The sequence below is a fragment of the Malaclemys terrapin genome, chromosome 7 (assembly GCF_027887155.1).
Source record: "Malaclemys terrapin pileata isolate rMalTer1 chromosome 7, rMalTer1.hap1, whole genome shotgun sequence".
In the NCBI taxonomy this organism is placed as follows: Eukaryota; Metazoa; Chordata; order Testudines; family Emydidae; genus Malaclemys; species Malaclemys terrapin.
The window spans coordinates 128,434,836-128,548,159 of NC_071511.1; the positions used below are offsets into that span (position 1 = coordinate 128,434,836).

At 46.3% G+C, this 113,324-nt stretch overlaps 1 protein-coding gene across 6 annotated transcripts; it reads left to right on the forward strand.

Moving 5' to 3' along the window:
* The first annotated feature begins 7,640 nt into the window (after window positions 1-7,640).
* On the forward strand, window positions 7,641-110,188 carry ALDH18A1 (aldehyde dehydrogenase 18 family member A1). Of its 6 annotated transcripts, XM_054034595.1 has the most exons (19): window positions 7,644-7,747; window positions 25,217-25,270; window positions 41,635-41,757; window positions 52,351-52,574; window positions 54,445-54,594; window positions 54,701-54,805; window positions 57,970-58,128; window positions 58,639-58,729; window positions 70,326-70,450; window positions 74,616-74,760; window positions 83,509-83,582; window positions 84,309-84,408; window positions 87,728-87,948; window positions 99,039-99,176; window positions 99,305-99,500; window positions 99,655-99,776; window positions 105,436-105,622; window positions 105,965-106,060; window positions 109,198-110,188. In XM_054034595.1, exons 3-19 carry the CDS (start codon window positions 41,664-41,666, stop codon window positions 109,377-109,379), a joined length of 2,409 nt encoding a protein of 802 aa, XP_053890570.1. In that variant the 5' UTR covers window positions 7,644-7,747; window positions 25,217-25,270; window positions 41,635-41,663; the 3' UTR covers window positions 109,380-110,188. The 6 variants fall into 6 exon arrangements, with proteins under 6 accessions (XP_053890568.1, XP_053890574.1, XP_053890572.1 ...); XM_054034593.1 differs by lacking the exon at window positions 25,217-25,270 and having other exon boundaries at window positions 7,641-7,747; XM_054034599.1 differs by lacking the exon at window positions 25,217-25,270 and having other exon boundaries at window positions 7,641-7,747; window positions 57,970-58,122.
* Window positions 110,189-113,324: the final 3,136 nt, after the last annotated feature.

The following is a 113,324-nucleotide window of genomic DNA, read 5'->3' on the forward strand; positions in this document are numbered from 1 at the left end:
GGCTTTTTTACAGTTAAAATGTGGCTCACAAGCTGAAGCCCCAAGCCCTGGTGCCTCCCGTGGGGCAGAAGCCAAGAGCCCCGGCGCCGCCCCCAGGCTAAAATCCCGAGATCCCCCCACACACCCTCCCCCACATCTGGTAGGCAGAGAATGTGGTGTGGGGGAAGAGGTGGGAAATACTTCAAAAGATTTTAAGCCCTGAGCTATCATGAGAGTGAGGCCTATAGAAAGAGAAGCTCTCACGTGTGCATTATATCAGGAAATTGCATCATTCTGTTTTCAGATGTTGTGCTGTGTGGCCCTCATGTGCTCACGATCTCCCGGCATTCCACAGAATACAGGCTGTATTTACTGTTCACAAATCTCATTTGGAGTATAAACTTTCGTGGGTGAATGCCCACTTCATCAGACGCAAGTCTGATAAAGTGGGCATTCACCCACAAAAGCTTATGCTCCAATACTTCTGTTAGTCTTAAAGGTGCCACAGGATCCTCTGTTGCTTTTTACAGATTCAGACTAACACGGCTACCCCTCTGATAAATCTCATTTGAATAGTTTTAGATTTAAGTGTTAACTCTATGTTAATTTTGTGGATGACAATGATATCTTCAAATTGTAAGAAATGCAAGCGTGAAGAAGAAAACTGAAGTTTTGAGCCAGAATGGGAGGAAGATTTTGCATTCACTGTTAAAGGTGGCAAACCCCTATGCCTTAACTGCAATGCATTGCTCACTCACTACAAAGCGAGCAACTTGAAACGTCACTACGGAATGAATCACAATAACTTTTCATCTAAATACCCTCCTGAATTAGAATTAAGGATAAACAAGCATTAAAATCATGCCTAAACAGTCAGACACTACTCTTGGCGTTCAGTAAGGAAGCTGGCAATGAGCGAAGCTAGTTTTGTTACGTCATGGAATATCACTCGTGCTAAATGTCCATATTGTGATGGAGAATTTGTTAAGAAGAATGTTGCAGAAGTGGTTGCAATTTTAGATCCAAGTAACACAAAACTTTGACTAATAAAGCAAATTCCAATTTTGTGCCATACTGCAGAGAGGTGTATCTCCCAGATCAGTGATGATGTTACAAGCAAGATGCAAAACGATCTAAAGAATTCTCTCGCATTCAGCCTAACTCTCAATGAATCCACAGATATGCAAGATAAACCACAACTAGTGATAGTTGTTCCCTGTGTTTTCACTGATGTAATTGTGAAAGAAGAAATGTCGGACTGTAGCACGGTGTGCACTCACTGCCACAGCACCTCCTGTTGGTCATCCGGGAATTAGCTCATCCCAGCCTCAGAGCACCTCCTGCAGGCTGGTGTTTCCCTACCCAAACCCTGCAGGCACAAGATGTGGGGAAGCTGTGTCCCTGGCAGGCCAGGAGCAGGAGGAGCAGACCCTGGCCAGGGGGCAGGCCACCTTGCTGCTGAATGGCTCTGTTCCAGGCAGGAACCATACAGAAGTGGAGTGGCCTCTGCTATGACCAGGGGCTCGTCCTCCTCAAGGCCCTGGTCAGGATTCTCTTCTGCCCCTGCCAGGAACCACAGCCTTCCCCCCACCTTGTGCCTGCAGGGAGCAGATGTCACCTGTCCTGTGGCAGTTCAGGGAGCCCTTGTAGCTCCAGTGAGGGGGCAGGGCCATGACAGCAGAGCTGGTGATTCCTAATCCCTGCAGGTGCAAGGGGGAAGGCTGCTCTCCCACCAACTGTTTCCAATCAATATGTTTTTTGCCAATTTCAGCGGGTCTGCGGAAACCAATGTTTACCGACAAATATTGATATAAATCAAATCTGGCCAAGCCTACGTAAGTATCTATTGAGGTTTTGGGGGGACAGAACTGAAGCCCTCCCAACAGTCCCCACTGCAAAGCTCTGACTCCCTCCTTTCTACCGACTCTTCACTGCACTGTTTCAACACCTCCCGCTCCCTGCTCTGACCCCCACTTTCCCCAAATGGTCAGAATCACCTACCACAGCTCCAACTCCTCCAACATTCCCTCAACATGCCCATTATTCCTGTCCACCCCCCTACATCTGCTACTTTGAGCCCCTCACCCCCGCACTGGCTGCCCCCTCCTCCTTGCCACACCATGTCCCTTCTGAGCTTGGAGGAGCCATGAGAAGATGGTTGGGCTATGGAGACTGTATGTATTAGCTGGCGGTAGGTGAGAGCAGAGGAGTGGAGATGCAAAGCCCTTACCCCAGATCTGGGCCTAGTGTACACAGAAGGGGCTGTACACGTCCCGCTACAACATAGAAGACTCAGAAGTGTGTGAAGTGGCCCATTCATCTCAATGTGGTGATCTCAGCTGAATGAGAACACCCCGTGGAAAGTGCTTGTAAGCCTAATATGCACCAAGCATGCCCATTTTCAACTTCTCATCCCAGTCTTAGCACTGCATAGCTAAACATACTTGTTCTCAGCTTCCTACCCAGAGGGGTAAGGATTCCCCAGAAACCAGCTTGCATGGGGCTGTGGGCACAGGAAGAGGGGCTCAGACCTCCCTAAAGGAGCAAGGCCCCCCAGATTCCAGCACCCATATAGGAGGATAGACGGTGGGGCTCACCAGCTCCGCATCCCTAATCTCCCTGTACTCCCCTTGACATCTACTCACATGTCCCCCTTCCAGTATCCCACCCCCTTCCCATTCCTTACCACCCAACCCCGCTTATCTCCATTGCCTTAGCCCCAAACTCCTCTCCTGTTGACCCCCCCACTCCTCTGCCTCCTAATCTCTCCTCCTCTTCCTGCACTTTTTCAGCTCTCAGCACTGCTCCCCCTCGCACATGCATTCCCCCTCACTGCTCTGCCCCCCATATTCCTAGATCTGCACCAAAAAGGTTATAAGAATTTTAAAAAGTTATGAGTACCTCCTGCTGTGGGCTGTATACCAGGAATGCCTTGACCTGAAACACACTCAGGTCCATTGTTCAGGAAACATGATTATATTATCCTATCTTTCATCCCCCCCCAGTTAGTCAATGCTAATTTATGTAATCAGTGCTGACGCTCTCCTATAATAATCCCTCAGGTGCAAAAGTAGCAATATACCCAGCAGGCATTCTCACATATCTGTGCAGAGTATGTGTAAATTGTTATCTTTCTGAAAATAGTTAGAGCCCCCTTCTAAATTAGCATGGCACATTTTCCCCCTCTCTCCTTCCTAAAAAACTGACAGAGGTGGCTAGTAGCAACATGCCTAGAGATCATTCTTATTGAATTTAAAGTGCTTGGGTCTAGCTCAGGTTCATTATAAGCTTGATTATAAGCTTTGTAACGATACTTTACAAGAGACCTTTTACAGAAAGCATATTTCATTTACATCATATTTACAATCATAAGCATATTTCCATAAAACACTACGGAGTGCAACGTCACACCTGGTTAAAACACATACCACACGTCCTTGCCACCTTCTGTGCAGTGAGCACACCAGTTTCAAACACACTTTACTCTTGTGCCCTTAATAATGTTTCTTTAAAAAACTGCTAACTCTTCTGAACTCTTTTTTCCCTTGGATTTGCTTCCCAAGGGATCTTACCTACCAATTCTGAGTTTGCTAAAGTCTTCTGTTTTGAGGTCCATTGTCTTTATTCTGCTGTTTTCCATCCTACTATGACTTAGGATATGTCTACACTACCCGCCGGATCAGCGGGTAGTGATCAATCCAGCAGGGATCGATTTATCGCATCGAGTCTAGACGCGATAAATTGACCCCCGAGCGCTCTCCCGTCGACTCCTGTACTCCAGCTCGGCGAGAGGCGCAGGCAGAGTCGACAGGGGAGCGGCAGCAGTCAACTCACCACGATGAAGACACCACGTTAAGTCAATCTAAGTACGTCGACTTCACGTAGCTGAAGTTGTGTAACTTAGATCAATCCCTTCACTCCCCCCCTCCCCCCCAGTGTAGACCAGGGCTTAGAATCATGAACTCATCATTTCATGATCACCTTCACCCAAACTGCCTTCCACCTTCAAAATCTCAGCCAGTTCCTCCTTGTTTGCCAGAATCAAATCTAGAACAGCCTTTCTTCTAGTTGCTTTTTCCACCTTCTGTAATCAAATGTTGTGTCCAATGCATTCCAAGAACTTGTTGGATAATCTGTACCCTGCTGAATTTTCCCATTTGTAATCCTGTATTTATTTTCCCTTGTTCAGCTGACCCCAAATTTGGACCACTAATGCTGCCCAGCACCCCCATGAGCATGGGCAGTGGGTGAACACATGATTGGGGGAGGCTAGCCCCCAGCCCCTCCCCCTCTGCCCTAGGCCCCCTTCCCCTTCTGCCCCCCCCCCCATGCCAGAGACCAGAGCGTACACACACTCCGTGGCCGTGGGCCTCTCTATGCACCTCCACCCACAGTAAGCTGGGCAGGCAGCACAGCTGGAGCGCCTCCAGCCCCAGCGCTGTGCTGGGTGGGTGGCACGGTCCTAGCACCTCCAGTGCCAGATGGGTAAGCGGTGCGCGCAGCGTGGCCCAGCCCTCCCGGGCCTTGTACGTACCAGCCCCAGCCTACCTCCTTCCTCAGCCTCTTGGCCACACTGGGAAGGGATTGGGAATGGATGGAAGCAGGCAGGCAGGAGGGGGCTTGGGGACAGATTGTGGGCAGGGCCATCCCAGGCTGCCCATACCCATAAGGCAGAGCAAATTTCAGGACAATCTGAGTGTCTGGATTTACTTAGAAGAGTTGTCATTTTAAACAGAATCAGGGGGTAGCCGTGTTAGTCTGTATCTACAAAAACAACAAAGAGTCTGGTGGCACCTTAAAGACTAACAGATTTATTTGGGCATAAGCTTTCGTGAGTAAAAACCTCACTTCTTCAGATGCATAGAGTGAAAGCTACAGATGCAGGCATTATATACAGACACATGGAGAGCAGGGAGTTACTTCACAAGTGGCGAACCAGTGTTGACAAGCCTAAAATTCATTTGCAAATTCAACACCATTAATCTGGGCTTGAATAGGGATTGGGAGTGGCTGGCTCACTACAGAAGCAGCTTTTCCTCTCCTGGAATTGACACCTCCTCATCTATTATTGGGAGTGGACTACATCCACCCTGATTGAATTGGGCTTGTCAACACTGGTTCGCCACTTGTGAAGTAACTCCCTGCTCTCCATGTGTCTGTATATAATGCCTGCATCTGTAGCTTTCACTCTATGCATCTGAAGAAGTGAGGTTTTTACTCACGAAAGCTTATGCCCAAATAAATCTGTTAGTCTTTAAGGTGCCACCAGACTCTTTGTTGTTTTTTAAACAGAATGTACTTCTCAATCTTAGCTATAGCAGCGCTGACACTCTGGTATAATTTGCTTGACAAGTTTCAGAGTAACAGCCGTGTTAGTCTGTATCCGCAAAAAGAAGAACAGGAGTACTTGTGGCACCTTAGAGACTAACAAATTTATTAGAGCATAAGCTTTCGTGGACTACAGCCCACTTCTGCATCCGAAGAAGTGGGCTGTAGTCCACGAAAGCTTATGCTCTAATAAATTTGTTAGTCTCTAAGGTGCCACAAGTACTCCTGTTCTTCTTTTTGCTTGACAGTTGCCCTTCAGTGGTACACAGCAGTTGCTATGCAATCACCTGCTCTTCAGTGGCCTATAGTTGTCATAGTGGTGCACCCTTGAATCATAGATAAGAACTGGAGGATAACTGCATAAATGCTTAAAAAATACAAGGTTAAATTGAACTCCAGCAGCACTGTGCTTGAGCATGGGTCTGTGCTGTGCTCAGGAGAAGAGGTAAGGGGAAGAATGTGGTGGCAGAGTTTGATAGTCTGCTCCAGAGCCTACAGGGGGTCTCTTACCTTCACCTGTGCTGCTCTCTCCATGTACTCTGCAAGAGGCACATTTTCAGTGGCAAACCCTCAGATGCCCTCCATCTCTCATTGCAAACCTCTCACTCTCTTACCAATTAATCTTCCACTGTACTATTTTCATCTCAGGTTTCCCCACTAGTCCTCATTGCCCTGTCTCCCTGTAATCTTGGGGTAGGTAAGGTGAAGAGGCAATAAACTTTGATGTTGTCAAATCTACAATGACAACTCCAGGAAAATAAGTCTCAAAGTCCAAATAGTAGTGGGGGTGATTTACAGCTTTAAAGTTCTTTGAGATATGATATGAAAGTAGTCAGTCAACAGATCAGAACAATACTGTGTCCTGCACCTGGCTGCTCTGCCCCATGTCACATGATACTGCAGGGTCAGAACTCCACTACAGTCTAGGAAAGGAACAAGTTTTGGAAACAAAACCCAGTTGATCCACTATTCCTGCTGTAGCCTGTTCCTTTTAGCATCAGCTGAAACTCTTGCTTGGCTCTTCACCACAGGTAGGAAAAATGGGATTCTGACTGATGCAGGAGGATGCTGAAAGGTTTTGCTGGGATCCCATGAAAAGGAGATGCTAGGTCTGGAAACCTCCCTTCCCTTCCTCACCAAACAGGACACATCTTCCCCCCATCTTAAGATCTCCTGGGAGTAAGAGTTCAACCCTCCTTTCTCCCTACCCATTCCACCCTATAATTTTCCAATCATCTGTTCTTCCATCTCCCCCCCAGTACCATACACACCCAGTACCCTAGACTGTCCTCACCTATATTGCCCCATCCCAATCTGGGTTTTGGTTGACTGACACGGTCTGCCAATCTGGGTCTCAGTCATATGGTGCATGGCAATCATCTGGTTTTCAGTCACACAGCACATGCCCCAATCTCGGTCACAGGGTGGGTGCTATCCTTTTGGATCTCAGTTAGGATGACCTGATGTCCTGATTTTATAGGGACAGTCCAATTTTTGGGTCTTTTTCTTATATAGGCTCCTCTTACCCCACCACTCCCTGTCCTGATTTTTCACATTTGCTGTCTGGTCACCCTAATCTCAATTGTAGAGTCCATGCTATTCATCTGGGATTTGATTGCATGGCACGTACCACCTACCTGGGTCTCAGTCACGTGGCATATTCCGCCTGGCTGAGAAAGTGCAATAACTTATAACAGCTTTATGGTATGCAGTTTCTGTTGTAGCCATATTGGTCCCAGGAAACTGATCTGGAAAAAAAGCCCTGTAAGCTCAAAAGCTTCTCTCTCTCACCAACAGAAGTGAGTCCAGCTATTACCTCACCCCCCTTGTCTCTGTAACAGCTTTATTAACATTGCAGCTCAGGAAATTGCCAGTTCACACATGGATCACATCTGCAACTTGTCTGTTTCCTGGCTCAATGTGTTTCCAGAGTAAATTTGGTCCCTTACCATTTTGTTTCTAATTTGTATTTGACAAGAAAATAAAGCTTTCAACCAAGGAAACTTTCTCCCTTCCTGGGGCCTGTGGCTGTCACCCCAATACAAACAGACAGTTGTTATCTGCCTGGGCATCACCCACATTCCTAAGGCCTGGACTTTGTGATTGCAGTGACCCAGGTGGAGGCACGTGGCTCAGACCCAAGGCCACACACCCTACACTGAGACCCAGAGACAGGCACCCACGGGAGGGCAAGTGCCACCAAGTGCGCCCTAGATGGGCGGTGTGTGGGACTGGGGTGGGGCTAGGGACGTTGCGGGGGCTCCGGCGCCCTGTGCGTGTGAGGGGGGCGGGGCGAACGCGGTGGGGGCGGGGCGGGGGACCGGAAGTTGCCCTTGCCCGACGGGGTTGCCGGAGCTCGCCTCGCTCGCTCCCCTCAGACTTCCCGCCGTCTTCCCTGTTACCAGCGCAGCGGCCGGGCCTCCGGGCGAACGGAAAGTGCGTAAGTGGCTTTGCGAATGGAGGCTGGCGCGGTCCGGCCAGTGGAGGGGGGCGGGGTGAGGGGCACCGGGAGTTGGGGTTACCTTGTGGGGCGCGGAATGACTAGAGGGTGGGGGCTGCTGGGGATAGCGGGGGTGGCTGGGGGCAGCTGGGGGGGGCGGTATGACAGGGTGGGGGCTGCTGGGGGTAGTGGGGGTGGTGGAGGTGGCTGGGGGCACCTGGGGGGGCGGTATGACAGGGTGGGGGCTGCTGGGGGTAGCGGGGGGGTAGAGGTGGCTGGGGGGGCAGGCATTCAGGGGTGGGGGTGTGGGGGTGGCTGGGGGCAGCTGGGGGGGCGGTATGACAGGGTGGGGGCTGCTGGGGGTAGTGGGGGGGTGGAGGTGGCTGGGGGCACCTGGGGGGCGGTATGATAGGGTGGGGGCTGCTGGGGGTAGTGGGGGGGTGGAGGTGGCTGGGGGCACCTGGGGGGCGGTATGATAGGGTGGGGGCTGCTGGGGGTAGTGGAGGGGTGGAGGTGGCTGGGGGCACCTGGGGGGCGGTATGATAGGGTGGGGGCTGCTGGGGGTAGTGGGGGGGTGGAGGTGGCTGGGGGCACCTGGGGGGCGGTATGATAGGGTGGGGGCTGCTGGGGGTAGTGGGGGGGTGGAGGTGGCTGGGGGCACCTGGGGGGCGGTATGATAGGGTGGGGGCTGCTGGGGGTAGTGGAGGGGTGGAGGTGGCTGGGGGCACCTGGGGGGCGGTATGATAGGGTGGGGGCTGCTGGGGGTAGTGGGGGGGTGGAGGTGGCTGGGGGCACCTGGGGGGCGGTATGATAGGGTGGGGGCTGCTGGGGGTAGTGGGGGGGTGGAGGTGGCTGGGGGCACCTGGGGGGCGGTATGATAGGGTGGGGGCTGCTGGGGGTAGTGGGGGGGTGGAGGTGGCTGGGGGCACCTGGAGGGCGGTATGACAGAGGGTGGAGGCTGCCAGGTATGACCAGGGGTGGGGGTGCGGAGAATGCCAGGAGCGGTGGGTATGCGGGGTGCGGAGGCTGCCGGAGGATCTCTGAGCCGGCTGCGGGGTGTATTGTGGTGTCTTGGTGCCCCAGGCCCTCTCTAGCGGCGAGTCGCAAACTCATTTGCCGCTTCCCAGCTCGGCTAGGCTGACTGCCCTCTCCCGTCTGCTCCCGGACCCTTTCGGGCTGGGACAAGCAGGCACCGCTGCAGCGACAGCAAGACTCCTGTGCTGCGAAGGGAAGAGGTGCCTGCCCTTGACTGGGATTGGGTAGCTGAACCTGTTCCAGGGGGGTTGTTTTTCTTGAGACAAGAAGGGTGTGCTCCTCTGTCAGACAGAGGGGGGAGGGACTCTCTCACTACCGTGGTGAAGGCTGCTGAGGGACACTGAATTGCCATGTGCTGCCTGGTCCCATAAGCAGAGCAGTTGGCAACTCTTGTACACAGTCCTGTGAGTGTTGCATGTTATCCTAAGGGTACATCTACACTACAGCGGGGAGTCGATTTAAGATACGCAAATTCAGCTACGTGAATAGCGTAGCTGAATTCGACATATTGCAGCCGACTTACCCCGTTGTGAGGACGGCGGCAAAATCGACTTCTGCCGCTTTTTGTCGGCGGCGCTTACTACCACCTCTGCTGGTGGAGTTAGAGCGCCGATTCAGGGATCGATTGTCGCGTCCCGACGGGACGCGATAAATCGATCCCCGAGAGGTCGATTTCTACCCGCCGATTCAGGCGGGTAGTATAGACCAGACTTAAGATTATGGCTTGTAGAGAAAACTGTTACAGATCCCTGACCTGTACCAGGGAAGGCTCTGATACCTGTAGAGGGGGGAGGGGTGGCTAACCTGTTGACTTCTGCAGAACTTTCTTAAGCATCCTTAGCAGAGTGACATGAACACGACTAGTCAGTTTCCTTGTTGCTATTCAGCCTGTGGGCAGCAGCCAAACAGTTGATTGTATCCATTTTACTCTGCTGTTGCTCTGGAAAGCTATGAGTAGCAAAGGCAAACATTTTGGAGCTATGCTTGGTAGAGGAAGGTGTGGGGAAAAAAGGAGTCTGTGCTTTGGGGTAAAATAACAGCCATCCTTACATTTTCAGTAGTCAGTTTGGGTAGAGCATTAGTGACTCTAACCCCTGCTGGGTGGGGGTGGGACCCCAGGGGGGTGGAAGAGGAGGGCTCCTTTTCTCTTCCAGCCCCTGGAGGGTTGAACATCAAACTTATGATACCTAATAGGCTGAAGCTGACTTTAAAATAATAATTAAAAAACAAGACCCAGAAGCAGCATCCTGAAAGACTTTTCCAGTACATGTCCTGAAAGCTGAGGTGATGCACCTGGACCGCATTGGTGCGTCCCATTAATGTTTTGTATTTGCTTCTGGCAATGGGGTTTAGTCCTCTGAATAGGAGATAAACTGTTCAAGCATTTGTACCAGGTGACATTCCTGTGACACTTAACAGTTGTTCCAAGGTTTTAGTGTAATGCTCAGTGATAAGACTGTTGCAGTTGCACAACCCATCTCCACAAAAAGAAATAATAGGATCAAACTAGCACAGCTTCTGCAAGAAGAAACTGTGTCCCTCTAACCTGCTCATTCTTTGAAAGCTGTAATATAATAGTAACTAAAGATGACCCAATGGATGTAACTTACAAATTACTTGAATCACAGATTTTTTTTTTTAAATCTCAGTAAGAGATTAAGTTTAAAAATATATTATGAAATGAGGGGTGTAGTCTTATTTTAGATAAATGATTATGATGTAGGATTAAAATGTGTTGCCATAAACACTTAGAATCATAGACTATCAGGACCTCAGGAGGTCATCTAGTCCAACCCCCTGCTCAAAGCAGGGCCAATCACCAGACATTTTTGCCCCAGATTCCTTAGTGGCCCCCTCAAGGATTAAATTTATAACCCTGGGTTTAGCAGGCCAATGCTCAAGCCACTAAGCTATCTCTCTCTCCTCCCCCCCCCCCCCCCCCCCCGTGCCAGCCCAAACTCTCCTTCCCCCAGAAAAACTCAGGCTATAAATTACAATACCGTAGTCTGGCTTTTGTCCTTTCTCCAGTTTTATTTGGATTGCATTGATCTGCAAAGGAATATTTTGAGTTAAATATTTTTATCCCTCTTCATATGTAATGTAACTCTCTTCTGTTGCATTTTTTTTAAAAAGACCAACATAGTGTCCCTACCTTATTCTTCGAAATTGAAATGAATTTTTTGTTCGGTTTCCCTCTGCACTATAATAGGTTTCAAAGAGACCCAGCAAAGGTGTTTTTGATGACCAAGACCACTGTTTTATAGGTGAGCACCAGCTCCTCTGTAGTTAAACTTCCCAACCTTAAAGGACAACTCTTCTAAAATGGCATGGTTATCTGGATTATCTTGAAATTTGGTGAGAGTAATGGGGGTGCAAAATAGAGTTAGTGATCTGAATTTGGAGCCATGTGACCAAGGGATTCCTGAGATAAAGCTTCTGAAAAAAAAGCAGCTTGTTTTAAGATTGACAGATTCTAACAAGTTCATATTTTGTACACACATTGAGGAGTGTATCAACTGATGGTTCTGATCGGGCCACAAAGGATCTGTCACTTAAGTCTTACCCCAGCTAGTGCATGGGGCCCGCTGTTATGTATTTCTTTGTACAGGGTAGGTTGCAAGGCTGCTGCTAACAGGCCAGGCTTCTGTACCTGATATGGACTGGCCACAAAGCTTCCTTCTCAACGGGGGAGACACCAGATGTGTTCGCTATAAGCTCCTTTAATATTCTGCCAGGTAGGGCTGAAGTTAACTTAGATAAGTTATGTTACACACAGCGCCACCAGTGGCTGAACAATAGAATACAATTTAGCATTCCATCACACCCACTACCACTGTGGGGAAGCAATACAGTAACTCCACACTTAACATTGTAGTTATGTTCCTGAAAAATGCAATGTTAAGCGAATCCAATTTCCCCATAAGAATTAATGTAAATGAGGGGGTTAGGTTCCAGGGACATTTTTTTCACCATATATATATATATACTCTGTATGTGTATATTTTTATATATATAAATTTTAAATAATTTAATACTGGTACACAGTGATGATGATTGTGAAGCTTGGTTGAGGTGGAGGAATCAGAGGGTGGGATATTTCCCTTACTGCTAAATGATGAACTAGCAATTGCCTGAGCCCTCAAGGGTTAAATCTCTCACTCTACAAGGCAGCAGGAATGGAGGGAGATGTGCCCATTTCCCCTTTCTACACTGTCTTGTTAATTAGATCAGCTTGCTGAGACTGCAAGCTCCCTCGTCCTGAGCCCTGGTGGTCCCTCCGCACTATGGAAGATGGGGTAAGCGGGGTGCAGGGGGGAGGGGGACACCCTGACATTAGCTCCCCTCTTCCTTCCCTCCCCCCTTGCATAGCAAGCAGGAGTCTCGGGGAGCAGCTCCAAGGCAGAGGGCAGGAGCAGCACATGGCAGTGTGGGGGCGGGACAGCTGCAATTGGTAGCCTGCTGGGCAGCTGCTGCACAGGGAACTTAGGGGAGCGGGAAGCTCAAGCACTGGGGATGCATGCACAGGCATGCTAGGAGATGCACCAAGTTGTGCTGCAACTGCAGTGAGGAGTGGAGAACTGGCATACTTGATATACATCATAGGTTTCTCAAGCACTGGGGAGGGGGGATGGGCACATTCTCTGAGATGAATTGAGTAGTTCACATGGCTCAGAGCTACTGTTTCAGGTTTAGTCATTCAATGTTACAAATCAATGGTTATCTATTTAGGAAGGATTGAGTGGACAAAAGGGGAGGGGGAGTGGCAGTCTGTCAAAAATGTCATTACGTGTTTCCAAGTCGCTGATAGCCATTCAAAATCGTTTTCTTCCAAGTTATGGATCAGTGTCCTCACAGATAAAGCACAAGATAGGTTATAAGTTTGTGTCTGCTATAAACCACCAAATCGCACTAGGGAACAGGGTCGGCTCCTTATGCACTTCTATATAATGAGTAGGAAAAAAAGTTGCAGGACCAAGGGGGCACTTCAGTTTGAGTGATGTATGCTGGAGGTCTCATGCTGCTAGTACTAAGAACATAAGAAAGGCCGTACTGGGTCAGACCAAAGGTCCATCTAGCCCAGTATCCTGTCTACCGACAGTGGCCAATGCCAGGTGCCCCAGAGGGAGTGAACCTAACAGGCAATGATCAAGTGATCTCTCTCCTGCCATCCATCTCCATCCTCTGAAAGACAGAGGCTAGGGACACCATTCCTTACCCGTCCTGGCTAATAGCCATTAATGGACTTAACCATGATGAATTTATCCAGTTCTCTTTTAAACTCTGTTATAGTCCTAGCCTTCACAACCTTTTCTGGTAAGGAGTTCCACAAGTTGACTGTGCGCTGCGTGAGGAAGAACTTCCTTTTATTTGTTTTAAACCTGCTGCCTATTAATTTCATTTGATGACCCCTAGTTCTTGTATTATGGGAATAATAACTTTTCCTTATGCACTTTCTCCACATCACTCATGATTTTATATACCTCTATCATATACTCCCTTAGTCTCCTCTTTTCCAAGCTGAAGAGTTCTAGCCTCTTTAATCTCTCCTCATATGGGACCCGTTCCAAACCCTTAATCATTTTAGTTGCCCTCTTCTGAACCTTGTCTAGTGCCAGTATATCTTTTCTGAGATGAGGAGACCACATCTGTACGCAGTATTCGAGATGAGGGCGTACCATCGATTTATATAAGGGCAATAATATATTCTCAGTCTTATTCTCTATCCCCTTTTTAATGATTCCTAACATCCTGTTTGCTTTTTTGACCGCCTCAGCACACTGCGTGGACATTTTCAGAGAACTATCCACGATGACTCCAAGATCTTTTTCCTGACTTCTTGTAGCTAAATTAGCCCCCATCATATTGTATGTATAGTTGGGGTTATTTTTTCCAATGTGCATTACTTTACATTTATCCACATTAAATTTCATTTGCCATTTTGTTGCCCAATCACTTAGTTTTGTGAGATCTTTTTGAAGTTCTTCACAGTCTACTTTGGACTTAACTATCTTGAGCAGTTTAGTATCATCTGCAAACTTTGACACCTCACTGTTTACCCCTTTCTCCAGATCATTTATGAATAAGTTGAATAGGATCGGTCCGAGGACTGACCCTTGGGGAACACCACTAGTTACCCCTCTCCATTCTGAGAATTTACCATTTATTCCTACCCTTTGTTCCCTGTCTTTTAACCAGTTCTCAGTCCATGAAAGGACCTTCCCTTTTATCCCATGGCAGCTTAATTTACATAAGAGCCTTTGGTGAGAGACCTTGTCAAAGGCTTTCTGGAAATCTAAGTACACTGTGTCCACTGGGTCCCCCTTGTCCACATGTTTGTTGACCCCTTCAACGAATTCTAATAGATTAGTAAGACACGATTTCCCTTTACAGAAACCAGGTTGACTATTGCTCAACAGTTTGTTTTTCTATGTGTCGGACAATTTTATTCTTAACTATTGTTTCGACTAATTTGCCCGGTACAGATGTTAGACTTACCGGTCTGTAATTGCCGGGATCACCTCTAAAGCCCTTTTTAAATATTGGTATTACATTAGCTAACTTCCAGTCATTGGGTACAGAAGCCGATTTAAAGGACAGGTTACAAACCTTAGTTAACAGTTCCGCAACTTCACATTTGAGTTCTTTCAGAACTCTTGGGTGAATGCCATCTGGTCCCGGTGACTTGTTAATGTTAAGTTTATCAATTAATTCCAAAACCTCCTCTCGTGACACTTCAATCCGTGACAGTTCCTCAGATTTGTCACCTACAAAAGCCAGCTCAGGTTTGGGAATCTCCCTAACATCCTCAGCCGTGAAGACTGAAGCAAAGAATCCATTTAATTTCTCCGCAATGACTTTATCGTCTTTAAGCGCTCCTTTTGTATCTCGATCATCAAGGGGCCCCACTGGTTGTTTAGCAAGCTTCCTGCTTCTGATGTACTTAAAAAAACATTTTGTTATTACCTTTGGAGTTTTTGGCTAGCCGTTCTTCAAATTCCTCTTTGGCTTTTCTTATTACATTCTTGCACTTAATTTGGCGGCATTTATGCTCCTTTCTATTTGCATCACTAGGATTTGACTTCCACTTTTTAAAGGAAGTCTTTGTATCTCTCACTGCTTCTTTTACATGGTTGTTAAGCCACGGTGGCTCTTTTTTAGTTCTTTTACTGTGTTTCTTAATTTGGGGTATACATTGAAGTTGGGCCTCTATTATGGTGTCTTTAAAAAGCGCCCACGCAGCTTGCAGGAATTTCACTTTAGTCACTGTACCTTTTAACTTCTGTTTAACTAACCCCCTCATTTTTGCATAGTTCCCCCTTTTGAAATTAAATGCCACAGTGTTGGGCTGTTGAGATGGTCTTCCCACCACAGGGATGTTGAACGCTATTGTATTATGGTCACTATTTCCAAGCGGTCCTGCTATAGTTACCTCTTGGACCAGCTCCTGTGCTCCACTCAGGACTAAATCTAGAGTTGCCTCTCCCCTTGTGGGTTCCTGTACCAGCTGCTCCATGAAGCAGTCATTTAAAGCATCGAGAAATTTTATCTCTGCATTTCGTCCTGAAGTGAAATGTTCCCAGTCAATATGGGGATAATTGAAATCCCCCACTATTATTGAGTTCTTAATTTTGATAGCCTCTCTAATTTCCCTTAGCATTTCATCATCACTATCACCGTCCTGGTCAGGTGGTCGATAATAGATCCCTAATGTTATATTCTTATTAGAGCATGAAATTTCTATCCATAGAGATTCTATGGAACATGCGGATTTGCTTAAGATTTTTACTTCATTTGATTGTACATTTTCTTTCACATATAGTGCCACTCCTCTTCAAACCCCCCCCCCCCCCCCGCACGACCTGTTCTGTCCTTCCGATATATTTTGTACCCCGGAATGATTGTGTCCCATTGATTGCTCTCAGTCCACCAGGTTTCTGTGATGCCTATTATATCAATATCCTCTTTTATCACAAGGCACTCTAGTTCACCCATCTTATTATTTAGACTTCTAGCATTTGTGTATAAGCACTTTAAAAACTTGTCACTGTTTATTTGTCTGCCCTTTTCTGATGTATCAGATTCTTTTTTATGTGAATGTTTATCATCTGATCTGGCCCCTACTTTATCCTCTTCCATCCTCTGCTCCTGACTATAACCTGGAGATTCTCTATCATTAGACTCTCCCCTAAGAGAAGTCTCTGTCCGAGCCACATGCTCCTCTGCAGCAGTCGGCTTTCCCCCATCTCCTAGTTTAAAAACTGCTCTACAACCTTTTTAATGTTTAGTGCCAGCAGTCTGGTTCCACTTTGGTTTAGGTGGAGTCCATCCTTCCTGTATAGGCTCCCCCCATTCCAGAAGTTTCCCCAGTTCCTAATGAATGTAATCCCCTCCTCTCTACACCATCGTCTCATCCACGCATTAAGACTCTGAAGCTCTGCCTGCCTACCTGGCCCTGCGCGTGGAACTGGGAGCATTTCTGAGAATGCCACCATAGAGGTCCTGGATTTCAGTCTCTTCCACGCAGCCTAAATTTGGCCTCCAGGACATCTCTCCTACCCTTCCCTATGTCATTGGTACTTACATGTACCATGATCACCGGCTCCTCCCCAGCACTACACATAAGTCTGTCTAGATGCCTTGAGAGATCCGCAACCTTCGCACCAGGCAGGCAAGTCACCATACGGTTCTCCCGGTCATCACAAACCCAGCTATCTATGTTTCTAATGATCGAATCTCCCAATACTAATACCTGCCTTTTCCTAGCAACTGGAGTTCCCTCCCCTGGAGAGGTAACCTCAGTGCGAGAGGCAACCCCAGCACCGTCTGGAAGGAGGGTCCCAACTATGGGAAGGTTTCCCTCTGCTCCCGTTGACTGCTCTGCTTCCCTGGGCCTTTCGTCCTCCTCAACAGCGCAGGGGCTGTCTGACCGGAGGTGGGACAATTCTACAGTGTCCTGGAAAGCCTCATCAACATACCTCTCTGCCTCCCTTAGCTCCTCCAGTTCCGCCACCCTTGCCTTCAGAGTCCGTATGTGGTCTCTGAGGGCCAGGAGCTCCTTGCACCGAATGCACACACATGCCACCTGCCCAAGGGGCAGGTAATCATACATGCTATACTCAGTGCAATAAACTGGATAGCCCCCACTCTGCAGCTGGGCTTCTGCCTGCATTTTCTCCTAGTTAATGAAGGGTTGTTTAAAGCAAGAAGTTTGGAATGTAGTTTGGGCTATAGGTTTTAAGGGGAATAAAGGGTATAAGATAGAACCGGCAAGGGACCCGCACTCCCTTCCTGCTCCCCTTCCAAACTCCCTTGCGAAACTCCCTGTTAGTAGCCCCTGTTCGCAAAAGAATACCCTTGGAATGTCTAAATATTATAGATGGGGGACGGATAGCTCAGTGGTTTGAGCATTGGCCTGCTAAACCCAGGGGTGTGAGTTCAATCCTTGAAGGGGCCATTTAGGGAACTGGGGTAAACATCTGTCTGGGGATTGGTCCTGCTTTGAGCAGGGGGTTGGACTAGATGACCTTCTGAGGTCCCTTCCAATCCTGATATTCTATGATCATGTCCTAACTCAGAATTCCCCTGTGTTGCATGCCATATTTTTTTGTCAGATCTCATCATGACAAAGAAGAACTGATCACTGAACTAAAAATTAATGGTAATTTAGATGAAAGTGATCATGACTTGATCACTTTTACAAGGTGCAAACAGAATAAAATCCAGCTCAGTGGTGTATATATACTTGGTGCTTTAAAGGGCCAATTTACAAAGCTGAAAACAATTAAGAGCCAGATCAGCTGGGAGAAAGGATTTAATCAGAAAAATATCAGTGATAATTGGGAATTATGTAAGAACATCTTACTAGACGCCCAAAAAGCTACAGTTCTCCATTGCTGACAATTCTTAAATCTAAAAATTCACATCCCTGAAACAGTTATGGTGACCTGCAACACCAGCGTAAATACTGCTAGGTGGATGGAAGAATCCTAGCTATCCTCTCTTGAGGTGGGAAATTTACTAGTGATGGAAAAATCCCTTCTGTAGCTACGTAAAGTGTCTACACTGCACCAATACAGAAATGTAACTGCAGCTGTATTGCTGTAGCACTTGTTCGTGGAGACATGCCCCAGTCACTTCCCCTCTGTGCCTCAGTTTCCCCACCTGTACAATTGGAATATTGTTTCCCTCTTTGGTAAAGTGCTTTGAGATCTACTGAAGAAAAATGCTATGCAGGAGTTGGATATTATCGCTACCTGGCCACAGCAGTATCTCTACTGTACATGTGTCTGACTGGTCACTAACTTCAGTGTTAACTAAATTTTTTTTGTCAGTGAATAACTTGTGTTAACAGGTCTCTACTGTAACCCTCTTCAGTCCCCCTGTGTTGTTCTATTTTACTGTCTGTTACATTTTGTCTAAATCTTCTATTGAAAGCTCTAGGGCAGGTATTGTTGTCTAGTAAAATGGGGCCTTTGTTTTTATTTGTGGGTCTCAGGTGCTACTGCAATAGGTATAATAATTTTGGACTAGTTTTTCATATTCATAGATTCATAGATTATAGGACTGGAAGGGACCTCGAGAGGTCATCGAGTCCAGTCCCCTGCCCGCATGGCAGGACCAAATACTGTCTAGACCATCCCTGATAGACATTTATCTAACCTACTCTTAAATATCTCCAGAGACGGAGATTCCACAACCTCCCTAGGCAATTTGTTCCAGTGTTTAACCACCCTGACAGTTGCTTTTTAGCAATGAGATGCTAATAATAGGATGCTTCATCAGTTGATGCTGACACCATTGCTGTTGTGTACTGTGAAATAGTATTGTGTTGCACCCCAGAGGTGGCTGTCTTTCAGTGTCCCTTAGTTAGTTACAGTTCTTAAACCTATGAAGAGATGGTGAGAAACACCAAATGGATTTAAAAGCATTAGGGGAATATGGGTAGTACTGGGCAGGTGAGGTTCAGCTTGAATAAGTATATGGTAAGACACATGCAGGGTGGGACAAGTCTAAGCTTACCATAGTCTTTGAAACATTTTCAGATGCTCCGTGGACAGATCTAGGCATCACTGGAGCACACTGCAAAGATGTGTACAGCATAGAATCATAGAATATCAGGGTTGGAAGGGACCTCAGGAGGTCATCTAGTCCAACCCCCTGCTCAAAGCAGGATCAGTTCCCAACTAAATCATCCCAGCCAGGGCTTTGTCAAGCCTGACCTTAAAAACCACTAAGGAAGGAGATTCCACCACCTCCCTAGGTAACCCATTCCAGTGCTTTATTGCCTTACTGGTTACTCAGAAGTCCAAACAACTCAGTTCCCTTAAAGTGATCCAGCTTCAGGCCTCCATCCAGGTACTGACGTCAAATATGATGAAAATTTCTGTAAATCTTATTTCGTCACATAAAAGAACAGGTTCTACCAATCCCAAAGGATCGGACATATTACCTCCCAGGTTAATGAATGTTTCAGATCTTACCCAAATACACACTACAGCCAATTCTTATTAACTAAACTAAAATTTATTAAAAAACGAGAGAGTATGATTAAAAGATCATTATACATACAGACATGAGTTCAATTCATTGAGGTTCAGATTCATAGCAGAGATGGTGAGCTTCGTAGTTGCAAAGAGTTCCTTTAGAATTCAGTTCATAGGTCATAGTCCAATGTCAAAATCTCACATTCAGGGTGTACCAGCATAACTGGGACCTCAGTCTTGCGACTCAAACTTTCCCTAAGAAAGTCTAAGCAGATCTGAGATGACAGAATCAGGACCCAAGGATCTTTTATACAATTTCATGTCCTCTTTGACAAGTTGGGATTTCCTCTGGGAACAAAAGGTAATTAGGATGACTCTGAAGGAGGTCCATCACAGGTACTTAGGTATATGAATTAACATAAGGCCATTTGCTTGTTCCTCCACCATTCACAGTACATTTCAAAGAGAGATGAATACCAGGATAATCCCGTGTTTACAATTAATTTAAACAATAGGATCTTCTTTTGACCTCTGAATTATCAGAATACAGCATAGACCAGGACTGTTGATTACATTGTCTACCCTACTCATACATATGTAAATACACAAACATCTCCCTATGTGTCTTTTGAGGGTTATTTATTTTGCAGGCTGTTTAACCCTTTCTAGCCATGCATCACATAGGCCATTGCGCTAAGAGCAGTAACATGAAATGTATGAAAATATGGTCAATCTCAGGTTTCTTACAGTAGCAATGGGGGAGGAGCAGTGAGAGAACTCCTTCCTTCCACCTGGATGCTGTGAAAGAGGCAAGAACATCCCTCTTTCCCAACAGCTGAGGGGACCACAGTTGCTTGATACATGAATCTCAGCATACAGGAAAGTGGGATCTGGGTGTACTAATGCTGCTGTCTGATAAATGGGGACAGTAGTGACTTGGCTACTCTTCAGGACTATTGTGAGGATAAACGAACATTTGTAAAACTCTTTTTGAAAAATGCTATAAGTGCTATGTACTGCATTATTACTCTAACAGCTCTGGCTGGTAGGCATTTGGTAAACTTCAAGCCTAGTTATAGTGAACAAGGGCAACCTTCTCTGAAGTATTGCATCCAATTTTGGTTGCTTCTCATGAAGAAGGATGCAGCACAAGCTGTAGAAATCCAGAGAGGATCACAAAGATCTCAGTGGAACTTGCATTTATCAGGAGACTTTTGAAACTATGGTTATTTAGTCTAGAAAAGAGAGAAGTTGGAGAGTGACTTAATTTATTTCAGTATTATGAAGGGTTGAGTGAACGCTGTTCACATCTGTTCTTTTGCTGAGCTTGTGAAGGCCTTAGTGGCATTTCTCTGGCTGCGTCTGTGAGTGATGCGATAACTTTGGAACACTAGAGCCGATCAATTCCAAAATTTCAAGGCAGATTCCAGGCATCGGTGGCCAGAACCCTATTAATTTGGGGGGGGGGGGGGGGAAATCAGGAAAATTGAATGGGGAGAAAATGGGGGACACAGAGAGCTAACAGGAACTTACTAGCACAGCTACAGCCTCAACCATCTTTTCAGTGGTGTATAGATCAAAGAACTGGTTGATGGCATCCATGGATGTTTTCCAGCCTAACAATACCCCATTTCATCTCAGTTTAGTATGCGGACACCCTAAAAGACTTATCTCTCGGACAGAAGAATAATGGTGGGAGAGGAAGGGAGAATGGGGTTGTGCCCACAGCCCCTGGCATGAGGGGGAAATGGGGGAGTCTAGAATAGGGCACACATCTCCCCTGGTTTGAGGAGAGTTTGGGGGAAGGGGCAGACTGAGCCCTTAGCACCTGACATGGAGAGAGAATGTGAGGCGGGACCTTGTTAGATGGTGGTTGGGGGGCACACAACCTCTGCTGGGCGGAGTGTGGTGTGAGGGAGAATGGGGTACCCCGGTATACGGGGAGGAGGGACTGGGACTCTCCCCTCCTGGTAGGAGGGAGGTTGGGGGAAATTGCAGGGAGTCCCTGAAAAAGAGAAGGGTGGCCAACAGGGAGCTTGTCGGGGATAGAGGGATGGAAGGAGCCTACACAAGCTACAGAGTAGGCGACTCTCCTCGCTTTTTACTGACCAACAATCAAGGGTAACTATGTAATTAAAAACAGAACATTTAAAACCAAGTAAAGGAAATCAGTCTTCCTACAGTGTGTAGTCAGCCTGTGGACTTCACTGTCATTCAACTGTCTGGACTTTTAAAGGGCTATGTAACTTCTGCTAATAACTGCAAGCTAGGACAATAGTGATTAAATCTTATACTTGGCAGTGACAGCGCATTCATCAATCTTTGAGCAGAAATTCTCTATCTCCCAACTTAGGCCATGTCTACACTACAAACCTATGTCAATCCAAGTTATGTGGGCACACAGCCACCACAGTCAGTATATCACTTGTGTGCATGCATACTTGGCTCCTTGTGTTGGCGGTGCACATAGTCACCAGGACTGCTTGTATCGATGCAGAGTGCAGTGCACCAAGGGGAGGTAACTTGCCACCATCAATCCAGCACTCTGGTGAAGTTTTGGCAATGCATGATGGGGCCAAAACGAGTCATGCAGGTGTGACTGGGAGCATGGGGTCAACTTCCCAGTTTGCAACTGTCTTCATCCCATAATGCTACCTGCGTTCCATATTTTTTCCGTTTTTTTTTTCAAAATCTCACAAGCCCACGTGGCCCTCCTCGCAGTCTACAATCTCTGATGGAAGCATGTAGCCTGCATAGCTCTGCACTATCGTCATGAGCATTGCAAGTGTAGGGTGCATGATCCTGGAGTATTTGCAGAGCCACAAGAAGAATAGAGTATCAGAGGGGTAGCCGTGTTAGTCTGAATCTGTAAAAAGCAACAGAGGGTCCTGTGGCACCTTTAAGACTAACAGAAGAATTGGGAGCATAAGCTTTCGTGGGTAAGAACCTCACTTCTTCAGATGCAAGTAATGGAAATCTCCAGAGGCAGGTATAAATCAGTATGGAGATAACGAGGTTAGTTCAATCAGGGAGGGTGAGGTGCTCTGCTAGCAGTTGAGGTGTGAACACCAAGGGAGGAGAAACTACTTCTGTAGTTGGATAGCCATTCACAGTCTTTGTTTAATCCTTATCTGATGGTGTCAAATTTGCAAATGAACTGGAGCTCAGCAGTTTCTCTTTGCAGTCTGGTCCTGAAGATTTTTTGCTGAATAGAAGAAGAAGAATCGAATAGCAGGGAACACAACAATCCCTTGGAGGACAGATTGCTGTGGGACATAGCAAGAATCAGTTCAAGATTGTTGGTAGCATTCACGGGGTAGCTGCAGATGGTGGAGCGCCGCATCTGGGTCTGAGAAATGAGCACTGATTGATGGGATTACATTGTAATGCAGGTTTGGATTGATGAGCAGTGGCTGCAGAACTTTCAAATGCGCAAGGCCGCATTCCTGGATCTGTGTGCTGAGCTCACCCCAGCCCTCCAAAGCAGGGACACCAAAAGAAGAGCTGCACTGACCGTGCAGAAGCAAGTGGTGATTGTAATGTAGAAGCTTGCAATGCCAGGTTGCTGACTGACCGGTAGTAATCAATCTGGAGTCACCTCCTGCTATGCAGGACTGTGACTCTGGGCAATGTGCAGGAAGTAGTGGATGGATTTCCAGCAGTGGGGTTCCTGAACTGCAGTGGAGCAATAGATAGCATGCATATCCCTATTTTGGCCCCAGACCACCTTGCCATTGAGTATATCAACAGATAGGGCTACTTTTCTATGGTTATGCAGGCATTGGTGGATCACTGGTGATGCTTTGCTGACCTCCGTGTGAGCTGGTTGGGGAAGGTGCATGACGCTTGCTTCTTTAAGAACACAGGACTGTTCAGAAAGCTACAAGCAGAGATTTTCTTTTCCCGCTGGTGGATTACCATTGGGAATATTGAAATCCCCATAGTGATCCTGGGGGAGTACTTTGGTGGTGCTATCCCTGTAATTGAAAATTTATCTACACACATACCCGAGGTTCCTTCTCCTGCATTGAGCTTGAGTGGCGGGATTGGCTGGACTGTGGTGGAGTCAAAAACAGGTCCAGGCTCACAGCGCAGCTGAATACCCCAATCACCTGTCGCCCATCCTCCTTCTCCTCCTCCTGCTTTCTCATTCACCACCTCTTCCTTTCTGCTCACAGCAGAGACCTGTGACTCAGAGGTATCCACGATGCAGTTGGGGAGCTGGGGGTGTCTCTGCCAAGTATGGCATACAGCTCCTTGTAGCAGTGTCAGGTCTGCAGCTCGGCACCATATTGATTGTTGGCCTCCCTGACCATCTGATGTGCCTGGTGCAGCTCCTTGGCTTTCACGCAGCAATGCTGCTGCTCCCTGTCATGACCCTTGTCCTGCATCCCTGAGCAATCTGCTTATAGAGATCTACATTTTTTACAACTGGTTCAGAGCTGTGCCTGCACAGCCTCTCCTCCTCACAGGCTCAGGAGATCCAATATCTCCTATCCACTCCAGGCAGGAGCATGTAGCCAGTATGGTCCGCTGGGTGATTGCACTCAACAATGAGCTTGCCAAGCCAGGCAATCAGGAAAGGGAATTTCAAAAATTCACAGGGCTTTAGAGGGGAGGGAGTGGCTTGTGGTCTCTGTGACCCTGGCAGTGGAGTTCACAATGGTGATCAGAGCAGCCAGTGTGGGGTATTGTGGGACAGCTGCTGGAGGACAGATAGGGTCGACATAAGTAATGCAGTGTCTGTACTCACACTGCATCAACCTAAGTACATCGACTGTGGCTCTGTGCCTCACAGGGAGTTAGTGTTACTATGTCGGCATAACAGGGCACTTACAGCAGAGACCAATTTGATCGTAGACATGTACACAGCTAGGTCAATGTAAGCTGTCTTGCGTCAATCTGTTTAGTGTAGACAAGGCATTAGGGTTGCACAACTGTCCAGGTGTTTGTGGGGTACAGTTTGCCTTCCTCTGAAGACTAGATGAACTGGAGTTGTTATAATAACAATACACTCTCAATTGGAGGTTACCTGTGAAGAGGGTGTGCAAAAGGGACTGAATCAATAAAATCTTGTTAGTGCCTTACTAATTGTTACCTCCCATTACTGATGATCAAGTAACCTGCTATAATTGGAAGACTTAAGTTATGGTGCTCATGTTTGAGGGTAGCCAGAGTACGACACTGATCATAGTTATAAAACCCATGCCATTTGATCCTTCTCTTGAAATATTAACAAATTTGATACTTGAGTATGGACCTCAGTTTTTGATAGTCAGGTTTTTCTCTTAGAAAACTTTCATCTCTAGCAATAGTACATTTCCAGCTACCTCCTCTACTGAATTTGAGCACATCTCTAGGTGTTTATTTTGCTTTAGATAATCAAACTGTATATAATGTGTTAACAAGGTTTGCTAAGAACTTTATTTCTTCCTTTGTTATTTACTCATTCAACCAATGACTTGCTGTTTATGCATCCGAAGAAGTGGGCTGTAGTCCACGAAAGCTTATGCTCTAATAAATTTGTTAGTCTCTAAGGTGCCACAAGTACTCCTGTTCTTCTTTTTGCGGATACAGACTAACACGGCTGTTACTCTGAAACCTGTTTTATAGTTGTTTTCCCAGACTGCAGGGATAGCCTCCTCCCCCGCTTCAAAGTTAACATATAGACTTAAAGAAAACTGCACTGAAACAAATTTCAAAAGTCAGTCACAGAAATTCTCCTTATAAAAATCATCATCTTGACAATCTGATATGGCGTTAGACCTATGTAATGTAGCTCCAAGGGGCCGTATTGTAGGTTCTGTTTATAAAAGAAGCAAATTCTGGTTGATGGTGATTGAACCGCAACAGGTCACAAATAGCAAAAGTGATCGACAGCAGCATTTAACGTCTCTGCCTTTCCCCTGTGTTCACATGGTGACCTGTATTCCCTTTTTCATTGTCACAGGCATTGCAGTCCGATGATCTGGAGCTCCTCCTATCAGATACTGACCAGACTGCTGTGAGGATATCCAAATACTGAATACTGTGTGCTTTAAGCCTTGGCGTCTGAGCAGAGTCCAGGCACTGCCTTTGGCTTGGGGGTCTGTAGGCACACCGTTGGGGCGCACATCTTCCATCTGGCACCAACCTACTGGTAGCTGAGACCTCGTCGTCCAAATGCCTATCCCCTGGGACCAGTGCTGACTCCTCAGAATCCTCTTTAGCATAGACATCCCCTCTCCCAGAACTCCACAATCATGTGGAAACTCTTGAGTTCACAGGCTAACTCTCCAAGGGTGTGTGATGTTTGTTACCGAACGCACACAGACTTTGCCCAGGATTCTAAAAAGTTATTGCTCTTTACTTAATAGCACAAGAAACGGATCTATACAAAAATAATGAACACTACCACGCAATCCCCTCCCTCAGTTTTCTCACCCTTTAGAACATTCTTTGGGTGGGGGTCAGGGTCCTCTGGGGGTGTCCGGGATCTTTCTGCTCACCTCGTTGCTTGATTTCTGAACCATGGAGCCTCTCTCTGCTAAATGAACTTGCTTTAACCTTGGGCTATCAGCTAAACTGGGTCCCTGTAACGAGGCATTGCTGGGTCCTCCTTGGTTCTGCCCCTGCTGCACCCACAAACCAGCCTGAGATCTCTGCGTTGGTGAAATCATCTGTCCTCTTTATTTACAGTATACTTTCCCACCACTTTCTAGCTACAAATAGCTTCAATATTACAGCCTCAGGGACTGCTAGCTCCTGCAGCCAGTAGAAAAGAGCCCCCACTCACTTTAATTCTCTGGCTCCTCCCTTTCCTTCTTCTTTGGCTTCTTTCTTGCCTGTCTTTATATAGCCCCTGGATAATGAGGCTGTCAGCTGTTCCCCGTTTGCCAATCAGTCCTGGGCTTACTCAGCCAGCTCCAATTCCCCTTTCTTGATTGGAGCTGGCCTGGCAGAGGCCTGGCTGAGATTTCCTTAGCCAGCACCCTGTCACAGTCCCACACTACAAAAGTGTGCCTATATCTTCCTCTCCCCTGCCTAAAACTTCCTGTATCTGCCTCCAAAACCTTCACCCATGAGTCTTCCTTAAATCACTGCTTTGTCGCCTCCATCTTTGTCCTGTTTGGAAATTTTCCACTTTCCAAATGCCAGCCCCGTATTCATAGATTCTGAGGCCAGAAAGGACCATGGTGATCATGTCTGACCTCCTGTATAACGGGGGCTCTACCAAATTCACAGTCCATTTTGGTCAATTTCACGATCATAGCATTTTTAAAATTGTAAATTTCATGATTTCAGATATTTAAATCTGAAATTTCAGGGTGCTGTAATTGTAGGGGTCCTGACCCAAAAAGGATCTGTGGAGGATGGGAGCGGGGGTTGCAAGGATATTGTAGGATGACCTCCTGAGGACCCTTCCAACCCTGATATTCTATGATTCTAACCCTTGGTAAATTATTCCAATGGTTAATTACTCTGTTAAAAAATATTACATCTTCTTTCTAGTGCTAATTTGTCAAGTTTCAACTTCCAGCCACTGGATCATGTTAACCTTTTCGTTTGATTGAAGAGCCCATTATCAAATATTTTTCCCCCATGTAGGTACCTTTTTAGACTGTAACTGAATCACTCCTTAACTTTCTAAGGATAGATTTGCTAAGATAGATTCAAGGTGGTCAAATTATTTATTACTGAAAGGCGTGTTTTCTAATCCTTTAATCATTCTTGTAGTTCTTCTTCCTTCTTGAATTGTGGACACCAAAACTGGACATAGTATTCCAGCAGTGTTTCTGCCACTGTCAAATATTGAAATAAAATAACCTCTCTACTACTCAAGATTATGTTTATGTATCCTAGAATCACATTACCCTTTTTTTGCCACAGGGTCACAGTGGGAACTCATGTTCAGCTGATTATCCACCATGACCCCAACATCTTTTCTGTCACTGCTTTCCAGGACAGAGACCCCATGATGTAATTTTATGGCATACATTCTTTGTTCCTAGATTTATACATTTAGATTAACCGTATTAAAACTTAGTGTTTGCTTGCACACAGTTTATCAATCTATCCAAATTGTTCTATGTCAGTGACCTGTCCTCTTCCTAATTTACCACTCCCCCAATTTTTGTGTCATCTTCAACCTGTATCTATGATCTGTTTTCTTCCAGGTAATTAATGAAGATGTTAAATAGCATAGGGCCAAGAACTGATCCCGGTAGGACCCTGCTGGAAACACCCGTACTTAATACTGATTACCTGTTTAGTTACATTTTGGGACCTAATCAGTTATCCAGTATTTAATCCATTCAATGCAATGTTAATTTTGTATCATTCTAGTTTAATCAAAATGTTGTGTGGTACCAAGTCAAATGCCTTACAGAAATCTAAGTATGTTACGTCAACGTTACTGCCTTTATCTACCAAACTTGTAATCTCCTCAAAAAAAGGTTTGCGTTAGTCTGACAGGATCTATTTTTATTTATTTATATATATATATATATATAGAGAGAGAGAGAGAGATATCTATCTCTCATAGAACTGGAAGGGACCCTGAAAGGTCATCGAGTCCAGCCCCCTGCCTTCACTAGCAGGACAAAGTACTGATTTTGCCCCAGATCCCTAAGTGGCCCCCTCAAGGATTGAACTCACAACCCTGGGTTTAGCAGGCCAATGCTCAAACCACTGAGCTATCCCTCCCTATAAAATCCTTGTTGAGGGGCTGACAGAAACTGGTTCTCCTTGCTTCAACCAATGTCCTTAATGGCCATACTATGACCATATAATGGGTATCCTAACTACTCTGTACTGTGCCTAGTTCAGCGGGTGTGTTCTACAGGTCCTGCCAGCTCAGCGTGGATTTCTCATTTACATAGAGATGTTCAGTGATGCAGCAATTTTCATAACGTCATAATATCAATCAGAAGTTATAATTTATGTAGACAGATTCCCTGATTCATCACAGGAGAGTTAGTAGAAATTGAAATATGCCAAGGGACTTTGGCAACATTTCCGAGTGCAAGAAAACAGAAATAGTCATTGGAACACCCAGCTCTACATCTCCTTTATGTTTAACATAACATCACCTTCTTGCAGCTGTCTCAGTGCCTGGCTGTGAAAGCAGCACCTAGATGAAGAGCCTCTGGCTAACGCTGGATCCAGGCAAGGCTAAGGTGATCCTGGTAGGAAGAAGGAAACTTTTCAGAGAACTTGCCTTCTCTATTGTAGAGGCATTTTGGATAGAGGATTTGCACTCGGCATAAGTCAGTCTGTAGCCTTGAGGCCCTTTTTAAACTCAATGCCATTGGGGCTCAAATAGTCATGGTGCAAAAAAGCCCCACCCACTTCTATCTGGGATTGGACAGAAAATCGTACTTAATTCTGTTAGAGACCCAGCCACAGTGATCTACGCATCACTGTCTTCTAGACTTGATTGTTGTAACTAACTATATCTGGGAATGAAGCCATACAGTAGCCTATTGTCTTAGCAACATAGGTCATTATAAACACCTCATCCTGGTACTCCACTCTCTGCAGTAGCCCTGTGTTGAATACAGAAATTAGTTTATTTTTTTCAAATATTCAAAGCCCTTCCTAAGACCACCTTTCTCTTTGTCTGACCAGCCTAACATAGTGCACCAGAACAATGAAACTGTCAGTCGTTAAGGAAGACCTGAGTGTGGGATTTGAGGACTTCAATAACTCAGACATAGGTTAGGGGTTTGTTACAGGAGTGGGTGGGTGAGATTCTGTGGCCTGCATTGTGCAGGAGGTCAGACTAGATGATCATAATCGTCTCTTCTGACCTTAGTCTAAGATTCTGTGATTCATGCACCTTTCCCGACCATCCCATGTTGATGTCGGTGAAACGTCCCTTGTGATCCACCAGTGCTTGCAGCACCATTGAGAAGTACCCCTTGCAGTTTATGTACTGTTTGGCCAGGTGGTCCGGTGCCAAGATAGGGATATGGGTTTCGTCTATCGCCCCACCACAGTTAGGGAACCCAATTGCAGCAAAGCCATCCACTATGACCTGCACATTTTCCAGAGTCACTACCCTTGTTAGCAGAAGGTTACTGATTGCCTTGGCTATTTGGATCACAGCAGCCCCCAGGGTAGATTTGCCCACTCCGAATTGATTCCCGACTGACCGGTAGCAGTCAGGCGTTGCAAGCTTCCACAGGGCTATCGCCACTTGCTTCTCAACTGTCAGGGCAGGGGGAAAACAATTGTCAGGGCGGGGAAAAGCAACTCACAAAGTTCCATGAAAGTGGCCTTACGCATGTGAAAGTTTCGCAGCCACTGGGAATCATCCCATACCCGCAACACTATGCGGTGCCACCAGTATGTGCTTGTTTGTCGGGTCCAGAATCGGCGTTCCACTCTATCAACCTGCTCCACTGCCACCATGATGTCCCAATTGCCACATCCCGTGGTTTAAGGAACGTCTGTGTCCATGTCCTCCTCACAATCTTCCTCGTGCTGGCGGTTCCTAGCCAGGCTCTGCACATACTGCAGGATAATGCGCGAGGTGTTTCCAATGCTCACAACGGTAGTGCTGAGCTGAGCGGGCTCCATGCTTGCCGTGCTACGGTGTTTGCACAGGTAACCCAGGCAAAAAGGAGCAAAACGATTGTTTGCCATTGCTTTCAAAGAGGGAGGGAGGGAAGGAAGGGAGACTGACAACATGTACCCAAAACCACCCGTGACAATGTTTTTGCCCCATCAGGCATTGGGAGCTTAACCCAGAATTCCAATGGGCAGCAGGGACTGGGATAGCTATCCACAGTGCACCACATTGAGTTGATGCTAGCCATGATATTGAGGATGCACTCCGCCAACCTACTGTGCTTAGTAGGGACATACACGATCGACTGTATAAAATTGCTTTCTAAAGATCGTCTTCTGTAAAATTGACCTAATTTCATAGTGTAGACATATCGTCAGTTGCTATGGTGATGGTTGTGGATATTTTGAATAATGGTTTAAGGGGGATACTGGAGCAGTCTATTTCAAAGTTATATTTAAGAATTGTCAAGGTGGGCCTAGTCCAGGGGAAAGTTGCTCTTCTTTACTAGGTGTATCTATTAACTAGGTATATATTCATTTTGATAGAGAGAGATTCTGTAAAGACATCTGTACTGGGGAAATGAATAACTGTTTTTGCACTAAGAATAGATGCCCCTGTGTTTGGCTATTCTTCCCACTCCAGTTGTTTCAGAATCACCCCAATATTGTTGTGGAGAGTGCAAGTTCCAGTGTTGCCAACTCCAAGTGTTCAAAATCATGAGTTGGAGTGACCCCCAATATCACAAAACTTTATAATAATAATAACTCTTAATGTCGTCAGATGTGTGGCTGCGTGTGTGTGTGTGTGTTGTCCCAGCTCTGCACAGATTGCTGGCACAGCAGATCTCGAGCGAACTGCCCAGTGACCACAAAATCTGTTAAGGTGCGAAGGAGCTTGGTCAGGTTTATTGTCAGCAAAGCATGGTCCTAGCTCCCTGGATCAATGTCTACAGTTACACTAGCTCATGTATGCCTGTGACAATGGACGCAGCTCAGTCAGTGGTAGGACTTTCCACTGTCCCCTCGGCTGGTCAAAGACACTCCCTCTGAAATGCATCTTTATACACCAAACAAGTTACTTATCACCCTTGATGCATCAGGGTGCCACCCTCTGATGTATTGGGGTGCCACCCATTGCCTTGTACTTGTAAGTTCGATCAAAACATCTCTATCCTTCATGCTGTAATCCTGACCTTATCCTTTAAGATGGTTCAGCACGTTCCTGTTATCTTTGGGGAATGTGTTTATCGGGGTGTTCAGGTACCACCTTTCTGGAATGTGCTTGCGTGAATGCTTTGTCCTCCCATCTCTTAGGAATATGTGTTTTAGCAAAATCAGCCCTATGCTTGCCAAATTCTGTGAGCAGGGGCCCACTTCTTGCTCACAACTTAACTTTGCTCTTTATCATCGAGGTTTTGACTATTTTAGCCCAGGCCTCAGGCCTCTGCTACATGGGCTTATGTTTCAGGCCCTCTTCCTACTACACTCTTTACTTGCTTTCTGGTGTCAGAGTCTGCAGTGTCCACAAATTTTCAAGCTGTTCGCTGTAGCCATGAGGGCTAGAAATTTACTTCATTTAAAAAACAAATATGGAAGTTAAAATTCTTGGGTAATGCAACCTCAGTAGCTGAAGCTTTTAATGAAAACACCAAACCTTGTGAGACCCATGCTAATCCTAATAGTTTGCAACACTGGAATTAATTTGGAATTACACTAGCAAAATAGGACTAGAACCACAGTGGTGAAGCCCTGAGGCTGTGTGATGTGTCTGAATCAAGCAGAGAAGTCCGCTTGCATTCTGTAATGTCGGTGAATATGAAAGCAACTATAGAAAGTACAAACACGATTAATTACCAAAAAAAACTAGTGTGTCTTCCCCTTTAACATAGCAACTGGAGTGTGAACTGATGGGGGAGAGGAAGTCAGTAAAGAGCAAACTGTCTCTCTCTCTCCCCATGGTGAAGGGATCTGTGATGTTATGGAAAATGGGAGGAGATTGAAGTAAAGGTAGAACTGAGGGTCAGCCTGTCCCTGAAAGCAGGGAGGAGGGCATCTGCAGCCAGTCTGCAACCATTATCCAAAAACTAGTAGGCCTGGAAAGAAGAGGAGGGTGCAGGACGGGAAGCCAGCATGCTGCGTACTAAGTGTGGGAGTAGCACTGTCTGGCCTATGCTGGGGCTTGCCACCCATAAACCACTTGTTGACACTACAGTCTTAAAACTCTGGATTTTGTGCTGCAACGTGGAGTAGAGTTACATCAGCTGCTGGGACAGCAGGGTTGGAGAGGTGTGTGCTGGTGGGAGGGAAGAGCTTAGAGTGAGGTTACGTCAGTTTCTGAGAGAGCTCTTGGTATGCTCTGGTGGAGCTGATGTGGCTTGTACTGCCAGAAGCTCTGGGATTGGCTGCTGCAAATGAGCTGTGTCTGTCTTTAGTTGAGACTGCAGAAATGTAGTCTGTCTCCTGCCTTCACTGCAATCGCTGCTGGCTTCACTGCTGCTTCTGTCAGAAATTTCTCTCACATCACAGCAGGACGTGTCAGGTACAGAAACGAATTCTCTAACTGTTCTGAATGCTCTGCACTTGGACTGACACTTGCATGTGATAGGATTTATTCATAGCAATAGATTGCATCTGGTAGTCTGTGCTGAGTTAGCTAGACTAACTTCCTGTCTATGCTTGAGTGGTCTTTGTGCCTGCCAGTAACATAGTTTGCCCCTTCACCAAAGTCTGTTCCATGCAGGTTGAAGGATAGTTTAGAGTAAGGATCTGAGAGTCTATTCCAAACTCTGCTGCAGATTGGCTGTGTGACCTGGGCAAGTCACTTAACTCGCAAAAGAATTGCATTTCGTATTTGAGATACTCAGATTAAAAGCACTATAGAAGAGTTTACTATATTTATTGTCTTACTAAAAAGAAAGGTAGGTTTTTCTTCCTCTTCATAGGGGTCCCTGATGCCTTTGGACGAGAGAAATCTGCATCCAACTTCTTGCTGGAATGGATTCCTGACATCCTGGGATACATATTCTACATTTCAGAGTAGCAGCCGTGTTAGTCTGTATCCGCAAAAAGAACAGGAGTACTTGTGGCACCTTAGAGACTAACAATATTCTACATTGTTCACGTCTGACCCTTGTAAACCATTATAAAGCCTGAGTGAATTTATTCACTAGCTGTGGGCAAGACCATACTTTATTCCGAGCCCCACTTGATGTGAATCATAGCTGTCTTTATACAACTAGGTTTCTGGGGCTGAATTTTCTCTTCCTTGGCTTAGCACAGAATCTCTTAAGGAAAGGATTGTTTTGTGGGTGGGAGGCTTTTAAGGTAACATCCTGTGTGTTTCAGGATTGAGCATTGAAAGAAATGCAGGTGCTTTTTAAAAAAATACGCATTTAAATGCTTTTGTTTTAACTTAACTGTAAGGAAACTAAATACAAAAAAAGACTGCAACAGTAAGGTTAAAACTCTCAGTACATCAGGAAAAGCCAAGTTAAATCCCCAGGAAAGTATTGGCTCTGCTTCATTGATCCCTTGTCTGTAGTATAGATGGTCTAGTGGTAAAGGTGGTAGCTTAGGAATTGGGAGACCTGGGTTCATTTCCTTGTTCCATCACAGGCTCCATGTGTGATGTTGGGCGTCACTTTTAGTCCTTCTGTTCCCTATCTGTAAAATGGGGGATAATAGCACTTCCCTACCTTAGGGGTGTTGAGAGGATAAATGTGATAAGGATTGAGATGTTCACATACTCTGGTGGTGTGGGCCATATAAGGACCATGGATAGATATGATCTCTAACACTGGGTAGCATTTTCTATCTGAAAAAATAACACAAGGGTGACTTCTCTCTCTCTCTCTTTTTTTTTTTCCTCCCCTCCTCCCACATTCCTTCTTTTAAATTAGGGTTTCCAATATTTAGTGGAAAATTTCTGTAGCGTTTAGTTCTTCTTCGAGTGCTTGCTCATATCCATTCCATTAGGTGTGCGCGCGCCGCGTGCACGATCGTCGGAGAATTTTCTACCCTAGCAACACCGGCGGGTCGGCTGTGGAGCCCCCTAGAGTGGCGCCTTCATGGCGCTGAATATATACCCCAGCCGACCCGGCGCCCCCTCAGTTCCTTCTTACCGCCCCTGACGGTCGTTGGAACTGTGGAGCGCGGCATAGCTGTTCTCCACTCTCCCTAGCTTAGTTAGTTATTCACAGTTCTAGTTCTAGTTGTTATAGTAGTTGAGGGGATTAAGGGGGTCGTCTCCCCCTTTCTCCCCCGGCCGCGGGGCCGGGCTCATGCCCAACGCTCCCGGCTTCAAGCAGTGCGCCTCCTGCGCTAAGCCTATGCCCACGAGCGACCCGCACGACTCCTGTCTGAAGTGCCTGGGAGAGTCCCATCAAACAGATAAGTGCAAGATCTGTAAGGCCTTCAGACCAAGGACCAAGAAGGAGCGGGACTTTCGGCTCCGGCAACTCCTTATGGAGGCGGCACTTAGTCCGGAAACGAGTCAGGCCCCGGCACCTAGCACCTCGGTGCGCAGTGCCCCGGCGGCACCGGCCTTGCCGACCACGCGAGTGGCGTCTGACAAGCCTCCCCGGCACCGGACCTCGTCGGCACCGCAAGCACAACAAGTGCCTCGGCGCCGGTCATTGTCCCCGGGGCATAAAAAAGCCCATAAGACGGGAACCTCCGTGCCGAAGACGCCGGCTCCCCCAGTGCCGGGGGTAGAGCCGCGTCCGCCTGTGGAGCACCGAAAACAGGTGACTCCAGCACCGTCGACTCCGGCTCCGAGGCCGTTGAGTCCGGTGCAGATAGCGTCTCCACCGAGACCGGCGGTGATACAGTGCCTCCCGTCGACTCCAGAGACCTTCGCGGCGGCGAGAGACTTGATAGCTCTCACGGAGCCGGCACCGCCTCAACCGACGGCACCGTTGACTCGTCCGGTCCATTCTAGAGGGAAACCTGCCTTGATGCGCCCTCCATCGCAAGGGCTGGAACCACGGCACCGGTCCAGGTCCCGAAGCAGGTCCCCACGCTGCTCGCAGTCCCGGTGCCGAATATCACCTCGGCACCGGTCGTACTCGCGGCCAAGATCTTCGTCGCGGCACCGCTCTACGTCTCGGCACCGCTATGATCGTCGGCACCGATCAACGTCGAGACGTAGTTCTCGGCACCGCCACGATCGACGCTCGACGTCGAGAGGCCGCTCCCGGCACCAGGCCTACTCTAGGTCATCGTCGAGGTCCAGATCCGACTCCCGGCACCGGCGAGGTCATCGGCACCGGTCGCGGTCCCGGCACCGATCGCCGGCACCGCGTGGAGATAGAACATCTCCGGACCGGCACCGTGCGGCACCGCATCCCACGGGATTCGTCTCGACGCACTCGGCACCGCCATGGCCATCGAGATCGGTGTCCCGCTCCTCTGAGGACGTATCGAGATCGGCATACCCCCCTTAGGGACAAGCCGAGGAGCAGGACATAGGCCATTGGCAGGAGGTAGCAGAGGACCCTGCTCATGGCCCATCTCACTGGTCGTTCTGGACCCCGTGGGCGTACCATCAGGCCCAAGGGGCTCCAATAGCTTCGACCTCTCGCTCGGGCCACTCCGTTAGAAGGGCCCCGGAGTCCACCATCTCTCGGCCTCCGCCAGGGGGCATGGAGGCTTCCGTGTCCGCACCACCTGACGTCCTGGACCCAAGCGCAGGTGATGCTCCGGCCCAGGAGCAGGGAGACCAGGACCCTCCCTTGGATCCCGTACCACCGGAGGCATCTTCCTCTTCCTCTCCGGATGAGGCAGTGGCGGGCACATCGTGCTCAGGTCCACCTCCAATAGATCTTCGGGCTCACCAGGATCTCCTGCGTAGGGTGGCCCGTAATATGGACCTGCAGGCGGAGGAGATAGTGGAGGTGCAGGACCCCATCGTGAATATCCTTGCAGCGGATGCCCCATCGAGGGTGGCATTACCCCTGATCCGCACGATACAAGCGAATGCAACTACGATATGGCAAACGCCTGCCTCTATCCCACCCACAGCGAGAGGGGTGGAAAGGAAATACTTTGTTCCGTCCAAAGACTACGGGTACTTGTATACCCACCCCCAGCCGTGTTCACTGGTGGTGGCATCAGTGAACGCAAGGGAGCGCCACGGTCAACAGGCCGCAGCGCCCAAATCGAAGGAGGCTAAGCGCCTCGATTTGTTTGGCCGTAAAGTTTATTCAGCCGGAGGGCTGCAACTTAGAGCGGCTAACCAGCAGGCGCTCCTGAGCCGCTATAACTTTAATTCCTGGAACTCTATGGGGAAGTTCAAGGAATTGGTTCCCCAAGAGTCCAGGGAGGAGTTTGGGGCCTGGGTAGAGGAGGGTAAGAAGGTGGCTCGGACCTCCTTACAGGCCTCCCTGGACATAGCGGACTCGGCTGCGAGGACCCTGGCTTCGGGTATCGCTATGCGGAGGATCTCCTGGCTTCAGGTTTCGGGTTTGCCTCCGGAGCTGCAGCAAACCCTACAGGATCTGCCCTTTGAGGGACATGGATTGTTCTCGGACAAGACGGACTCTCGTCTGCAGAGCCTCAAGGACTCGAGAACAATCATGCGCTCCCTGGGGATGCATGTTGCGGGCCCTCAGCGCAGGCCATTTAGGCCGCAGCCTCAGTGCTTCTACCCCCCCCCCCGCCTCATCAGAGACAGGACTCGGCCCGGAGGCGAGGGCGAGGTGGTAGAAGAAGGTGGACCGGCCCTCAACCCGGTCAGAACCAGGGGCCACCTAGACCACCTTCAGGCCCCAGGCAGAACTTTTGAAGGTGCGGTCGAGGAGGGCGCCCCAGTCATCCCCCAGGATCCAGCCCCCTCCTTTCGGGATCGCCTTTCCCATTTCCACCGTGCTTGGTCCCTTATAACTTCGGACCGTTGGGTCCTTCGCATGGTGGACAAGGGATACGCTATCCAGTTTTCTTCAATCCCCCCCTCCTCCCCCCCTTCTTCCCCGTCCCTCTTCAGGGACCCTTCTCACGAGCAACTTCTTATACAGGAAGTTTCTACGCTCCTTGCTATGGGGGCCATAGAGGAGGTTCCAGTAGAGTTAAGGGGCAGGGGATTTTATTCCCGGTACTTCCTCATTCCCAAGTCCAAAGGAGGTCTGCGACCCATCTTGGACTTGCGCGGACTCAACAAATTCGTAGTAAAGTTGAAGTTCCGCATGGTCTCTTTGGGGGCCATTATCCCCTCCCTCGATCCTGGAGACTGGTTCGCCATCCTCGACATGAAAGACGCATACTTTCACATCGCAATTTACCCACCTCACAGACGCTTCCTGCGATTCGTGGTAAGCACGGTGCACTACCAATTTGCAGTCCTTCCCTTCGGCCTATCCTCGGCCCCAAGAGTGTTCACGAAATGTATGGCTGTCGTGGCAGCGTACCTTCGTCGGCAAGGGATACAGGTGTTCCCGTACCTAGACGACTGGCTGGTACGCGGTCGCACCAAAGAGCAAGTTCGAGCTCACGTCCACATAATAGTGCACACATTCAACGAGTTGGGCATCCTACTCAACAAGGACAAATCCACTCTAGAACCTACCCAGAGAATAGAATTCATCGGCGCAGTCCTAGACTCCAGACGTGCACAAGCCATCCTGCCAGACAACCGCTTTGGCACCATCACGAGCCTCATTCAAGGGCTCAAGGCCTTCCCAACTACCACGGTGAGGTCGTGCCTTACCCTGCTGGGTCACATGGCCTCCTGCACATACGTAACCAGGCATGCCAGACTTCGGCTTCGCCCACTCCAGACCTGGGTGTCGTCAATATACCGCCCACATTGGGACAGCCTGAACATGGTGGTCACGGTCCCGAACTCGGTCCTGACCTCCCTCACCTGGTGGCTAGATCACGATGTGGTCTGCGAGGGGATGCCATTTCACGCCCCACAACCCTCTCTGCACCTGGTCACAGACGCTTCATCTCTGGGTTGGGGCGCCCATCTCAACGAACACCATACCCAGGGCCTGTGGTCTGCACCCCAGCTAGCCCTGCACATCAATGTTCGGGAACTGATGGCGGTGCGCCTGGCGTGCCAGGCATTTCTCAATCTCCTACGTGGCTGCTGTGTGTTAGTTCTCATCGACAACACCACGGCCATGTTTTACATCAACAAGCAAGGAGGAGCATGTTCGTCAATTCTATGCCAAGAGGCCATTCGCCTGTGGGACTTCTGCATTGCCCACTCAATCCATCTCACGGCATCGTTCCTCCCTGGAGTCCAGAACACTTTAGCGGACCGACTCAGCAGGTCCTTCCAGACGCACGAGTGGTCTATCCGTCCGGACATCATACATTCCGTCTTCCAGAAGTGGGGGTTTCCCCAGATAGACCTGTTTGCATCTCGAGACAACAGGAAGTGCCACGTGTTCTGCTCCCTACAAGGTCGAGCTCCGGGCTCCCTCTCGGATGCGTTTCTCCTTCCCTGGAAAGACCACCTGTTTTATGCCTTCCCTCCGTTTCCTCTGGTCCACAAGGTACTGCTCAAATTGCGCAGAGACCAGGCACAGGTAATTCTGGTCGCTCCAGCGTGGCCGAGACAACATTGGTACACCACACTGTTGGAACTCTCGGTTCAGACACCGATCCCGCTTCCATTATGTCCGGATCTCATCTCTCAGGACCACGGCCGGCTGCGTCACCCCGACCTGCAATCACTCCACCTCACGGCGTGGCTGCTCCATGGTTCACCCAGGCAGAGCAGCAATGCTCGCACTCTGTCCAACAGATTCTGCTGAGCAGTAGGAAGCCCTCAACACGCACCACGTACCTGGCCAAGTGGAAGCGGTTCTCCTGTTGGTGCGAACAACGAGCCACGTCCCCGTTGCAGGCACCCATTCCTCTCATTTTGGAATATCTCCTCTCCCTAAAACAGCAGGGGTTGGCGATATCTTCAGTTAGAGTTCACCTGGCCGCTATATCGGCCTTTCACCCAGGGGAACTCGCGTCTTTGGTATTCTCTAACCCGATGGTCGTTAGATTCCTCAAGGGCTTAGACCGGATGTACCCACAACAACGTCAGCCCGTTCAGACGTGGGACCTCAACCTGGTTCTCTCCAAGCTCACAGGTCCTCCATTCGAGCCACTGGCCACCTGTTCACTTTTGTACCTATCCTGGAAGACAGCCTTCCTCGTAGCCATCACCTCAGCAAGGCGCGTTTCTGAACTCAGGGCGCTTACATCCGAGCCCCCTTACACAGTTTTCCATAAGGATAAAGTGCAGCTTCGTCCACATCCTGCCTTTCTCCCTAAGGTGATTTCTCCGTTTCATATCAACCAGGATATATTTCTCCCGGTCTTTCATCCTAAACCACATGCTACTCGCCAGGATCAACGTTTGCATTCTCTGGACGTACGCAGGGCCCTGGCTTTCTATATTGACCGCACAAGGCCCTTTAGAAAGACGACGCAACTCTTCGTTGCAGTGGCCGACCGAATGAAAGGCTTACCGGTCTCCTCACAACGCCTATCCTCCTGGATTACGTCTTGCATCCGGACTTGCTATGACCTGGCAGGTGTCTCAGCACCGCACCTCACCGCTCACTCCACGAGGGCCCAAGCTTCCTCGACTGCTTTCCTGGCGCAAGTTCCGATCCAGGACATTTGTAGAGCGGCGGTTTGGTCATCAGTCCACACGTTTACGGCTCACTATGCGCTAGTGCAGCAGTCCAGGGACGATGCTGCTTTCGGATCAGCGGTTTTGCACACAGCAATGTCTCACTCCGACCCCACCACCTAAGTTGGGCTTGGGAGTCACCTAATGGAATGGATATGAGCAAGCACTCGAAGAAAAGACGGTTACTCACCGTTGTAACTGTTGTTCTTCGAGATGTGTTGCTCATATCCATTCCAAACCCGCCCCCCTTCCCCACTGTCGGAGTAGCCGGCAAGAAGGAACTGAGGGGGCGCCGGGTCGGCTGGGGTATATATTCAGCGCCATGAAGGCGCCACTCTAGGGGGCTCCACAGCCGACCCGCTGGTGTTGCTAGGGTAGAAAATTCTCCGACGATCGTGCACGCGGCGCGCGCACACCTAATGGAATGGATATGAGCAACACATCTCGAAGAACAACAGTTACAACGGTGAGTAACCGTCTTTTTTGGCTACCAGTCCAATTAATCTAGTCTATGCAGATATCATCCTCATCAACTTAATATTAATGTCTTCCAGAAGTGTATTAAGCAACGTATCTAGCATATGTGACATGTTTTCTCCTTCCTTCCTCTTTCTCCTCAAGAGGAAAAATATATGAAATTAAAAAAAAATTGGTTTGTTATATCATATTTGTTATTGAAGGGAAGATAAAGAAATGTGCTTTGTACTTGGTATGGAAAATGGTGCGGTTTGAGTTGGTTCTTAAATCATGTCCATTCTGCAGCCTTCAACTAGCCCCTAAAAACCTGTCTCCTTCACAGATGAGCTTTTATCCCTGTGATGGACAGATCTTTTTGTAATTCTGGCCAAGATGCCTGAGTCTCTTGTATTTGCCTTGATAATAGATTTAAGTTCTTTTGACAATTCTTTCCCCTTCAAATGTCTTCCCCCTTTTCCACCCTGCTCTTGGCTTCCTCTGTTCCTTTTGAATTTATATTCTTCCCCCTCCTTTCCATACTACCTTGTCTCTGCCACAGTCTGTGTGTGATGCTGGTAAGTCTCTTAAACCAAACTTTTCACAGGTGGTCACTAATTGTATTCTCATTTTCTGGATGCCTGACTTGAGTTCCTCGGGTCTGATATGCAGAAGGGCTGAGCATTCACAGCTGTAACTGAAGTTGATGGAAGCTATGATTTGAACATTTAAAGAGCCATATAATGCTAAGTACTCTGGAAAAATTAGGTTTTAGGCATCTCAAATGGGCATCCAAAATTAGTGGACTCTTGACCTTTAATTGCTTTGTGTCTCAGTTTCCCAGCTGTAAAATGGGGATAATACCCTTTCACCTCACAGGGTGTTTGTGAAATACTTAGATACTATAATGATAAGCGTTACAGAAAAGTCCATGAGGAAATTAATTCTGTCTTGGGTTCAAGTAGTGTGCGGTAAATAAGGCATATGGCCACACACTGAACAACAAAGAGAAAACTATTGAAGAGCTGCTCATTAAGTGAGCATAGTCTGTTCTGTGCACTGAACGAGGCAGGGGCCCACGAGAAAAAACAGCATGTGATCATGTAACTGAAAACTATATCATAATTCAGCCCTCTGTATGTATGCATTAAGGTTGCACAAGCAAACTTCGTTCTGGCAGTTCCTAACTTTTGAGTATTTGATTTTGCAATCTTTGTGTGTAATTTAAATACAAGACACGTGGATCACATATTGTTTAAATTGTGCACACTGGGGCTCTGCATCTGGCAGTGCGGTGGTCCGGTGGGGGGAGGGAGGGATCACAGAAGAAAGTCTGGAGTAATATCATTCTGTTGAGATTTAGGCATCTGTCGCTTCCTCACTGGTAGGCATCTTGCCATCTTTACAAGACACGTGGCAAGATAAATGCTTTAAATATAACTATAGATGCCCGTATGTCACTCCATACACATTTTGTGATCAGTTTTGCGTTGCAGGATGCGTGGTGGTGTGTGCATGCCACAGAAGGCCTGCTGTGAATGCAGCTGGCAATTGAGTGCTCTTGGAGAAAGTGAAATCTGGTACATGCCTAATGCCACAGAGGATTTTGAGAAGGGCATGTACTGCTGGGTATCTTGGTGTGCAGGATTGGGTGTGTACTTTAGTGGTGGGAATAGGGAGGCAAGTTCACTGAGATTGATGAGACTTTTTTTCTTAACTTGCAGGTATCCTTCATCCTCCCAAACATCTCACAATGTTGTGTCGAGCTGCTCTGAGCCCCTCCTTCCATTCCCCTGGACGATACCTCCTCTTCTCACCGCAGTACATCACAGCTGTTTCCCAGCCTTGTAAGTATCCAAGGGAAAGGACTTGTTTGTAATAACACTGGTCAAGGTATGTCTCTCAGCATCTCTTATACCCTTATCTTCACGCCTTCTTTCTGCGCCACATCGGAGTTTATGGGCTGCCTTTCCCGTTTGTTCAAGACCTACTGGTGTCGGAGTGAACTGTAGAAAGAGGTCTGGGTCCTTACTGCAACTTCCTTCCTCAGTACAATAATAATTATTCAAGCAAATGCCTGAGGTATCACCTTTTCCATTCTGACAAACCACAATTTCAGTCAAGAAATACTGGTGTTTTCTATGAATGCTGCTTACTTGCTGCCACCACCTCAAGATTGTATACAACAATAATGCCTGTCATATATGTGTTAGATTTTTTTCCTAAACCGAGGAGAGATTTAGAAGTAAAAATGGCTATATATCTCCTTCCCCAATTCCCATAACAACCAGTTCTTTGAATGCTGGTCCTTATGTTTATTCCACACGTGGGTACGCCTGAGCGCCATACACCTGAGTCTGGAAATGCTAACAGTGTTCGTTGGCCTGCATGTGTGCAGTGGATTTCCTTGTGCTTCCATCTGAGGGCATAAGAGACAGTGAGGGCTGAGGCCTCTCCAGTTCCTTCTTACCACTGCATGGCCTGAGTGGGAATCCTGTGTCCTCTCTTCCACAATAACCAAAGTATCTACTTACCTGTCTTTTTTTTCCCCCAAAACTCCACACTTCTGCCAAAGAGAAGAGACTTCGCTCCCTTGATGTCCGGCATGCCCTGGTGTTCAACCTGCAAAGTACCAAACCAATCAGGAAGTTACCAAGACTTTTTATTGCCATAGCAGAAAGTTCTTCAAGTGATTGCTCATGTCCATTCGATGTTAGGTGTATATGCTTGCCACATTCACCGATGCCGGAAGTTTTTCCTCAGTGGTATCTATAGGGGACCGGCTCTGGCATACTCTAGAGTGGCGTGCATATGTGCCAGTATAAGGGGCGCTGCCGGCCCCCACTCCCCTCAGTTCCTTCTTACTGCCAGTGTCGGTGCTGGAACGCTCCGGTTTCTATTCAGTGGTTCTTTGAATTTTTGTGTAAATAGTTGTTAGTAGTTAGTTTGCAGTTCTTAATAGGTCTTAGTGAAAAGTCCCCTGAGGGACTTGGCCCAGGAAGGGGGCATGCCCTGTTCCCCGGGCTTTAATCCATGTGATCATTTTAAGAAGCCCATGCCAATCAGTGATCAGCACCTAAGCTGTTTGAAGTGTCTGGGTAAGTCCCATATCCGCAAAAAGTGCTGCATTTGTAAGGGATTCAAGTCCTGGACCAAGAGGGAGAGAGACTTTAGACTTTGTGCACTTCTCATGGAGTCAGCGCTGGCACCGGCCTCAGAGCTGGCACATTTGGACTCAGTACAGAGTACGTCAGCATCGACGAGAAGCGCACTGGCACAGAGTTCATCTCGACACTGCTCTGTGTCTCCGGTATCAGCCAAAAGACATAGGAAGCACGCGGAAAGGGGGAGCTCCCCAGGCACCCGTAAGATCAAGGACAGGACAAAGGCGGAATCCAGACAGACTTGGGCTATCTCGCTGCCACTGGAGCCCAGCCAGGTGGCAACCTTGCCAACGGGGCCCATCCTGCCCCCATGAGCTGCCCCCCCACTCCTGAAGATGCTGCAGGCACATGGTACCTTACGGTGCCATCCACCCCAGAAGCCTTGCAGGCGGTAAGAGATATTTTCTCTCTCCTGGTACTGCCAACTCCATGGGAGGAGAGGCCCAGGAACCCTGCCCTCCCACCTGCTTCAAGGGGAAAGCCGTCAATGGCGCCCCTACACAAGTCATCCCGAAGGTCCCCGGGACTGTGCCAACAATCTCCGGAACCACATCCCAGACCACAGATCCGAGACCAGACGAGTTACGGGTACCCATCGCCAGGGTCACAACACACAGTCGCCGGACCCGTGGTACTGGGCCGCAGGCGCATATTGTAGATCCCCGGAGACAGTCACCAGAGTCCCCTTGGCGCTCTCACAACCCCCAATGCCAGTTGCCGTGGGGTTATGGACGGTCCCCGCTCTCCCGATCACCAGAGACTGTGCACCGTGCCTGAAGCAGGTGGCATCGCTCCCAAGACTATTACCGGGCCGCTATACATCACCAATGGCTTCCGAAAGTGCAGCATGGTTTGGCGGCTCCTGGTACCGCTCCCCAAACGGCAGGTGAGAGGACGCCAGATACAGAAGGGAGGCCTACCCTATGGTAGGGCCAATGTGGTTACCAGAAGAAGAGTATTCCTCCTCAAGCTTGGAGAGCGAGAAGTTGCTGGCCCCCATGGACCTGCCAACACCGACGCAGCCAGCAGGCCAACCTACAAGTGCATGGCCACAAGGTCAATGGCCAGGGCCCCGGCAGGGGTATAACCTGTAGCTTTCTCCGCAAGCTAGGGGACATCGGAAGGACCTCCAGCAATAGCGGCTCCTCCCACCCCCCTGGGCTCGCAGATCAGGTCGAGCCAAGGGGCCCAGGACCAACCCCCTCCAGGGCAGGTGGTGCCTCAGACACAGGAAGCACAGCCTATCCCTCCCTCGGGGCTGGCCTCCTCCTCAGGATGAGGCAGTTGCAGGCCCATCGCAAACAGTGCCCCAAGATGATGTAAAAGCCCACCAGGAGCTGCTTACATGGGTCATGGTGAACCTGGAGCTAAAAGCAGAGGAGATGTCCAAACCAGCCTACTCCCTATTCGTCATGCTGGCCACAGCACCATCAGCAAAGGTGTCCCTGCCAGTCCACGATGGGGTGATCAAAATTGTAAAGGCCCTGTGGCAGACCCCGTCATCCTTGCCACCTGTGTCCAAAAGGGCAGAGCATTAGTACTACGTTCCTGCAAAGGGAGTACTTGTATACACACCCATCCTCTGGGTCACTAGTGTTCGCGGCTGCCAACGAGTGCAACAGACATGATCAATTCAACTCGACTCCTGTACGGCAGGAAAGTTTATTCCACAGCCAGTCTACAGCTGCGGATAGCTAATCACCAAGCCTTGCTCAGCAGATATCACTCTAATGTATGGCAATACACAGCACAATATGCTGACTCGCTCCCACTGGACATGAAGCAGGAGTTCAATACAGTGCTGGAGAGGGCAGGGTGATCGTGAGGGCCTCCCTCCAGCCACCTCAGTTGCAGTGGATTCCACAGCCAGAGTCATGACGTCGGCAGTTTCAATGATACGGGCGTCGTGGCTGCAATAGTCTGGCCTCTTGGCAGAAGTCCAGCAATCAATCTTGGACCTCCTATTTGAGGGCTTAGCCCCATTTGCTGAACAAACGGCCAGCAAGTTACACAGCCTGAAAGATTCTAGAGCAGTGGTGGGCAATCTGTGGCCCACCAGGGTAAGCTGATTGCGGGCTGCAAGACATGTTGCTGACGTTGACTGTCCACAGGCAAGGCACCCCACAGCTCCCAGTGGCTGCGGTTTGATGTTCCCAGCCAATGGGAGCTGCGGGAAATGGCGGTAAGCATGTTCCTGCAGCCTGATGCTTCCCGAGCCAGGTTCCCAAGGCAGACCAGAGAGGAACCAAGAGACACAAGGGCTATTGGCGCTTCCAAGGTCACAGCGGGAGCACATTTGGGCGCTAGTCGTGCCCCTCCTAAAAGCAGGCAGTCATTTTGAAGGGATGCTCAAGGGCGACCTCCCAGTCTACAGTCAGGACCAGATTATGTCTCGTCCGTTATTTTCCCACCGTTTGTTGCCTTACCTCCCCACTTGGACCGCCATAAGCACCCACCGTTAGGTCCTCAATATGGTGGCAGCGGGTTATACCCTCCCGTTCTGTTTTATCCCACCTTCCCACCCCCCTGCCCCATCCCTCGTCAGGGACCCTTCTCACGAGAAACTACTCGCCCAGGAGGTGCAAACCCTTCTGTGCCTGGGGGCCATGGAGGAAGTTCACGTGAAATGAAGAGGGAAAGATTTTTACTTCCGGTATCAGAGGGGTAGCCGTGTTAGTCTGAATCTGTAAAAAGCAACAGAGGGTCCTGTGGCACCTTTGAGACTAACAGAAGTACTGGGAGCATAAGCTTTCGTGGGTCAGAACCTCACTTCTTCAGATGCAAGTAATGGAAATCTCCAGAGGCAGGTATATATCAGTGTGGAGATAACGAGGTTAGTTCAATCAGGGAGGGTGAGGTGCTCTGCTAGCAGTTGAGGTGTGAACACCAAGGGAGGAGAAACTGTTTCTGTAGTTGGATAGCCATTCACAGTCTTTGTTTAATCCTGATCTGATGGTGTCAAATTTGCAGATGAACTGAAGCTCAGCAGTTTCTCTTTGGAGTCTGGTCCTGAAGTTTTTTTTGCTGTAAGATGGCTACCTTAACATCTGCTATTGTGTGGCCAGGGAGGTTGAAGTGTTCTCCTACAGGTTTTTGTACATTGCCATTCCTGATATCTGACTTGTGTCCATTTATCCTCTTGCGTAGTGACTGTCCAGTTTGGCCAATGTACATAGCAGAGGGGCATTGCTGGCATATGATGGCATATATAACATTGGTGGACGTGCAGGTGAATGAGCCGGTGATGTTGTAGCTGATCTGGTTAGGTCCAGTGATGGTGTTGCTGGTGTAGATATGTGGGCAGAGTTGGCATCGAGGTTTGTTGCATGGGTTGGTTCCTGAGTTAGAGTTGTTATGGTGCGATGCGTGGTTGCTGGTGAGAATATGCTTAAGGTTGGCAGGTTGTTTGTGGGCGAGGACTGGCCTGCCTCCCAAGGTCTGTGAAAGTGAGGGATCATTGTCCAGGATGGGTTGTAGATCACTGATGATGCTTTGGAGAGGTTTAAGCTGAGGACTGTAGGTGATGGCCAGTGGAGTTCTGTTGGTTTCTCTTCTGGGCCTGTCTTGTAGCAGGAGTCTTCTGGGTACACGTCTGGCTCTGTTGATTTGTTTCTTTATTTCCTTGTGTGGGTATCGTAGTTTTGAGAATGCTTGGTGAAGATCTTGTAGGTGTTGGTCTCTGTCTGAGGAGTTGGAGCAGAAACTGCACCATCTACTCAGGACACTCCCTACACTAACACAGGAACAAATCAACGTACCCTTAGAGCCCTGACCGGGGTTATTCTATCTACTACCTAAGATCCACAAACCTGGAAATCCTGGACGCCCCATCATCTCGGGCATTGGCACTCTCACTGAAGGACTGTCTGGATATGTGGACTCCCTACTCAGACCCTACGCCACCAGCACTCCCAGCTATCTCCGTGACACCACAGATTTCCTGAGAAAACTACAATGCATTGGTGACCTCCCAGAATACACCATCCTAGCCACCATGGATGTAGAGGCTCTCTACACAAACATCCCACATACAGATGGAATACAAGCTGTCAGGAACAGTATCCCTGATGATGACACAGCACAACTTATTGCTGAGTTCTGTGACTTTATCCTCACGCACAATTATTTCAAATTTGGTGACCATACATACCTCCAGACCAGTGGCACCGCTATGGGCACCCGCATGGCCCCACAATATGCCAACATTTTTATGGCTGACCTGGAAAAACGCTTCCTCAGCTCTCGTCCACTCATGCCCCTTCTCTACACTTCAACCTCCCTGGCCACACAATAGCAGATGTTAAGGTAGCCATCTTACAGCAAAAAAAACTTCAGGACCAGACTCCAAAGAGAAACTGCTGAGCTTCAGTTCATCTGCAAATTTGACACCATCAAATCAGGATTAAACAAAGACTGTGAATGGCTATCCAGCTACAGAAACAGTTTCTCCTCCCTTGGTGTTCACACCTCAACTGCTAGCAGAGCACCTCACCCTCCCTGATTGAACTAACCTCGTTATCTCCACACTGATATATACCTGCCTCTGGAGATTTCCATTACTTGCATCTGAAGAAGTGAGGTTCTGACTCACGAAAGCTTATGCTTCCAGTACTTCTGTTAGTCTCAAAGGTGCCACAGGACCCTCTGTTGCTTTTTACTTCCGGTACTTTCTCATTCCAAAGGCCAAAGGGGGCCTACGCCCCATCCTGGACCTGCGAGACTTCAACAGATATCTCAAGAAGTTAAGTTCCGCATGGTCTCCCTGACCTCCATTATCCCCTCCCAGGTATGTTAGCAACAAGAAGAAAGTCAAGGAAAGTGTGGGCCCCTTACTGAATGAGGGAGGCAACCTAGTGACCGAGGATGTGGAAAAAGCTAATGTACTCAATGCTTTTTTTTGCCTCTGTCTTCACGAACAAGGTCAGCTCCCAGACTGCTGCACTGGGCAGCACAATATGGGGAGAAGGTGACCAGCCCTCTGTGGAGAAAGAAGTGGTTCGGGACTATTTAGAAAAACTGGACGTGCACAAGTCCATGGGGCCGGATGCGCTGCATCCGAGGGTGCTAAAGGAGTTGGCGGATGAGATTGCAGAGCCATTAGCCATTATTTTTGAAAACTCAGGGCGATCGGGGGAGGTCCCAGATGACTGGAAAAAGGCTAATGTAGTACCCATCTTTAAAAAAGGGAAGGAGGAGGATCCGGGGAACTACAGGCCAGTCAGCCTCACCTCAGTCCCTGGAAAAATCATGGAGCAGGTTCTCAAGGAATCAATTCTGAAACACTTAGAGGAGAGGAAAGTGCTCAGGAACAGTCAGCATGGATTCACCAAGGGGAAGTCGTGCCTGACTAACCTAATTGCCTTCTATGATGAGATAACTGGCTCTGTGGATGAGGGGAAAGCAGTGGATGTGTTGTTCCTTGACTTTAGCAAAGCTTTTGATACGGTCTCCCACAGTATTCTTGCCAGCAAGTTAAAGTAGTATGGGCTGGATGAATGGACAGTAAGGTGGATAGAAAGCTGGCTAGATCGTCGGGCTCAACGGGTAGAGATCAATGGCTCCATGTCTAGTTGGCAGCTGGTTTCAAGCGGAGTGCCCCAAGGGTTGGTCCTGGGGCCGGTTTTGTTTAATATCTTTATTAATGATCTGGAGGATGGTGTGGACTGCACTCTCAGCAAGTTTGCAGATGACACTAAACTAGGAGGTGTGGTAGATACACTAGAGGGTAGGGATCGGATACAGAGAGACCTAGACAAATTAGAAGATTAGGCCAAAAGAAACCTGATGAGGTTCAACAAGGACAAGTGCAGAGTCCTGCACTTAGGATGGAAGAATCCCATGCACTGCTACAGACTAGGGACCGAATGGCTAGGTAGCAGTTCTGCAGAAAAGGACCTAGGGGTCACAGTGGACGAGAAGCTGGATATGAGTCAACAGTGTGCTCTTGTTGCCAAGAAGGTTAATGGCATTTTGGGCTGTATAAGTAGGGGCATTGCCAGCAGATCGAGGAACGTGATCGTTCCCCTTTATTCGACATTGGTGAGGCCTCATCTGGAATACTGTGTCCAGTTTTGGGCCCCACACTACAAGAAGGATGTGGAAAAATTGGAAAGAGTCCAGTGGAGGGCAACAAAAATGATTAGGGGGCTGGAGCACATGAGTTATGAGGAGAGGCTGAGGGAACTGGGATTGTTTAGTCTCCAGAAGAGAAGAATGAGGGGGGGATTTGATAGCAGCCTTCAAGTACCTGAAGGGGGGTTCCAAAGAGGATGGAGCTCGGCTGTTCTCAGTGGTGGCAGATGATAGAACAAGGAGCAATGGTTTCAAGTTGCAGTGGGGGAGGTTCAGGTTGGATATTAGGAAACACTATTTCATTAAGAGAGTGGTGAAGCACTGGAATGCATTACCTAGGGAGGTGGTGGAGTCTCCTTCCTTGGAGGTTTTTATGGCCTGGCTTGACAAAGCCCTGGCTGGGATGATTTAGTTGGGAATTGGTCCTGCTTTGAGCAAGGGGTTGGACTAGATGACCTCTTGAGGTCCCTTCCAACCCTGATATTCTATGATTCTATGGTCCTGGACACTGGTACGCCGCCCTCAACTTAAAGGACGCATACTTCCACATATCAATATTCCCTGGACACGAGATTTCTGCAGTTTGTGGTCGGGCAAACGCATTACCAATTTCCAATTCTCCCGTTTGTCCTGGCAACAGCACTGAGGGTGTTTACAAAGCGCATGGTGGTGGTCGCAGCCTACCTCAGGCATTGGGGGTCCAGATCTATCCCTACCTGGACGACTGGCTTATCAAGGGTCGTTCCGAGAGGTAGGTATGGCACAGTATCGAGGTGCTGTGAGCCCCCTGTCAACCTGGGCCTGTTGATAAATGAACAAAAATCAATATTGGTCTCCGTTCAGAGGATAGAGTTCATCAGAGCAGTCCTTGACTCTACTTGAGCCAGAGCATTCCTACCTCAAACCAAGTACACAGCCATGTCAGGTCTGATTGCCCAGGTCACCGCATACACGCTCACCATATCTCGGATTCTCTCGGCTGGGAAGTGTACCTCGGTACCCTCAAGACTCAAGGGGAATGGTTACAGGAGGAGCTGTCGCTTCACATAAACGTAAGAGAGTTCAGGGCCATTCGCCTAGCATGCAAGGTGTTCCTGTCCCATCTGTCTGGTCGGGTGGTGCAGGTTCTGATGGACAACGCAGTCTCCATGTTCTACGTCAACAGACAAGGCCGCAGTGTTCCCTCTAATTTTTTCCCAAGCATATGTGGAATTAATTTTGTTATGTGCACCAATATGTGACACATCACCTCCATATTGGTGCACATAACAAAATTCATGTGCTGGGGTGGAGCCCAGGTGTTGGACTGTGGGATGGGACTCAGGGCTGGGGGTGTGGGCTCTGGGGTGGGGCTGGGGATGAGGGTCAGAGGGTTGGACGGGGAGGTGAGAGGCTCTGGGGTGGGGCTGGGGGTGCGGGGCTCAGGAGTGGGGCAGAGGGTTGGGGTGGGGCTGGGGATGAGGGGCTTGGGATGCAGGCTGCCCCGGGACTAGCAGGGAGAGAGGACTTCCCCCAGCTCTCTCTCCCCATAGCAGCACCTGTGCTGGGTGGGAGAGGCGCCTCTCCCCACTGTGGCAGGTCCAGGGCTGGGCTGGGTTGGGGCCAGGGGAGGGGCGCCTCTCCCACGGCCAATGGGAGCTGCTGAGGGCAGTGCCTGAAGCAACAGCCACACACACCCCTGCACCCCTCTTCCACCAGGTTCCGGACGCTTCCCAGAGCGGCGCGGGGGAAGGGCAGACAGAGAGCCTGCCCTGCCCCTGGTGCACGTCGGGCCGGAGCCCGCCCCCCGAACCCTTCCTGCAGCCGAACCCCCTGCCCTGAGCCCCCTGCCGCACCCTGCACCCTGACCCCCGCCGCACCCCTCACCCCTCCTGCACCCCACACCCATTTGGACCTAAAGCCTACTCATCTGCAACTTTGCAATTCTGAATTGCAAACTATCAGGCCCTGACAGCAAAATATAAACTATACCAAAATTAACACCTTTATTGACCATCTTCCAGAATCACAACAGGAGCAATTTCAAGCCATTATCAATGAAGGGCAGTTAGTGGCCAAAACAGCACTCCAGGAAAATAAATAAAAAGTACAAATATGAAACATTAAATTTAGTTATTTTAATTGCTTTGATTAAATCAGTCCACCCTGCTACATAGGATAGTCCCTTAAGGCAAACGGGACAACCAGTTGCCAATGTTCAATTTGCAGCATCTGTCAAAAAAGCTAATAGAACGTTAGGAACCATTAGGAAAGGGATTAATAATAAAACAGTAAATATCATAATGCCGCTATAAAATTCATGTTTTGCCGACACCTTGAATACTGCGTGCAGTTCTGGTTGCCCCATCTCAAAAAAGATATATTCGAAATGGATAAGGTACAGAGAACCACAACAAAAATGATTGTGGGTATAGAACAGCTTTCATATGAGCAGAGATTAAAAACACTGGGCCTATTCAGCTTGGAAAAGAGATGACTAGGGGGTGCATGATAGAAGTCTATAAAATTGTGAATGGTATGGAGAAAGTGAATAAAGAAATGTTTTATTTACCCCTTCACAACACAAGAACTAGGGGGTCACCCAATAAAATTAATAGGCAGCAGGTTTAAAACAACAAAAGGAAGTACTTCACACAGTGCATAGTCAACCTGTGGAACTCATTGCCAGGGGATGTTCTGATGGCCAAAAGTATAAGTAGATTCAAAAAAGAACTAGATAAGTGATGGAGGATAAGTCCATCAATGGCTATTACACAAGATGGTCAGAGATGTAACCCCAATGCTCTGGGCATCCCTAAGCCTCTCACTTCCAGATGCTGGGACTGGACGTTTGCCCTGTTCTTTTCATTCCCTCTGAAGCACCTGGCATTAGCCACTGTTGGAAGACAGGATACTGGGCTAAATGAACCATTGGTCTGACCCCAGTATGGGTCTTATACACTGCAGTAGGGTATCAGGCCCAGCGATGGCTTGCATTGCTTCTTTCTCAGTCACTTGGAAACTGGATACATTCCAGGGGCTCGGAAGTCAGAATACTGAGTGCACGTTGTGGGATTTTAGGTTCAAGATGGGGTAATCTTGACAGATAAGGGGTTGGGGGAGGTCTGAACTAAATGTTCAAAGTTGTAGGTTCAACATTTGGGAGTGTGGGATCTCTCCCTGTCTTTCATGTGGTGGTTGTTTGTTTTTGTTTTTTAACCACAGATTTGCCTGTCAATAAGCTGGTGTTGAGGAATGAATCTATCCGTTGCTGGAGCAACATCCCGTTTATCACCATGCCCCTCAGTCGTACACATGGCAAGTCATTTGCACATCGCAGTGAGCTGAAGCATGCTAAAAGGATTGTGGTGAAGCTGGGTAGTGCTGTTGTGACTCGAGGGGATGAGTGTGGATTGGCTCTTGGGCGGTTGGCATCTATTGTTGAGCAGGTAACTTTATGGCTAAAAAACCTAGTGCTCTTGCAAACTGGCTAGTCCAATGTCTCCTTAAAGTTTGTATAATAAAACTTAGCAGGAGACTTTAACTGCAGCTTTTATCATAATGTGGCAAAACTGAGGTGTATGCAGAGGGGGAAGATGTAGTGAGGGGGGGTCGTGGCCTAATATACCTAAAGAATGGTGCAAGAGGAGAACCTGCAGTATGCAGAAATAAACCTAGTGGGAGTTCCTGCTGTCAGCTGGAGAAGGAAGAGCCATCAGGGAATGAGGGAGAACATTATGTCCTGGGATGCAGTTGGAAGTGAGTATCTCTTGTTGACACTTCTTTTTGTTGAAAAATACTTGTGGAGTATAATCCCAGTGAATAGTGTTCTATCAGGGCTTCACTGATAATGTTTAAATTGCTCTGATTGACACCTGAATTACACAGTAACTGGCACTTGATACATTATGAATGTATAATAATTGAGTTAAATAAAACTCTTCCATATCCAGTTAAAATTCTAGTTAACAAACTCTACCAGTTGGCATCTAGTGAGTTGGTCTTACTTCTGCTACATTGATGATTCTTATCCTAACAGGCTCTCTTCCCAGAAGGCTGCAGTGCTTTGTGAATCCATCCCCTTTCTCAGTGCCTCACCCACTTGGCTTTTCATTCTAGTGACATGAGTTTAGTTAACATCTTCCCCTCAAGAAAGCTTAGCATTAAAATACAGTTACTTGGATTTATGTTGGGGAAGCTTATGAAGATTGTGGAAGATTCACATGGTCTGTTCTGAAGACTTGAGTAGGTTTCTCCTCAGTGGCCTGTGCGATACTTCTCCTTACCCACGAGCAGATGTGATACACTAAGTAACCCCACAAACCAGTCTGAGAGAAATATTCCCACAAGGTGATCTCAGCAAAAGGAAGGTAATAAGATAGACCCAAGAGGCAATTGGGGAGGAAGGCAGCACTAACATTCATGTACCAGGGAGGAGTAATGTATTCTGCGTCCCTGGGATATGTACATGTTTCCCTTGGGAAAAGACTCTGAAGGCCTCTTATTTTACATGCACCAGGAATGGATGGGATCCATACAGTAATTTGAAGAACAGGAGTACTTATGGCACCTTAGAGACTAACAAATTTATTAGAGCATAAGCTTTTGTGGACTACAGCCCACTTCTTCGGATGCATTTTTGCGGATACAGACTAACACGGCTGCTACTCTGAAACCATACAGTAATTTGCTTGTGTTGCAGAAATGAAACAGAAACCTAGCTGTAGAGGGACAGATCTAGTGTATACTTGATGGGTGTGTACAAAACCTTGTTGCATTAAGGAAGTATATGGTACTTGATTTGTGAAAGGAACTAGGGAGCCAGGTGCTGGGAGGTAGAAGGGGCAAAGCATGATGTGTTTGCATGGTATAAGAAAAGACAGATTCTCTACATCTCAGATGTAGCATTGCTATTTAAATATGAGCTGCGGGCATGGGTGGCCAATGATAAGTCTGGTAATAGGATATGGGCTGCTCGCCTCTAGTCTCTGCTTAAAATCACACCAGCTCTGGTGGATAAACTGGCTACCATCTGATGCCTGTCCTGTGGCTTGATTAGTCCAGGTGCTTACATTAGAAAAATTGCTACCATGATGGGGTCAAGTATAGCAAGGGCCATACAAGCTCTCTCCTAGAAGGAGGGCATCTTGCATTGTTACTTGCTTACCGTATATGTTCTTTGGATAAGCAGAAGACTTCAGTCTCCAGGAATTGATGAGGCACAAAATGCTCTTAAATTGTACAAAGAGGGAGAGTGGAATCAGTAAGCTAGTAACTTTCCTGCTCTTGGTCCTGATCTTTGATTCTCCACATCTGTAGGTGTCAATGCTGCAGAATCAGGGTCGGGAAATGATGATAGTCACCAGTGGTGCTGTGGCCTTTGGAAAACAGCGATTGCGCCATGAGATCCTGCTTTCTCAAAGTGTGAGGCAGGCCCTCCATTCAGGACAGAACCAGCTAAAGGACATGGTGAGTGGCTAAGATAGTCATCTGCTCTTCTATTAAATGTTGGGCTGAGTTGGCTTTTATCCCTTCCTGCCAATTGGCTGACAGCTATGTTCTCTAATCTTTTAAGGCTATTCCAGTCTTGGAGGCACGAGCCTGTGCAGCAGCTGGGCAGAGCGGACTGATGGCTCTCTATGAGGCCATGTTTACACAGTACAGCATTTGTGCAGCTCAGGTAAGGAACTGCGCTTGCCCTTGCCTGTGGATTGATGTTTCAGTCCATCTTTTGGAACCAGCCTTATTAATTCTAGAAGGACCTGTTCTGTTCTATTCACTGTCTTCCTAGATTTCCATTTCTGAGGGGTTTAGAACTTGGTGTGAATGATATCCCACAAAGGAAATTGTTTTGGTGAATATCACTTAAATAAATTTTATGTTCTAGTTAAAGAAAAAACACATTTTTTTGCTGGCTTTGGACACTTTTAAACAATTGTGTATCCCAGACCATCTGGTTGGTGGCCCTAGGATAGGCCATAGAGATGGGGCTGATGATCAGGAGTGAAGGTCTGAGAACTGAAAACTAGGGTTGTCAATTAATCGCAGTTAGCTCAAGCAATTAGTGCAAAACAGATTAACTAGATTTAAAAAAAAGTCACAATTCATTGCCGTTTTAATCGCACTGTTAATAATAGAATACCAATTTACATTTATTATAAATATTTTTGATATTTTTCTACATTTTCAAATATATTGGTTTCAATTACAACACAATAGAAAGTGTATAGTGCTCACTTTATATTACTTTTTATTATAAATATTTGCACCGTAAAAAGATAAACAAAAGAAATAGTATTTTTCAATTCACCTCATACAAGTACTGTAGTGCAATCTCTTTATGGTGAAAGTGCAACTTACAAATGTAGAATTATTATTAGGGCTGTCAGTTAATCACAGTTAACGCATGCAATTAACTCAGCAAAATAACACTTTTTTTAAACGAGCGTTAATTGCACATCTCTGGAGATGGGACTCGGCAGCAGCCGGGCAGGAGGGAGGCACAGGCTGTGGCAGTGAGCAGGAGGCGGCTGGAGACAGGAGACTCTGTAATATCCAGACCAGATGCTCGGATTACCGAAATGCTTCGGAGCTGGTCTCACGCCCCCATCCCCCACGATAACTGCTGCTCCCACTTCCTCCGCCCCTGCACCCATGGAGCTGCCCTGGCCAAGCTGTTCCAGACTGGGAACCTGCCTCTTGTCTGCTGCACAGAGTGGGGGTGAGAGAGGCTGATGTTGGGGTGTCTCCCGCCCCACACCTGTGTACCCAGTCGCTGCTGAGCTGGAGTCGGGGAACAGGGGGAGCCTGTCAGCTGGTGCTGTCTCAGGAGCCATTGTTGCCAACGGCAGCTGCTGTTGGCTGAAAAAGCATTCAGGCTCCTGAATGCTCTGCTTAAAGACACAGTGCTTCCCCAGCGCCCACACCACACACACACACACATTTGTTGTCCTCCAACACACACGCTTGCGCGCTCGCGCTCTCTCTCTCTCTCGTGATCTCTCTTCCTCCCCCCCCTGCTCATCCCTCCCACGCTCACATCAAACCAAAATATGAAATGACGCCCGTGGTGAGCCAGGATCCACCAGAGGACTGGGATCGCCAAGGGCTCTGGCAAGATGCAGCCTCTATGCGATAGCACAGAGGCCATCTTGAGCCGTATGCCAAGTGCCAGGCACCACAAGCTGCAGCAGAAGTAAGGGTGGCAATACACCATATACCATGTCACCCTTACTTCTGATTGGCTGAACAAGAAGTAGGACTGAGTGGACTTGTAGGCACTAAAGTTTGACATTGTTTTATTTTTGTGTGCAGGGCAGGTATTTAAAAAAAAAATCTACATTTGTAAGTTGCACTTTCACGATAAAGAGATTGTACTACAGTACTCGTATGAGATTAATTGAAAAATATTATTTTTTTTACAGTGCACTTATTTTTTATAACAAATATTTGAACACTGTACACTTTGCATTCTGTTGTAATTGAAATCGATATATTTGAAAATATAGAAACTATCCAAAAATATTTAAATAAATGGTATTCTATTATTATTTAACAGTGTGATTAAAACTGCAATTAACTGCAACTATTTTTTTAATGTCCCAATTAATCACAATTAATTTTTTTAATCTTTTGACTGCCCTACTGCAAACAAAATTAGAAATATCAAGCTAAATATAAAGCTCACGAGAGAGAGAGAGAGAAATGTAAAAAGTGAGTCCTCAAATGTGGACTCTGTTCATTAAAATCTCTTCTGTTCCATGCTGTATACACTTAGCCATGAGCCTCTTTTTTTAAAACTCATGTTATAGCATTATTGTTGTACTCAGGTATTTGGAGAAGATCTTGCTATGAAGTGCAATCATACTCTGCCTATATAAACATCTGTCTTGGGCCTTATACCACAACTATCACCATGGTACCTGAGAACCTAATGTCACCTTCTCTCTCAATAGACCTGCTCCCTGTATGTGTTCCATCATACAATATCTACTGACTTCACTGCCTAAAATGTACTTATCTTTGCACTGTAGCATTAACAAAGCTATAGGAGAGTGAGATGGATTCTAATCTGGTTTGAATATGAACACAGCTGTCCCATTGTATATTTATAAGGATTAAATTAAGCTCCTATTAAAATCATTGGGCTCCTAAATTAAAATTAAGAAAACTGCTCCAATGTCTCACAGTGGATTCAGTTGTAATCTGTTCTCAAAAACATCCAAGGTCAAAATAGAGATGGGGAAAAATCGCCTCCACAAGTCATCCCCTTCTTTACTCGGCTGCCTCCCCAAATGTCTGAAAGAAACTATAGTGTTTGCAGCATGTCCAGAAGGTCAATGGAGCTAGGTTCTGGCAGACCAAGGGGGAAGTGAATTTCAGAGCTGAAGGGACATCAGAGAATAAATAACCTGCCAGCTTTACCTTCCTGTTCAGAGGAAGGAAGCTCTAAATTAAGCCTCTCTGTTTGTTGCATTTGTGGAGATATTGTATGGGGAGAAAGAGGTTGTCTCAAATCTGATCACAAATGGTCTTGGGGCTTTAAAAGTCATAACCAGATCCTGCATGTGAGTTTCTCAGATTGTTTCATAGAGACTTGACCAGCCCATATTCTGATTTCTTGTGAAAAGGACTATTGGGAGATAGCTATGTATGTCTCATATTCTACAATAAAGAGTGGTCCAAAGAATTAAATTTCTCAACTATCCTCTGCACCCTTTAACTAACCCCTCTTGCTGCCCTGGTGGTCTAGAGAGCCTTGACTGATCTGTTGTGGATGTCTCTTTACTTACACACTTGGTGGCTGCAGATCAAATTCTTGTTCAGAGTCTTTCTCCTTTTCAGATTTTAGTCACCAATTTGGATTTCCATGATGAACAGAAGCGTCGGAATTTAAATGGGACATTGCATGAGCTGTTGCGGATGAACATTGTCCCTATTATTAACACCAATGATGCTGTTGTTCCGCCTCCAGAACCAAACAGTGATCTTCAGGGGGTAAATGTGGGTAAAGTTTTGCAGTGGGTGGATCCTGCTATTGGACCTGCTAGAGCATGAATGCATGACTCACTAACACTGTAATAATCTGGATATCCTGGAGTGACCAATAGGGGAAATGGAAAATGTAAGAACAGAAAAAGCACAGTGATGCTGGGAGCTGAAAGTCCATACAGTTAAGCAGAATGGTGTGGACAGAGGAATTAAGGAATGAGTACTAACACGGCTTGCTTTTGACAAGGTGCATTGATTTGGATGGGGAGTAGACACTAGCATGGCTTGCTTTTTGCAGAGCACAGAGTGATTTGGATAGGATATTACTACTTGTTTACTGAATGCTAACGTTGTGCTCAACTCCATACAAAGATTCCACCCCATAGAGCACAAAGTAAAATATGGACAAAGCAGTGCAGAGGGCCATGGTAGTACTGATATTTGTTGTTCACTGTAGGACACAGTCAGTGTTTGCGAGTTTCTCTCTCCTGCTGGTGTTGCTGACCTCTGTATGTATTTCAGGTTATTAGCGTTAAGGATAATGATAGTCTGGCAGCACGATTGGCTGTAGAAATGAAGACTGATCTCCTGATTGTTCTCTCAGATGTAGAAGGTATGTGACTTACACCTTTGCCTGTGGTTAAATCAATAATTCCTACCCTACGACACAGTGCTGGGCAATGGGTTGCAGATTGAGCCCTTTATCATGCCTGCTCCTCATTAGCGGAACAAATTAGAGCAGGCTGGAGGTAGCCTGGCCCTAACTGGGGAGGCAGAGACAGCTGCTACTTAATTATTCTGGGGCTGCATAAAAGCCTCAGGGGATGGAAGCCACTGGAAAGCAGGAGAAAAAGGAAAAGGCAGGGAATGGAAGCAGGGAGGTAGCTCTCCCGTCCCTCCCTCCTGCCTGCAGACGGTGAAGGGTTACTTGTCCATGGTGAAACAGTGGTGGGAACAAGCCTGAGAAATAAAGTGCACCAGTGGTTACAAAACCCAGGGTCTGAGTGACTTTTGGGAGCCAAGCAGAAGCCAAGGGGGCCCTGCCACACACTGCTACGTACCCCCATAAAACCAGCAAGAAACATGTCTAAGACCAATTCATTTACTCTACTTGTATGTCATATATTTTTCCATCTTTTTTTGGTCTGTATATGGTCTCCTTTAGAGTGTAAACTCTTCAGAGCTAGGACAAAAACCTCTCTCTGCAACAGGAGCAGCAAAATAAAATTTGGGCACTGGATAAATAACAATTTTTGGCAAAAGGTTGTTTTCCCCTTCAGATCACATGGACAGTGGTGCCAACCTACATTCTAATTTTGTAACTTGCTGAAACAAAGCAATCAAATGTGCTAAGACATTTTTGGTAAGCCCCCGCTGCTGCCTGTCATTCATCCATTATCCTGTAGAGGTTTAGCGATTTCTCTGAATAGTCCATTATTTTAAATGGGATCTAAGTTACTTCTACGTGGCTGTAACTGCCAAGTTTAGATGAGAGAGTGCACTTTTGGCCCCTCCTTGCTGTTTAAGTGTTCAGAAGCAGCTGAAGATCTAATGGGAATGCTGATGCAGCAGGGCTTGCTGTTTGCTTCTTATATAGTTCATATTTTAACGTGATCCTTGGACTCTTGCACCTCATGCAAGGTGGATTCTCTTCTCTTCTGTCTAAGTTTTTTACGACAGCGACAAGTTGCAGTGTATACTCTGTGATCCTAGCATTGCAGAAGCTGGAGCCACAACAGCTTCCTAATTCATGCTGAACCAGCTGCCTGACACTTTGGCCATTAACCACTCTTCACATGATCCAATCAGAATGTGGGGGTGTGATAAAGTCAGGCTGGGAGCTGCCAGAGAGTGGTGGAAGGCAGGTATGTTAGCCCTAGAATGATAAAGACCCTTTTTCCTATAAGCTGAGAAGGGGTTACCTTAGGTCAGTTAGGAACACCTGAGTCCAATTAAGTGCTGCCTGAGAACTTTAAAAGCCTTTGCTCTGGTTAGAAAGGGGGAGGAGAGAGAAGCCATTGCAGGGCTATTGGCAGCAGGAAGACTGGCTTCTCCAGGGTGAGAGGCTGCTCTCCTCCTTCCAGGGGGAAACCCTCAAAGCTGAGTGCCTGTTTAGGGGAAAGACTGACACCCTGGGGACAACAGCAGGACAAGAACACCCAAGCAAAGGGGGTGGGGAAAGGTATCCCCTTTTATTTTGTTTGTAAATTGGTTTCTTTTTTGTTTGCTGGAGGAACCCTCTTTGGGCCTGTCCTGAGGTCTACCTTGAAAGTACTTGTGACGGGTTGCCCCCTTTTCAGGGTGCCACCTTATGTACTTGGGTACCACTGAGCCCGCCTGTTCCACCAGCCTGGGCTCCCTCACCCTCTCCTGCTAAGCCAGGCCCTCAAGCCTCCTATAGCACAAACAGAGGTAGGGACACACCCAGCTGCAGAAAGACAGAAATGGAAATCAGTGCTGCATGGGAAGGCGTTCAGGTAAGGAATTGCGTAGCACTCTGGAGAGTAAACCCAAAATTGTCTTGTCTTGTGCTTCACCGAGAACTGTACAGTGTGTAAGCTAATTGAAATTTGCCTTCTCTCTCACTGTGGAGAGAGATTTTTTTAATGGAGATATCCCATCTCCTAGAACTGGAGGGGACCTTGAAAGGTCATTGAGTCCAGCCCCCTGCCTTCACTAGCAGGACCAAGTACTGATTTTGCCCCAGATCCCCAAGTGGCCCCCACAAGGATTGAACTCACAACCCTGGGTTTAGCAGGCCAATGCTCAAACCATGAGCAAACCCTCCCCCCCCAAGATATGCACAGCTTTTTGCAGCCCCCTCCCCCCATCACTGTTATGAATTACACAAACTGGGTTTAAAACAAAAACAAATGTATTAAGTACAAGAGGTAGATTTTAAATGATTATAAGGGATAGCCAACAGATTAAAGCAGATTACCTTAGTAAATAAACAAAAACTGCAAACTGATTTTAACACAGTAGATAGGTTGGATATAAATTAGCAAATTCTCACTGAGTGATAAACAGGGTGGCAGACTCTTAAATCACAAGTTGCCTTGGCTTTCCCAGGTTTTCATACACAGGCTAAAGATCCTTCTAGCCTGGGACCATCACTTCCCACAGTTCAGTCCTTGCCCCTCAGGTGTTTCCAGGTGTGTTGTTGCAGGGAGAGAGAGGTTCTCTCCTCTCCTCCCCCCCCCCCCCCGATGTCATTGTCCCCCTTCTATATCCTCTTCCCACTTGCTGGAAAGCTCTTCCACTGTGATCTGGGTCAAACAGTTCCCATAGTGTAGTGCTATCTCTCTGAGGTTTCTATTGTACACAGTCCCTGGGGTAATCCTTGTGCTTGTGTGCATTTCCTTAATAATCAGAGGGGTAGCCGTGTTAGTCTGAATCTGTAAAAAGCAACAGAGGTCACAGATCTCAAGGTGCCCCAGGACCCTCTGTTGCTTTTTCTTTAATAAGCCATTAGCATTGTTTAGCCTTTTTACTGTTGTACCTGAAAGGCTGTTTGTGGCTGCTTTCAACCTCACAACATGTTTCAGTAACACATACATAGCAAACTTCATAACTTCACAAACAACGTTAACACATACAATCCTACAAGATATTAATGTCTAACAGATCAAGACTTTTAGAATGATACCTAAAAGACATACTTTGTACAATACATATCCTAATTACATGACAGTGGTGAATATTGGGGTGTCAGTGTCACAGTACTGATAAGAACGCAGAGTGGGAAGACAAATACTGTCTAGGGTGGGGCTGATTTTAGTCCAGGCCCCGCCATCGCCAGAGGGGAAAGTGAAAAGTCCAGTGAGACAGAGGAGGTGCCTTGCCACACGTGGTGTCTGGAGTGGAATAGTTGCACAGTGGACCATCCCGGGGCAAGGTAAATCACCCCAAAAATGTACCACATAATGAGGGTGCTGCTGTAGGCCATGGGAGCGCAACAAGAGGCTACCAGGGTCCAGATGGCCACGCAACAGGAGTCGGTATGGCTACAGCAGAAAATAAATCAACTGGTGATGAACCAGGCAACCCAGGATCAAACCACCCTGCAGGAGGTTGTGAACCTGCTAAAGGCCCTGACTACTCTGACACATGGCCGGGATGGGACGCAGTCCCTAAGGGCCAGAAGTTACCTACCAAACATGGCTATGGAAGATGATGTGGCGGCATATCTTCTCACCTTGGAAAAAATGGCCCTTCAGAAAGCCTGGCCACAAGACCAGTGGGCTGTCATCCTTGCCCCTTTCCTGTGTAGGGAAGCCCAGAAGGCCTACTAGGACATGGCAGCAGAAGCTGCCACAGATTACACCCAACTGAAGGGCCCAGAGGTTCCATGAGTGGAGGTACCAGGACAACAAAGCACCAAGATTACAACTGTTCAACCTGATTCATCTAATTCGGAAATGGCTGTGCCCCGAGATCCACAGCAAGGAGAAGATTCTAGAAGTCTTAGTGTTGGATGGATTCATGAGAGGACTACCATCAGACCTAAGAGGATGGGTTAACCAAAATGACCCCTTCTGTTATGAAGAGTTGGTCGCACTTGTAGAGAGGCATTTAATGGTAAGAAACTTCCTTAGACTAACGGGGAAGAGATGAAGTGCATAAAGAAGCCAGTCCCCATCCTGAAGACCCAGACTCCTGAAGGGTCAGGCAGAACTAGGTTGGGGATCAGGGATGCTGAAGAGCGGCCTGAGGCTGCGAAGGGACTTGGGGAACTGGGGAGAGAGGGTCGGGGGGTAAGACCCAATAGCCTAAAGAATAGGGGGATACCCTGAGCTGTGTATAGATGTTATGCTTGTGGGAGACTAGGGCATATAGCAGCCCAATGTCCTAACATTGAGGAGCCTATTCAATCTATTCTGGGTGATTGTGAAGATTGTGGCCTGATCAGTCTCATGGGAATCACGATGACCCCAGATAGATACGCACAGCCAGTTAGGATGAATGGCATAGAGACCATTGCATTAGTAAACTCCAGAAGTGCCATCATGCTGGTCTCGGGTGAAACGTAGTGGGGCAGAACCAGCTGTCTATAGCCAAATGCACAGGAATAACCTGTGTACGTGGGGCTGTCAGTTACTATCTGACCATCCCTGTACAAATTGATGTTCGGGGGAACACCACAAGGGTGAATGGTGGGGGTGGTCTCTAAGTTCCCATATGTGGTCCTCATAGGATGAGACTTCCCAGGGTCTGGAAACTTACTCACAGTGGATGAGTCGGGAAGGTAGTGACCCCAGGATTGATACTGTGGCCCCAGTTGCTAGCCTTCTCCTAGTTTTCTCTAAATTAGCCCAGGACTTATTCTCTGCACGGAGAAGCCCTGGAAAGCTAGGCAGTAAAGAAGGACGGACAAAAGATTGGGGACCAGGATCTTGGCCTAGAACCAAAAGGCCATCCAGCAGGCAGGAGGGCGACTCAAATAGTTGACAAACCAGAAGCTGGACCCAATTCCACGGCGACCAATCCTGTGGGTAAAACAGAAATAGGTCCCCTTGAATTTGAATATATTGGGCCCTCATTTAAGAATTTTGGGCAGGACCAAGCCAATGAGCCACTGCACCACAATATTGGAAAAGAGCTAGTTGAGGTGAATGGAATCCTGGTGAAGGGGAAAGCCAAAGGTCCCAGGGCCTAGAGTGGTCTGAATACAAGAGCAAGAAGTGGAGCAGCCCCTGGTACCTCGAAGGCACCAGAGGGCAGTGTTGAACCTAGCCCATAGTAATTTGTTCAGAGGACATCTAGGGGCAGATAAGACCCTTGATCAAATTTTACAGAGGTTCTTCTGGCCAAGAGTTTATATGGAGGTTCGATATTGCGCCTCCTGCCCGGGATGCCAATTACATGGCCCACAACTGCACTTAAGGGCCCCTTTAGTACCATTTATTGAAGTCCTGTTTGAGAGGATAGCCATGGATCTGATAGGCCCATTGGAGAAGTCAGCCAGGGATCATCAGAGTGTGCTGCTTGTTCTGGATTATTCCACCTGATACCCAGAAGCCGCCCTCGCTAAGAACAAGTGTCCAAGACGATAGCAAAGGAATTGATTCAAATTTTCTCTAGGGTACAGATACCCAAAGAGATCTTGACAGATCAAGGAACCCCTTCGCATCAAAATTGGTGAAGGGCCTGTGTGCGATGCTCCAGATATGGGTCCTATGAAGCTCAGTCTACCGTCCAGACTGATGGTCTCATTGAATGCTTTAATAGGACACTGAAGAACATGATATGGAAAGTGGTGAGCTGGGATGGGAAAAATTGGGATACCTTACAACCTACCTGATTTTTGCAATAAGGGAAGTTTCCCAGATTTCCACCACGTTCCCCCTTCGAGCTGCTATATGGTCATCATCCCCATGGCATACTGGACATTGCCAAGGAGGATTGGGAAGAACAGCCTAACCAGGTGAGAAACATAGAATCATAGAATATTAGGATTGGAAAAGACCTCAGGAGGTAATCTAGTCCAGTCTCCTGCTCAAAGCAGGACCAACACCAACTAAATCATCCCAGTCAGGGCTGTGTCAAGCCAGGCCTTAAAAACCTCTAAAGATGGAGATTCTACCACCTCCCTAGGTAACCCATTCCAGTGCTTCACCACCCTCCTAGTGAAATAGTGTTTCCTAATATCCAACCTAGACCTCCCCCACTGCAACTTGAGACCATTGTTCTTGTTCTCTCATCTGCCATCACTGAGAACAGCCGAGCTCCATCCTCTTTGGAACCCCCCTTCAGGTAGTTGAAGGCTGCTATCAAATCCCCCCTCACTCTTCTGCAGACTAAATAACCCCAGTTCCCTCAGCCTCTCCTCATGCCCTAGCCCCCTAATCATTTTCGTTGCCCTCTGCTGGACTCTCTCCAATTTGTCCACATCCCTTCTGTAGTGCGGGGACCAAAACTGGACGCAATACTCCAGTTGTGGCCTCACCGGTGCTGAATAGAGGGGAATAACCACTTCCCTCGATCTGCTGGCAACGCTTCTGCTAATACAGCCCAGTATGCCATTAGCCTTCCTGGCAACAAGGACACACCGCTGACTTATATCCAGCTTCTCGTCCATTGTAATGCCCAGGTCCTTTTCTGCAGAACTGCTGCTTAGCCAGTCGGTCCCCAGCCTGTAGCAGTACATGGGATTCTTCCTTTCTAAGTGCAGGACTCTGCACTTGACCTTGTTGAACCCCATTAGATTTCTTTTGGCCCAATCCTCCAATTTGTCTAGGTCACTCTGGACCCTATCCCTACCCTCCAGCATATCTACCTCTCCCCCCAGCTTAGTGTCATCTGCGAACTTGCTGAGGATGCAATTCATCCCATCATCCAGAATATTAATAAAGATGTTGAACAAAACCAGCCCCAGGACCGACCCCTGGAGCACTCCGCTTAATACCAGCTGCCAACTAGACATCGAGCTGTTGATCACTACCCATTGAGCCCGGCAATCTAGCCAGCTTTCTATCCATCTTATAGTCCATTCATCCAATCCATATTTCTTTGACTTGCTGGCAAGAATACTTTGGGAGACCATATCAAAAGCTTTGCTAAAGTCAAGATATATCAAAGCCACCACTTTCCCCATATCCACAGAGCAAGTTCTCATTATAGAAGGCAATCAGGTTGGTCAGGCATAACTTGCCCTTGGTGAATCCATGTTGAATGTTCCTGGTCACCTTCCTCTCCTCCAAGTGCTTCAAAATGGACTCCTTGAGGACCTGCTCCATGATTTTGCCAGGGACTGAAGTGAGGCTTACTGGTCTGTAGTTCCCAGGGTCTCTTTCTTCCCTTTTTTAAAGATGGGCACTATATTTGCCTTTTTCCAATTGTCCAGGGCCTCCCCCGATCGCCACGAATTTTCAAAGATAATAATCAATGGTTCTGCAGTCACATCAGCCAACTTCCTCAGCACCCTTGGATGCATTAGCTCTGGACCCATGGACTTGTCCATTCCTTTAGCTTTTCTAAATAGTCCTTAACCTGTTCTTTCACCACTGAGGGCTGCTCACCTCCTCCCCATACTGTGTTGCCCAGTGCAGCAGTCGGGGAGCTGACCTTGTCTGTGAAGCCCGAGGCAAAAAAAGCATTGAGTACTTCAGCTTTTTCCACATCATCTGTCACTAGGTTGCCTCCCCCATTCAGTAAGGGTCCCACACTTTCCCTGACCACCTTCTTGTTTATAGATTCATAGATTCTAGGACTGGAAGAGACCTCGAGAGGTCATCGAGTCCAGTCCCCTGCCCGCATGGCAGAACCAAATACTGTCGAGACCATCCCTGATAGACATTTATCTAACCTACTCTTAAATATCTCCAGAGATGGAGATTCCACAACATCCCTAGGCAATTTATTCCAGTGTTTAACCACCCTGACAGTTAGGAACTTTTTCCTAATGTCCAACCTAGACCTCCCTTGCTGCAGTTTAAGCCCGTTGCTTCTTGTTCTATCCTTAGAGGCTAAGGTGAACAAGTTTTCTCCCTCCTCCTTAGGACACCCTTTTAGATACCTGAAAACTGCTATCATGTCCCCTCTCAGTCTTCTCTTTTCCAAACTAAACAAACCCAATTCTTTCAGCCTTCCTTCATAGGTCATGTTCTCAAGACCTTTAATCATTCTTGTTGCTCTTCTCTGGACCCTTTCCAATTTCTCCACATCTTTCTTGAAATGCGGTGCCCAGAACTGGACACAATACTCCAGCTGAGGCCTAACCAGAGCAGAGTAGAGCGGAAGAATGACTTCTCGTGTCTTGCTCACAACACACCTGTTAATACATCCCAGAATCATGTTTGCTTTTTTTTGCAACAGCATCACACTGTTGACTCATATTTAGCTTGTGGTCCACTATAACCCCTAGATCCCTTTCTGCCATACTCCTTCCTAGACAGTCTCTTCCTATTCTGTATGTGTGAAACTGATTGTTTCTTCCTAAGTGGAGCACTTTGCATTTGTCTTTGTTAAACTTCATCCTGTTTAACTCAGACCATTTTTCCAATTTGTCCAGATCATTTTGAATTATGACCCTGTCCTACTCATAGAAACCCTTCTTGTTACCCTTCGCATCCCTTGCTAGCTGCAACTCCAGTTTTGCTTTGGCCTTCCTGATTAAACACCTGCATGCTCAAGCAATATTTTTATACTCCTCCCTAGTCATCTGTCCAAATGTCTACTTCTTGTAAGCTTCCTTTTTGTGTTTAAGCTCACCAAAGATTTCACTGTTAAGCCAAGCTAGTCGCCTGCCATATTTGCTATTCTTTCTGCACATTGGGATGGTTTCTTCCTGCGCCCTCAATAAGGCTGCTTTAAAATACAACTAGCAATCCTGGACTCTTTCCCCCCCCCCCCCCCATATTAGCTTCCCAGGGGATCCTGCCCATCAGTTCCCTAAGGGAGTCAAAGTCTGCTTTTCTGAAGTCCAGAGTCCGTATTTTGCTACTCTCCTTTCTTCCTTTTGTGAGAATCCTGAACTCAACCATCTCATGGTCACGGCTGCCTTGGTTGCCACCCACTTCTACTTTCCCTACCAATTCTTCCCTGTTTGTAAGCAGCAGGTCAAGAGGAGCACAGCCCCTAGTTGGTTCCTCCAGCACATCATTGATCATGTGATGCAGATGTGGGACCAAATAGTCCAAGTCACCCCCAATGTGTGGGAACACCTGGAAAGAGCAAAAGAGGCTTGACAGATCTATTATAATCACCAAGCAAGGGTTTGGAAATCCTGGACAGCAGATCAGATAATGGTGCTAGTACCCACAGCTGAAAGCAAGCTCCTGGCCAGATGGCAGGGGTCATATGAGGTAAGAGAAGCCATCGGGGGAGGTTGACTAAAGATTTAACAGCCTGATTGCCAGAAGCAGGAGCAGATCTACCACGTCAACATATTGAAACCCTGGCAAGACAGAGAAGCTTATGTGGTTGCCTTAAAGACGCCACCTCAAGAAAATAAACCTCAGGGACAGGTGAGAATATCCATGGAATTGACCCCTGGACAATGGGCAGAAGGCATCAAAATGATTGACTGAACTAGATCCATTGTTTACCTTTCTGTAGTCTTACAGAGCCTTTTAGAACTCAGTTAACCCTTATGCTTCCAATTGTTTATGAGTGGGTGATGGCTATAGGAAGTTCCAGCAATATGAATAAAGTAATACAGATAACACCTTCATTCTTCACAGGGGACATTTTATTTTTGTTATGGCAGTCATTACCACAGTACAGAACACCTATTAAACACTAAGGCTAGTCCTCATGGCACCTCTGAAGTAGGGAAGTATCACTATCCTCACTTTACAGATGGGAAACTGAGGTACAGAAAAATTTAGTTACTTGCCATGGTCACATAGGAATCTATGGCAGAGCTGGGAATTTGAACTCAGATCTCCTGAGTTCCAGTCCACTGTTGTGGTTAAGGCACTGCCTTTCCATTTGCTAGTTAAGGGAACTATAAATTAATGTCAGCAGCAGATCTAGTGTACAGCCCCACATGTTGTCTGGAAATTTAACATAAACAATAACATATTCTAAGATATCGAAACAACTGTGTGGAGCTCAAAAACTAGATGCTGTGGAAAAGAGGAATTTTAAAAGATCCTCAATCCTTTCCAGGGAGCTACCTTAAGAACCCCAATTTCATTTATGGATCTCTCTCTCTGCATCACATTGAACATTTGTCTGATTATTGTTGTTTTTTTATATAAACACACACCCCACAGACCACCCCAGATTGAACAATTCATTGGCACATGTTGCAGAAAGGAAAAGTGAATTACCACTTCTAGACTTCTTTCCTTCGTGAGAGCTGTAGCACTTATCATGCCATATACAAATAGTTTATTAATGCCTTTTACCATAATTACAAGGAAAAAGCTAAAATCCTTAGCAGGGAACTATACGCATATAGTTTTTCTATAGAATATAGTTACATGTACATGTTGAATGGTGATCAGTGAATACGGCAGAGGTGCAATATTTAGTTCTATGCTCATGAGAACAGAAGTAAAGGGAAAAGGTGGGGATGCTACAATTGCTATCAGTCAACTAAAATTAGAAATAATTTACTTTGCCTCTTTTGCTGCATGTCACTGTATTCTAGCCTAGCTCCTGTCTCTCTCACTCCATGCTTTTCAGCCTCTAGAGCGAGGGATGCATTCTGCTGTTACTGTAAACTTACATCAGTGTAATTCCATTGACCAGTGAATTTGCTAAATTTAAATGATTTGTAGTTACAAACTAGATTAAGGCAGGAAGCTGCTACAGACCATTTCCTGATTCACTACACACTGTCCAAACTGAGCACTGAATGAGGAAGGGCTTGTTTCAAAAAGCATATGATTGTGTAGTTAGAGCTTATCTGTGTGTATGTGTATGTGTACGTGCACACAAGGAAATAGTTAGGTTTGCACAGACAACCTTAAACACACCGAAGTTTACTTTGTAACCTTAATGTTCTTCTAATACTGATATTTCTATCTGGAATTTCTGGTGGGATAGTGGTAGAGGATGTTTAAAGGAAGGGGGGGGGGGGATTAAAGGGTAACAGCCTGAACTGTAGACTTTGGTTTTTTTAAAAAAAAAAAAGTGAATTCCAGATATTATACATTTAGATTCGTGTCCCGCTATTAGCAGTATTTAATATTTAATCCTATTTTATTCTTCTCTGACAAACTTAAGGCAGTTCAATCTCACTGAAATGTGGTGCCCAGAAATGTTACCTAAGACCAAAGAGAGAGGGGAATGATCCCCTCCATGCCCATGCTGAGATGCCTTTGCGTATGCAATCCCAAATCACACTACTTTTTTGCAGACATATTGCATTGGAAACTCAGATCTAACTTTCTGTCAACTCTGACTGCATGACCACTCCTAACATCACTGCTTTCCAAGTGTCTTGGTACCACAGAATATCTGGGGGTATCATATTTTTGTTCCTATATTAGTGGCCTTTTTTTCAAGTTTAACTTTGTGATACTTCAAGGACCCATGTATATTGGCATTCTTGGGAATAGCACCTATTGTTACTTAAAGCCTACAGCCTCATAAGATGGGTTCATTGGGAAGCACACAAGTGCTCTATTGGGCGAACATTCTTCACTGTAAGTCTGTATAAGGAAGTTCAGTTTCCCAGCCTTTCCCGAGTTCCTTTCCCCTGAATTTCAGAGTCCAAGGTTGTATAGAGCTAACTTAACAAATTTCCGTTTTAGGGCTCTTTGACAGTCCCCCAGGGTCAGATGATGCGAAGCTCATTGACATATTTTACCCTGGAGATCAGCAGTCTGTGACATTTGGAACCAAATCCCGGGTAGGGATGGGAGGAATGGAGGCCAAGGTAGGAGAAGCTTGACGCCTGTGCTGCTTTGTTCTTCATAGGGAGAAATCAATGTTCTGCAATGGTATGAGGTTCCATTTACCTTTTTTAGGCCCATTTGAATAAAAATGTATTTTACACTATTCTCTTGCATCACATATTGAATTTGACCAGTTACATCTGCCTCCTTCCTGTTTTGATACATGTTGCCTGCTCCTAAAGGAGGAGATTGGGAGTTTTAGTCCTCTGTATACATATTTGTGTCCTATTACAGAAGGATTAAATACCCACCCCCCTACCCCTTTCCCTTGGTGGGGGTGGGAGACAACTCCTGAGCCTTCTGCCCCCCTCCCCTCCTTGGAGATAAGTGGATTGCAGGATCCTTGGGGCAGGGACTTGCTTTTTCCTCTGAGTGCCATACACACATGGCACTCAAATATCCATTACTATGAATGCATGAGGGTGGTGGATTTCATGAGACATCTAGACAAACTTCGAATGAATGCTGGAAAGGAGTCCATTGTTGTGGTTTATATTAGTACCAATTACTTAGGTGTTGGGGAGATTTCCTAAAATCTGCAGTAAATGTTGATTATTAGAAAAGAGGCTTAAGTCCAATACCTCTACAGTACCGTTATCTAAAATGGTTTTAGTTCCATATGAAGGGCTGGCTAGATAAGGTGAACGTCAGAGTCTCAATGTATGAATGAGAAGATGGTGTAAAGAGGAGGGTTTTAATTTTAATACAAACTTTGGGAGAAAGGAGAGTTTATATAAAAATGAATTCCACCTCAACCAAAATGAAGCGGTCTTCTTGCATAGAACTTAAACTAGGAGCTCAGAGAAAGCTGTCAGGTGCAAAGGAGCACTCATTTTGTACAAGGGCACCTGTTGGGGATATCTCTATTTTAAAAGGCAAGTCTGAATTTCTTAGTAAAGGATTGTACTTTAATTACACCTGAAATGATGAGATGAACTGAGATCAGAGGTATGTTCTGGAAAAGCTTCATGGTGCCAGTCAAATGGGTTAAATAAAAGCAGACACTTGATCAAAACAATACTATACATGTCTGTATATTAATGAGAGAATCTTAAAAACAAAAATAAGCAAACTAGACAGTCTAGAAAGTGGAAGAGGAACTTGACATAATAGGCATATCTGAAATGTGGAATCCCCCAAGCCAAGGGGGCACTGTAATACTGGCCTGGAAATTATGCAGGAAAGTGGCAGAGGCGAGAAAGCAACCCTGTATCGGAAAGATTCCATAAAATCAGAGTTTCTTCAATGAGGAGGACTATACACCACAATCTGTAGGGATATAAATACCAAGTAATAATACAAATATAGTGGTAGGGTTATGCTACCTGCATTCTAATCAGGAAGGGAATGAGGAAGATCAGAGGCAATTAAATATAATAAAGCAGTAATAGATGACTCAGATACCATATATGAATAGGTCAGATGTCGCAGTGAGATAAGGTTTCAGAGAAGCCATTTCTTGATACCTTAAATGATTGCTCTCTAGAGTACATGAGGAGAGGCTATTCTTGGCTTAGTGCTAAGCAGGGTGCAGGAGCTGGTAAAAGAAGTAATTATAATTGACCCATAATGTAATATTGACCACTGTATAATTAAATTAAATGCTTGAGAGGGATCATAGAAAATCCAGCACTGTGACATTTCTTCAAGAAAGGAAACTTAAAACAAAAAAATTGAGGAAGCACATCCAAAGGGCCTTAAAATTAAAAGTGAGGAAATTGAAGACTGAAGACTTGGCATTGGAGCCCCCTGAGCAGAAAAGGAAGGAGGAGGGCAAGAAAAATGGAAACTTAGCCCTAGTGGGACAAACAGCATGAACTATAGCAGGTGAAACATGGGATAGAAATCAGAGGGCCACAAAGCATTTTGAATAGCAATTACCAAAGGCATAGAAACAACAAGAAATTCTTTATATTGGAAGCAGGAAGCCCATGAGAGAATTGTTGGATCCACTGGACTCTACTGGAGTACAGAAATCTGTTCATATTTACTATTGTTTTGCCTAAAGCCCAACCAAGAACCAGGTGTGACGGGTTGGATCACAGAAACCCCCTTGGGAACTGCCAATTGATGTGCCAAGACTACTACTGCCCCTGTTTTCCCTGCCAGCCTGGGAATCCAGCACCCTGTCTTGTTGAGCCAGACACGCCAGTCTGCTCCAACTCAGACTCAGGGTCTGAACCATGTGCTCCAAAGCTGCAGACTTAACTGAAAGCAACTTATGGAAGTGTTCCTGTCTTTAGCACTCAGATGCCCAATTCCCAATTGGGTCTAAACCGCAAATAAATCCATTTTACCCTATATAAAGGGAGTGCGCAAGAGGATCCTTTGGGGGGGGGGGGGGGCGCGGCAGGAGGAGCGCTTTTTTTTTTTTTTGTTTTTGTTTTTTTTTTGGCGCTTCGGCGCGGCAGCGGATGCATGCTCAAAAATTTTTTACTGATGGGGTGCATGATCAAATGGAGCCCACTGCTCTATAACACTGATAGAGAGAGATGCACAGCTGTTTGCCTCCCCCCCCCAGGTATTAATACATAATCTGGATTAATTAATAAGTAAAAAGTGATTTTATTAATACAGAAAGTAGAATTTAAGTGTTTCCAAGTAGTAACAGACAGAACAAAGTGAATTACCAAGCAAAATAAAATAGAACACGAAGTCTATGTCTAAGAAAACTGAATACAAATAAAACCTCACCGTTCCAGTAAGCTTCCTTTTACAGACTAGTCTCCTTCTAGTCTGGGTCCAGCAATCACTCACACCCCCTGTAGTTACTGTCCTTTGTTCCAGTCTCTTTCAGGTATCCTTGGGGGTGGAGAGGCGCTCTCTTTAGCCTGCTGAAGACAAAATGGAGGGGTCTCCCAGGGATTTAAGTAGATTTTCTCTTGTGGGTGGAGACCTCCTCCTCTCTCCTATGGAAAGTCCAGCTCCAAGATGGAGTTTTGGAGTCACATGGGCAAGTAACATGTCCATGCATGACTGAGTTTCTTACCAGCCAAGCCACATTTCTGGGAAAGCTCCGATGTGGATTAGCATCTTCGAGTTCATTGTTGGCTTAAGTGGTTCTCGATTGGGCACTTAATTTGCACACCCCTTTCTCAAGAAGCTGACCAAATGCTTTACTAAGGCTATCAAGCAGGTATACAGCCAATATTCCTAACTTCAAGTACAAAAATGATACATGCATACAAATAGGAAGAATGTATTCAGTAGATCATAACCCTTACATAGATATGTTACATGGCATATGTAGCATAAAACATATTCCAGTTATGTCATATATACATTCATAAGCATATTCCCATGAAGCCTTATGGGGTACACGGTCACACCAGGACACAATTGTTCTAGACAAACAGAATAGTAGTCATTGCCCCAAGAAGCTTGCAATCTAAATAGACTGCATCATTCTTTATCACTGAGTGTTGAGATGAAATAAGGTTTCCAAAGAAATGGTGCCCAGATGTTAGCTATCCAAGATTCCTTAAGGTGTTCAAGAATGAAGTGGCTGAGCTGTTCACAAATGTGCAATCTCTCATTAAAATAATGTACTCCCTGGAAAATAGTAAATTTTTGTCTTTGCCATTAAAAATGCACTAGCAGCAATTCTGAGAATTAAATACCAATGATCCTCTTATCTGTACCAGGAAAATAGTTTCAACCAATCATTTGAAAAAATAGAATTATAAACACCTAAATCATGATATGATGGAGACATCCCAGGGGTAGCTTCAGCAAAGGAAAAGTATGCCTCTTCAATCTACTAGAATACTTTAAGCATGGTAACGAAATAGTGGATGCAGGAGAAGTTGATAGAATTATCTGTATTTTCAAAAAGTCTTTGACAGAGTTTCTCACAGTAGACTTTTAAGGGAACTTAAACTACAGTCATGAGTTAGAAACTAGCCAAGCAACAGAATACAAAGCAGGAATAAATGACCTTGTTTCAAAATTAATTACATAGATTGTGGTAGCTCCTATACGTTTCCAAATGTATTAAGAGCAGATGGTCCCTGCTTAAAATTTACAATTTAAAAGACCAAAGATAATCAGGATGGAGATGATTACTAAGAATAGAGTTCAAGAGCCAGGAGAATGCTTGCTAGGTATTGAGATTTTCCCCAGGACTAGCTTTATCCTCCCTTGTAGGTCAAGGCAGCTCTATGGGCCCTCCAAGGTGGCACCTCTGTAGTGATCGCAAATGGAACCCATCCAAAGATCTCTGGCCATGTTATCACAGACATTGTGGAGGGGAAAAAAGTTGGCACTTTTTTTTCAGAGGTAAAACCTGCAGGTAAGTTGGTATTTGGAATTTTGAGATGGGGATTGGGTGGAGGATGCTAGAGTGGGGTAGGCTTTCTGGGGGTTCAGAATGAGTTAATGCTTGCTTTATAGCTGTAGGATAACTAGGAAAATGTGCTTTGGCCATTGGAAACAGACATTTTTTAAAGTTGTTTTGCAGTGTTGTTGGTCTCCGGATATTAGAGAACCAGGTCCTGAAGAAGAGTTGTGTAGTTTGAAATTCTATCTCTTTCCCCAAAAGAAGTTGGTCCAGTAAAAGATATTACTTCACCCACCTTGTCTCTGTTTGTAAAAGTTGATTCTTCTTTGAATGCTGGACTCTGTGTATTCCACTGGATACGCATGTGCTCCATGCACCTGAGACCAGAAAATGCTAGCAAGTAGTGTTCTTTGGTCTTCGCTTCTGCTTTTCTCATGTTCTGTGCCAAGAGTATAAGAGGCAGTGCAGACAGATACCACTCCAGTTCTTTCTCACCATTTCATGGTCTGAGTTGGAATCTCCAGTGTCTAGAACTGATCCTCTTCACCCTTTTTTTCCCTGTAAATATTTCCAAGTTTTATATAGCTAGTTGCTATTGTTAGTGTTTTTTATAAGTTTAGATAGTAGTTAGAATCAGGGCCGGTGCTACCATTAAGGTGAACTAGGCCGTTGCCTAGGGTGCCAAGATTTGGGGGTGCCAAAAAGCGGTACCTCTCCCCCCCATTTTTTTTTAATTTTTATTTATTTATTTTTTTACAGCGTTCTTCCCCGAGCGCGCAGTCGCCGCTCCACTTCTCCCGCCTCCCAGGCTTGCAGTGCCCATCAGCTGTTTGGCGCCGCAAGCCTGGGAGGAGAATTAGAGCGGGAGCGGCGTGCTCGGGGAGGAGGCGGAGCAGAGGTGAGCTGGGGTGGGGAGGTGCCGCACGGCTCCCTGGGCCAGGGGGGTGGGGAGCTGCCACGGGGGTGCCTCAGGGCGGGGGGGGAGATGCCGCAGGGCTCCCCACCCCAGCTCACCTCTGCTACGCCCCCTCCCCGAGCACGCCGTCACTGCTCCACTTCTCCCGCCTCCCAGGCTTGCGGCGCCAATCAGCTGTTTGGTGAACTGGGGTGGGGAGCTGCCACACCGGGGGGGGGGGGGGAGCTGCCGTGGGGCGGCACCTTAGGGTAGCGGGGGAGCTGCTGCAGGACTGGGGGGGAGCGCAAGGTGAAAGTTTCGCCTAGGGCGCAAAACTTCCTTGCACCGGCCCTGGTTAGAATCTCCCCCCCCCCCCCCCCCCCAGCGAATGCTTTGATTCCCCCAGCACAAGACTTAGATTATGCCCAGGCTTTAAGAATTGCATCTCCTGTTGGCAACAACTGCCTGCACTGCCTCTGCTGCCTTAGAGAAGCTCATATTTCTGCTAAATGCAGTATCTGCTGCTCCTTTCCCAGCTGAACATGTCAGGTTCAAGAACTCTGGCTTTCGAGACCTCGGCCTAGTTCCCCCCCTTCCTGATTGGAAGATGCTCTGTACATCAGCTTGAGACATGGAGATGTGCACCTCCTCACTCAATGTCTGTTCAGGGGAGGGAACAACCAGAGCAAAAGACTCTTCATTTGCGCCGCCTCACAAGAGTAAGAGGCACTCTCATAAGAGAAGGGATCCTTCCCTGACCAGGTTGGGTGAGCCCTTGTGCCTAGGACACAAGGACTTAGGTCTTCTTAAGCCTTGTGACAATGATCGGAAGGCACATAGGAATAAGACTCCTTCAGTACTGGCAAAATGTACTTTGAGACCATAGTCACTGACACTGACTACAGTACCAACTAAGACTAAGCCCTGGAAGCTGAAGGACACTGCACTGTTGGTACTGATAATGACCATGCAGTCAGAGGCTCCTTCACTAGCAGTACCATCACAGCTTCTATAAGGAAACACTGATTATTAAGAGTCCCTTTACAGTTTACACCAACTCCAGCAGCCTACGGCAATGAGATGCAGCTTTCTAGACTCCAGTATCCTATGCTGCTCCAGAGAATATTTTCATCCTCCCAGACCCACAGTCTCCCCTGTTGTCAGAAACGACCTTCACCAGGGAGATTGTAACATCAGGGTGAAGCTCCTCTCCCATTTCATCCTCAGCCTTAGCTCCCTGACATCTGAATCGATGACACCACAGATGGAACTGGTCTCAATCTTATCTCCGGGAGAGTCGGATATACCAGTGAAACCATTGTTTCCTCCACCGAGGGAGTTCAGCCAGAGTAGTCTCCCACTACTTCTCTCATCTGTCCGAGTGGGGACCCCTCAGGACCAATAGCACCCAAGGTGTGCCTTGGGATCACCACAAATTTTCAACCCCTCATATTGGCCTCACTGGAGGCTAAGGGACCTGTGGTATGGCACCCAGTGCATGTGCAATCTAGTTGCAATCTAGTTGGGAGTCTTACCATCCCTTCCCTCCACGAGGCCAACTGAAACCTATAAAAGAGGACAGAAGACTAACCAGATCTGCTGGTAATGACAGATACTTCATCTTCCTTGCTCAATAAGGCGATTGCTCCTGCCGTTCCGTCTCCTTTGGACAACCACAGACAATTCCAAGAGCTGCCTTGGAGAATAGCAGAAGAGCTCCAAATTTAAAGGTGGTCCAGGACTCCTTACACAAGCTCTCTCCTTACACTGCCCTGAGCTCCCTTGTCATCTAAGCAGTTCCAGAAAGGTCCAGATGATAACACCCAAGGGCAACCCCAGTGGATAAGGAAACCAGGTATTTAGACTTTATGGGGAGAAAGGTGTCTACTTCCACTGCTTCCAGTTTAAAATCTCCAATTATCAGGTTCTCCTGGCCAAATGTCTTTTATTTAATCTACATTCTAAAGACAAGTTACCCCAGAAGGTTAGAATCTTCCCACGGAAGATTCCTCAGATTTCAGTCACTATAGCAACTGCACCCAAGGTCTTCATGAAAATGTTTTCTGAAGTAGCAGCACATATCTGATTGGACAGTTCTGCCATCTTCCTGTATCTAGATAACTGGCCTCTTACAGACATGACATGTCCAGAAGTCATAGCATCGACCTTATTGATGCTTTGTCTCCTAGCGTATCTTGGAAACTCTGAATATGGAAAAGTCTATTCTGACTCTGACACAGGCTATAGCTGTCATAGGAGAAACCTTAGACTCAGTCAGGGCAAAGGCTTATCTGCCTATGTACAGATTCCAAGCCATAGGCAGACTGATAGATCAGGTTATGCACAACCCTCGGACATGGTCTGTATTTGCCTTACTCTTTTAGATCATGTGGTGTCATGTATTTGCATAATGCTGTTCACCAGTCTCCACCTCTGCTGCCTACAGGCTTAGCTTCTAACAGTAGATATACACACCAAGAAAACACAGCATGGACACTGTAGTGACAATCCCAATCAAGTTAAAAACCTCTCTGGAAAGACTCCGCACAAGTTTGCATGGGCAATTCTTTCCTATCCACTACACCCAACAGGAGTATAATCACAGACACCTCTTTGTTAGGGTGGGTGGTTCACTTGGACGATCACACAGCACAGGACATTTGAATGCCCCAGGAAACTTGGTTGCACATAAATCTTCTTGAACTCGGCAGTCTGAGAAGCATGCATGGGCATTTTTACCATTAATGCAGACTCATCATGTTCTCATAATCTCAGATAACCCAACAACTGTATTCAACATAAACAGGGACACCCAAGATCCATTCCCCTGTATATAGAATTGGTCAGTTTATGAAACTGATGTATCTCCCAGGAACCCTGAACTCTTTGGCAGACAGCTTCAGCAGTCACTTTGCTACCAACTGCGAGTGGGAGCAACACAGCTCAGTGGTGAACAGTATCTTCACTCACTGGGGAACCCCTACTTGGGACCTGTTCAACTCCCAAATAAACAGGAAGTGTAATACATACTATTCCAGAGGAGCTCAGGGCCAGTCCTCAAGAGGTGATGGTCTCCTACTCCCTTAGACAGTCCATTTGAACTGTGCCTTTCGTTGTAGCCCTCTGCTTTCTCAAGTCCTGCAGAAGATTAGATAGGACAAAGCACAAGTCATTTTAATTGTGCCCAAATGGCTGAGGCAGTTCTGTGTGTGACCAACATGATCATTTAGTCTGATCTTCTGCAGAATACAGACCATATGCCTTCACCTAGTGCAGGGGTCGGCAACATTCGGCACGCGGCTCACCAGGGTAAGCCCCCTAGCGGGCCGGGCCAGTTTATTTACCTGCTGACACGGCAGGTTCGGCCAATCACGGCCCCCACTGGCTGCGGTTCGCCGTCCGGGGGCCAATGGGGGCGTCGGGAAGCCGCAGCCAGCACATCTGTCGCCTGCGCTGCTTCCCGCCGCCCCCATTGGCCCGGGATGGCGAACCACGGCCAGTGGGGGCCGCAATCGGCCGAACCTGCCGCATCAGCAGGTAAATAAACTGGCCCGGCCCGCTATGGTGCTTACCCTGGCGAGCCGCATGCCAAACGTTGCTGACCCCTGCACTAGTGATTAGCCTACGTGTGGCTGAACTAGAACATATCTTTTAGGAAGACATTCAGCCTTGATTTAAGGGACTTCAGGTGGCGGTGAACTTGTCATATTCCTTGGTAATCTGTTCCAACGGTTATCCTTACCATTTAAAACTTTGTCTAATTTCCATTTTGAACTTTTACTTAATACAACTTCCAGCCATTGCAGCGTGTTTTGCCTTTGGCTGCTAGATTAATCTTCTGGATAAGAGCCCTTCCTATGTAACTAATAGACCATAATTTAAATTGCCTTTTCACCTTCTCATCAATGAGCTAAATAGACTGAGCCCCTCAAGTTTCTCATCTTAAGGCATGTTTTCCAGAGCATGATTAATTTTTGGAGTTCTTCTCTGAAACTTCTGCAATATGGACACCAGAACTGAGCCCATTATTTTAATAGTAGTCTCCCCAATGCTGTATAGAGAGGTAATATAGTCTCCCAATCCTACTTGATATTCCCATGTCAATACATCAAAGTATCGTGAGAGCCAGTTTTGCCATGACACAGCACTGGGCATGTGCTATTTACAGTTGGCCCTCAGTCCTTTCCAGAATACAATTCCTTTTCATGTAAGTATGGTTTATGTTCTTTATTCTCAGTCTTTGAGCCTTGCGTTTGGCTGTATTAAAATGCATGATGATTCTAGATATTGAAAAAAATATTAAACAGTGATGGGAAATGTGCTAAAATGGCTTGAGTCCTTCCTTGAAGTATGTTCCCCAGGAGTACTAGTGGAAAACTGCACCACCACTGCTAGACCCATCACTTGTGGAGTTTCACAAGGATCAGTTCTCTCTCCAGCTCTTTTCAAAATCTACATGTAATCTCTAAGTGAATTAGTCAGATGACAGGGACTCAAATGAGAGCAATATGCAGATTATACACCACTCTACTTATCCTTCACTGCATATGACCAGCCCACTGCTACTGAGATGACTGAGTACTTGGATGAGATCAGATCTTGGATGAAGAACAGCTGGCTGAAGCTGAACTCGAGTGACAAAGAGGTGATGCTGGTGAGCAGAGGGAAGTATTTTGAAGAGTTTGCAGTCACGGTGTGGTCTCCGTTGGTTGATTGTGATGTTTTGGGGTTCAACCTAGACCAGTAAGGGGTTGTGTCACTTCCTGCCAGCAACTCTGGGTGCTTTATATGCTGTGCTGCTTTGGCTCACAGCCCTGACACAAACAACTCATGTAGAATCACGTAGGCCACAGCCTAGCTTCCACCATACAGTTGCTTTTAGCAAAGTGACCCCCAACTCCACCCCTAGTGCCAGGTTTCCCAAAAACTGTCTCCCTGCAGTGGCAAGCCCTCTCACTGAACGCTTACAGAAGTTAAGTTCATTGCTCCTTTAAATGGACAATACACTTCAGCTCATTAATTTAACTGGGATTTGAAAAACATTCATTTCAGTCACACCACTGAACTGGTTTACAGTAAAAGTAAAACAAGTTTAAGTGATACCAAATAAGGAGTGTGGTCAGATGTTTGGCTGTGGTGTGTTCCCTCCGTATGCCGTCCCAGTTCTGCGCAGACAGCTGGCACAGCAGACCTTGAGCGAACCGTCCAATGACCACAAATCCATTAAGGTGTGAAGGCACCCAGCCAGGTTTATTGTCAACGAAGTAGGGTCCTAGCTCCCTGGATCAGTGTCTCCAGTTATACTAGCACATGTATGCCTCTGACAATGGACACAGTTCAATCAGTGGCGGGACTTCCCGCTGCCCCCTTGGCTGGCCAAAGACACTCCCTCCAAGATATATCTTTATATACCAATATGAACAAGTATCGCCTGTGACGTATCAGGGCGCCACCCGTTGCCTTGTACCAGTAGGTTCGATCAAAACATCTCTATCCATCATGCTGTCATCCTCACCTTATCCTTAAGATGGGTCAGCGTGTTGCTGTTATCTTTGGGGAATGTGTTTATCGGGGTGTTCTGGTACCACCTTTCTGCAATGTGCTTGTGTGACTGCCTTGTGCCTACCTCTTAGGAATATGTGTTTTTGCAATATCAGCCTTATGCTTGCCGAAATCTGTGAGCAGGGCCGGCCTCTTGCTCACAATCTGACTTTACTTCATATTAGCAAAGTTTTGACCACTACTTTAGTTTAGGCCTCATACCAGGCCTCTGATATAAGGCCTTATGTTTCAGGCCCTCTTCTTATTACAAGGAGTAAAGGCAGAAATGGTTATAAACACACAAAAATAAAACCACACTTCTAATGCTAACATTTAATTTCAGCAAATTATAATCTTTGCCTAAGCAGGTTTCTCACCTGTGTTCAGTTCCCAGAGACTTCAACCCCCTAGTTTGAAGGACCTGACATTCTGTGATTTCAAGAGCTCTGGAATCCTTGAATACCTCATGTGATACCTATGGGGTTCTCTCCCCTTTCTTTTTTATAGGCATTAAACCTTTGAAATGTATTATTTGAAAAGTAAGCCCAGCCAGCGCTTCTCTCTTCGGGAAGGCCACATGGCAGAAGTTCATTGATCATGCTTCAAGCGGCCGGAAGGCTTTTGGGGGAGGGGGGACAGTGCAGTCTCCCTTCCTTATTAGCTTGATGGCCTTGTTTATGTTGCATGTAAATGTGCTTTTCTTTGTCTTTGGTCACACCTTGCTTAATTTACATCAGAGACACATTCAGTGAGGCGGAACCACATTCTATTGTCTGGAACAGGCATAGTTTAGGCATTGCTTGCCAAATACATTTTAAAAACTTAATTCTAGCACATATTGATAACCCTTTTTACACATCCCAGATGTACACCACACAATGATTTTTGGGACCAGTGTATTGCTGGTTTGCATAGGATTACCTCACACAATGCCTCATAGATACAGATTATGACTACAGTGAGTTTGGGGGTGTGACGGGTTGGATCACATCGAGTCCAACCCCCTGCTCAAAGCAGGACCAACCCCAACTAAATCATCCCAGCCAGGGCTTAGTCTTTGTAATCTTGTCAAAGAACATCAAGGTCACTTAACAAGATTGCTTTACCAGTAAATTATCTTGTTTGATATTTCCATTCTTTAACTCTTGATTATAATTACGTCAACAATCTCATTTAGATTTTTAAAAAATGGTGCTATGTTAGCTTTTATCCAGTAGTGTGGACCTTCCCTTGTTTTCCAAGACCTAATTTTAATATCAGTTGTCCAGAATGCACCTCAGCTAACTTTTAAAACTCTTGGGTGCAAACTATCCAGACTTCCTGATTTAAAAAATGTTTTAACTGACGTGTACATGCTGTTTAACATCTTCCTTAATTATCGCTGGGGAAAAATACAGTATTTCATCACATGATATTAAGTATATCCAGCTTGGTTCCAAATATGAACAGAAATATTTATCAAATACTTCTACCTTTTCTGGATTGAATACTTTACCATCTCTGTCTGGACTTAAATTGTTGCTAGAATTCCTTTTTGTTCTATAATGTATATTTAAAATTCCATGTTGTCTTTCGCCCTGTTGACCAGAGGTATTTCATCAGTATCTTTAGCTTCTCAGCTGTTGCCTACGTTTCTTAACTTCCGACTTATATTCATTGTCAAAAGAAACCAGGCGTCTAGACTCCCAGCTACTAGAACCCACTCCTCTCCTAGTGGTGAGAATAGATTTCAAGAGCCCTGATGATCTCCTTTGCACCAACCCCCAGTCAACACTTTGCTTTGTTATATCTGATTAGGAGTGATAGAGACTTGGCATAAGTGAAGAAAAGAGGGGCTTTGGGGAGTGAAAGAGATTATCTGGGTAGGTTGAGAAATGAAATTATAATGTTAGAAACTTGTAGGCTCTGAGCAAGTGGGTTGCTGGGTTGGGAAACTGCAATAGATTGGGAAGATTAGATATGATATCTGATCTTGGATTATTTACATGCTTTATACCATCTTTTGGTACTGGATTTACTTAGAAATAATTTTCCGCCCTTTCATTTTTGCTTATGGATCCTCAAGTTTGTTTGTGTGTATGTTCATTCCTGATGTAACTTTTTTGCATGAGAATATAAATTTGCTTCGTGAATGTGCATTTTTACCTGAACACGTGTGAGCCACATGCTTACTTTCTCATGCGTTGTGGGGTAGGATAGGAGGGTTTTGACCATTGTTACTTTCTCATCTGTTTGGGTTTGTGTGTGAGGGGTATGTTTGACTTTAACATGCTCTGAGCGTTGGGCATGGATGATTTGAACTGCAAAAACTCTTGTTTTTTCAGGCCCTACAGTAGAACAGCAAGGTGAAATGGCTCGAGCTGGAGGCAGGTCCCTAGCGGCACTACAGCCTGAACAGGTAACATGCCAATGTGGCTTCATTTATGTATTAGAACTTACAAATATACTGCATGTTTCACAATAAAACGTAAGACAGATCTCTGCCCCAAAGAGCTCATATTCTCACTTGTCATTTAGATTGTAACATACCACATGAGAGAGAGGGGTGAAGAAGGATGTGGTCTACTGAGCTGTAATTAGGAAATTATGTACATTTGAACCATCAGGTTTATATGGCTCTAATTATTTTAAATGCAGGTATTGGCACGTAGAGGATGCCACAGAAGAGTTTTTGGAGTGAACTGCACCAATTGCTCTTACTGAGAGGATACTTAAACTGCCCAAAAGGGAGCAGCTGCGTGCGATCTACCTACCATTCAGTGTACCACTGCATTGCAGCTGGATTGGTTAGAGGGAGGCACTATGTAGAGCAAGGCAGGTGCTGGCACAGAGGCAGGGGGCATCTCGTTGTTGGTTAGGCAGGAAAGCAGAGACCTGCCAGACAAAATGCAGGAAAGGCCAGAAGCCAGGACTGCAGGCTGAACTGTGTAGTCCAACCAGCAGCAAGGAGTAAATAATGAACAGGTTGCTTTCTGAGGTATGCTGGAGGTCAAGTGCAGGAGCCAGAGAAGAACGAGTCCAGAGGTATTAGATAAGAAGTGGGGGTTGGGGAGACCACGAGCCTGAGTACCCTGAGTCACTTGGCTTCTATGATAACCATACAGAATTTTTCTTCTCTCTGCAGAGAGCAGAGATTATCTATCATCTAGCTGACCTGCTAACTGACCAGAGAGAAGAAATTCTATTGGCCAATAAAAAGGACTTGGAAGAGGCTGAAAGTAAAGGTAATGTATTAATGGAGCTAGTAAGCTTAAATATATGTAGATATCATGAATCTATGTGGGTTTGAACAGAAGGCGAAAAGTGGGATGGGAACTCTTATTCAGGGGTTGAGGGATTTGGGAACTAACTGTGATGTTGTAATGACTGTCATCTTGGCTGTCACAGACAGTCAAGCCTGGGACCTTGAGAGCTGAAAGCATGAATCCCTACAGCTTGGGCTAAAGGACAAAGTCCCCCAGCAGGGAGTTGTAGAAGATTCATGTCCTCTGGATCAGACAAAGGGCTTGTAACACACTGAACAGTACATGATGATAACTGTTTAGTGCTCCAGGTTGTCAGGAGAGAGAGAGTGGCTGTGGAAATGCATGTAGTGAGCACCTTGTGTTTCGTTGCAGTGACTACTCTGGTCTCTTTTTGGGTTTGTTAAAACAGTATGCTCTGCCCCTGTGGGGGATAGTACTTTGTCTCCTCTTGTGGTCAAGCTGCATGTGATTGATGATGTGTTCCAAAAAGAGAGACATCCACTTCTTAACAAGGAAGTGTCTATTCTATTCAGGCTGCTTGTATCATAAACTTCATTCTGGTGTATCAGATTAATGCATTGAAAAGTCTTGGAGGGCATTTTGGGTGGGGGAAGATGCACAATGTGACAACTTACTCCTGTGTTCTTTACAAAGGGTGTTCATAGTGACATGCAAAGGCGGGAAATGGGTTTGTGCCTGGTTTTGTGTCTTTATGGTGTTGTGTAACCGGGGCAATGGCCACTTAAATGAAATTGGGTCCAGCTCTCCTGTTCCAAGTCCGTGTGTGCTCTAATTTAGCATAATGAGGAGGACAGGGCTGCCCCAGGGAGTTATAAATGAGTGGGAAAGTTCAGAATCCAGAGACAGATAGGGAGCTCAGAACTTGGAGTCCCAAGTCCAAAGAGTAGAGAGAGCTCAGAAGAAGAGCAGTGCTTCAGTGAAGGGATGCCCCAAAGGAGGGATGTTGATAGTTCCCTAGTTGTGCAGTGGAACCAGATCAGGCTGGTGAAAGCAGAATAAACTCTGGCAAGTGAAGTGTACAAGTATAATTAGGCAGGCCAAAAAGGAATTTGAAGAGGAACTAGCAAAATAAACACATAACAGCAAAAAAAAGTTATGTATAAAAGCAGCAGAAAGCCTACCAAACAATCAGTGGGGTCACTGGGTGATCAAGGTGGTAAAGGAGCACTCAAGGAAGACACGGCCATTGCAGAAAAGCTAAAGGAATTCTTTGCATCAGTCTTCACTGCAGAGGATATGAGGGAGATTCCCATACCTGAGCCATTCTTTTTAGCTTCCAAATCTGACCTATTTCAGACTGAGGTTTCAGTAGAAGAGGTTTTTGGAACAAATAGATCAATTAAAAAGTGGTATGTCACCAGGACCAGATGGTATTCACCCAGGAGTTGTGAAGGAAACTCAAATATGAAATTGCAGACCTTTCATGATAAAGAGATTGCATTACAGTACTTGTATTAGGTGAATTGAAAAACACTTTCCTTTTTACAGTGCAAATGTCTGTAATAAAAAATAAATATAAACTGAGCACTGTAAACTTTGTATTCTGTGTTGTAACTGAAATCAATACATTTGAAAATGTCAAAAACATCCAAAAATATTTAAATAAATGGTATTCTATTATCACTTGATAGCCCTAATGCAAAGTAATGCACATTGGAAAACATAATCCCAAGTATACATACAAAATGATGAGATATAAATTAGCTGTTTCCACTCAAGAAAGAGATCTTAGCGTCATTGTGGATAGTTCTCTGCAAACATCCGCTCAATGTGCAGTCAAAAAAGCTAACCGAATGAGATAAGACCATAAATATCATAATGCCACTATAGAAATCCATGTTATGCCCACATCTTGACTCTTGCATGCAGTTTTGGTCACCCCATCTTAAAAAAAGATGCATTAGAAATGGAAAAGATACAGAGAAGGGCAACAAAAATGATTAAGGGATATGGAACAGCTGCCATATGAGGAGAGATTAAAAAGACTGGGACGGTTCAGGTTGGAAAAGAGATGAGTAGGAGGGGATATGACAGAGGTCTATAAAATCATGAATAGTGTGGAGAACGTGAATAAGAAAGTGTTATTTACCCCTTCAAATAACATAAGAACCTGAGATCTCCCAATGAAATTAACAGGCAGCAGGATTAAAACAAACAAAAGGAAGTACTTCTTCCCCCAATGTGCAGTCAACCTGTGGAATTCATTGCCAGGAATGTGGTGAAGGTCAAAACTATAATGGTTCAAAAAAAGAATTAGATAGGTTCATGGAGGATAGGTCCATAAATGGCTATTACCCAAGATGGCCAGGAATGCAACCCCATGCTCTGGTTGTCCCTAGCCTCTGGCTGCCAGAAGCAGGGCGTGATCACTCAATGATTGCCTGTTCTGTTCATTCCTTCTGGAACACCTGGCATTGGCCATTGTCAGGGCCGTCCCTAGCTATTCTGGGGCCCTATGCAGCCCCCGCCCCAGGGAGAGGCATGGGGCCCCAGGCCTCTGTCAGGGGGAGGGGCTGGCTTAGGGGGTGGGAGGAACCGCCCCCCAGCATTCACTGGTGGCACGGCTGGGTTTGGGTCACTGCACTTCCTGCCGTCAGTGAGTGCAGGCCCAACCCTGCTGCAGTTCTCAGGGGAGTGGGGGCGGGACTGGGGCAGAGCAGGGACAGGAAGAGGCGGAGCAGGGGCGGGGGCTTTTGGGAAGGAGTGGAGTGGGTGTGGGGCTGTGGAGGAGCAGGAGTGGGAAGAAGCAGGACTGGGGCAGAGCAGGGGCTGGGGCCATGGAGAAGAGGCGGAGCAGGGGCTGGAGCAGCATGCAGCTGCGTAGGACATCAGGAAATTTGGGGCAAATTTCCTGGTGCCCTGCGCAGCTGCGTACTTTGTGTATGAGTAGAGATGGCCCTGGCCATTGTCAGAGGACAGGATACTGGACTAGATGGATCATTGGTCGGACCCAATATGGCTGCTCTTAAGTAGAAGATCAGCAGGTATGCCTCATTCGAAGGGGATAGTGTCTGACTAGTCAGCTTTTCTGCTGATCTGGCTCCAGTTAAACATGCATGAGGTGATGTGAATGGCTTTACTTGTCTGATCCAGGCAGCTTTTCTGTGGCTGGTGGAAGCTGATGGCCTATATAGTTCATCTCAGGTCATATCTTTTTGAGTGGAAAAGTGCCTGTATAATTTCTTAGGCAGATGTAAGGAGGTGGAGGGAGCCTGGATATCTAATCTCAAGCAGCTGTTAAGTATCTCCAGCATGACTTAATCATCTCTTATTTCAGGGAGATTGGCACTTCCTTTGATGAAGCGACTGAGTCTGTCTACATCAAAGCTGAATAGCTTGGCCATAGGACTTCGTCAGATCGCAGCATCCTCCCAGGAGAGTGTAGGCCGTGTCATTCGCAGAACACGAATAGCAAAAGACTTAGAGCTGGAACAGGTGACTGTGCCTATTGGGGTCCTGCTGGTGATCTTCGAATCCCGCCCTGACTGCCTCCCACAGGTACATGATGAGGGGAAATAAAACGTTTTTGTTTGAGATGTCCTTCGGTAACATAGGAGTGGAAGTGACCTCTTGGGTCATCGAGTGTAGTCCCCTGCTGTCAGAGGCAACAAAAAGAGAAATATTCTGATTGGTGGGGTGGTGAGTGAACCAGCATTCAGTTCTTAATTTCCAAAGCAAGGGGTTCCCTTAAACTGGATTTTATTGGCATACTACCCTCTCCATCAGATCTCTCCTCAGGACCCACTTCTGCATTGTTCAGAAGAAATCAGCCAGTTTGTGGTGGGTTAATAGGCAGATGGGAGAGTTTTTTCACTTCTTAATAAATTGTAAATGTTTTCAATAATTGTACCTATTTGAATGTACATTCCTTCTCCCCATGTCACGTGTTTTCTCAGGTTGCAAGCCCGTCTATGTAGGGACCTCTTATTCATATATGCTTACTGAGCACAATGGGGCGTAGTCCTAGTTGAGGCCTCTGAGCACTATTTAATACCAGTATTTAATGTTCTTCTAACTACTTGCTACTAGCCTTAGACATCTGTCAAACTCAGAAGGTGTATCTAGTGGGATCTCATAGGGGTCTGTCCTGGGTCAGATACTATTCAGTATTTTCATTAATTAATTCAGTAATGGAGTAGAGAGCATGCTTATAAAAGCTGTGGATGATAACCAAGCTGGAAGGGGTTGCATGCACTTTGGAAGTCAGGATTAGAATTCAAAAGACTTTATTTCAGACCAATTCTCTAATTTATCAACAAGATGTAATTCAATAAAGACAAATGCAAAGTGCTTGACATAAGAGAGAAAAATGGGGAATAACTGGCTAGGGAGTAGTACAACAAAAAGGATCTGGGAGATACAGTGGATCACTGAATGAGCCAACCGTGTGATGCAGTTGCAAAAAAAGCTAATATCATTCTGGGGCTTATTAACATGAGTGTTGTGTGTGTGTGTGAGGCACAGGAGGTAATAGTTCCACTCTGCTTGGCACTGATGAGGCCCCAGGAGGAGTATTGTCCATTTTTGGTTGCCACAGTTTAAGAAATATTTGGGCAAATTGGAGACAGGTCCAAAGGAAAGCAACAAAAATTACAAAAGTGTTAAGAAACCTGACTGTGATGAAAGGTTAAAAAATCTGGTCATGTTTAGTCTTAAGTAGACTGAGAGGCGACCTGATAAGTCTTCAGATGTGTTGAGGGCTGTTTTAAAGAGGACATGGGTCTAGATCTAATGCATCCAAGGGTGCTGAGGGAGTTGGCTGATGTGATTGCAGACCTATTGGCCATTATCTTTGAAAATTCATGTTAACCCTCAAGGGTTGTGCTTTTGGCTGCTATATTTGAGTCCTCTACCATCAGAAATCTACCATGGAATTACTAAGAGACCAAGGTCAAATCTCCTCTTAAGCTTTTCTTGGATAAGCTGAATAGGTTGTTTCCTAAATCTTTCATTGCAAGACAGGCTTTCTAGACCTCTAATCATTGGTGTAGCTCTCTTCTGATCTCTTTCCAGTTTTTCCATACCCTTTTTTAAAGTGTAGAGTCCAGAACTGGACACAGTATCCTAATAATTTACCTTACACTGTCCAAAAATCGTGGCAGTATGCCATGTAATTGTGTTTAAATGAGGGATAGCCCAGGACCTTATTGTCACGGAGTATTGGGGGACTCAGGGCCCTGCACCCCCGTCTTCCTGCGATCCACCATGACTCTCAGCCAGCCAGTAAAGCAGAAGGTTTATTTAGACGACAGGAATACAGGTCTTGCAGGCCCACACAACAGGACCCCCTCAGTTAGGTCCATCTTGGGGTCCCCGGGAACCCTAGCCCCCCTGGGAGGTCAGAGCCCCGTCTGCCTCCCAGCTATGTCCCTAGCCAGCTCCCGAAACTCTGCCTTCAGCAACCCCTCCCAAAGCCTTTGTTCAGTATCCCGGGGCCAAGGTGTCACCTGGCCTCCAACCCCTTCCTGGGTTCTCATGTTACATGCTCAGGTATTCTCCTTTGGGCAGTCTCCCATCCCCCAATGCAGACTATCCTAGCCACACTCCCCTGTGAGCATTCAAAGATCACAGTAAGAACAGTCTCAGTTCGTCACACTTATATTCCCCTTCACTAGTAGTACACAGCTGTCCCCCTGTAAAGGTAATTTGGACACTGGTTGCATTAATTGTGGACACTGTCCCTCTGAGAGGCCCACAACATGGTTTGAGAGTATCTGCCGTCTCGAAGGGGGGGCTCATGCAACTCCATGATTCCCTCCAGATGCTCCCATAAAATTCCATAATCTCTGGCACTTGACACCAGCAAATAACTGGGCAGTCAGCTGTTACCAAAATTGTGATAAGAACCAGAGTACTTGTCAAGTATCAGAGGGGTGGCCGTGTTAGTCTGAATCTGTAAAAAGCAACAGAGGGTCCTGTGGCACCTTTAAGACTAACAGAAGTATTGGGAGCATAAGCTTTCGTGGGTAAGAACCTCACTTCTTCAGATGCAAGTAATGGAAATTTCCAGAGGCAGGTATAAGTCAGTATGGAGATAACGAGGTTGGTTCAATCAGGGAGGGTGAGGTGCTCTGCTAGCAGTTGAGGTGTGAGCACCAAGGGAGGAGAAACTGCTTCTGTAGTTGGATAGCCATTCACAGTCTTTGTTTAATCCTGATCTGATGGTGTCAAATTTGCAAATGAACTGGAGCTCAGCAGTTTCTCTTTGGAGTCTGGTCCTGAAGTTTTTTTGCTGTAAGATGGCTACCTTTACATCTGCTATTGTGTGGCCAGGGAGGTTGAAGTGTTCTCCTACAGGTTTTTTATATTGCCATTCCTGATATCTGACTTGTGTCCATTTATCCTCTTTCGTAGTGACTGGTCTGGAGGTGACAATATATACCTCCAGACCAGTGGTACCGCTATGGGCACCCGCATGGCCCCACAATATGCCAACATTTTTATGGCTGACCTGGAACAACGCTTCCTCAGCTCTCGTCCACTCACGCCCCTTCTCTACCTACGCTACATTCTTACCCACGAAAGCTTATGCTCCCAATACTTCTGTCTTAAAGGTGCCACAGGACCCTCTGTTGCTTTTTGAAGAGTACTTGTGGCACCTTAGAGACTAACCAATTTATTTGAGCATAAGCTTTCGTGGGCTACAGCCCACTTCATCAAATGCATAGAATGGAACATATAGTAAGGAGAGAGAGAGAGAGAGAGAACACGAAAAGGTGGGAGTTGCCCTACCAACTCTAAGAGGCTAATTAATTAAGATGAGCAATTATCAGCAGGAGAAAAAAAACTTTTGTAGTGATAATCAAGATGGCCCATTTCAGACAGTTTGACAAGGTGTGAGAATACTTAACATGGGGAAATAGATTCAATGTGTGTAATGGCTCAGCCATTCCCAGTCTCTATTCAAGCCTAAATTGATGGTATCTAGTTTGCATATTAATTCAAGTTCAGCAGTTTCTCGTTGGAGTCTGTTTTTGAAGCTTTTCTGTTGCAAGATTGCCATCTTTAAGTCTGTTATTGAGTGACCAGAGAGGTTGAAGTGTTCTCCTACTGGTTTTTGAATGTTATGATTCCTGATGTCTTAGAGTTGGTAGGGCATCTCCCAACTTTTCATGTTCTCTGTATGTGTATATTGTGACAGACCCAGACCAGTGGGGTACAGGAGTCTGGTAGAGGGCAAATATACTGGTTACTGGATGAGTAGTTTTCTGTTCCCTGAGTGACCAGAGCAGGGGCTGCACTAGAGTAACCAGGAACCTGCTAGAACTAGTTAAGGCAGGCAGGCTAATTAGGACACCTGGAGTCAATTAAGAAGAAGCTGCTAGAATCAATTAAGGCAGGCTAATCAGGGCACCTGGGTTTTAAAAGGAGCTCACTTCAGTTTGTGGTGTGAGTGTGAGGAGCTGGGAGCAAGAGGCGCAAGGAGCGGAGAGTGAGAGGGTGTGCTGCTGGAGGACTGAGGAGCACAAGCGTTATCAGACACCAGGAAGAAGGTCCTGTGGTGAGACTAAGGAAGGTGTTTGGAGGAGGCCATGGGGAAGTAGCCCAGGGAGTTGTAGCTGTCATGCAGCTGTTACAGGAGGCACTATAGACCGCTGCAGTCCACAGGGCCCTGGGCTGGAACCCGGAGTAGAGGGCGGGCCCGGGTTCCCCCCAAACCTCCCAATTGACCTGGACTGTGGGTTCTTCCAGAGGGGAAGGTCTCTGGGCTGTTCCCCAACCCACATGGTGAATCTCTGAGGCAAGAAAATCCGCCAATAAGCGCAGGACCCACCAAGATAGAGGAGGAACTTTGTCACAATATATATCTCCTTACTATATGTTCCATTCTATGCATCCGATGAAGTGGGCTGTAGCCCACGAAAGCTTATGCTCAAATAAATTGGTTAGTCTCTAAGGTGCCACAAGTACTCCTGTTCTTTTTGCGGATACAGACTAACACGGCTGCTACTCTGAAACCTGTCAAAATTTTGATGTTACTAGTCTCCCTATTGTTATAAACATCAGTGTTTGATTTTATTTGAACCTTCTTAGGTTCTACTGTGTGCTCATGTCCTAACCATAGTGCCACCTTTACCTCTGGCCAGACCTGTTTGTTGGTTATTGCGCGTGTTCTGCAAGAGCAAAGCATTTCTTTAGTGTGGCAGTTAAAGCGAAGCAAACCTGGAGGAGGGGAGTTAGTGACCCATTCCCAGTCCTCCCTTTCACACGGCACACTACTTGCGTCCTTCCTCATGCACCACAGGGGCAGCAGGAGTCACAGCAAGAATCTCCTCATGGTCACCCTTCAGTCCTTCCTCTTGTTTACCTGTGGAGACACCTGTGAAGACATTGTTAGTATTGGCAGGCGCTGGTTCAAACAGTTTTAACTGATTTTGGTGCCTCCAAAACGTTCCCATCTTTCTCTCAACCTTTGCACATGTATTAGTAGTCAAAAGGACCTGCATGGGGCCTTGCCACCATGGTTTCAGGATTCCTTTAACCTTTGGATAAATACGGCACATTTCCAAATCCTCAACTTTAAATGCAGGTTTGTTCAGACTGCTATCATCATCCAGCTGGATTTGATTTTCTTTTACTTGGTTGTATAGGTCTTTTAATTCACTGTCCAATACCTTAAGGTAGTTCTGCAACCTGTCTGCGAAGGGCCCTGACCCTCCTGCAGGCAGGACTCATCACTAGGCATTCTCATTGCTCTTCCTGTCATTAGTTCAAAGGGTGTTAGCTGAGTCAGCCTGTTTGGGCTGCCTCTGATTCGATAGAGAACAGCAGACAGCATGTGTGCCCATCCATCTCCTGTGTCCGAACTGCCTTTGTTAAGGCTGCTTTCATTGTTCTATTCATCCTTTCCACCATCCCTGAGCTTTCAGGGTGGTACGGTATATGGAACCTTTGCTTTATTCCTAATGCCTTACATGCCTCTTTCATTACACGCCCCATAAAGTGAGTTCCTTGGTCCGAGTCTATTGACAGCGGCAGACCCTACCTGGGTATTATCTCCTTTGCTAGGATTCGAGTCACTGTTGTGGCAGTACAGTTTTTGGTGGGGAATGCCTCTATGCATCGAGTGAAAGTGTCAGTAATTACCAGAATGTACGTATACCCCCCGCTTTGTGGCAAAGACCCAGTAAAATCAATTTGCAGATTCTGCCACAGTCCCTCTGGCCGCAGTTGGTGGTTCAGGGGTACTTTCTACCTTCTACCCACGTTCACTTGTGCACATGTTACACATCTTTTGAGACATTGTAAGGCATCTTTTTTTCATGGCTGGCCACCTCCAGTGCTCCAGGGCAGCCCTCATTTGTCTCCATCCCAGATGGGCTGGGGAGTGGATGGCATGGAGCAGCAGAGCCTGTATGCACTCAGGAGTTACCAGCTCCTCTCCCCCTGGCCCGCACCAGAGGTGATTTCTGTACACACAGCCTTGTTCTTCTAATTTACTTTTCTCTTCTGGGCTTATGGTTGCATGTACCTTTTTCAAATCCACTTCCTCCTCGGACACTGCAGCTGCACAAACCCTGACAGGGTTTGCCTATGCAGCCTCTTTAGCGCATTAATCTGCCCAGTAGTTTCCTTTTTGTTCCTTACTTGAGATTTTATGATGTGCTTTTATTTTTACTACTGCCAGTTCTGATGGTAGTTTGACAGCTTCCGTTAGTCTTTGAACTGCATCCATATTATTAATGGGCTTGCCGGTTGTTGTTACAAAAACCCCTGTGTGACCACATGTCCATGTAGTCATGCACTACTCCGAATGCGTATCTGCTGTCTGTGTATACTGTGAACCTTTTGCCCTCTCCCACTCTTAAAGCTTCAGTGAGGGCTGTCAGCTCTGCTTCTTGAGCTGATTTTGAACCATCCAGCTGACCTGACACTATTACTGTTCCATCACTGATTACCACTGCCCATCCTGTATATGGCACTCCATTTTCATACTTCCTTGACCCATCTACATACAAAATTATGTCTGGATTCTCTAGTGGCTCTTCCTTAACTCTTCCCAACACTTCCTCTCCCTTAGCTATGAGACATTCGTGTACCTCTCCATCTATGTTCAGGTATTCAGCTACATTTATTCCTTTGTCCCTAACTATGGAGAAATTAGGGTTTTGCATGCATAGGGTTGATTCCCACTGACTCCTGCGGGCATCTGTTACGGATTTTAGCCGCCCGGTATTAAGGAGGTCAATGAGTGTGTGGGAGGTATGTAATACCAGCATACCTGTGAGGGTATACCGGTAGCCCTTGTGATACAGGGGGTCATAAGGCAGACATGTCTTACTGTGATTACAGTAAAGGTGGAACAGCTTTCCCATATCGGGTAAGCACAAGCTAGGGGTGGAGGCTAGAGCTTGCTTTATTTTTATTAATGCCTCCTCTTGTTTTGTGCCCCATATTACTGACTCATTTGCAGGTTTTCCCCACTCTGGTAAGGTTTTGAATCTGTTCCACTATCTCTGAGTACTCTGGTATATATGTCCTACAATAATTAAGGAGTCCCAGCACTTTCTGGACTTCCTTAACTGTCCGTGGTCTTTTTAACCCTCGAATTGCCTGCTTTCTGTCTATTGTGAGTGCCTTTACTCCCTGCGCTATCTCACGCCCTAAATACAGGACCTTTGGCTGTTGTGACTGAGCTTTCTTCGCGCTTAATTTAAATCCAGCCTCAGGAAGATATATAAACAGTCTGTTTAGGGTTTTTAAGTGGTCCCTCTCATTTGACCTGGCGATTAGCAAGTCATTGACATACTGCAATATCATCGAATCCCCCTCCAAAGTCACTCGTGCTACTGTTTCTGCCATTGCCCTATGGAAGATGGAGGGAGAGTTATGGAACCCCTGAGGAACTCAGGTCCAAGTGTACTGCTGGTCCCCACTGTAATGCAAATTTCTCCTGACTCTCTTTTGCAAGGGGAATACTCCAAAATCTATTTGCTACATCCAGGACTGAAAACACTGAGTGTCCTGGTTTTAGCAAATGGATTTTGGAGTATTCCCCTTGCAAAAGAGAGTCAGGAGAAATTTGCATTTACAATAACCATAACACTTTACATGTTTATACAATGAGGGCAAAGTTAATGTTACTGTGAGAACCATAACTTTCATTTCTGCGCTTCTGAATGTTTGAAATTGTGACCCTACTATTACTTGAATATGACATTTTGTGTACAAATTATTAAAATGCTGTCTATTTATATTTCAGAATGTGCTAGGCACTGCACTATGCAGACAGTCTTTCACATTCCCTACCCCAAAGAAGGTTACAATCTAAAGACGAAGTGGAGATGCAGGGTGAGAGGGAAGGAATACAATATTTGAAAGATCAGCAATGACTTGGTTACAGTGTATAAGTACAGTACCTACATTGAGAGAAAATACTGGGTACTAAAGGCCACATGAAACTAGTGAAGAAAGGCACAATAAGAAACAATGGTTGAAAGTTAAAGTTAGAAAAATTGAAATTAGAAATAAGGGACAGATATTTATTGGTGAGAGTGACTAGCTGTTGGAACAAATTACCAAGGGCAGTGGTGGATTCTCCATATCTTGGTGTCATCAGATAGACACTGACTGCCTTTCTGGAAGATATGCTGTAGTTCAGCAATTTACTGGGCTGAATACAGGGGTAACTGGGTGAAATTCTGTGGCCTGTGTTTTATGAAAGGTCAGATTAGAGGCTCTAATGCTACCTTCTGGCCTTTAATCTCTGAAAAATAAAATCAAAGTGGTGATGGTGGTGCAAGGCACATCTAGTTGTATGTTTCTTTTTTATAGGGTAATTTATATCTAATAGACTCATAGACTCATAGACTCATAGACATTAAGGTCAGAAGGGACCATTATGATCATCTGGTCTGACCCCCTGCATGCTGCAGGCCGCAAGACCCTTCCCTGTACTCTACCGTTGAAGTCCCCAGTCCTGTGTTTTAGTGACTTCAATCGGCTGAGACCCTCCTGCTAGTGATCCCTGCCCCATGCTGCGGAGGAAGGCGAAAAACCTCCAGAGGCTCAGCCAATCTACCCTGGAGGAAAATTCCTTCCCGACCCCAAATATGGCGATCAGTAATACCCCGAGCATATAGGCAAGAGTCTCTAGCCTGACCCTTGTTGGCCATTATGTTGTTCATGTACCATTGCTTGGTTTTCCTTGGCTACTATGTTTTATCATTAAACCATTCCCTCCATAAACTTATCCAACTTAATCTTAAAACCAGACAGGTCCGTCGCCCCCACCGTTTCCCTCGGAAGGCCGTTCCAATATTTCACCCCTCTGACGGTCAGAAACCTTCGTCTAATTTCTAGCCTAAACTTCCCCCCGGCCAGTTTGTATCCATTCGTTCTCGTGTCCACATTAGTACTAAACTGGAATAATTCCTCTCCCTCCCTTGTATTAACCCCTCTGATATATTTAAAGATAGCAATCATATCCCCCCTCAGCCTTCGCTTTGTCAGACTAAACAACCCAAGCTCCTCTAATCTCTTTTCATACGACAGGTTTTCCATTCCTCTGATCATCTTAGTCGCCCTTCTCTGCACCCGTTCCAGTTTGAGTTCATCTTTTTTAAACATTGGAGACCAGAACTGCACACAGTACTCCAAATGAGGTCTCACCAGCGCCTTATACAACGGAAGCAGGACCTCCCTATCTCTACTAGATATACCTCGCCTAATACATCCCAAGACCGCATTGGCTTTTTTCACCGCCACGTCACATTGCCGACTCATAGTCATCCTGCGGTCCACAAGGACCCCTAGGTCCTTCTCCTCTTCCGTTACTTCTAACCAATGCGTCCCCATCTTGTAACTAAAATTGTTATTATTCGTCCCCAAGTGCATAACCTTACACTTTTTACTATTAAATTTCATCCTATTTCTAATACTCCAATTCACAAGCTCATTCAAGTCTCCCTGCAGAGTATCCCTATCCTCCTCCGAGTTTGCAACTCCTCCCACCTTCGTATCATCCGCAAACTTTATCAGCCCACTCTTGCAATCTGTCCCGAGGTCAGTTATAAATAGATTAAATAAGATGGGTCCCAAAACCGAACCTTGAGGCACTCCACTAGTAACCTCCCTCCAACCCGACAATTCACCCTTTAATACGACCCGCTGCATTCTCCCCATTAACCAATTCCCTATCCACCTCTGGATTTTCATATCGATCCCCATGTTTTTCATTTTAACCAATAGTTCCTCATGGGGTACTGTATCAAACGCTTTACTGAAATCCAGGTAAATTAGGTCCACCGCATTTCCCTTATCTAATAAGTCCGTTACTTTCTCAAAGAAGGAGATCAGATTCGTTTGGCACGATCTGCCCTTCGTAAAACCATGCTGTAATTTATCGCATTTGCCATTAACTTCAAGGTCCTCAACTAGTTTCTCTTTCAGAATCTTCTCCAGCACCTTGCACACTACTGATGTTAAACTAACAGGCCTATAGTTACCCGGGTCACTTTTTTTCCCTTTCTTGAAAATAGGAACCACATTGGCTATTCTCCAGTCTAACGGGACTACCCCCGAGTTTACAGATTCATTAAATATAGTCGCTAATGGGCCTGCTATTTCCCGCGCCAATTCCTTCAATATTCTCGGATGAAGATCGTCCGGTCCACCCGACTTAGTCCCATTAAGGCGTTCTAGTTTTGTTTCTACCTCGGATGCGGTAATCCCCCATCCCGAATCCCCCTCTGTAACGGTGCTAGTATCCCTAATACCTTCATTGGCCTCATTAAACACCGATGCAAAATATTCATTGAGATATTGCGCCATGCCTAGATTATCTTTAATCTCCTCTCCGGCTATAGTCTTCAGCGGTCCCACTTCTTCTTTCTTTGCTTTCTTCCTATTTATAGGTCTATGATAACTTGTTTATTTTAGGCAACACACAGAAGATGATGTTCCCCACTCGGGGCAGTTGTTCATTGGCCACCACAGTCCAGAATGAGTAGAGCAAAGTGGCCATAGTGGATTTGAGAATCTTGCTTTAAGAACCTAATCCAGTGCAGTAGTATTGACACATGAACCTACACCATTAGTTGCCACCTAGTCAGTTCTCAGACTCATTCATGATGATCAGTCTCTGTTTGTAATCTTTGAGGTATCAAAGAATATTTTAATTCCTGTCTGAAGTAGGCACTTTCTCAGGTAGCAGTTTACTAAGTTAATTCTTTTCTAGGGGAGCATGGGTTAACTCTAATCCTTCACAATAATGCACTTTAGTCTCAAACACTTTTGAAAAGCTCAACACTTAACATCCCATGGAAGGTTAGGGAAAGTAGTCAATTCATTTAACAAACTCACACTTAAGTTTGTTTTCCTGAGGAAGATGGCCCACACAATTATCCAGTTCATCCCATACCTCATACCAAAGTTCTCATGTCACTTGACATATCCACCAGCACTTGGCCCCTTGCCAACAGTATTTTGAAAATTATGGACTTATTTCTGCAATATGTTACATTTTCAACCAAGGAACTGTGTGCACTTGGTGCCTAACAGTTCCCCAGTGAGAGAAGATAGTGAATCTTATGTCTGTATTAATAGATGTATTCTGGGTTCTAATCTCTTCTCTCCCTTTCTGACAGGTGTCTGCCTTGGCCATTGCCAGTGGAAATGGCTTATTACTTAAAGGAGGGAAAGAGGCAGCACATAGTAATCAAATCCTTCACCATCTAACACAAGAAGCACTTTCCATCCATGGGGTCAAGGATGCAGTGCAGCTGGTGAGTGCCTAGAAATGAATCTAGGATTTGTCACCACGTGTGTGCACTACACATACAGCACTTTCTGGGTGATACCATGCTCAAAGTCCTTCAAAGTCTATAATAGTGTCTTGGCTTGGTTATTCCAGGTGAACACCAGAGAGGAAGTAGAAGATCTTTGCCATTTGGATAAACTGATAGACCTGATCATTCCACGTGGCTCTTCTCAGCTGGTTAGGGATATCCAGAAAGCTGCTAAAGGAATCCCGGTTATGGGGCACAGTGAAGGGATCTGCCATGTATATGTGGATACAGAGGCCAGTGTAGAGAAGGTCACCAGAATAGGTAAGATGAGAGATGCCTTTTCATTCTGATGAGTTGGACTGAGTTTGATATGGAATGCATGATATGGTCAACAAAGCTGTATCTGCTCACGTGCTTTTCAACACTTTTCTAATGTGAAGTGGTATGTAACCAATTGTCCATTCTTCAATCCCAGTCAGAGATTCAAAGTGTGAATATCCTGCTGCCTGTAATGCTCTGGAAACGCTATTAATTCACCGGGACTTGCTGCGAACACCCTTGTTTGACCAGATCATCGACATGTTGAGAGTGGAACAGGTTAGTCAAACACAGCTCACTTAGTAAAGAGAATCACTTTTGGTTAGTAATTTGGCTTGGCAGACAGAGGGACTGTCTGAAAGCAGTGATGTGCAGCTCATCTCTCCAGTGGCTTATAATCAAATGATGGTATTACAGATGTCATCCTATCTGGAGATATGAGCATCGGGGCTCCTTGCTTCTCCCTGCCACCCAAGGTGCTGCATAGAGGTGACCCTGGAAGTAGTTTCTTCAGAACTCATGCTGCTGCTGAGCCTTAGGTGGTCCCTTGCGAATAACATAAATCCTATTCCTTCCCTTGGGCTGCATGTTCCCTTCTCTGCATCTCCTGGTATTAGGAGCAAGGGACCCTATTGGTCCTGACCATCTCCACATGCTGCTACTAGCCCACCAGGCCAGCACCCATTCTTTTGGTGTCTGATCCTTACCCATTTCTCCTATCACTCTCCTATTCCTTCCTCTTGCACCTGCTCCCCATTCATTTAACCCCCACCCCCATATGCCAGTATGTCTTTGCTCCTGCCCATCCTGCTCCTTTAGTGTCTCAGCAGAAGCAACAGAGCAAAGCTCATAAATGATTTCCTGAATTTGAAACTGGTACTGCAGTTCCAGCAGGTGTTACTAGAAAAGTCTGTGGACAAGGGCATTTTTAAAATGCTGTGGATTGCAGAGAAATGCAGGATTCTACACCCAAGTTAGACCTTGCGTGTTGGTGAACATTACATGATATGACATGTTATGCTTCTAGAATGTGCAGGCTGTGATTATTAATGCAAGAAATAAACAGTTAAAGAGAAGTTGAGCCATGTGTCCTGATAACAAATTCCAAAGTACGTATTAAGAAAACAATAAACAGAAAGCTGTCTAAATGTTAACTATGCCTGTCCTGGTAGTGCACAATAATGTGTCCGGTGTAGCTAATCAGTGACCAATGTTGGCAATTCTTCATATACTTATTAGAATTTTCTTTTAAGACAAGAAGGGACACTTCTGATTTAGGGCATGTCAACACTATAAACTTTTGTCAACTCAAGTTATAACGTCATACAGCTGCCACAGTTAATACATCGCTTGTGCATGTGCATATTTGGCTCCTTGTGTCAGTAGTTCACATACTCACCAGGACTGCTTGTATTGATGCAGAGTATGGTGCACCATGGATAGGTATCCCACTGCAACTTGCCATCCTTCAGCATGCTGTCTCTTGGGAAGTTTTGGCAATGCATGGTGGGGCTGAAACAAGTCGTGCAGGTGTGACTGGGATATGGAGTCTCCATCCCATACCTTATCTATATCCTATAATTTTTGCACTTTTTTTCAAAATTTCACAAACCCACATGGTCCTTCTTGCTGACTGCCATCTCTGACAGAAGCATAGAGCCTGCACAGCTCTGTACTATTATCATGAATGTTGCAAGCACAGGGTGCACGATGCTGTAGTGTTTGCAGAGCTGCAAGAAGAACTGACTGAGAGGAAAACATGATTCTTTGGAGGCTAGATTGCTGTGGGATATGGCAAGAACCAATTCAAGCTTGTTGGTGGCATTTAGGGAGCAGCTGCAATAGGTAGAGCACCACTTTTGGACCCGGGAAACAAGAACTGACTGGTGGGATAGCATTTTAATGCTTGTTTGGGATGACGAGCAATGACTGCAGAACTTTCAGATGTACGAGGCCACATTCCTGGATCTGTATGCGAAGCTAGCCCCAGACCTTCAGCTCAGGAACGCCAAAATAAGAGTGCACTGACAGTGACAGAAGCGTGGGCTGGCCACCCCTTCCCGGAGCTCCCATTGGCTGGGAACAGTGAATTGCCACCACTGGGAACTGCAGGCAGCCATGCCTTCAGATGGTCAATGTAAACAAACTGTCTTGCAGCCCCCTGTCGGGCTGCAGGTTGCCCACCACTGCTGTAGTGCACTCTACCTGGCCCTGCTCTTTTGTGGCCTGGTAAGAATCGTGTGGTGATTGGTGTACATGTAGGGATATTACATTCAGTGCACCTATTAATTGTCCTGTGAGTTGTGTGACACTGTGCAGTAACAGGTGTGACAAAGCTGTTTTTTCCCCTTGTCATGTATAACATGAGCCTTAATGTTTTGCATGAATACTCAGTTTCCCTGTGTATTACACCAATGCCTAGGTGGTGGTGGGGATAAGGGGGGGGGGTGACTTTTTGCTGAGACCCTCGGGAGTAGGTGAGGCTGCTCCAGCTGCATGCACATAGACAATGGCCGATCCCCTTCGTAACCTGAGAACCAGAAGGGAGATGTGATCAGGTGACATTTTACCCAGGAAGCAAGATAAAGACCAGAGGAGGGTATTAGAGGTCAGGCCACTGGAAGCGGGGCAGTCTCTCTTTTGAGACACGATGGGGAGGGTCAGGACCCCAAGGCTCTGGGGTTTCCTCCCCGCAAGATGGACTTTGCTGAATGGTCCTGCTTTCTGTGCTAAGAAGCTCTGTTCTATGCTATGTTCCTGTCAACTAATAAACCCTTCTGTTTTACAATGCTGGCTGAGAGTCACTGCTGACTGCAAAGCTGGGGTGCAGGGCCCCTCTGGCTTCCCCAGGTGTACCATCCAGGGGGACCCATTGCGGGAAGTGCAGTGAGAACAGGGGTGCTGAATGCTCAGAGATCAGACCCAGCAAGGCTATTGCCAAAAAGGCTTCATGCCCTGGCAACAGTGGAACTTGGAGGGGAGGCACGCTACACCAGAGTTTTGTCTGGCTTCATACAGAGCAGTTCCAGAGCACCGGGCTTGTGACTCCGTGACAACTGGCAATAGGTCACTTTCAGAACTGCTGAGCATTCGGCAGCATATGTTGTGAACTAAGAAAGATGAACTATGTTCCAAATAATAGAATTTTATTCTGTAGCAAAATCAGTGAAAAAACCCTATCATGCGATTTTAAATCAAATACAATAAAAATGTAAATCTTAAATTCAGAAGACAGAACTTAGGAAGGGGAAAGAAAACTTATGTCCATTTCAGCTACGTATACACTGACCTGTGGAAGCCACGATTGATGTATGTGATGCTGTAATTGTCTTTAATGTGTCCCAGAATGGAGCGGTGGGGGTAGTGCAGTGAACCCTGATGCCACGTGGTCCTGCTAGTGAAGGCAGGGGGCTGGACTCGATGAGCTTTCAGGGTCCCTTCCAGCTGTATGAGATAGGTATATCTCCATATATTATAAGTTGGGGTGGGGGAGTATAGGGAGGTTCTGATATTGATTTCTCAATGGGCTGCAAAGGGAGGCAAGTCCAGGACGCCTGAATCTGCAGGTCCACCAGAGTCTGCAGCATCTGTGTTTACTGCCTGAGAAGCCCCGTTATGTCCCGATGCATCTCTCTCTCCTTTTTCTGCTAGGACTCCTGGGCTTTTCTCCTCTCCACTCATTCCTTCTCCAAGACTGTCTGCAGTGTTCATTCTCCAGATCCTGCGCTCATGGTCTGATGCAGCCCTGGTTTGCAGGATCTTATTTAACATGTCATCCTGAGTCGTCCTCTTTCTCCTCCTTATCTGGCTCAGGCATTCCATGGGTGTGGCGGGGGAGACCCTGAAGGCTGCAATTGCAGCAGCTGAAGATACATCTGTGCGTTTTACCATTGTCAGTGTATTCACTACAAAAAGCAAAATTTAAGATGCTGAACTCACTTCCCTTGCTCCCCTAACATTTTCAGCACTACAGTCTCACTTCTGTTTGGGTTGCTTGTGCACAGCATTGTCACAGCACCAGCCATGGTGAGTATGGCCCACTGGGGTTGGGGAAATGCAGAGGGAATTACTTGGTTGCATGGTTCTAGTAGCATAGGGCAATGGCACTGAGCACTGGCACCAATCTCCACAGACAATGGTGACTTCAGCTGATATCTCGCTCCTGAGGGTAACAGAGGCAGAGAGAGCACAGCTGCTGCTGGCATCCCAAAGCCACCTGGCACCGTATGCTGCTAGCCTGTGTACTGCAGTGATGTCTGCTGAAGTTATCAATGGGTGGCATGGGAAAGTGTTCTACTGCAGAGGAAGAAATAAGGCAGCCTTCCCTAGGAACCTTTGGCAGAGGATTGCAGAGTACCTCCATGAAAGTTTCATTGAGATCTCTCAGGAAGATTAAGGGGCATCCCTGTGTACATGAACAAACTGTTCCACATGGACACTCAACCTCACTCTAGAGGGCAATGAAAAGCAGATAGCAACCTCTCTTGGTTGTACCACTGCCTCTTGTAGCACAAGTAAATTAATGAAAAGACAAAAGATATGTCCTGCTACTTTGAGGCTGCCATCCCTGTAATTGAAAATTTATCTACATACTTACCTGAGTTTCCTTCCCCTTCACTGGGCTTGCCCATGCTCAAGTGGCTGGACTGTGATAAAGTCAAAAACATGTCCTGGCATGCTGCACAGCTGGATCCCTTAGTTGCTTGTCTTCCATACTCCTCCTTTTTCAAGTCCTCCTCCTTCATACTGTTCACTGCATTGGCCCATGTCTGGGGATGCTCAGAGGTATCCATGGTGCTGTGGATGGTGGAGTCTCCCTGAGTGTGGCATGCAGCTCTTTGTAAAAGCAGCAGGTCTGCAGTTTGGTACCAGATTAATTGATTGTTGGCCTCCCTGGCCTTCTGGTGTGCCTGGCACAGTTCCTTGGCTTTCACACAGCTCTGCTCCTGGGCCTTGTCCTGCATCCCTGAGCAATCTTCTTGTAGCTATGAAAGTTTCTACAGCAGGTTCAGAGCTGTGCCTGCACAGCCTCGTCTCCCCCACAAGCCCAGGAGATCCAGTATATCCTGTCTACTCCAAGCTGAACAGCTCCACTCAACAATGGAAAGCTGCTAGTTGTGCTTACCAAGCTGGGCAATGAGGAAAAGGAATTTAAAAAATTTGCAGGGCTTTAACGGGGTCTCCATGACCCCTGAGCAGTGGAGTTCACAATGGTGACCAGAGCAATTGGTGTAGGGCATTGTGGGACAGCTACTGGAGGACAGATAGGGTTGACATAAGTAATGCAGTGTCTACATTCGCACTGCATTGACATAAGTATGTCGACCGAAGCTCTGCGATGCTCAAGGAGGTGGTGTAATGGGGCACTTACATCGGTGGGAGACAAATTAAAGTATAGACTCAGCTGCACAACTACGTCGACAGAAGTTGCATGGCATCTACATAACTTTGTAATGTAGACCAAGTCATAGAATTTCAACCAATAATTAACGTATTAAGCCTGAGTTCTCCAATTTTTCAACATCCCTTTTTGAAATGTGGACACCAGAATTGGGCATAGTACCCCCAGTGGTGATTTCACCAATCCTATATTAGATGTAATGCTGCCTCCCTATTCCTGTTTGTTATTCCTCTATTTATACATCAAAGGATTGTTTTAGCCCTTTTTAGCTACAGCACCATACTGAGAGATGATGTTCGGTTGGCTATCCATCATGACTCAGACTATGTCCTGTAACTAGTTCCCTGAGCCATCAAGTTCCCTGAAATTGCTCCTACAGCTAATGACGTAAAACTCCATTCAGGAGTCCAGATAAGCTAAAAACTTTATGCTGCAGTTGGCTTACTGCTTCCAGTAAGAATCTGATTGAGAAGTGGCCATTCTGCTTGGAAGACACTTAACAAAAGATCAGTACTATCAGATCCTCTGTTCTTGCAGGTGAAGATTCATGCTGGTCCCAAGTTTGCCTCGTATTTGACTTTCAGCCCTTCAGAAGTAAAATCTCTCCGCACAGAATATGGGGATCTAGAGTGTTGCATTGAGGTGGTGGACAGTGTCCAGGAGGCAATTGATCATATCCACAAGTACGGAAGTTCACACACAGATGTTATCATCACAGAGAATGGTTAGTGACCTGAATGGCTCTATTCAATCTTCAGTCTAATTTTCAGACACCTGGTGCGTGAAATACTTTTACCTGTCCTGCAATAGTAGCTCTCCCTACAAGGGGTGGGGAACTTTGTAGTTTATTTCCTCCTCCTCCTAGTCCCTCATTCTCCTGTTTGCAGATCTTTGTGTTTGATGTCTGTGCTGTGGAGGGACATGTGAGCATTGTTCTGGTCATGGCTGCTCAGTTAACAACATCTCACATTGCATCACATCTGTTCAGGTTTTCATAATGCACCCATTATTTCATATGAGTGCCTTGTTCCATCTGTGTCTGTTCAGATTTTTCTCTTTCCCTCAGAAAAAACAGCAGAGTTCTTTCTCCAGCATGTGGATAGTGCCTGTGTGTTCTGGAATGCCAGCACCCGATTCTCTGATGGATATCGGTTTGGACTTGGTAAGGGGTTGAGTGGAATTATTTTGTGCTGCTTGCAGCTGGGGATCTGAATTTGGGATTTTCACTCTTTTTCCCTAAGTATGATAGAGGATGTCTGCCTGAATCCTGGAGGATGGGATTGTCCCTTCTCTGATCACAGTGCTGCCTACCTGCCAATGAAAAGGGTTTTACAGAAGGTACTATAGTAAAAGTAGAAACTTAGACCTTTCACCCAATAGGACTAGGAGACAGTCTGTATGGTGGATGGAATTAACTGGGGCAGGATCAAAAAGTATACTATGCCATCCAGATTAACTGAAGAACAAAGATGTAATGTTGCTAAATTTACAGTAGCATTTAGATTCCCCGCAAACAAAATTGATGCTCCATTGACGCTGAGCACAGGACATACACATAGCACACACACCCTGGCTTAACCAAGATCTTCAATAATCTAAAAAAAAAAAAACCCCTACAAAAAGTGGAAACTCGGTCAAATTACAAAGGATGACTTTAAACAAATAACACAAGTATGTAGGGTCAAAATTAGAAAGGCCAAGGCACAAAACAAGATCAAACTAGCTAGAGACGTAAAGGGTAATAAGAAAACATTATACATTAGAAGCAAGAGGAAGACCAAGGACAGGGTAGGCCTCTTACTCAATGGGGGGGGGGGGGGGGAATAATAACTGAAAATGTGGAAATGGCCGAGATGATTAATGACTTTGTTTCGGTTTTCACCAAGAAGGTTGGTGGTGATTGGACATCTAACATAGTGAATACCAGTGAAAATGAGGTAGGATCTGAAGAGCCTAAATTGGGAAAGAACAAGTTAAAAATTACTTGGACAAATTTAGATGTCTTCAAGTCACCAGGGCCTGATGAAATGCATCCTAGAATACTCAAGGAGCTGACTGAGGAGATATCTGAGGCATTAGCGATTTTATCTTTGAAAGTCATAGAAGGCGGGAGAGATTCCAGAAGACTGGAAAAGGGCAAATATAGTGCCAATCTGTAAGAAGGGTAATAAGGACAACCCAGGAAATTAGACCAGTCAGCTTAACTTCTGTATCCGGAAAGATAATGGAGCAAATAATTAATCAACCAGTTTGTAAACAATCTAGAAGATAATAAGGTGATAAGTAACAGTCAGCATGGATTTGTCAAAAATAAATCGTGTCAAACCAGCCTGATAGCTTTCTTTGACAGGGTAACAAGCCTTGTGGATAGGGGGGAAGCAGTAGCTGTGGCATATCTTGACTTTAGTAAAGCTTTCGATACTGTCTATAACTTCAATGTTCAGTGCATCATGAGCCTTCCGAAGACATGGGACATGACAAACTTTGCATTGGATACCACACAATCATATAAGGTTGAACATGGGGGTGCAGGGTGTTCACCTGAGATAGTGTGTCAGACCATCATTGGAGACTTTTAAGAGCAGGTTAGACAAACACCTGTCAGGAATGGTCTAGATAATACTTAGTCCTGCCATGAGTGCAGGGGACTGGACTAGATGACCTCTTGAGGTCCCTTCCAGTTCTATGATTCAAGAGAGAACATGTCCTAAAATCACAATTTTTTTGCATTCTTCTTCGTTTCAGTTCCAAGATGGTTTCACTGGCCACTTTCTCAAGGATTGCTAGGATCAGTTGATTTCAAATCTGAATGATTTTTCATGATTTGTCATACTCCATTTATATGGAAATTGGAATCAATTAAAATGCACAAAAAACGCATTTTAAAATTGGTTTATTTAATAAAGCAACCTTAAATGTGCTGAATCAGATGAAAAAATGATCAAAACATGTTTCGTATTTAAAACTAACTCATTTATTAAAGCAAGTATTATCTGTAGTTAGTGATTAGAACTGATTGTTTCTAGTCACCAAGTCATTGAAAATTTTAGAAATAGTCAATCTCATCTTCTCAGAACTCATTCTTTATTCATAGATTGGAAGAAGAAAACAAGGTTTCTTGCTTTTTCAACTCCCAATTAGTTTTTCAACTTTGAAATAAGTAGCCATGACACAGTAAAATAACTGAAATATAGAAAATATTCTTTCTGCATCTGCAGAAGAGGCTGCTGCTGTCAAAAGCTGGTTTAGCACTGCAACAAACTCTGGCACCAGGTACTTAGCCAATGACTTCCACTAGTTCAGTGGTTTGACTTTCTTTAAAACTTCTGCAGCCAGCATGTACTGCTTGAATATTATCTTAATTTAACTTAAATTATTTTACTAGATTATAGTACATTTTTGCTTACCACAGGTTGTCATAATTTTAAATTTAATTTTAAATACTTTTAAAAAATAAACCTATTTAAATCAAATTCTTATTTTTAAAACAGTTTTTATCCATCCTGTTGGTAGAACTAGAAATGAATAAATGTCTTACCATCCCAACATACTTCAGCAGGCAGTGCTACTGGCTACTAAAATGTCAGAACTGAAGTGAGGGGGAGAGAGAAGGCAGTGCTGTAGAGGAACTGCATGACTGCTCTTGTGCTTAAAGAAGCAGCAGCACCAGCCTCCTCTCCCCAGGCTTCTGGGACTTGCAGAGAAAGAGTGGAGGAAGCACTCTTGTTTGGAGCACAACTGCAGGAGATTGCCTCTGTAGCTGCTCTGACTCTGAGAACTGGAACACTGCCTGGCCACAGCTGCTGCTTCATGGTATAAATATCATTGCTTCATGTCCTGGCAGACCCTGCCCTAGAGCATGAAGGGAAGAGACACTAAAACACAAACTCAGTCTCAGTTTTAGGAAGTTAGGATTTTTCTTTTCTTTTGTTTTTTAATTAAGATGCCAGATTGGGATCTATTTATGGACTCAACATTTTTTGAAAAATGAAATGTGACAAGAGCCATAGGAACAATGTTAAAGAAAAGATACTTTTGTGATGGTGATGGCAGGAAGAAGAATAAAAATACACATGTCTGCAGCGTAATACTACTTTAATTTCTAAAATATAAATCAAACAATACTGCTCTGGACCCTGCAAAAATGGAATGGGAAAGACAAGCTAATGGCTTTTCTCTTTCCCTCTTACAAGAAAGTAAATTACAGAACTGAAGGCAGAAAATGCTCCCACCAAAGAGCTAACTGTGCACAAAACTCCCTTTTATCATTTTGTGTCTAAACCTCCCTCTTGGTTGCAGGTGCAGAGGTTGGAATCAGTACTTCTCGTATCCATGCCCGTGGGCCAGTGGGAATTGAGGGGCTATTAACTACAAAGTGGCTGCTGAAAGGGGAGAATCATGTTGTTTCTGACTTCTCGGAGCATGGGAGTATGAAATTTCTTCATGAGACCCTTCCTCTCCCTCAGAGAAACACCAACTGAGAGCATCTGAGGAGAGCACATGAGTGTGAAATGTTTACTGAGGATGTTCAGGCTTCAGAGCTCTCTCTGTGGAAGATATTGTACTTCACCTTTGGACACATTGTCTCCACACTTTGGCTCCTCCAGGTTTTTCTTGGTCACTGCAGTAAAATTAAGACAAACTGATCATATCTGTGCCTGAGAGTTCTTGCTCCCGCTCACTGTTTCCTTGTGTAGCAACAAATGCAGCTGTTGCAGATAGGGTACCCTGATACCACAGTCCTGCTCTCTCAAACCGTAGAACGGACTCAAAGCCTCTCCTCTGCCTTCTTTCCTTTCCTTGCTCTGTGTGGTACAGTATGTGTGTGCTTGGTTTTAGGGGTTGGAGCCATTTGTTCTTCTTAATGCCTTCCCGTTGGTTTAAAACATCTCTTTCCTTTTCTGTAACTCTTCAATTCAGAGAGAAGATATGGCATTTCTGAACTTGTCTTTAAGACTTAGGATCTTGGCAGCTTTCGAAAATTCAGAAGTGCTGTAACAATTATTTTGTCTGTATTTAAATGTTAAATAACACAACTGAACGAATATTCCAAATGTATAGCAATGTTTTGACCAAGAGATCCTTTTTAATCTCTGATTTCTTTTAATTGCTGACTAATATAGATAGATTTCCTAGTTGTATATTAGGTCGATTTCATTACCCTTTTATGAATATTTGTAACAAATATTTTTGCTCTTGGATTTTATATGAAACGTAATCACCTCCAAAAAAGAATGGAAACAATATTTTAATGTCCTTGTTTTTCAAAATAAAGTTAATGCAAAATGGTTTTGGATCTTAATGTGTGGATTGCTTGATATAAAATTGTAATTCTCTTGGGCAAGTTCCCCTAATTAAGGATGCCAAATATATGGAGGCTGTTGGTCCCATGATTAAACTTTTCACTCATGTATTTTGCTAATATTTTCACACACAAAAAAAACCAGTATATTTAATACAGGGTAATTCTGCTGAGTGGTTAAGGGCTGATGTACTTCAATTCCAAACTGCAGATGCATCTGTTATTTTTAAATTTAGACTTCTTTTTAGGAACCTCATCTGTGACAAAGTGGGAATTTTTTGTAATATTTTTATGATTCCTATGTGTGCCTCGGTTTCCCCTATCTGCTGCATTGTTACCTAGTGGGTGAAAAGGAACTGTTTGCTCTTGGGGCAGGCTAAGACCAGCTGAGCGGCGAACAGCAGAGGCTAAGAGAGGGAGTTTGCCTGGGAGTTCGCTTGGGGAGAGCTCACTGAAGCTTTCATCTGCAGGTTTCTCTGAGTTTTCCTGCAACAGTTGAGGAAGCTCTTAAGAGGATGGTGATATGGAAGGTGAGCGATCAGCTGCTGTAACCTGCACAGGTTGTGCCATGTTTGTCTTTCTTCCACAGGACAGAAGCGACTTTGTCTGTACAAAGTGCAAGCTGGTCTCCATATTGGAAGAGAAGGTTCGAGGGCTGGAGAAACGAGTATCAACTCTGCGTTGCATAAGGGAAAATGAAGATTTCCTGGACAGACGTCAGGAGAGGCTTCTACGGCCACAATGTTCTGAAGATTCAGAGCAGGTACAGCAGAGACAGAAGGATTGTGAAGAGGTTTGGCAGCATGTGACGTCCAGAAGGAGAAAGAGGAGCGTCCATGCACCAGCAATGGAGATACGGGTGAGCAATCGTTTCCATGTTCTCTCTACAGGTACTAATGTGAAGAGTGGACTAGATGACCCATCTGAGGGAAGGGAGCAGAAGGAGACTCCACCGATTGGAAGGCAAAAGATGCACTGTCCTAGGGATGACAACCACCACTCCCAAGAGGAGGAGGAGGGTGGGGGTGGTCGGGGACTCCCTCCTCAGGGGGACTGAGTCATCTATCTGCTGCCCCAACCAGGAATTAATTCTGAAACACTTAGAGGAGAGGAAAGTGCTCAGGAACAGTCAGCATGGATTCACCAAGGGGAAGTCGTGCCTGACTAACCTAATTGCCTTCTATGATGAGATAACTGGCTCTGTGGATGAGGGGAAAGCAGTGGATGTGTTATTCCTTGACTTTAGCAAAGCTTTTGATACGGTCTCCCACAGTATTCTTGCCGCCAAGTTAAAGAAGTATGGGCTGGATGAATGGACTGTAAGGTGGATAGAAAGCTGGCTAGATCGTCGGGCTCCACGGGTAGTGATCAATGGCTCCATGTCTGGTTGGCAGCCGGTTTCAAGCGAGTGCCCCAAGGGTCGGTCCTGGGGCTGGTTTTGTTTAATATCTTTATTAATGATCTGGAGGATGGTGTGGACTGCACTCTCAGCAAGTTTGCAGATGACACTAAACTAGGAGGTGTGGTAGATACACTAGAGGGTAGGGATCGGATACAGAGGGACCTAGACAAATTAGAGGATTGGGCCAAAAAAAACCTGATGAGGTTCAACAAGGACAAGTGCAGAGTCCTGCACTTAGGACGGAAGAATCTCATGCACTGCTACAGACTAGGGACCGAATGGCTAGGTAGCAGTCCTGCAGAAAAGGACCTAGGGGTCACAGTGGACGAGAAGCTGGATATGAGTCAACAGTGTGCTCTTGTTGCCAAGAAGGCTAATGGCATTTTGGGCTGTATAAGTAGGGGCATTGCCAGCAGATCGAGGAACGTGATTGTTCCCCTTTATTCGACATTGGTGAGGCCTCATCTAGAATACTGTGTCCAGTTTTGGGCCCCACACTACAAGAAGGATGTGGAAAAATTGGAAAGAGTCCAGCAGAGGGCAACAAAAATTATTAGGGGTCTGGAGCACATGACTTATGAGGAGAGGCTGAGGGAACTGGGATTGTTTAGTCTCCAGAAGAGAAGAATGAGGGGGGGATTTGATAGCAGCCTTCAACTACCTGAAGGGGGGTTCCAAAGAGGATGGAGCTTGGCTGTTCTCAGTGGTGGCAGATGACAGACCAAGGAGCAATGGTCTCAAGTTGCAGTGGAGGCGGTCCAGGTTGGATATTAGGAAACACTATTTCACTAGGAAGGTGGTGAAGCACTGGAATGCGTTACCTAGGGAGGTGGTGGAGTCTCCTTCCTTGGAGATTTTTATGGCCCGGCTTGACAAAGCCCTGGCTGGGATGATTTAGTTGGGAATTGGTCCTGCTTGGAGCAGGGGGTTGGACTAGATGACCTCTTGAGGTCCCTTCCAACCCTGATATTCTATGATTCTAAGACACAGGTGTGAATGGTGCCTAGCCATCTGGGGCCTTAGGTCCCATTTCAGTGGGGCACTTAAGACAATGGCAAATCCAGTGACCACATGTGGACAACTTGCAACCAATGACCCAGAAAAATATGGACTTCCCCACCGCTCAACAGGGAGACAGAGCCGCATCTCCCCAGCTCAGACGCAAAGGATTGGGGAGAGGGGGGAAGTTAAGTGTTGGCAGCTGGGGCACACCTGGGCATCTGACAAAGCAGATCAGATGGAGGGTGTCACCATGCCTCTGTGGGTTGGGGTTTGGGTTTAGGTTAGGGTGGGGGGTAGGGTTGAGGTTAAAAGGTTAGGGGGTTAGGGTTTGGTTTAGGTAAGGGTCAGGGGTTAAGGGTTGTGAGGGTTGTTAGGGTTAAGGGTTGGGGTTGTTAGGGTTAAGGGGTTAGGGGTAAGTTGTTAGGGTTAGGGTTGTTAGGGGTAAGGGGTTGGGGTTTAGGGGATAGGAGTAGGGGTCGGGTTAGGGTGTCAGGGGAAGGGTTACGGGTTAGGATTGGGGTAGGGGTCGGTTTAGGGTTGGGGTTAGGGGTTAGGGGTGAGGGTGAGGGGTTGGGGGTTGGGGTGAGGGTGAGGGGTTGGGGGTTGGGGTTAGGGGTTAGGGTGGGGGTGAGGGTGAGGGTGAGGGTGAGCGTAGGGGTGAGGGTGAGGGGTTGGGGTGAGGGTTAGGGGTTAGGGGTTAAGGGTTAGGGGTTAAGGGGT

Excerpts from the sequence above, each read along its gene's own strand:
- ALDH18A1 (XM_054034593.1), top strand. The coding sequence starts at position 41,664 with ATGTTGTGTCGAGCTGCTCTGAGCCCCTCCTTCCATTCCCCTGGACGA. Across the intron at positions 54,806-57,969 it reads ACAGCATTTGTGCAGCTCAG|ATTTTAGTCACCAATTTGGA; the intron begins GTAAGGAACTGC and ends TCTCCTTTTCAG. Across the intron at positions 58,129-58,638 it reads GTGATCTTCAGGGGGTAAAT|GTTATTAGCGTTAAGGATAA; the intron begins GTGGGTAAAGTT and ends TATGTATTTCAG.